Source organism: Epinephelus lanceolatus, chromosome 4 (genome assembly GCF_041903045.1).
Source record: "Epinephelus lanceolatus isolate andai-2023 chromosome 4, ASM4190304v1, whole genome shotgun sequence".
Lineage (NCBI taxonomy): Eukaryota > Metazoa > Chordata > Actinopteri > Perciformes > Serranidae > Epinephelus > Epinephelus lanceolatus.
In genome coordinates, this window is record NC_135737.1 from 23,606,665 (window position 1) to 23,750,843 (window position 144,179).

General features: G+C 41.9%; 3 protein-coding genes across 3 annotated transcripts; 2 read left to right on the forward strand and 1 right to left on the reverse strand.

Annotated features, from left to right (window-relative positions):
- The first annotated feature begins 8,978 nt into the window (after positions 1-8,978).
- On the forward strand, positions 8,979-22,650 carry LOC117259487 (putative G-protein coupled receptor 149). The gene is made up of 5 exons (XM_033630844.2): positions 8,979-10,247; positions 11,794-11,974; positions 12,109-12,611; positions 18,478-18,621; positions 20,698-22,650. The coding sequence occupies exons 1-5, from the start codon at positions 9,279-9,281 to the stop codon at positions 21,208-21,210; spliced, it is 2,310 nt and encodes a 769-aa protein (XP_033486735.2). The 5' UTR covers positions 8,979-9,278; the 3' UTR covers positions 21,211-22,650.
- A 6,010-nt stretch (positions 22,651-28,660) lies between these two features.
- dhx36 (DEAH (Asp-Glu-Ala-His) box polypeptide 36) lies at positions 28,661-64,311 on the forward strand. Its single transcript, XM_033630713.2, has 26 exons — positions 28,661-29,144; positions 33,446-33,600; positions 33,766-33,879; positions 34,024-34,234; positions 34,878-34,916; positions 35,105-35,275; positions 35,489-35,568; positions 42,254-42,328; positions 44,355-44,521; positions 44,631-44,712; positions 44,830-44,970; positions 45,918-46,023; positions 51,297-51,384; positions 53,393-53,448; positions 53,583-53,647; positions 54,231-54,374; positions 54,822-54,939; positions 55,972-56,070; positions 57,925-58,098; positions 58,247-58,333; positions 58,419-58,502; positions 58,641-58,740; positions 58,866-58,956; positions 60,624-60,744; positions 62,130-62,282; positions 63,746-64,311. Exons 1-26 carry the CDS (start codon positions 28,896-28,898, stop codon positions 63,977-63,979), a joined length of 3,204 nt encoding a protein of 1,067 aa, XP_033486604.1. The 5' UTR covers positions 28,661-28,895; the 3' UTR covers positions 63,980-64,311.
- Positions 64,312-66,004: 1,693 nt separating this feature from the next.
- LOC117259399 (rho guanine nucleotide exchange factor 26-like) lies at positions 66,005-102,208 on the reverse strand. Its single transcript, XM_033630715.2, has 15 exons — positions 101,952-102,208; positions 99,816-101,442; positions 98,963-99,014; positions 98,662-98,804; positions 95,938-95,994; positions 95,263-95,423; positions 91,588-91,740; positions 91,265-91,394; positions 90,653-90,727; positions 88,461-88,550; positions 87,916-88,070; positions 79,231-79,440; positions 67,262-67,332; positions 66,966-67,070; positions 66,005-66,585 (listed from the first exon to the last, which is right to left on the reverse strand). The coding sequence occupies exons 2-15, from the start codon at positions 101,367-101,369 to the stop codon at positions 66,443-66,445; spliced, it is 3,099 nt and encodes a 1,032-aa protein (XP_033486606.2). The 5' UTR covers positions 101,370-101,442; positions 101,952-102,208; the 3' UTR covers positions 66,005-66,442.
- Positions 102,209-144,179: the final 41,971 nt, after the last annotated feature.

The following is a 144,179-nucleotide window of genomic DNA, read 5'->3' on the forward strand; positions in this document are numbered from 1 at the left end:
GGAGGGAAAACCAGACTCAACGCTTGCACACACACACACAGCGAAAAACAGATGGGTTTGTCACAGCACCTTCTTGTTATGCTCTCCTTTCATCTCCCCTTCTCCCTTTCACTTAATGCCGCCTTTCACTCTAATAACAGCGAAAACAAATGATAGTTTATCATCATCAGTTTCTCTGCAAAATACTGACAAGCTACGTAGCTTTGCCTCAATGTTCTCTCTGTACCCACCCAGGTGAATTACTCTGGGATGGTTGTTTTCTTGCCAGATCTTTTCTTCTTCTCCAAGTAATTGATTCCATTAAGCCAGGCATGCTGGAGGAATTCATTATGGTGATTAGTGTGGCGCAGGTTGATGGGATGGAGGTTTCATTGAGAGAGATGGTCAAAAAAAAGGGGAGAGCTAATTTGTCACATTTCTTCACAGTCAGATGCCTTGATAATTTCTGGTCCTGTAGGAGTGTAGCAGTGACCCACCTTAAGCTTGCACCGGTTCCTGTGCAGTCAGGACTTGCAGAGTGACAGTGGCGTCCTCCTCACATAACACTAGCAAGGGTACAGTCCTGCAGGAAAGCAGATATGAGCTTAGAGGACAAATATGTTGTTGTCTGACTCTGGTTTTGTTGAGTTTATACTGACTGTAGGAAACAGTTTGGATTACCTGCTTCCTCCTGAATGACCTGTTATCCTGGACTATGTTCGACTCCGGCCCATCACACAGGCCAGCTGTTCCACAGTGCAATAGGTCCATCTGGTGGACAAATATGAAACATTTTCTGACCAAGTAATACTTAAAGGATAGTTTCACCATTTTTCAAGTCTGTGTTGGAAAAATAGTCTAGAACATCCTGCACACATAGAACTGGTTTTGTTTGCTGTAATCTTTTATTGTGTTCATACAGACCCCGAAGTGTTAAGTTAATTAGAAGCTAACATGGGGGCTTCGGCAGTCTCACAAATCAACTTGCAAATGTAGCAAATGTATTTTTTGTGTGTCCGTCCCTCTACTGTGGCTCACGCTACCTGTGTGTTGTAATCCGAGTTTTTCCGTGAGTAGCTGTGGTAGCCATGCCCACTAATCATGCATTTTAGGGCATGTGAGTCCCTGTGAGTGTATCCCACTGGCTAGCTAATCGCCACCACTCTGCACTGCACTCATACAACACTTGCTGCTGATATTGGGATGGCGTTATCACAGAATCCTGTGGTTCCCCTCAGTTAACAATCTTATCTCTGTCAGCACTGTTGCCACTGTTAGTGATGTTTATTGAGTTAGCATCATTAGCTGCATCAGCCACCTCCAGTCTCGTCCCAGACTTTAATCAAAGATATTATCTGAAGACAAACTTGAGTCTTTTCTGTTGCTGTTGTTGTTGTTGTTTCTCAGCAGACAGCTGTTTATATCTTTGGGACATATTACAGTATTGGTTTCTGTAAAGACTAATTAAGGTCCCCATGTGACAATGAGCCTTGTGCTTTCACTGATTATCCTTGCCCATTTTAATGTGGACTCCCAATAAACAAGCTTGCACTCCCCTCCCTAGATAGGCTTCTATACAAACAGCACCAGATCATTAATGACTACATGACTGATCTCTTTCAAAACTGTCTCAATGTTAGTTTAAAAAGATCCCATTCATGATTCATTTTAAGTTATGTGGGTACAAAGTGTCACATACTGAACAGAAAAAGATGTTTGTCCAAAGGAGAATTTGCAGTGGGTGACAAGTTAAAGGCAAAGCCATCCCAAGGTGATGTGCTACCACAAGATGAAACCACTTCTGCTCTGACGTCTCTTAAACTCTACTGTACACCATTCTTTCAGAACTTATCCCTGCATTAGCTGGTGTGCCCTGTCCTTGTGTATCTGCCTTTGTTATGTTCCTCCTCTTATTTAGTCACTTTTCTTTGTCAAAAAGTGATGTGCGTAACCAGGGGTCCACAGTTCACCAATGACATGTTGACACCTTCTTTGTTTTCACCAGCTTCCCGTTTTAACAGCTCCATGACAGCGCACAAAACTAAATCTCTTTGAAAAACTTTGAAAATCTTGAAGCGCTGTTGTTCACCTTGGTTAAATTTGAATAAATTTGTGGTAGGTAGGCAGCGAATGTTCGTTTCCATGGGTACTGCAACTATTTCCCCACTCATTTCACCTAAAAATCAATGTTACCAAGAGAGATGTGTGGATGCAGCTTGGTTCACTGATGAGGATGTCACCTTCCTCTCATAGCACACCATTAGTCACTTCTGTTAACTCTTTTGGGAAAGGTAGAGAATGAATATTCAAATCGAGTCAGTTCATTGTGATGCAAACTGATCTTTGTGTGTGAGTGTGGGTGTGTGTGCATGTGTGTGTGAGAGAAAAAGTGTGTGTGAGAGAGAGAGAGAGAGACTAAAGGGCAAAAGGTGTCTGTGTATGACCATAAACTCTGGTCAGTGTTTCCGTGGAAACAGGTGCTGTGTATTATTTGTGGTCTAAAACTATTTTCGAGCAGTGGCTTGGCTTGGAATGGCAAACACACACACATACACACAAACACACACACACACACACACAAAGACACATTTTTACACTCAAAATGACTTGGTTAACCTTTTCTGCTCCTGCTGTTCTTTATCTTTGTGTAATAAATACATCAGCACATAATGGAAATATGCTCAAAGGCATGGCCTTCAAACACACTGCCTCATGTATTATAGATGACAGCTGTTAATGTGCACACTGTGCTTACTCTCACACAGTCAGTCACTCACACACACACACACACACACACACACACACACACACACACACACACACTTTCAAAGTCATCATCAGTTACTAAGCATACAGGTCAAAATTCCTTGTAGATCTGTGAAATTAAATGTTTGAATTCATGTCAGAATTTTAACAAAATTATAATTTCATATGTTACATTCTCTGCTGTAGTCCATCTATGTCTTGTTCCAGTAGCCTATTTCTCATCAGGTTGCCCTGGTTTCCCAAAACCTGACGTGGACTTTGTTGACCAGGGCAACGTCCGAGCCGGTAGGACTCTTGTGTTTGTGATTTCACTGATCCTGAGATAAGCTAGCAGCACTAAGGACCTTGCCTACGGGTCCAGACTGGATGTGTATTATACCACCCTGACTGGGAATCAAAACCTGATCTTCCATGCCAAAGTCAGTAGCATTAACCACTGAGATATCCACCTGCTATTATTCGTGTTTGAGATGCTGATGCTGTAGCATGAGGGTGTCCTGGAGGCTCTGTTAGTTAAGATACATACTCAAATGCAGAGCCCTCAGGGTAATCTCTGGGCAGGGGTCTTTGTTGCAGGTCAGCCTCCTCTCTCTTATCTTGCATTTCCTGCCTTTATCTCTATTGGCTATATCAGAGGTCAATTTCATACAACTTTTAAAAGATGTTTCAAAATCAGCTTTATGGGCCAAGTACGTGTACACATGATCAAGGTCAAAATCAAATGCAGAATTTATTTAGTTGGGCATTTTCACTCCCAGCTCAGTTTCATTTATATTTCATCTTCACTTCTACTCTAAGTCGAACTCTTTTTCCCATAATATTTGAAAGTGTTCTGCAGGAGTCTTTAAGAAATACCTTTGACCATGAATAATTTAAGTCTCCTGCTCTGTTTCCAACACAATATGCTGCATGTAGTCTAACATATTCTCCACAGATCAAATATACAATACCATATGCAGTCCCTCCATGTCCCTGTGGAACAACACAGCAACCTGAAGCTGCATAAATCAACCTTTGGCCACTAGGGGGCAGAAAACATCTAAACAAACTGGGACATACAGTACACAGCCTCCATATGACTTACAGACTGAAGTTGATATGGCTGGTGAATTGAAAACAGGTGCTTGCTTTCACACTCAGTGGAACCAGAGGCACATTAGCATTCACCTAGTAAATTTAGGTCCAATATTTCCTCTGTTATTAGCTCTGTTTTGGTCTCCACCAACTCATAGAAAATGTGTCCTTATTTAGTTAGGTTCTATTAGATTCTCCACCATTATTTAGCAACATTAAGTCCTGGGTGGATGAAGAGTTAAGTGATGATTTTCTGGTGTTTGAGCACAACAAAGGATCCACAGCACAGCACCATGCTCTTTATTTCCCCATCACATCAAGTATATTTTGGCTCTGGAAGTCAATCTAATTCTAAAAACAGTGCTTAAATAACCCTAACATGCACTAACGTGCTGCGCCCCAAAGAGCACCTCAGCAGAGAGGGGTTGAGTCATTATAAATTCATGGCACCAACTATTCAGTCTCCTGTCCTCATTCAGTTTTACTTCTCTCTTTTATGCAAATATAATCTTCCATTCTGTTTCTGTCTCTGTATCTCTGTGTCAAGTGCTGCTTCATTAATATTTGATGTGACTTAGGATAATGATGCACTTAGACTCTGTGTGTGCATACTGAGTGTGTGTGTGTGTGTGTGAGTGCGTGCAGGTGTGGGTGGATTCGTGTTTGTGGGCAGAGGGAGGGAGGGGGGCCACACTCCAGCAGTTCTACAATTTGAAGTTATAAACTGTGCTGCTGTGCTGAATTTAGGATGCACCACCAGAGGCCAGTAAGCAACAGAGTAATGGCGGTGTGATTTGTGCACACATGTATGCAGATATGTGAGCACATGTTCAACGCTGTATATTATTAATGAATTTGAAGGGTATTTATGCAACATATCGCAGTCATCCATCATTGATTAGCTGCTTCCATTTCATGGTCCAGATGAATTGAGGCAGAGACACAATGAGGTTTTACGTCATAATAGTCCTGTGGTTTCATTTTCATTTCTAAGCCAATATTACGGAAGAATGATTTATTAGATGTTGTAAGATGACTGTTATTCTCAAATCAAACCCTTGCTTCATTAATTTTAATGTAATTTCATTTGACTCCATGAGACTCCATTAAATGTTTATTGAAGTAGACATGGCAATGAGAGTCGACGCTATAATGAAAATGTCAGGTTTTAGCAAACACCTTTTTCTGTGTTAACACGAGAACAATATCGGTCATAACAGGCCTCATTTGACACATTTAATTTAACATAACTCTCTACAAAGGGCTGCACAATTTGAAAGCAATGGAAAATTCTGTTAGTGTTTGCTAAACAGGTTTGCACCGGAGCGACTCTGTTTATCGTTAGAGCATCCTGTATCAGGAGGCAGGAACATCTGGATGTGTGTCAGTCTGCAGATGGAGAATTTTTTTTCTTTGATCTAATTTTATTCAGTAGAAAGTGGATGTTAAAGGTAGAAAACAACATGCTGTATGTTTCTGTTTGTGTTTCTGCTGCTGACAGGTGAGCAATGTCTGGAATATTACCATTTAAGCCGGACTCGGATTGTCATGTTTGCAAGAGGCATACAGCTGTGGCTAACCATGGCAGCTGTGGCAAATTTACCGTTACTGTAACAAAATGAAGTCCACATTTTGTGTTATAATTTTACTGCACATTTTGTAAAAGCAAATGATAATAATATATAAAATTTAAAAGTTAAAATACAGGGTAATAAACATGCTATGGAGTATAGTAAATGTTTTTAACCCTGCATCCATTCCATAACATGTCTGTTATGTCATGTGAATTGTTATAACTGGCTTTTATATTGATTATCTGTTTATTTTAACTTGTTTCAGGCTTGTTCTTTGTCTTTGTTCATGCTCAGCATCATTGGAAATCAGTATCTCCCTAATCTCTCAAAACAGATTCTGCAATCTACATTGTAGAAAAGGAAGAAAAATTTTTTATTTTATTTTTTTACCAATGGATTTCCAGATTGGTATCTCCCTGAACTGATTTCCCGAGTCTTAAACAAAGGTTTGAATGAATAAAAGCTATCGTCAAATCTGCTTCATTATTTATACTATGAATGAGAAATACACATCAGGACACATGCTTGCATCTTATCCAGAGTGAAGTGAGCTCATTATGCATTCATAATGCATGTAAGATGTGTTGTTTTGTTTTGACAGTGCACATCTAAACTAAACCTTTATTCACAAATCAGGATTTTAGTTAAAACGGCACGTACCTCATTTTTTATTCTTACATGGTAAATGTTCTTCAGTGATGTTGTGTCTCTTCCCTTCCATCTCGTCATCTAACTACCTTGATATAAAATTTATTGTCAGTCTTTCCTCCATGAATAGGTGATGGAATGTGTTTTGACAGAACCTTGGCTTATCATATTTCCCAACAGATTCTGTTTCAATACATTTTCTCTATTCCTCACAGATGCTTTTGTCTATGCAAGCCTTTACGGTGTTGCACTCTCACCTTGTGCCTTTCCATGCACACATTGCATGCAATATACACAGACACACACACACACAAAGTAGGTCACCTTGATGTGTGACGCTGAGCTCAGCTGTGTGTGTGTCTGTGTATGTGTGTGCGCTTGTGTTTATGCACCCTTGTGGATTGTGTTTTGTCCTCTTATGTTCCTCTCTGTGTCCTCATGGCCCCAGAGAGAGTCTAGTCATTAGATTGGTTGTAAGTCACTTAGCTCCAGCTCTAATTGAATCACAAGATCTGAAGTCAGATGCATTTACGGTCATGTTTGTATGTTGCACAAAGCTAAAAGAGCTGAGCATCCGCAGATGCCGTGTAGTGGTATAATACGGTCAGTGTGAACATGAAAGAGGGGTGTAAATAAATAAATAAGCATGTGCTGTCATCATGCAGAGCCATGTTTGCATTTACATAAAGGGCACAAGTCCAAAAATAAAGGGCATGCGTCCAAAAATCTATCACCAGTGACAAACACACCACTACCCATGGAGTATTATCTCTATCCAGACTGCTGTGAGGGTAAACGAACACCCATGAACCATCTAAACAAACGGCAGAGTCCTTCAGCCTGAAAATCCTTGAACACTACAGGGAAGGATGGCACAAGGCCACCTCCGCATTGGAGTATAGGACTCACACACACACACACACACACACACAGAAAGACATGGACACACACAGGGTACACTTATCTGCCTCTGTCCAGCCACAGGGTCACTTACTGTTTAAGTTTTTTCTTTACTCATTTGCATCTACCAATGTTGCCCCATTAACCAGCTTTAATGCTGTATCTGATACAACTATCAAACTGTTTTCATTAACTGTATCATTCAAAGGTCCAGTAAGATAAAAGGGTGATTTAGTGACATCTAGTGGTGAGGATTGCAAATTGCAACCAGCTGAAACTTCCCCTGGTTAGAATTCCTTCAGTGTTTATTGTTCAGGAGGTTTTTATTCATTTTCTGTAACCGCTTATCATGTTAGGGGTCACGGGGGCGGCTGGAGCCTATTCCAGCTGACACTGAGCGAGAGGCAGGGTACACCATGGACAGGTCGCCAGACTATCGCAGGCCTGACACATAGAGACAGACAACCATTCACGTTCACATTCACACCTATACAGCCAAGTTAGAGTCACCAGTTAACCTAACTGCATGTCTGTGGACTGTGGGAGGAAGCCGGAGTACCCAGAGGAAACCCACACATGGGGAGAATATGCAATCTCCGCACAAACGGGCTCCCCCACCCCAGGGTTCGAACCAGAAATCCTGTGAGGCGACAATGCTAACCGCTGCACCACCATGCTGTCGAATTATCCACAGAGGTGTCTTCCTCTCCCACATAAACAGACCAGGTGAGCACTGAATAAGACTGAATAAAGCCGTTTCATGTTACAAATTAGTGTTTCTCCAATGCTGTTTGGCTCATCACATATGAGATATAGCCGAGCACCTGCTAATGTGTGCTCACCTTTTTTCTCTGATAACTTAAGACTCAGTGGCTCAGGAGGTTTTTACCGGGAGGTGGATTATCCGCAGAGGTCTCCTCCTCTCTAAAACAAATGGACCCATTTAAACTGGTAAAAGCACTGAATAAATGAGTTTCACATCAAAACACTGGTGTTTTTTTCAACCCTGCTTGTCGCAGAGGGGATTCTTACTACGGCAGCCAACATGAAAATGTGAAAAGCACTTTCTGGAGCCAGTGTTTGGTTTGGTGGACTCTGTGGGTGAGGACCCACTCTCTATGTAGATATACAAACAGCTCTTTCTACAGTAACAAAAACATGCCACTTCTTTTTTTTCAGATGATGAAACACTAAAGAAAACATGCTTATTATATGATACTCAGTTTCTGCCAATATATCCTCCTAAATCCTACACGCTGGACCTTTTAAACACATGTCTCTGGTGGCAAGCAAGGTGAATATGTTTTCCTTCACCACAGTGTCCATTTGGATGAGTCAAGCAAGGATAGCAAGCTTTTAAAGTTCTTTGTTGCCTTGAATGTGTCCTTTGCCCTCCTTCCTCATCAGGGCTGCTCCACTCTACACACAGGATTAAATACAAACAGACACGCATGCACTTAAAGTAAACTGGCCTTACACTGTTCTCAGTCTGGCACAGAGCATCCAGCCTACACGGTTATCTCAACTCAGACTCAAGTCTTATTTAATTTGTGTTTCACTTTTTTTTTAATCCCTGGCATTTAGTTCTCTGACTCCATTAGGCCGAAAAGGTTTTGAAAATGGAACAATGAAAGCCAATCTGATGAAGCTGGCTCGCCTGTCTGAGTAGATGGTGAGTGTGTGGTCTCCAAATGGAATTAACCACAAAGTGATGGGCCCCTTACACGCACGCACAAATCTGCATTGGCAGGATAGAGTCGTTTAAAGGTTCTTTTTTGCTCATTTTGTATTCAGTAGTGATTAAATGTCCCTCACTCAGAGGAAGAGAAGCGGGGGAAGACACTGGGGAATGGAGGGGAGGGGTGTTAGTATTTGGCATGACCTGAAGAGAGGGTCGAGCCAAGCCACAAATGAAAACGCAGCCTGATGCATCGGACCAGTGCTACACAGACAAAGTAGTATAGGCAGCGTTTGGCCCAACCCCACATGCCTATCGTGAGAGGAAACGATGATGACGACAGCGCGTAAATCGGCAGCTGGAAACGAGAGGTTCCCTGGTTGCGCGGTTTGAACGGTGAACACAAGTGCCTGCCAGCAAAGAGCCCAGAGGCTCCACATCCAAGGCACCGGAAAGCTTTGATTACGCGTGCGTTCCCATTTGGATAGGAGAGGGATGTTGCCCAGTGTCCCTCTCATCATCTCCACTGTGTCATTTGGTTTTTAGAGATGCGGCGCAGGTTGTGCCAACCTCACATCTTTGCAACGCGGTAAACTTCACGGGATAAGGAGAGCAATTTAAAGTGCCAAAAGAGACAGAGAAGTTTATTCACTGAAAAAATGTCTACGACGCACCTTAGCCCCTCGGCGCCCAACCAGAGCTACCTTTCCACGGCCACCTACGAGAAGACAGACCCGTCGGAGGTTGAGAGGCAAATCCATCGGCTGCTTTTCGGGTTGTGCGTAATAATCGCCGCTGCTACCTTTATCGGAGGTGTGTATTCGCTGCTCTCCCTCCTCCGGATGAGGAGAAAAACCTCCCTGTGTCTCATCGTGGCTTCCATGTCGGTGGACGACCTGCTCAGTGTGGTCCCTCTCTCCTTGTTCATGCTCATACAGTGGGAGACAGATGGAGGTGGAGGGTCGGGCAGCCTGTGCACTTTATCTGGACTTCTGTACGTGTTCCAGGGTGTTTCTAGCAATATGAAGGCTTGCCTCATAGCAGCCTACACTTTTTATGTCACCAAGAGATTTGGAGTGCTTCAGTCTGTCCGCCGGCCCCTGAGAGTGATGTGGGCCATCGCCGGTGTGTGGGCGGTCAGCCTCGCCGTGAGCGTGTTGCCTCTGTGCGGATGGGGCAGCTTTACGCCGGCCTCTCTCGGGTGTTTCCCAGAGAGCGACAGTTTTTACATCGTGCTGCTTTTCACTTTATACTCCATGTGTTTCTGCGGCTTGCTGTTTTTCTTTATCCCTCTCACTTACCAGCTGCTGTGCTCCAGAGAGCCCCAGAGGACTTTACTGTACCCCAGCTATTTGGAGATGGCGAGGGGACTGAGCGGCTCCGCGCCCCTCTGTGATCTTCCCTCCTTTTCCCGGGACATTCTCAACAAAAGTTTCGGGGTCTACAACGAGCTGAGCCCAAGTTCATGCGGGACGGAGCTCAGGGAGAAAGAGGACAGCGGGCTGTCCCCAGTGTCTGTCAGCGGGCAGAGGACAGCTGCTGTCGGGGACACACCAGTTGTGTTTGCGCAGAAGCGCTTCTCCATGATCCTGGCGGTTGTCCGAGTGATTTTATGGATGCCAATGATGGTAAGCAGCGTGATTAAAGCAAATGATACAGCAGTTGAAGCCAAAAAAGGAAAAGAATTTTAACTTTTTCCAACTTGTTTACAGATTTTTAAGCATTATTTAGTTGGAATGGTTCATCCAATTTGGCACAAGCTCATAAAATTAATTAAACTACAATCCAAACAAGTGGATCTGTCTCATTATGTTGGAATAATATCTTACCTGTTGCAACACTGAATCTTAAAATAACATTATTTTAACTTAATCCTGGCTCCAGTTAAACCTACCCAACTTTTTCTATTACTTTGGTAACTTAAGAAAAGTTATAAATGTGGAAGCTGAGCAGGACTGGGATTTTTGGGGGGTCAGCCAATTATGTACTTTCTACCGAAACTACTAATGAAGTTGTTTAAGAGTAAGATGTCAAACAAGCACCAGACAAGTGCTTGACTGCCAAAAATTTTAATGCCTCACATCCACATCAAACAATTTTCTGTGGTAGTTTGTGCACAGGAATGAGCTGTACACGTTTCTCAAGTGACACAAGTAAGAAAATGTGGGCTTTTATGTTGGAGCAGAATTGTATGATTATCTTAAAATCCTTTTCTGTGGTGAAAAAATGATGAAGCTATTCTTCCATTTTTGTTGGAGCCCCATTAAGCAGCCTTGAATGTCTCTTGAGGCAACTAAACACTACAATATTTTATTCAGTTCTTTAATAGTCTCTTATCTTTAAAGTTTTAAAAGCATTGAGACATCTCACCATGGTTTGTGGTTTCATGAAACTTCTTAAGCACTGACATTTAAAATAACAAGCAATTATTTAGTTACAGCCAATGTCCCACTAAATTAGCATTCCCCAAAGGCCTTGAGAACAGTATTTGGCAGGTTTTAGTCAACACCTAAAGGGCAGCATTCACTGGGTTGCATTGTGAAATGCCCCTACATAATTGCCACACAGCGAGCGCCGTTGTTCCAACATTTGTTCGTGCTCAAACAGGAAGAGAAAAAAAAAAGAATTTTAGGTGATAAATGCTGTGCGGCCAGCAGACAATGATGGGCAAACAGAATTGGCATACCAAAGCTGCAATACTGAAAATGAGCTGAAGCAGTGGATATGATTAATACAGAAAATGTCAAAAAATCACAGAACACAACTTGACAATACCAAATGTTCTTTCTGTGGAGACAAATAAGTCCAAAATAAACATCTCTTGTGTAAGATGATCTGTTATTTATTTTATATCATTTTCCATAGAGCTGGAGAAGTCAATATCAGCATATCTGCACAATGCTGAACCTGTTGCAGGGCCACAATAGAGTCATATAAACACTATTCATACTTTACACATTTATTTCAGTCTAGTGCACCCACACACAGCGCACCTCTCTTATGTTGCTCTTACGTATTTGAATATAAACAAAATAAACTGAAAATGCAAACAAACCAAGCCCAGTTTGGGTGAAGGAGCTGTATAATTCATTTCCATTCACGTGTCGCCCTCCCCTCACTCATGCATATTGAATCACTGACTCCTCAGTGAATTAATTTCCCCTTCATTCACAGACTTTGGTGCTGGTGCGCCATGTAGTGAATGCACGCAGCTCGTCCCTGGAGACCCTGAGCTTCTTTCTCACTCTGCTTGCCCCCGCGGTCACTCCATTATTCGTGCTGTCTGAGCGCTGGATCCACATGCCGTGCGGCTGCTTCATTAACTGCAAGCGGGACCCAGCGCAGGAACCCTCAGGTAAACAATTAGGTTACAGAAATGTATCAACAATGCACCATCATGTCTTTGTACATAATGAACCCCTAATCAAGTTTGTGATATAGATGAGAGGGCACGAGAGGTATAATTATTCCCAATCACTTTCTTCACAGTGATGAAAAGACGATTTGAGTTCAACCTTTCCTTCCAACAAGGCTATGGAGTCTACAAATTGTCACATGCCACCATGTCTCAGAACAGTCCACCCCTTGAGAAGCCGGCCTACCACTGCCTCTTTAACTGTGACTTCCCAAACGCTCGTCTTGATGCACTAGAAAGTGGTGGGCTCCCCAGACTGGGGCCCGATTTTGATTTCAGCACCACCTGCCCTGTGGACAGCTCCTCTCATGCAGACCTTCTGTTGGAGGCGGTGGCCGGTGGAGGAGAGGCTCTGGCCGACTGTCCTTCACTCCCTCACGAGAACCATGGAGATGACGATGACTTCCGTTGCGTCCCCTCCCTGCCTTCTCATCACCGGGAGCAGGATCACAATCTCACTGACACGTCATCTGTGTTCGAGGGCCCTGAGAGGAGGCTGTCGCACGAGGAGTGTCGGAAAATCGAGCTGACGGACTGGGAGTGGTGCAGGAGTAAATCAGAGAGAACACCCAGACAGGTACACCGCTCGCCAGAGTCGTCAGATTATTAGTCTGATGTTGAACCATTAAATTAACTCATTTGTATCTGCCAGTCTCTGGTTTATGGCTGGCATTAATGGATTTTCCACACTCATACTCTATTGCTTTCCTAAACTAGTCAAACAACTGCTGCCTTAGTATGCAGCATATGGCGATGCACTCAAGAGATGATCATTTAGGACTGATTAGTGTCTGAGGACCATAATTCATGGATTTTCAATCTCCCTATCTCTGTTTACATTTTGTTCAAAGGGAAATTAAATGCTGTCTTATTGCAGTGCACCTGTACAGAGATACAGAGACACACAGCAGTTGGACGAGGATGCAGTCTTTACATAAGCAGGCTTTGGAGGAGTGTATTTGTCTGTGTGAATGCCTGTCTGACTTTCTGTTTGTTGCTCTGTATCTCTGGCTTTTTTTTTCTTTCCGCATCTGTGAATATGCCTCTTTATAATCAAGCTGACAGAGTGGAGGCTGCGCATGTGATTTGGATAAAATGGTTAAAATCCCCCTCTCCCTTAGCCTCTCTGCTCTCCTCTGCTCTCTCTGCATATCTTTGTTTGTGCTAAGCATCAATGGATTCTGACTAATAGAGCAATTGATCAAGATACTATCAGCGACGCACCATTTTAGTAACAAATGTCAGCCTGTCTTTCAAAACCAAATGTTCATTCAGCGCTGCTCCGCTCCAAAATCAGAGCAGCTCTTAAGGCTCAGCTCAACTCATTGATTTAGCCTTGCAGTTTTGTGGGATTTTAAATGCAGTATTTACTGTTTCAAGATCATTATTAATGAGTTTTATCCACTGAAGGTTAGTGCATGTCTTTCTGCACGGCTGTGATTCGGTATGAATTTGGAATGAAACTTTCAAACATTCCATTTCTGATTCATCTTTTAGGTCAAGTTCAATCAAACACAGACTTTATACCAATCCAGCGTAGCGTTGTCTGTCAGCCAAGACTCAAAGTTAGGCTCATAAATGTATTATTTGCTCAGTCTCTCAATAGTTGCTCTATGCAGCAGATGCAAAGTGAAACAGCACTAATTGTAAACAATGTGGCTCAAGACAGTTTGCTGCAACCACATGAATCACTGCCCACTAATCCATTTTTAATCCATTTCTTTCTTTCTTGTTGACATCTTGTGCTCTTGTAATACCAGAAGCTTAATTCTCTCCGTGCTTTGTTGGACCCAATTGAATTGTTAAACAAGGACAAAATGCTAAAGCCTTAATGATTAATGCATCCTGGCATTGTAGATACCAGACACAGATGAGAGAACAGCCTCACTCTGTTTCAGCGAAACAGCTGAGCAGCCACAGGCACTACCTCTGAAACTGACAGCATAGTAATTGTGACTTTTAGAGCAATGACACCATGAGCTCGCTTTTAAACTAACTGGGACATGAGCAGATGGGGGAAACATGCATTGCATATATGTGCACAGGAACACATGCACAGACTTTATGTCTGTCTCTCCTCCTCTCTGTCTCTGCTCTACTTATAAATCTGAAATGTTTTGGTTTGAAAATCACCAGAGGGTGGAAAATCCATGGAGCATGCATCTAGAGTTTGGCTTTGGCACTCACTTTGCATCAGGTATAAGTCTGAGATGCTCGCTGCCGACTTGTGTGTGTGCGTGTGTGTCCTACTTCTCAGTTACTTAGTGACAAACTCTGGATATTAAACTCCCTTAGGCTTTCTTTATTGATTGGGGTCAGTACAGTGTACAGTATGTATGCGCAGTCTTACACTGCATATATAAACAGCAAAGACAAAGAATAACTTAGCCACACTAATTCAGTCTCCCCCTTTTGTAATGACATGAAATTAGCACACACACACACACACACACACACTGTATATAGCCAACACACAGAGACAAGCGGCAGCAAAAAGCCAAAACTAAATGGTTTAGGATTTATAGCGCTCCCTGGCTGTGTTTTGTTCCTCGTTAGCAGGGTGTAGATGTCATTACCCAGCATCTGTCCTCCTTCCTGTCAGTCCTTCTGGCCTTCAGCATCCACAGCGAGAGGTGGAATTAGAGCTTAAAGACATCTTTACCCTCTCCGTGACTTTATGCTCTCTGCTAGCGAGCAAAGAGCTGGGGGCACATTCACAAGTTCGCTCCCAGAGGCGACACACAGATCTAATGTGCATTCAGATGCAGGGAGCTGTAACCCGTTTACCCTTCTGAGAACACATCCAAAACTGTAAATAAATGTTGTTCTTGCCAATAGGCTACACGAGGGAGAGTGGGGAAAGATGACTGATTTGGGATGGACAGGAAAATGGGAAGAAAACAAAATGAGAATCAGTAACATGCCAGGATTTGTAGACATCAACAGATAGCTGACGGTGTTGCTTGTATAAAATAGGTTGTATATTCTCATACTTAATTCATATGTTAAATATAGGTACAATAAAGAGCCAGCAGCTCTGTGAGAATGCCCTTAGGCACAGGGGTGCTTTGAACAAAATGCTACATTTAGCATGCTAACATTCTCACAGTGATGATGCTAACATGCTGCAGTTATAATGTTCATCATCTTTCCTCAGTGTGTTAGCATGTTAACATTTTTGTAATTAGCAGAGGTGTGGACTTGATTCACATGACTTGGACTTGAGTCTGACTTGAGTCACAAATTTGTTGACTTCAGACTCAACCACTTGACAAAATCAAAAAAGACTTGCAACTCAACTTGGACTTCAACACCAAAAGATTACGTCTTTACCTGGATTTAAGCACTTTTGACTTGAAATAACTCGATACCTTCCCTACGTCCAAAGATTTCAATGTACGTTATTTAAAAACTGTGCCACAAATCAATTAATTTTCCTTAAAGCCGCTACAAGGAACTTTTAACTGGATATGCAAAAGTCTCTCGTTTCTGCTGATGTCTGTGCGTGACCTACAACAGCAAATGAGACCATCGGTGTGAAGATAAGCTATTTCTATATAGTCTACATCCATACCTTTAGGAAACTGTGTCCGGGTCCGCCCCAGGTCGCTTCCAGGACGAAACGATTTACGGCACTCAGACGGCACATGTCATCTTACCTAGCTGCTTACATTTATAAATAGTCGCTATTCCTCCTCCTCGACCCGACGTCCGCGGGGAGTTAAAATAGCAGCAATCATCGGGTAAAAGTTCTGTGAAAGCACTGGACTCACCAACAGTCAGCCACGTCTCAGTCACACAGAGAAAATCCAATCCTCGGGAAGTCAGGAAATCCTTTAGGATAAACGTTTTGTTCGCTAGCGATCTAGCATTTACCAGCCCAATCCTGGCAGGAGCCGGTCCACAGCGTTAGCTGTCCCGGGAGCCACACACAGAGGCCGCGGGGCTGGAACACCTCATCCGGGCCGACGACAGGTACCAGCCAGGCGTCGACAGGGTCCAGCGAGTGCCGAGAAATAAAGAGGTGAGGCACCGCTCCATACTCAGTCCAAGAAGCCGTGGAAGTGCTCGCCAAACAGGCCTTCAGCCTTACCAGCCGACCGCTGCATTTACCCCGGCGGCGGTGGCGCTTACGCCGGAGAGGTGGAGCTGGGGCACGGCAGAGGTGAGCTGGGATCCCCGACAGGAGCGGGGACAAAGTTTTCCCGTCTTGTTGTTTCATTCATGCCCAAAACAAACACATGCACGAGCCAGGTAAGCGTCTTTACGACAATACGCGCTAGAGCTCATGGGAAATGTAGGCTTCATTCTGGCAAAACACTACCGCTTTAGTCCAGAGGGTCGCCAAAATCAACTCAAAATGAAAGTTCCTTGTAAGGGCTTTAATCTCCTGAATCTACTAATATTAACGCTATTCATTCTCAGCAAGTCAACACTTCTTCTAATTCTCTGCATCCACTTTGTTTGAACCAATCCGACAGCATTCAGTCAAGCTGCAGGAGAGAATCATTAAGAACAACAGTTCAGTCAGGAACACTCTCATCACAGATTTAACCATTTATTGCAACAAATGGAAATACAGTTATACTTGGCGCTGATGGCTCCACTCTTAACATGCTCTCTGGATCAGACAAGCAGCATGCTAAATCAATACAGGAAGCGTAATGTAGAAAACCCCCCAGGGTGTGCAAGAGTGGGCCCAAAGCAAGACATAAAATACTCCTTTAACCTTTAAGCCATGTTAGGACTCTGAATTAGAAAAGTGAAGGATGGGGTGGAGAAGCTTTGCCAGCAGCAGCAGCAGCAGCTGTAGTGTGTGGTATCAGTGAGCCAGTGAGTAGGAGGCCATATTTAATTGGACCACCTTGTAAGAATGGGTTGTGATTGGTGTTTGCCTGATTAGAAGCGATGATCCAATCAGCTGGCTGTCAGATGGTTACAGCTGCGGTGTATGACTTAAATGTCCTACATGAACCAACGCAAAGCTTCATCTATGTTACTCAGTGCCAGTTGGAAAAAATTATACGAAAGACGGTTTAATTTGCAACTTCAGACAAACTTGTCTTAACAAATAATATTAATTTTAAAAAGCATTACATTTGGTAAAGAGTGCTTTAGTTGAGCTGAGGCTGGTGGGAATGCCATTGGTTTTGCAGGTGTTTGGTAACAAATTTAAATTTTGATTGGATGATGGTCCGTGTTTTTCCGCTATCAAAAGACCACCCAAGAAAACTAAATGTCAACATCATAATGGTTCATCCTCTGGGGAATAAGACGCAAATTTCATAGCAATCAATTAAAATATTATTGAGGTATTCCTGTCTATCATGCACAGTGAAGTGTTTGCATTAATGTCAGGCAGGATTATATACTGTATATATTGAAATGATTAAGAGAACAGCACCATTACATGTAATAAAAACAAGTCACGTGAACATGCCCAGAACACACACACACACACACACACACACACACACACATCCATCAATGCTCTTCCCACACTGATGGCTTCTGAGCTTTATTTGATTTACTTGACAATGTGTTTCAGCTCAACATGGCCGTCTCTCTGTCACTCTCCCCCTCTGTGTCTCTCTTCATTTACAGTGATGCAAAGACAATGACAGGAAAACAGACAGAGTCAGGGAGGACAAGAGATTGACATCCTCTTTGTTTCTATTGTGCGTCATAGTCACAATCAGATCATTACATTGAACTCATCTAAATAATTTAGAGGGCTTAATGAGACCTGCCACAGCTGAACCTCACCATGCTTTTCCTCCCCCCCTCCCAGCAATATGCGTTTTCTCAAACACGTCATGTCGACAGAGGCTCACTTTGATGTTCTGTGTGGTGAATTAATCTCTCTCAAAACAACATGAAAATATGATTGGAAAATATGAAATATGATTATAATACGAGTGATATAAATGAGCCTTGTAATTGAAAAATGATGGCACAGTGATAAGAAACCTAGAAAAAAAAAGATTAATGCTTTACACACTAAAATTGTATTATCCAGATTAAATTAGTTCATAAAAAATTCTGATAGCGGCTAAACAGCTCATAGATCTTTTTGCTATGAGCCTAAAAGTTCTCTGGTAGCTTATTTGTACTCTGAACCTTAATTGTCATTTTACCAGCTGAGTGCTGTTGACAGGGCTCTTACATGTAAGCCTCATTAACTTTCGGGATAGAAATGGTCGTTCAACACGTTCATCTCCCCGCGCTTAAAATCATGGGCACAATCTGAGCTCAATTAGGCCGAGTTGAACAAAGGGAACAAGATGCAAAAGGACCTTGCACACTTTTTACTTCTTGCCAATAAGCAGCCAAGTTGGAATGTAGCAATATGAATGATATTACTCTCAAGTCAGACCAAGTTAATGCCAAGTTAATACATAGATAAAAATGTGCTGAACCTTATTTTGCTCTTTGCTTTGCAGAGGTCGTCAGGTGGTCTGTCAGTCCCGCTGTGTGCCTTTCAGGGCACTGTATCTCTGCAAGCGCCCACAGGCAAGACGCTCTCTCTTTCCACCTATGAGGTCAGCAGTGATGGACTCAAGATCTCCCCCAACAACGCCAAGAAGGTAAAAGCCGTTAGTGCAGTCTCTTCTAAAATTTTGAGGCTTTATTTCTCAACAATTTTAAGCAATTTTATCAAAGGAATTGTTTGACATTTTAGGAAACATGCTTATGGCTTTCTTGCTGAGAGACATATGAAAAGGTTGATATCATTCTCATGTCTGTGCATTAAGTATGTGTGACTCTAGAGCCAGGACACAGCTTGACTTAAAGATGAACTTTGATATTTTCCAACCTGGAACCTTTTCTTCGATGTTTTTCTGCCTAAATGACTAATGGAGACAATTGTTGGTCCAGTATTGAGAAAGCGGCAGCGGTGGCTGTAATGTAATCTCTACGGTCAGTTGTGCACCATCAATTAAAAGTGCTCGTCTTTGCCCCTAACATGCTCAGATTGTTGTTATTAGGTGCCTAACAACATTACGGAAAAGACCAAATAAGACATTTTTCTTCACCTTTCGCTGATGAGGTCTTTTTCTGAGTGTGTAACTGAGTCTCGCTCAAGGAGAAGTCTCAGTTAAAGACTCATGACAACACATTCTCACTCTGACCTATACATACTATATGATGCTTGGTCATGGACTTTCGACGTCCAGATATGACGTGAAAGGTACCCTGGGTGTGTTGGATGTTGATGTTCTGGGACGCCGTGTCAAGTTCTGCCGTTACATGTATTGCCTTCTTTAAAAAATACACTTCCGTTTTCACAGGAAATTTAACGTTTACTGAGTTGGTAAAACACCACAACCGCACATGGTAGGGTTTAGGCAACAAAAACCTGTGGTTAGGTTTAGGAAAAAAGAACAGGGTTTGGCTTAATAGTCTTACATGATGTGAACACCACTCTCCCAGATAAAAGTCTGTGTTTGTTGGATCCATCCACCACCCCTCCCATCCGCCTCACTGACTTTCATCACCTTAGCTATTGTTCGTGTGATGCCGCATTTCCCACTGACACTGCCGAGCGCTATTGACCTATAACGGCGACCAGCGTATCATTTCTATCATTCCAACATTTTTGTTGTGCAGTGTCTGACGCAGAAAGTCATTGCCCAAGCACCACATTTCGACAGCCTCAGAGTTAGCCCGGGTTGCCCATGACACTGAAAACCTTTTAGATAGCACTAAGCTACGCCGACACTCCTCTCTCCAGCTCTCACTGATCTTTCCACTATTGTTTTGCCTGCAACATGTCACCTCTCATGAGATCTCAGAACGAGACATCCCTTTGAGCAAGACTTGATCACGTAACAAACAGACCAGTGAAAGGTAAGGAAAAATGTTTTGTTTCTCTGTAGGGTCCCTTTCATGATGTTGTCATACACTTCTAATAATAATCAGAGCTTGTCAGTGGCAAAATTGAGCACTTTTAATGGATATAAATTAAATGCCTGCCCTGTAGGGATTACATTACATAACAATTTCAAAAATCGCTGTCTCCATTAGTCACTTTGACACGAAAACATGGGACAATAAGGTCCAGGTTGAAGAATACCGAAGTTTCTCTTTAAAAAGACTGGAAACAGGAGGAAACAGCAAACAACCAAAAACTACAAGTTTGTGATTTGACGGGGAGTTGCGTGCTGAAGAGGTTCTGGCTGGTGGATTTTTGAGCTTTGGATAGTCAGACCAGCTGTTTATGCTAAGCTAGGCTAATCTCCTCTTGGCTCTAGCTTCATACTCAGCAGATATGTAAATCATCTAACTCTGAGGGGAAAAAGCAAATAAGTGTATTCCCCAATTGTCAAACTAATCCTTGAACAGCTGTCTTCAGTTTCAGCGCTGCCAAAAACAATGGGTTTACATAGGTTTTGTAAATGTCCCACTGGCATCTGGGGCAAAGATTAATGGAAGATATGTAGTTGGAATGATTTTGGAGAAAGCAAATAGCTCTATATCAAATCTGTGGGATTTTATATAGGACATAACATGGAATAAGTCACACTTTGTATTAGTCCAATATCAAATATGAGAAGACGTGAATTCAGTTTACTGAACAAAGCAAATATTTCCATCTCAGAAAAAATGTAACTGATGTGCTCATGACAGACTTGAGTTATAAGTCTCCCTCTGCTTCAAAGGTGGAAGTGTATCGCTCCAAATCAGTTGGCCACGAGCCCAGTGCAGATGACGCCGCGTCTGGAGGCCAGGCTGGAGACGTGAACGTCAGCAGCATAGGGATGGGCATGGAGATTGGTATGGGGATGGGCATAGGAGCAGGTGTGGGTGACACCAACGTCAAGATCCACCTCGAGGTTCTGGAGATCTGTGACAACGAGGAGGCCATGGACAGCGTCTCCATCATCTCCAACATCAGCCAGTCCTCCACGCACGCCCGCTCGCCGTCGCTGCGCTACTCACGAAGGGAGAACCGCTTTGTCTCCTGCGACCTGGGCGAGACGGCCTCCTACTCCCTGCTCATCCCCAGCAGTGGCAACCAGGAGGCGGAGACCATCAATATCACTATACCTGACACTGTGGAGGCTCACCGGCAGAACAGCCGACGGCAGACGCAGGAGAGCTCAGGGTATCAGGAGGAGATACAGCTGCTCAATGAGGCCTACAGAAAGCAAGCAGGGGAGAGGGAGGAGTGACATACATACAGGATAACAAGAAGGTGTCTCTCAGGAGGAAAGCTACTCTGACAGCAAAGGATGAAAGACAAATTTCCTAATCTTTCCACATTTACTTCTTTCTGATCACCGCCCGAACAGAACTGACAGGTGACCCAAATAGAGACTTAGCTTAAGACTGCCATAATAGTGTTTGCCTACTCTTGTACTTCCTCATAAGATAGCATCATGAGAGCACATGCATCACCTGTCTGTAGAGTACATAGAGACAGATTAACCTCTAAAAGAAGAGAGATGGCAGTGAGCTGGGGTAAATAAAAGACAGAGGGGGGGAGACAAAGGAAAGGAAAGGTAGGAGAGAGCACACAGCATCTGTATTTCTTCAAGACCTTCACCACATGGCAATCTGTCACATATTTAAAATAGATACAGCAGGCGAGAAATTCACTTAGATGTGGAAAAGGAGGAGTCTGATATGAAGCTGCTCCTGTAGACTACGTCACTGGTGACTCAGCCGTGAGGGGAGGGGTCACCTGACCCATGTGTCTGACTCATCGCAGTGTGTGTTGTGCTTTTTTGTGTGTGTGTGTGAGAAGTGGCCTTGTCCGTAAGGATGAGGGTATGAGAGTAATGGTTTGTGATGTCAGCCACCGAAAGTATTCACATGTTTCCTATATCCAAATGTATTTATATCTGCATTTATTTCTTTTAAATGTGTTTTTTTTCCTTTGCATCCAGGTGCTCTGTCCGTTATGTATTTACACAGTTAATGTCAAGTCAAATCATGGTGAAAATCTAAAGCAGGAGAAGAGAAAGGGAAGGAGAGACCAAGCTTTTGATTGAAGAAGAGGGCGAGGGGATAGTTATGCAGAACTGTTTCCTGCCTCATGCACATTTAGTGCAATTTAAATGAGTGACAGTGTGCATATTTTACTACAGTAGGCAGCATATGAATGTACATTTCAGAGCCACTTTAGAGGATCATTTCTCTGCCTGCTCAGTTCACTGCCCATCCAATCAGTGAGCCATCAGGGCCTCTCACTTTCTATTAGAAACATGCATAAATTCAGGACTGGGATCCAATTTTCAAAGATAGTATTTTAGTTTTTGAATGGCTACATCGACTGTGAACATCTGTCAGAGCATATAGATCTTTATTCTCTTTCACAGTATGTCCATGACTGATATGCACATTTACATGTACATGTGTGTATACAAATGCAGTAACGTGTAAAAAATAAGTATTTCCGATTATCTTTAGAATATATATTTATTTAAGTTTGTTTTATGATGGTTTCCCTTGCTGTCAGCCATTTGGTTGTTTGATCTTCAACGCAACATCGGCACTTTGCAGACTTCATTTGCCGGCTTTCGAATTGTCCTTTAGCGAGTCCACCTCATCAGTTGCGGCATGTTCCATCCTCCTGAAGAACGCTGTCATTAAAGATTCATACCAGAAAATTGCCTCCAACCGGATTGCAATGCATTTCTATTTCGAAAGCTCCCAGGCAAAATGTAAAAGAAAATAATGTACAGGCGTATGAATCATAATGAATGTAAAGTTGTATTCATTGTCAACCATTTCAGCTGTTAATGGTGCCAAAGGTTTCCAGCTGAGCACAGCTCGAGCTCTGCGGCAGCAGAGTGGAAGTAATTCGATCATCTGCTTATTCTCAGTTTTAAACAGGAGCACAGTTCAGCCTCTGGTCAAGCGTTCTCATAAACCATTGTGATCAATAAACTGGTTTTTGCCATGTTTGTGAACGACTAGGAATTACATAAGCTGTAAGTGTTTGCATGTCATGTTACCGATCTGGACTGATTCAGTGACACACAAACTACTCAAATGGGATTCTTTATTACATAATAAAAGCAAATAAAGTGCAGTAATTAACTATAGAGACTGACCCAGATAGTCAGCTACCGCTGTTGGCTGTTGTGCCCCTAGGATGACAGTAAAGTGACTAATCCACAGCAGCTGTGTAATATTTTTTATAATGCTCATATCTGTGTTAGAGTCGACATAAAATCGGCAGCAAAGACATATTTTCTTGTGTTTTAGGACGTTTTTTTCTCATTTTATCTGTGTGTTTGTGCAGACATTCAGAGTCTGTTTGGAAGGAGAATAAAGGGAGAGAGACAGGAAAGTAAATGAAAGCAGGACAGAATTCGAGGAAAAGCCATTGGCAGCAAAAAGAAAAAGCAAAATAATGTTTTAAAAATGTAGTTATCAAAGGCCTGGGCCGGCAGCTATTCCTAATGTTTTTATCATTTCTCTCTGATCCAAGGTCTTTCACCTCCCACTCACAACCTCTGATTATGCTGAAGCAATAAGGTGGAGGTAAGCCTGCATGAAAATGTAGCATCAGTGGCACTGCTTGAGACCTCTGGTTCAACACATTCATCATCAATGAATAGCATATATTATTTAGAATGTAAGCCAAAGCCAGAAGAGGAGGGAAAACAGCCAATGTTAAAACATGGTGCTTTTCATCTGAGGTTTTCATCTTGGTTAAATGATTCATTAGGGTCAGAGATCATTTGTATGCATCACAGGTAGCCCTGAGGGTATGAAGACAAGGTGTGCGAAAGAATCGCACATCCGCAACAGCGCTGAGAGGAGTAGGGGGGAGGGGGACCAGCGCATACGAAGTAGTCCTTTCTTTTCTTGTATGCTTTTGCTTTCACAACCCCTGTCACTACTCACAAGGCTTTCCCTCACGCTGTTTTCTTACACTTTCCTCGCCTAGTTTCTTGCTGTTTTTCTGCATTGCTTACTTTCTGACTCCAGCTCATTTTCAGTCCAACACCTGTTCCCTTCAGAGCCGCCACCTGAGATATTGATTGTTCTCACAAATTTCAAAAATAATGACGCAGATGAAAGCATTGGCAGCTGAGGCGAAATCCTGTGAGTCACTCCTAATTCAAACAAAGTTTAGCTGATCACAGTTGATTTGTTTTTGTGTTTCATGCTGAGCCCTGCTCAAAGACAAGACTTTTTATTTCTGTCAAAGCTGAAAATTGAGCTTAAAAAAAAAAAAAAAAAACAGAGCCAGATATGGAAGTAAAAGGCAAGGCAGCTAATGAAAACAGTCTCTTAAAACAGAAATTTCACTTGGTTTATCTTTCACACAAAGTGACAATAATTCATTTCATCCGGAAATTATCGTTTTCCATTGTGGCTGTCAGTGTGGGCAGCTGGATTTCCTTAATTAAAAAATGGGTGATGACACCATGAATGTGGAAACGCTGCACACATTTTTATTTCACAGTTTATAAAAAATGTAATATTTCACATCTTGGAATGTATCATTGCTACGATGGTGACAGAACAGGAGAGCGTGTGAAGACAAGTTGATTTAAAAGTGGTGATGCATGATATTTTTATGACAGCGACACAGAGCTGGAGTCTCCAACCTCTCATGGGCGTCATGCACAAACCTCTTTGAATGACACTCACACCTTTCATTCCTCTATCTGTTCTCTTGTCTCTGCCATGTGCATCACACGGCACTAACTGGGTGTATAATGCTGTGTATTTTATACGACAGAAGTAGGGAGGGAACAAACACATCTTGCATTCATTCAGTAAACCAGCTCATTTAAAACAAGAGAGTATTGAGTACAGTCCAATTAGAGTTAATTGTAAGTGTGAACATCAGAAAAAAACAGAGTCAATGAAGGACGAAGAACAGAAATGAGAAAACTGTAATTTCTAACAACCCAAAAATTCACAAATAAGAAGATCTAGAGACAGTATTATGATGGGATACCTCCAGCTGCAATTCAGCAATCTGTAACTTAAAGTTAATGTTGCCAGGGCTGTAAAGTGGAGGGCCAGTGACCTCTTCTATGCCTCCTGTCCCCCCTTTTTTGGTGCCCTTGCTCAGACCATACCCACCTTGGTAACTGGCCTTCATTTTAGCCCTGTTTCCTCATAGCAGTACAGTACAGTTCTGTTCATTTCGCTTGTTTTCTGTTTCCACTGTGAAAAGTTGTGGATGGTACCAGTGGAACCATTCCGTACCATCCCCATGTTTGGTCCCCCCTCTGTTGGGGTACCTAGCACACAGATCTGGTACTAAAAGGTGGAGCTGTGAACACTGCTGTCTGTTGATTGGTCAATAGCGGACGGTCACTCTGCTCAGGGCTGAGTTGTGGCTGGTTTTGAAGCTCATATAATCACTGTTCATACCGTAGAGAGATTAACTAATAAACTGTAACTATAAAATGAAAAGATGTTTTGCTGCCTCTTGCAGCAGCTGGAGTCTGAGCAAAAAATAACTTCATTCACTGGGCTGACTGCCAGCACCTTTTAAGATGGAACGTTAACTTGTAATGTTACTCAATTCATGAGGTGAAGTCGTTCTGTGGACGATAAACGAGGTGCAGACTTCCATGTGTCTCACTGCTAATAAGGAAATACAGTGAGATCTGGACGGAGCAGTGAGTGACAACAGCCCCGTCTGCAGTGAAAAGGCTAGGGTCTAGGTACCATGTCTGAAGGGTTACTTTTGGTTCCAAAAAGCGTTTGGTGGAAACAGGGCTTTCGATCTCAACTACACATCCGTAAAGTTCTGTGACTCATACTCAGGCCGCTGTCTGTGCTCTTAAACCTGGAGTGGCAGGTTGACCAGTGGTGTAGTGGAGGGTATACTCAGGTATACAGGGTATACCCGCTTCTTTTTCTATCCAGTTACAGTATACCCACCTATCAGCTAAAAAGCCATTGTAATACATAGTTGCCCAGTATGCCCACTTCCTCATTGGTAACCTACCTATCTACCTAGTAGTACACCCACCTCATCAATTACCACTATACCACTGAGGTTGACGTATCAAAAACTAAAGAGATCTAAGTTATAAACTCTGCACAGTCAACAATAAACATCGCGATTTCCATCCAACTGAAGGAAATAAAAAGCTTTCTTGTCTCTGCAGAGTTTGTGGAAGACCTGAATAACCTTCACTTAACTACCTTGAAACTGAACTATGTGAATCTATTAAACTGATCCAACAAAGCAAACACACTCAGGTATTAAAAGCACACAGGCTGAAGTAACTTGGATCTTGCTGAAAAATATTTTCAACAGTTGCAACTCTATTGCGATAACAAATTCTGTCCACAGACAGAAAGACAGATTTACAGACACCTGGCAAAATACTCAAAACGGCATCTGTTGTAGTTGTTCCTATGCAATAGGTGTCTCCAGGAGCACATTTTGCTATGATCACACACACAAAAACACACACACACAGACTCTGAAAGTGAAAATAATACCAGCTGTAGTTGCAATTATTGATTGAATAGAATCTTACTTGCTAATTGTGCCTCACTATCATGAGTATTGTCATGTTGTCTTCACTAAGTCATGATTTATTAAAGATTCAGCTTTATATGGAGAAGGTCAAGTAGTGTTAAGGTCCTGATATCATGCAAGACAGAGGCAGTTTTCTTATTTGCAGTGGAAACCTGCATACTTTTTTTTTATAAATGTGAAGTAAATGCTTTGCCTCTGCTGATAGATGATACCCAACACAATGCCCACAATACAGCAAAACCAGAACCCCTTAGGTGATACAGTCCATAGCAGTCATGGTGGATCTTTTTCATTTGGCTGTAACCTTTAAGGCCCAGACAACAGGTCAGCAGGATGAGCCGGGCACAGCAGATACACGGACAGCACAGACTGTCTCTGTCTGTGCATGTATATTTCCCTGTGTGGATTTTTAGCATTTGAGGATGTGTTTTAACAAGTCATGTATTTTTTTGTCTCACAAACTTTGCTTCTTTAGTGACTCAGAATGGAGTTACACCGTTGACTATTGACGTAAGCAGAATTAGGTTCCAAGGGCAAACAGAGGGAGCCAGAGGTTTCTTTTTGTTTAATGATCTATGTATAGAAACCAAACACAGGCAATACAGTGCGTCATAATAAAACACCAGAGAGAAACATGCCTGATAGAAAATCCATGTAAAAAGTAACATAGGGTGATAAACTGGGTATACTGGGAACTAATCTAAATACAGTGTCAGTAACACTATTCAGGTGCAGTGTTAACTGTTCTGAAATGGAGATCCTTTCCTTTAGATGGAAAAGGAATTATACATTTGACTCTAGGCTTTTTTTTTTGTTAGAGCCATTCCACAATTGCAGAAACTCTAATGATCTTGTTATTAAGACACAGGTAAGGTAAATTTTAATGTCCCAGAGGGGCAATTTCAGATACAGACAGTAGTCATGAGTACAGTTTAACAGACAATACAGTACAAACACACAGAATCCTGTATCACACACTGTCAGGGGTAAGTCATGGACAATTAGAGGTCACTGCTGGTAAAGATAAGCGATAGCGAATGGGACATAGGACAATCTGCAACGCTTAGTGCTGCATGTAGGGTGGCAAAACCTCCGCCCTGATGGAAGCATCTGAAACTCATCATGGAGGGGATGTTGAGAGTCTGAGACAACAGACTGAGCTATTAGAGGTGACCCTCTCTTCATATAGATGCTGTAGATTTTATAAAGTAAAACCAGTGATCTTACAGCACATCTAGAACAATATCATAATTGTCCTACCTACATCAAAACTCGTCAGCGTCCTTAAAAAGAGCAGGTGTTGGTTTGCCTTCTTACAGATGTCGTCAGTGTTCACACTAAAATGCTACTTCTCATCTACAGTGCCCAAATACTTGTACTGCTGCAAGGCTGCCACGGGCTCCCCCTTGATCAAACAAGGAGCAGCAAGGCAGGGCTTCCTCTGAAAATCATATCAATAAACATCTCATCGGTCTTAGACACATTAATGTGGAGGACAGACTGGTCACACCAGTTAACAAATTCATCCAGTACTGGGCCATTATCATATTCTGATCCATGAAGAAAGCTTACAATAGCAGAGTCATCAGCATACTTATGGATAAATCTTGATGTGTTATTACCCTGACATTTGTTTATATATATTGTATAAATATAATAAAAGAGAAGAAAGAACACATCACTGAGGGGACCCAGTAGAGGAAAAATGGGTCCTGGACACTGTCCTGTCAACGCAGACCCTCTGAGACCTGTTCAATAAGAAGTTAATGAGCAAACACAACACTAAAGTGTGTAAATTGAAATTAATTAAATTAACAAAACATTTGAAGCGAGGAGTTGGGACTGTCCTAGTGAAGACTATAAGAGGATTACTCACTTTTTCAGCAGTGTATGCCTATCTGTTATTCCAAATAGACATTTAATGATGACTAATGTTATGCTTTTAAGTAAGGTTTCAAAATATTAATATTTACTTGTGGACTGAGAATAATTAAATATCAAAATTACGAGTACTAGCACGTCTCCTGATGTTTGTAGTAAGGATTCCGAACTACATGAATGAGGAGAAGTGGGGGCGGGGACAGGAAGAGCGAACAACCAATCACAGAGCGCTACGGGATTTTCAAGCTGCTGAAAGTTGTGACGTCGATTCTGTGCGACCTGCCGGAGAGACGACAGCATCCTCTGAATGTAGCTGCTGTATGAGTTAAATAGTGAGACAACATTTGAATTGTATGTGTTCATCAATAAATGGACTGCCAGTAGCTACGTAGGTGTAGCCTCGTTTATTTAACTTCACTTCCTGGTCCATAAAGTCGCCCAAACATTAGTGAGAAGCTAGAACGTTAGCATCCGGTGCTACCACCACTTGTTTCTGACTGCGGTATGAGTTATGGATATGGCGGTGGAGGTGGGAGAAGAGGCAGGAGAGGAGGTCGGGGGCACAGGGATGGGAGCAGGGAGAGATGGGACAGAGGAGGAGGGTCGAGAGGACACAGCTCCGACTTCGACCAGGACCGAGGAGGAGGAGGTGGACAACGGGACCGTCCTCCTCCTCACCTGAAGGGACGTGAGATTGGTCTGTGGTACGCGAGATATGGAGCCGTGAGGAAGAAGCAGGCTGACCGGAGATCGGTAAGGATTGTGTTTGGTTGTATGCTGTTGCACCATGTGTTGAGCTGGGCAGGGTGTCAGACTATTAGAAACAGAGATGAGGACCTTCAGCACAGATATGAGACAGTAAAGTTAGGCTACATAGAAGGTGACAGATCCTTCATCACTGAGGTATTAACCTCTGCTAAAAGTATGTCTGACCTCTGAACTCAGCTGTAACCTGCAAACTGTGGGGCATATGCCAATACAAAGTGTATTGCATGTGCAGGATTGGCTCTGTTTCATCTAACTGTTTTGTTGTTATGATGTCATCAGAGCTTAAGTGGTCCATCCCAACAATAACACACCGTGGGAAAACTGGGAAAGTGTATTACATTTAGTGGGTTTTGAATGACCATCGAAAGCAGGGGTGTCAAACATACAGCCCGGGGCCAGAACCAGCCCGCCAAAGGGTCCAATCTGGCCCTCTAGATGACTTTGCACACCTACTGTTGATGCACATATGAAGGCTAAGAGGTTTCAGGATCAAGTTAAACAGTGAGCAGATACTTCATGTAGAATACACCCTCAGAGGCTTTTCCACTCTGACCTGAATACAGTTCTCTGAAATAACAATAAATACCCTGCTGATATGGCACTGACAACACTTCAGATTGTAAGGCAGGGGATGACTTAACATGCTTCTTCAATAGCACCCTCTTTAGTTGGAAATAATGAAAAAAAATCACATTATGAAAATGAGTAGCAGACTGACTGAGTGTGGAAAAACTAAGACATACTGTTGAATTTGCACATAGTTTTTCTGTCCTCTTTGTTTGGTAAATGGATGAACGTTTTTGAGAATGAAAGAAAAATTTGAAGAGGTTGATATTTATAGGTTATAATGCAGTGGTTTTACTGGTCCGACCCACTTGAGATCAAATAGGGCTGGGTCAGTGACAAATAAGGGTTGGCAAGATGAGCAATTCAGAAATATCTTCAAAAATAGTTTTCAAAGCATGCCTCAGATTTGTTAAAATGTACATTCTGTATTTTTGTTGGTTTTATGTCATTTGAAATGACATTTGCACCATTTTTTATGAAAAGTAACGCTGAATGCTCCTGAAAATGTCAAATGATGTAACCACGAAATATTTTATCCAGCTACAGTAGATTTAAGTGACTTATAAAAAAAAACTTTATTTCAAAAGCATTAAATTGAAATGAGATATTTTTGGAGTATTTCTATATTTAAATTTTAATGCATTTTGGCAATACTGAGCAGGGCATTTCCTAAAAACACCCCTTTTTTTCTAAATAACGCGTGACAAATTATGTAAAATTTGTTAAAAAAACACAGGGCTGAATTCACAAAAGGATTGCGTGGCTTTTGTGGCCGCTAAACTGGTAAAAATGGAGCAAACAGATACCGTCTAATTCACAAAGCATGTGCAGAGGCTGAAATGCTCCACTAACTGCGCTGCCAAGCAGATTGCGTCTCGGTGCTCCGGTGTTATTTGCACGTATTTAAATGACGTAATATTGATATATTTGGCGCAAAAATGGCCCCTTTCTATGCAAATGAGCCTCAGCGTGTTTGCGCTGGTATATCATTAGCGCAATATCCTTTGTGAATAGGACGTTAAGACGGAGCAAACTGCGGGTGCAAGTGAAGTGCAATTCAAGGTGCTATCAGCAGCCGCAGTTCATTCTTTGTGAATTCGGCCCACAGTGTTGCACTGCAAAAGTGGATTACATTTATTCCACATTTTACTCCACATTTATTTTCCTGTATATAATCATATTTTTATGAAAAGTACCAGTTACACCAAATGACACTGGGTTGTGTCAATTGGTGTAACTGGTGTTTTTCATAAAAATATGATACACTGCCTGACCATGTTCCTTCTACAGTCAAACACCACTGCTTGGTGAAGGAATTGACACTGAAAATCAAATATGACAGTCAACAAGGTTGAGTGAACTTGTTTTTCTCATGTTATTTCAGTTCAGAAAAAAGAACATCTGACAACAGTGAGCTAATTTCTTCTACTGTAAATTCTTTGCTGAAAAAAAAAACATTTTACAATCATGTTTCATTTTAAAATTTAACTCATGTTTTGTATCTTAAGTTCTGATAAGAAAAAAGTCACCTGACAACAACTCATAAGGGTGAACTGGTCTACTATTGTGAATACGGTTGATAAAAATTTAATGAGAGAGGAAGTTCAGAAAAAGGAACAGCTGACAACAATTAACTAATTTCTTTTACTGTAAATTCTTTGCTAACAACAATCATTTAATTTTAAAATCTAATTCATGTTTCATGTTTTGTGTTTTAAATTCTGATAAGGGAAAAAGTCACCTGACAACAACAACTTGTAAGGACGTAATTGGCCCTTGCTGTAGCATTAGCATTCATTAGCATTAGCACTCTATGACAAGCCACTTTTTCCTCGTTTTTTTTTTGTTGTTTTTTTTTATTTGCACACAAGAAAAAGAGTATAGGATGTCAATAAGAAGAAACAGAATACATACAGTATTGACACATATAAAAAACGATGACTTAAAAGAGAAAAAAAAGTGCGCGGGAGGAGCCAAAAGAAAACCTTTAGGGCTTGGCCCTCCTAGAAACTGGCATCTAATGGGGAAAATTGATTTTATTTATTTAGTTTGATTAATTTAGTTTTCTATAAATGTATCATACATTAGTAATGAAATAGCAGAAATGTAAATAATTGTATTTTACAGACAGAAATTTTAATGTTTGAGTAACATTTCTACTTTAAATGAATTATTGGATTTTTAGGTATTTTAAAGCTACTGTACAAGTTCAAAAGTTTTTTTTATAATACATCTTTAATTAGCATTATAAACTACTGATATCTAACAAATTACTATCATAAACTGTTGATATTTGACATAATTGCCTATAACAGAAAGGCTCTTAATAGGAGTCAAATTGGCTTAACCGGTTACACCATTTGACATTTCATTTTAAAATCAAATTTGACAGGCATTGCCATGGACACCTGTGTAAGCACATGGCCTTGGTCTCAAGATTTCAAACATAATTTTTAAAGTAAATATTCATTTTAATGATTTTTATGAATTATTAATGTTTTTCTAGGGTCATACCATTTGACATGTAAACTTACCAAACCTGACCAGAGTCTAAAAAAATCAATTTAATAGTAATTTTAAGAGATTCTAACCTTGTCATGCAGCAGTTGTGATCATCAGAGGTCCTTCTCTGTAATACCATTTCCTGTCACATGGCCTTCTTTACAATATTACAATATAGCCTCTTAAATGGTGGTCACACCACTTGACACTTCATGTAGTTTACTTGACTTTCATGATTCCCCAAATTAAATTTCATATTTAGAACAATTGCATTCCATTACCTTTACTGAATATAAAAAAAGTAATAATTTAAAGATCATGCCTAACTAGTTGATATGGTGTTTTATTGAGAATTTTTATTGTGTGTTTTTAAGCAAGTTTAATTATTTGGTGCAAGTTTTTATGGTTACACCGCTTAGACTTTTTTGCCATTGTCCTCTAATATATTCTCTCAAAATGTATTAAAAGCAGAAATTTTATACTGGATCCACACAAAATTAAAGTTTGTAAGTTAATCCTACATTTGTTTTCAAATTTTAATCCTTTTAAATTTGACTAAACCATATGAACACAAAAAAAAGTAGCATCACGTCACTGACCCGGCTATATGTGGTCCATGAACTAAAATGAGTTTGACACCCCTGATCTTAAGTCTGAGGTGAGAATTATTTTCAACCCTTAAAGCAAATAAAGTTAAAATATATAGCACTGAAGTTAAAATAGACATTATATGGAGCTAAAGGAGCAAGCAATCCTTCAGCTGACACTAAAATTAATATGTAATAATGCTTGTCACAGTTACATAGATGTCACAGTTTCAGAGGGATTCAGTGGGATTTTTCATTGTGATAAAATGAAATTTGCTGGTAGTGGTGCAGTGCTTATCATTGTCACCTCACAGCAAAAGGGTTTCAGGGTTCAAACTAGCCCTTCTAACTGAAGCCCATAGCTGTGAATGTGAGTGTGAATGGTCGTCTGTCTCTATGTGTCAGCCCTGTGATAGTCTGGCAACCTGTCCAGGGTGTACCCTGCCTCTCGCCCAATGTCAGCTGGGATAGGCTCCAGCCCCCCTGCCTGGTGATCCTTAACAGGATAAGCGGTTACGGATAATGAATGAATGAATAGAACACTAATAACATCTCTTTAAGCCCCGGTGTCACCTTTGGTTTGGCTAACTAAGGTTAGGGCTGAACTTTTCTCTCTCCATGTTTGTGCAGCGGGCAGTGGTCCAGATGGATGAGGCCAGGGAGCAGCACATTACCAAGCTGCTTAACTCTGTCCAAAATGAGCCTGGTCCAAGGAGGGACAGCAGGGATGCGAGACCCTCCACGTCTGACAGCTGGCGGGCGGCTGCCAATAGCAGTGGTCATTGGTAAGAACAGCCTGCATAGCTTTTCTGCTTTCGACTTGCACTGCGTAATTTTGAGCTTACAGTAAAGAAAATGGGCAACCTAGATAGGATCAATGTGCCTGGAGTGTCAATTATTCTTTCAGCTGCGGCTGCTGACACAAGTTCGACTCTAATTTGTGCATACAGTTACTTTGATGGGGATTTGCCTGAAGAGGAAAAGCTGAAGGTTGAGCTCAAATCTGAGGAAGAGGAGGAAGAAGTCACTCCAGGCCAGAAGAAAGCAACTCACAAATCACAACGGTAACTTTGAAAGCAAATCTGATGCTCCAAAAATATAGTTTAATATTTGATTGTGCTCCATTGCCACAATAACAGAACAACCAGTATTGTCTGGTGATTCACGATATTGATAATATTAACACACTTTTTTGTGTTTTTGTTTAGTTACTTCTCTCAGGCAGCTGTTAAGGATGAGCCTCCAGACACGTGGGATGAAGAAGAAGAGCAGGAAAAGGAAGAGAAAGAGAAACTGAGAAGGAAGGACAAGGACGTGGAGTTCTTATTTCAGGAAGTAGTCAGAGACAGTTCACTGGATGAGCGTTTAAAGAGAGATTTGGAGAGCAAGAAATCAGATCCAAAGTACAGAGAAATGCTGGTGAGTACAATGATCAGTATCAAGTTTTCTATATACAGCAGAAATCTTCTAACATACCTTTTATTGTTTAAGGCTTTGTAGGGCATTTCTCTGATCATTCACACCAGAGAATTTTGTTGGTTTGATGTACAACCTAACTTATATTTTTTCTTTAGATAAGACCCATGTCATCCTATTCAAAAAGTCGCAGGGTGATCTCTTTAAGGGAGACTGGGTTCATAAAGCAATGAAGTATAGAGTATAGATAACAGTACAACAAAATGATATCTGGAGATGTTGCAGGGCAGAGAATATGTGTCTTAATAATTAATAACACATGGCAGTTGGTTTGCAAATATTTGTTGCTGTGCAGGCTGCTCTGAGATTTACAGGTGAACAGGTGTTTATGTTTATAGACCTAAATAGTTTAATACATGAGCCTAATACAGAGTAAGGCTGGACAATATGGTGAATTAATATCTAGCAAATACAAAAATATCTTCATAATATTCCCTGTAAATGCAAAATAATGTGAAATGTTTCATCATATTCCACAGAGTGAGTGTTGACACTTTATAACATGTTGTAAAGATGGAACGTCTGCTCTTCACTTCATTGATTTATTCAGTGTTTACAAATAATTTTTTTTTTTTTTTGTCTTCAGAAATTCAGGGAAAAGCTACCGTCTTATGGGAAAAAAGAGGTGGGTTTTTGATTTGACTGAAATTCATAAGCACATACTCTCCTCCTCATCATTAATCAAACCATTTCTGCTGAAGTTGAATTGCTGATTTTTGAATTTGCAGTCTTGTTAGCGGTATCCTCTATTATCACTCTGTTTGTACTCCTCGTCTCATAATCCTTCCTCTCACCTGCTCCCATCTTTCTCAGGAGCTGGTGGAGCTGATCAACTCGAACCGTGTCCTGGTGGTGAGTGGGGAAACAGGGTGTGGAAAGACCACTCAGGTCACCCAGTTCATCCTAGATGACTACATCAATAGAGGCATGGGCTCCATGTGTCGTGTGGTGTGCACGCAGCCTCGTCGCATCAGTGCCATCTCGGTATGTACTCTCCTGGTTTTTAGAGTGCAATTGTGTTGGAAAATATGTGACAGTGTGCCAACTGATGATAGATGTGGTTGCTTATGTGTGTGTTGTGATGTTTATGATGTGTATATGTGATTTTCTGCATCTGTCTTGTAAGTTACATAGCTGTTTTTTTCACAGCGCTGATTGTGTTCTGAGGTGTTTTTGTGTGTGTGTACTTCTTTTCAGGTAGCGGAGCGTGTAGCAGCAGAGAGGGCAGAAAGTGTTGGGAATGGAAATTCTTGTGGTTACCAAATCCGCCTGCAGAGGTAAGGAAGTCTCTTCACACATATGTTGCATAAAATGAAGTACTCTGATAGTGAAAAGTCACTGTTGTTTGGGTTGCTGAGTCTCAGGCACTGCTCATGATACAATGGCTAATCAGCATGTGATCACAGATGATAGAGATGTGAGAATATATCTTTACACTTGAGTATCGCGATTTTATGGTTTGTAATACTGCATCAGAAACACTGCACTGACTTTTAATTAATAATTTACATGCAAAAATTGGTGGCAGTGGTTTATTTTGTGTTCTGTTTGAACCCTGACTGCTAGATCCTTAAGTGTTGTAATCTATCTTCAGGCATTTGACTCTTACACTCCAGTGTGATACCCTTTTTTTCCGTTTCCACTGCAAAAAGTTGTGGATGGTACCAATGGAAACATTCGTTCCCATGTTTGGTCCCCCCTCTGTTGGGGTACCTAGCACACAGATCTGGTACTAAAAGGTGGAGCTGTGAACATTGCAGTCTGTTGATTGGTCAATAGCAGACGGTCACTCTGCTCAGGGCTGAGTTGTGGCTGGTTTTGAGGCTCATGTAACCACTGTTCATACTGTGGAGAGTTTTATTAGTAAACTGTAACTATAAAATGGAAGCAGCTGTGGTCTGGAAAAAAACAAAAAAACTTCACTGGGCCGACTGCCAGCGACTTTTAAGGTGGAACGTTTGGCACCATAAATTTAACTTTAACAACTCTGACCGTTTTATATGACATGCACTTTCAGTAATGAGTGGATTTTCAAGTGTTTATATATATATATTAATTTCGACCTGGTTATGTGAACAGCATATATCCTTATCCTCAAAAAAAAAAAAGCGTGTCCGAGTGTCGTTCCTGTGGGCTATGGCAACACTAAACCCTCGAGCTTCAGAAGGACTGAATGTACAAACCCACTAATTTTAAATATCCCATGGAGAGAGACTCTCACTGCAGCCTGTTTTATTTTGTTCTGAAAATGTCAGCGTGCAGCCTCATTCTGTGGACAAGACGCAGACTGTGTCAATCTGTGTCACTTGTAATTAGGTAATACAGTGAGAGCTGGACGGAGCAGTGAGTGACAACAACCCTGTCCACATTTACTGTAAGAGTACTGTTTGCGGTGGAAATGATAGGATCTAGGTACCATGTCTGAAGGATTACTTTTGGTTCCAAAGGTACCGCAAGTGTTTGGTAGAATACGAGGCTCTAGAAATAGAGGCCTATTTAACAGGCAGAATCATAGAGCTCCTCAAATAAGATTTTAAAAAATCTCAATATATTGGAATGTATTGAATTGTAACCCCTATATAGACCAAATCACCTTGATGTCATGCTAACAACTATCACTTCTCGGTCAGCAACTGGCGATTGTAAAATTGGTTGTTAATTTCTGTTGTCATATTTAACTGTGACTGTAACATTTAAAGATGTATAGTTAAACACTGTGGTCTGATCCCTCTGACATTTCTGCTGTGTTTTTTTATGCTTATTTTCTGTACTTTGATGCTTTGCTATCATCTTTGATAAATCAAATCTACCGGCATGGAAGCTAAACAACATACTGCTATGGAGGGGGGCTGCGGCAAAATGTATTTGGCAACTTAAAAAAAAAAAATCAATATCAGTGTAAGCGCACGCTATAATTGAATGTTTGCTCCACTTTACCTTACATGGTAACAATTAGAGGCCATGGTAGACCAGTAACTCCAGTGTTTTTTTTTTTTCCGTTTTTTTTTCTACTAAGCAAAATGGCTGTATTTTACCTTTTGAAAAGGCTGTTTGATGGCCAGATAAAGTGGCAAAAATGTTCTAATAGTTTCATTTCTCGGATATTGATTTCTTTTTGTGGGCCTTTTTCTAGGTGGCTAAAAACTAACCAGTTAAGGTTAGCAATGTTTTATTTTATGTACGTGACATGAGGGTTTTCTACCCAGTAGTTATTGTGAATAAAAATTGTGATTTGGTCTTTTGTGATACATAATACACAGCCCCCAACAGATGAATACAAACGCTAAAGGGACCTCATATTCCATTGAAACTATGAATTCTCATTGAGGATTCACTGATGATTGATCCATCCCTGTACTGAAACTGTGCAAGACTTTTCAAAGGAAGGTTTTGGTGGATGTAATAAAATTAAGATGGAGAAGTTAACTAGGTGGGATAAATTAATTCCACAGGGAACTAGTTTTTTTGTAGGATAGGAGATGTAGTAGATGGGAACGTTCATCTGAGACCATGCACATTGAAAGAAGTGGACGAATCTGGGGAGAGATGCACTTGAGCGGTGTGCAGACCGAGGGAGCAGACAGTTACAGGAGATAAGAGAGTGCAGCAATCTAAAGTGAACTATATGCAATAGAGTATGGAGTATGAGAGAGGATGAAATGGATGCAGTAAGAGGAGAGGAAAAGAGGCAACTCAGGGAGACTGAGACAGGGGATGAAAAGTTAAAAAAAATGCACACATTTTTTCTATGTCGTGCTGTATTTTTTCTTTAATGGTATCAAGTTACTGTGATTTGTAGCTCTCCTGAAGGGAGAAAGCAGTTACTAAAGCATGGTTTTCTATCAAAGAACTTTAATAAAGTATAGACAGTTTAGGAAGGCATCTCTGTAAGCTCGTTGCTTTGCTGTCACTGCTTAGTGTCACTGTCACTGATGGAGACCATGGGTGTCTCAGTGGGTTTATGCAAAAGCTGGTAATTTGTGTCTCAAGCTTTGTTAAACTTTTATTGATGTGCCAGCTCCCCCACATAACAGCTAATTTAAAAAAAGTAAACACTTCGTATGTTGGTCTCTCGGTGGGTAATCAGCTTCTTTAAAAGCTGAATACAAATTCGCCAGCAGACATTGAACCTAGACTTTGGCAACTGCAGTTACATTTGCAGGGAGCCAGTCAGAACTGCACAACTCAGTCAGTGCAGGCAGTTACTGAATTAAATGTGCTCTGACTGGTGCTGGTGAAGTGCAACAAAGAATGGGCAGTTATAATAAACACAAAGCAACTGTGTTTAGAGTGATTAACATTGATTCGATTCATAATAATTAAAAAATAAATTTAAAAAATGAGACAAACTTTAAAACTTCTTTGGTTGAATTTCACAATGTATCTAGTTGTACTGATCACTGAAGTACTGTGCTGAATTAACACCTACCTAGATGTCTTTATTTCTTATGAGCTGCACAGGCCAAGATTTTCAGCCACTATCCATACATTGCTCAAAAGAAATTAAAGGGACACTTAAATCACACATCAGATCTTGATGAACAAATTATTTAAGTTGAAAATCTTTACTGATGTACATTGTGTAATTTATTGAGAACTAATTGACATTACAACAGTTAGTGGAAACCAAATTCCAAATCAATGGCGGATGGTGTCATGGAGGATCTCCTCCTGGACAGTCGGTGGTGGTACTTAGCGGCATTGGCTGCACCGATACATAACGTCCCATAGGTGCTCAGTTGGATGCAGGTCAGGGGAAACAGAGAGCCAGTTAATGGTATCAATGCCTGCATCATCCAGGAACTTCCTACACACTCAGGCCACAAGGCCGACCATTGTCCTGCACCAGGAGGAATTAGGGCCCACAACGCCTCTATTGACGTATAACAGCACAAATTCAGACAGAGCAACTCTGTTCACCAAAATAATCCGGGATACATGCCTGTGGTCCTACGGAGGAGAGCAGCAGACCAGCTCGGCTCTGGGTTTTAAAGCCGTCCAAGCTGAACGCCTCTGGCTCTGCTGAGGACAGCAGCCGACCAGCTCAGCTCCGGGCCTCAGAGCCGTCCAAGGTGGAAGCCTCTGGTGTCACGGAGATGAGTGGCTGTATGGTGTAACTCTGTGCACCAAAACAATCTGGGACAAATGCCTCTGGTCCTGTGGAGGAGAGGGGCAGACTAGATCAGTTCTGGGTTTTTAAGCCGTCCAAGCTGGACGCCCTTTTGCCCGACTGAGGATAGCGACCGACTAGCTCAGCTCCGGGCTTCAGAGCCGTCCAAGCTGGACGCCTCTGGTGTCACGGAGAAGAGTGGCCGTATGGTGCAACTCTGTGCACCATAATCATACAGGATAGATGCCTCTGGTCCTGTGGAAGAGAGCGGCAGACCAGCTTGGCTCCGGGTTTTTAAGCCGTCCAAGCTGCATGCCTCTGACCCCACTGAAGACAGTGGCCGACCGGCTCAGCTCTGGGCTGCAGAGCCGTCCAAAATGGACTCCTCTGGTGTCACAGAGATGAGTGGCCATATAGTGTAACTCTGTGCACCAAAACAATCTGGGACAAATGCCTCTGGTCCTGTGGAGGAGAGGGGCCGACCAGCTCAGTTCTGGGTTTTTAAGCCGTCCAAGCTGGACGCCTCTTGCCCGACTGAGGATAGTGACTGACTGGCTCAGCTCCGGGCTTCAGAGCCGTCCAAGCTGGACGTATGGTGCAACTCTGTGCACCATAATCATACAAGATAGATGGCTCTGGTCCTGTGGAGGAGAGCGGCAGACCAGCTTGGCTCCGGGTTTTTAAGCCGTCCAAGCTGCACGCCTCTGACCCCACTGAAGACAGCGGCCGACCTCAGCTGCGCGTCGGGGTTCTATTCCCCTGTCGGAAGTTATTTTCCCAGTATTCACTGGCTCATTATACATTATCCCTTACTTATTACACGGCTCTATTAAATGCTGTATTCTGATTGGTCAGTCGCGGCATTCAGCGGTCTGATATTACTGTGTAATGACCGTTGCTAGTAGCAACGGTCATTACACAGTTGCTATGTAGCCCAGCGTTGCTAGGGACGCTGTCCTACAACAATGCAGCTGTCAAACAACTTCAAAGGGAAAAAACAAACAGAAGTGGCTGATTTTAACATTTCTTTTAACTTATTTGGAGAGTAGCTACAAGGATTTTGAGGAATGGGATGCCGCTGAAGAATAAGAATACGGACTTTCTCTGCCAAACACAAAAGAGCACGGATTTGAATACACACTCGCAGTCATGCTTAATGACATTTTACGCGAGTTTTATGCCTCCGTTCAGTCCACTAAGCCTGGGTGAGTACAAAACTTTCACCAAAAGTTGTCGAGTCCGGTCGGTTTTAATGCACTTTGCGGAGGCAGACAACATTATTTATTTAACTGATAATTAGCCGTGTAATAAGCGGGATAATGTATAATGAGCCGGTGAATACTGGGAAAACAACTCCCTTCAGGGGAATAAAACCTCTATTCCCCTTACATAATTGACCCTGTTACATTAACACGCTGCTGAAAAAAATGAAGGGAATACTTAAATCACACATCAGATTTTGATTTTTCAAGTTGAAAGTCTGTACTGATGTACACTGTGTACTTTGTTGAGAAGAAAATGACATAACAGTCAATGGAAACCAAAGTTATCAACCCAGTGAGGGCTGGATTCAAAATCACACCGAAAGTCAAGGTGAAAAATTGAAGTCACAGGCTGATATAACTTGCTTTAATTTTGTCATGGCACCTTCTGATGTTACCCAGTAGTGTTTATTTCCATCACCAGAACAAGACTTCTCCTTGAGCAAGGCTTTATCACAATAACAAACAGACCAATGAAAGATAACGATACACATTTCATTTCTCTGTAGGGTCCTTTCCGAAACTTCAGACAACAAACAGAGCCTGTCAGTGGCAAAAATAAGCTCTTTAATGGACGTTAATTGACAGTGCACAATTGCCAGTAGGGATTACATTGCAGCCTGTTTTGCCGCTGCAGTGTCTCTCAGTACTAGAAATATTTCAAAACTTGTTGTCTCCATCACTTACTTAACATGGGAAAATTGGGTCCAGGTTGCAAAATCCCAAAGCTTCCTGACCTGAAGCCTGTGTCTGAAAAAAGGGTCCCTGTGATAAAACATAGTTGCAAGTTTGTGCTTACATGCGGCATATTACTAAATTAACTTGTGATTAATAGAATAACCACACAGCAAACCTGCCACCAGGTAGTATTGCAGTGTTGAAAAACTGTATAAACTCCACAGAGCGTGTGAGGAATGAGCGTTTAATGGAGGCCCAGCAGCTCCTATTCACCCTGAGGCCCCTCAGCAGTTTTAACCCTGCCATCGCACCTGGCCCATGGCAAACTTCTCCTCAGCTGTTATATATTCTCTATATGCTGTTCTGTTATTGCTATTGCCAGCGAGGTTTAATTAGGCCGACTGTTTATTTTCTATGGTTTAAATTGTGTGTCGATGTTGTGAAATATTTTGCAACCCTCTTTCAAAAAGTGCTTCAAATGATTTTAATTTTTATTTTATTAGTGTTGTGTATCTTGAAATGAGGCCAAGTTCTTTTGGAAATCTGAAACTTGCATCAGCCTCTAATGTGGTTCAGTTGTCAGTGAAATGTGTTTTTCAGATGTGTCAGATGAGAGGCAGTTTCTGCTTGGTTTTGGATTAAAATAAATGAGACGCTGTTTCATGATTTCTGTTTAACGGAGAAAGTTTTCTTCACTAATGCTTGTGCAAAGTGCAGTGTGTCTGGAAACCTAAAATGGAAAAGGAGGCAGGAATGACAATAGGGTCTTTTACAGTCTCATATGGAAATGTATGAACATTAACACAGAGACCTGAGACTCACTCATATAACCTTTGTCTGCACTTGATACTCGTCTTAATTTGTGTCATTTGGGAAATGTAAAGTCTTTTTTTTTCTCCTCTTAATTCTCAGCCGGTTACCACGGAGACAAGGTTCGGTCCTGTACTGTACAACAGGCATTATTCTTCAGTGGCTTCGCTCAGACCCGTAAGTCCTCTCCCACCCCCACCACCCACACCCCCTGCCCTGTTTCTTCATCCTCATCGCATCCTCCCTTAGCATTTTTCTTCTTCTCTGTTTTTTCACTTTGTCTCTGTTCCAGCTGTTCTTCCTCTACTTTCTTATTCCATCTGTGTCACTCTCTTTCATCCCCACTGATTTGTGGTTAACTCTACTGTCTGTGGAAGGAGCATTAGTATGGGTCCCCATTCTCATAGGCCGAGAAATGAAGACACACACACACACACACACACACACACACACACACACACACACACAGCTTCTGTTGACTCATCCCTGCATCTTGCATTCTGAGAGTCTTCAGAAAAAAAAAACACAGGGACTAAGTGAGGGTGCCAGCATTTCTTGTTGTCTTGCTTCATGGTGTCTCAGATTTGGCACGACTCAAGTGAGTCATTTTAAGACTACAGTCGTCTGACAAAATGCTGCAACTTTTTGGCATTATGTATATTTATGCAGCAGCTGGTTTACAAGCTGACGGTGTGTATGGACTGCAGCTATGTTTACACTTATCAGTTTTGGTGTGACTGTTTGTCTCCAGACATCACATTAATGATGCATTAACATTTCCAGTCCCACAGACTCCTTTGACTCATCGTTACAGACTGGTGCTGTACAGATGAGCACAGAGCTCAGTTATCCAATATGCCAGACTGGTGCTACAGACAAATGTGTATATTAAATGTATAATTTGTAAACAAAGTTGTGTGAACATTTCTTTTTATTGGACCTTTCTGAATATCTAATATACCAAGATTTAGATAGGGAAGATTAGATGAGGTCTGGAAAAAATGCCTTGAACCAGAGAATGTAAAAATGAAAGAAATATGCATCTACAGGCCATGCTTCGAAAATGTGAAACAGAAACTTGAAAAGTGCACTCAGTAGTCGACTGAGCAGCCACTCCAGACATTTTTTGTAATTCCAGTTGATGCATTTCAGAAGCTCCCAGAAGCTAAGAAAAATATGCCCCTTGATTATTTTTGAGGGAGCTCTGGCTTAACTGCACTTTGAACAGTATTCACTTTATCTGCAGGCTACTGCACAACAAGGTAAGAAATAACAACAATAAACACAAATAAATTAGAGCAAAAGAAAAACTATTTAACTACATAACTGTCTTACTAACGTATGGTAGAAGCACAGATATCAAGGAGAAATGTCCAAATCAACAAAATCTGCAAGTCTACAAAATTAGGTAGGCAAACACGTCCACTTCTGAAACGCTCCTGGTGTGATATGACACCATGCAGAGGAGCCAACAAAAGCGGGTCACAGGCAGACTGTGAAGAGCTGCGGCTGGTGGACACGTCCCTTCCAGTTTCCTTACAGTCAGGATGGTGGTGAAGATAACAACAAAACTGGTACTAATTGAACTCGTATCTCATATCAATGATTCATAACATATTGGGTACTGAATTAATCTTCAGACGCTCCTTGCCAAAACAAGACCAAACTTTTCTATGGTTGTCAGTTTTTGAGCTACGATGAACGCCGAAATGTGACCTGCAATGAACTAAGTAGGCCCAAGGCTTGTTTTTAGCCGAGCTGATTTTGGCTAAAAACAGTAGCTGATTTCAGTAAACTTGTTGCCCCTACTGGCTGGCTAAGAGGAGTGCGGAGTCAGCAGTCAATTAAGGTACAGAACAGTCAATAAAACAGTTTTGTTTTTTGTTTTTTTAACAATTATGACTTACCGCAACCATGAGAGGTCCTTGAGCATAGTCATAAACGTGCACACAAAATATCTGGCAAATTGGTTTAGTAATATCTTAGATAAGCTGCAGACACACACAACCAAATGCATAATCCCCATCAGGCTTACGGCTCAATAAACAGAGCTAAAAACATGTTCTTCTTGGCAAAGGTATCAAATACATAATTGACACAGAATTTCTCTCTCTTTTTTTAGTTTTAATGAGGATTTACAGACACTTGACCTAAAATCAACCACAGACCATATCTCCTGTTTTTTTGTTTTTGTGTGTATCAGATTGTTGTCTAGTATCAGCCACCTGGTGCTGGACGAGATCCATGAGAGGAACCTGCAGTCTGACGTCTTGCTCGTCATAGTGAAGGACCTACTCAACCTCCGAGATGATCTCAAGGTCATCCTCATGAGTGCCACCCTCAATGCAGAAAAGTTTTCTAAATATTTTGGTATGCAGCCCTCCACATGACAAAGTTTGTTCAAAATTAATAATGCAGGTTAATTGTTTTGTATTGTTCCTCCTTCTTCTCTAACCATTTCTCTGTGTCAAACCTTCAGACAACTGTCCAATGATCCACATCCCTGGTTTGACCTTCCCAGTAGAAGAGTTCCTACTTGAGGACATTGTGGAAATAACCAGGTATAAGACCAACACGGCTCCCAAACACAAAGACTGTCACAGCCTAACATGACCAGAACTGCTACATCCCTTTCATTTTAATTGGGTCTTATATAAACTGGTTGGTGTGTCTGCCAGGTACCGTTCTCAGAATCAGGACCGTCGCCCCGCATGGAAGAGAGGTTTTTGGCAAGGGCGCCACTCCAGACCTGAGAAGGAGGAGAAGGAGGCTGAGTACAAGGAAAGCTGGCCTTGTTACGCACGCACACTGCAGGGCAGGTGGGTTGCTGAGAACAGCAGGGTAGTTAGATTGGTGGAGCAGCTGCCAGGTTGATAGATGTGTTATTTAGGTGGGGAATAGGAAGGTTTGGCTTTGTAACATTTTGATTGTTAAAATGAATAACTCCTTGTGTTTGTGAATTTGAACTTCAAGTTAATCGACGTGTATAAAAGCTGAATACAGAGCAGAGTGCTCTGGAACACTTGACCCTTTGATAGATTTGTTACATAAACATTAAAGTGTTGTACCTGTGCCTTTAGGTTACTGTAGTGTCTCTTGATGTTGTAGCTTATCTGCGCCTCTTCAACATCATAACTGCAGATTTTGAGAGGTAACATGAGATACACAAACACTGCAACTAATGTCATTTACTTGCTTTTTACTTCCTGCAACTACCTCAACATTTTTTAGGGGACCAGCTCCACTGTAGATGTCATCCTCTTTCCTCTAACACCTAACTAACCTTATTCAGTTAGTGCAGCAGCTATTTGTGGCGCAGTCCCTTTTCTATGCAACCATTATTATTGCTCTGTGTCACAATGTGAAAGCGAGAGAATGTAAACATGATTACTGCCAGTGTACTGTCTTTGTAGAAGGTGTATTTAACATTGTCTGAATGCATGGCGCAACAATCTTATTATGATAATCAATAGGCAGAACTCTGGGCAGAGCTATATCACTTCTCATATGAACACTGAAACTGTGTTATTTCTGTGATCATTAGACCTGTTCACACTGAGGTTCCAGCAGTTTCAGTGAGACAAATCAAGTGTGTATTTCCAGAAGTTACAGTGCTGTGGTACATAATCCCCTCTTTGCACTGCCTCGCTGAGCTGCAGTGGAGGGATTGTAGCAATCACATTGAAGTTTGTGTCCATGTTAAATCACGGATAATGATGGATTATTTATTTAGTAATGTGTTGTCTATGTGCAATATTTTGTACAGATACTCCGACAACACGATTGAGACTCTGGAGCTGTTGGACAATGATGACAAGATTGACCTGGAGCTGATTCTGGCACTGATCCGCCATATTGTTCTCAATGAGGAGGTGAGTTTAACTCTGCGTGGGTTTCAGGTCAGCTGTCTGTGGCTTAATTCTGGTGTCTTAAATTTGATTTTTAATCAAGTAGGGGCAACTGGGGTTGGCTGGCACACTTTTCACTCTCAGCTGTACTTCTCTGGCATAATTTATGTTGGAATATTCTAACTGCAAAGTTTTAGGGCTGCTGTGAAACTATGCCTACTCAGGGCAACAGAAAAGTTTATCTTGGGTGCATCGGTACAATGGGCAACCAAGAAAGGACGACAAAGGAGATACCTGCGCACCAGTGCAACTGGGCTGGACAGCCACAAAAAAGGTCAACAGGCTGAGATCAATGCAAAAAAATGTCAGTTTATTTGGGACATCTGTGCTCAAAAAGAAGGGTGCTCAGTTCTTCACTTTCATCATTAGAATATTCTAACAGCAAATTAAAGATTGAGGTCTCAACTAAAAATAAATATGTTTTTATGTACACAAAAATTTCTAAAATTACATGGCTTGTGATTTAAGGTATGCTGTGCATTTGTGCCAAACCAGCACCATCACAGGGTTGGTTGGCACTTGTTACCGGGCACAATGATAAAATGCTGTAGTTACAAAATATAAGGCTACCAATAGAAACATTTAAACAAGAACCACAAAACATTTTTAATAGAATATCTTTCCATTTTTAAAAAACAAACAACACTTTTTAGCAGTTATTCAGTAGGATTGTCTAATTACTTTGTATAGAAATTTTGCTACTGAACTTTCAAAATAATAATAATTAGCTGACAATATAAATGTTGTTTTTAAACTTCCAAAAATAGTTTTAATCTCTTAAAATACAGTTACAATTCTTGATTTTTATTCCCCAGATTAGCGTGCCAAACATCCTTTGACCCAACTTTGTGATGAAATTTTGTAAGTCGGCTACAATCACTAATCACAGACATTCAAATCTCCTATCATAATGTAGCCGAATCCTTTGTCTATAAACCAGAAGTAACACATTCCTAATATTTCTATCTAACACAGTTTTCATAATGCTTCAGTCTATAGACCACATTTTTCTTCGATACTATAAAAATTAAATGTTACGCTCACCAAAAAAGTGACTTTGTAATGTTTTAACCTAGTAGACAGTGACATTTTCTTTATTTCTGTGTCCTAAAAAGGGCCACAGAATAGCTATATGCCAACCAATCCGAGTCTCCCCTACATTTGTAGCATGCCAAATAAAAAGGGATTCCAGGGAGCCTGTTATATTCTCATGAGCAGTCTAAAAAGCCCTGAGTGTGCTTGTATCTTGGAAAATTGTCTCGTAGATTTTAAGATTTGTGTTCTTGGACTTGGAAATCTCCCAAAATTTTGATTGCCTACATGCCGACAGAGCAGCGGTCCATTAGGGAGATGGTTTCAGGTCAAATAAAAGTGAATAGTTGACACAGATGCAGAGACTCACAAAAGGAGTGAAGTACAGTACAGTCCTCGGTGGAGCAGATGGAAGGAACAGTAGGGCTAGCTTCCAAACACTGAGCGATATTAGATCAGAGGAGATAACACAGATCCTGGCAGCTGATCTGTGCTAATGAGTGATCCAACAGATGCTCTTCCAGCGCACGTCCATTCCCCTTTTTTCCCTTTCTAGTTCTTGTTAAATTTCCTCGCCTCTATGCAATTTCAGTGTTGAATTCAGAGGCTGGTAATGTGGAGTATGTCAGCTAAGTCAGATAAAACATTTCTCTTTTTAATGTGAATGTTTTAGTCTTTCAATAGACCCAGTAGTCTAACTATGCCGATATCAGGAGCTGCTGCTGTTCATGTAATGAAAGCAGAGCAGAAAGTTTTGAAAAATGGTTGCTATTTCAGTAAATTCAATAAAATTTGTATTAGCAGCATGTTTCTTGTATTTTCCAACTGTTTTCTTGTCAGTCACGTAGGCTTGTGCCAACATGTTAGAAAACAGACGGCACAATGGAATAAATTCTTGCAATCGATACTGTTCAGTGTAGCCTGTTAAAAGCAGAATAACGAGAGTGAGGACAACTAAGAAAAATGGAGGAAGGAGAGGAAGGAAAAAAAAGACACAGTCTACTCTCACTTTTAAAATATTTTTCCAAATGAAGTGGAACTAGTTGAACTTATTTGTTAGTTTGTGACTGTGTTTGTGATAAACGTTTGTGATATGAGAGGGGAGCAGAAAAAAAAGGGACAGGCCCCGATTGAGGAGTGACTAACGCAGACAGACAGAATAATTATCCCTTCCCATATGAAGCCGTATCTCTATCAGTCACGGCCACCCTGAGCCAGTCGACCAGCTGATTCGCCGTGGCATTGTCAAACGGCCAAGAGGGAACTGGCTGATTCTCCGTGACGGCGTTCTGAACCGAGGATGCGGGCCGTCTGCCAGGCTTTCGACTGTGATGATTGGTTAATTATGTTGCAGGAGTCTGTGATTAGACACCTAGGGGGTTGACATACAGGCATTAATGAATGCCTGCTGGGTGCAACTATGTGTGTGTGGGTGGTGCAGCTAGTGTGCGTGCTAAGTAGTAGGCCAACACCACTGCGCTCTTACTTGATTTTTTGTTGGAATTAATCAGAGCCTCTTTTTCTGCTGCATGTGTGTGGACATGTGCTTTTGTCAGGTTGTAACTAGGCACACTGTCTGCATCTCTCTCCTCCTCCTCCTCTCTCGTTCACACACACATGCACAGGCATTAATACACACATATACAGTCCCATGTGGGTGTCGGTGGTTGAGCACTGGTAATAATGATTTGCTTTAATTAAAAGGCAGAGGTGCTCAGGGCTTGTTCATCTCCCCTTCTTTCCTCTCAGGAAATGAATAGTCATTTTTAAAGAGTGGGTTATTTTGTACCAGCTTAATATTATCCTGAGAATAATTTTTGTTTAAATTTAGGTCTTTGATGCGGCCAGAAAGCTTTTCCAGAAACTTTACTTTTTACCTTAAATTACTGTCATCAGTACGTATGTGTGGGTAAAAACATTATTTATCTCTGATCTTTTCAGCATGGTGCATACAGCATTGTCTTTAGAAGCTGCTTCAGGTTGCTTTGTACAGTCTGATCTGCACGTGAGTGTCATAAATTGCAGCCTTCACATTTGTGTCCAAGATTTACGGCCCTATCTTACACCAGGCACAAAGTGGTGCCAGTGCAGTACAGCTGTCATTGCCGGGTTCACCCTGACGCGCTTTTTATTTTCACGGTCAGTGCCCACGTTTTGAAATACCAGATGTACTTGTGCTCATCAGTGCACCCATGGGCGTGGAGGTGTTAAATTGTGGTGTGGTCAGGTGCGTTGCTATTTTGAGGCAGTAGAAAGTGATTGTGCCCTTGACCAACAAAAAGCTGGTCTGAAAGTCAGAATGGTGGAGTGTTTTTACTGCTATTTAAGGGCACATTACTCAGATAGTAATATGTGCTTACGTAGGCAGGTTCACAACATGCGTACACTCTGCTTGCTACACACACGGGGACTCATGGATTAGTTGTGGGTGGGTGAATTAAGACATCATCAATGAGGAAAACATCAATTACATTCTGTAAAATGTGAACGGAGCAGCTGCTGTCCAACTCCCCATTAAGCCTCTGAAACCAAGCAAAGCAAATCAGCTTGGTTTCTTGTAAACATTGGAAGAAGGGAATGAGCAAGGAAAAAGGAAATGACCCAAAAAAATTAGCAAGAAATTAGTAAAAAGAGAAAATTAATAACAAGAAAATTATAAAAACAAACAAGGAAATGACCTGGAAGAATGCTTAGAAATTATAATAATCCTGTAACATAATTTAAATCCTCCTTTTTTAAAACGTGATAATAATACTGTTATTATTATTATTATTATTATTATTATTATTATTATTATTTAAAATATAGTTTTTCCCTTGCTTTTTTTTTTATATTTTTGTGGGGGGGTTTTCTTCGCAATTTTTGGGACATTTCTTACCAAGTAGCTCAGTGCCTTTTCCCCATATTTTTTGAAAGAAATCACACCAATTTGCTCAGCGTTCAAAGGTTTAAATATTTGTGAAAGCCACCTGAAAGCAGCGCAAGAAAAGTGATGTCGCTCCCGGTTTCAAGGGGTTAAGAAAGATGCTCTGTGCATTTACACACTAGGAGCAGCGTGACTTCACTGATTATTTCAGACGCTAAAAGCTTGGTTCCGCTCTCACTGCATGACTCTCAATGTAATGCAGGCTATATCACTTACACACCCTATGTTACATTGACTTTGTGAAGAATTGAAATGCCTCCATTGAGCCAAGAATCCAAAATGGAGAAATTTCTTGATGAGTTTAAGTCACAGAGCTCCGTGTTGAGCTGAACTGACATTGACACTTATCTATGCTCTCTTCAAAGCCAGGCTCCATTGACAACAATAATTGTACCTGACTGAACACACAAGCTGCTGGTCTACCACTTCCTTGACTGGTAGCTTGTTTGTGTTATTGTGCGACTTTGCTGAATCTGAACTGTCCAGCTACATGATTTACATTCCTACATCTGTTCTGTTTATTTGATGTATGTAGATGTCTGCTCTGTTAGTTCAATATGATTAAAAAATAACACAAAGTATCTGTTAGTAAATATCTCTTAGATATTCCATCTTGCAAGTTTTCATTGTTTTATTATGTCTTTGCTGCTGCAGTAACAGTATTGCTCATCATCAATCATTTAAGGTATCTTCATCCAATGCAGCATTATGCGATGTTGTTTTAATGTTCGGGGGCTGACACCTACTCTGTGTAAAGTGGTCATCCATTCCATTGTCAGACAACTGAATGTGCAAAGATTTGCTCGCACTGGAACACCTCCAACTCTGTTAGCCCAAATCATCTGTTATCCTGCTGATGTTTTCTCAGCTTGTATTTGTGTGCCTACATTTTCCAGGTGACTAATTGTTTTTCTCTTTTTTTTTGCTGCGTTGAGAGAGTCTATCCTTGTGGTAATGTGGAACAGAGGCTGTACTGCAGTGGGAAGATGTTGTTGTCATAATGATGTTGGCAGGCAGTGTCAGCGCCTATTGTGTGACTGAATGTGGAGGTTTTGAGCTCAGAGCAAGTCATCTCCATCTGCCTCGGCTCAGCTCCTCCGAGGAAACGGGCACCTTGTTCACTTGGCTCGGTTGTTTAGGAGGCTCCTTGGGCTAATGGCTGTTTGTTTCTGTTGGCAGTTAGGATGTTCCTTGTTTGTTTTTTTAACTCTTCCAAAGCCCTGCTGGTTTTTGTATGTCTTTCAGCTGCTAAGCGTTGTGTCATGTCTTTGTCTGACAGGAAGGAGCAATCTTGGTCTTCCTGCCTGGTTGGGACAACATCAGCAGTCTCAATGACCTGCTCACGGCTCAGCAGATGTTCCGATCAGGTACACGCACACATGTGACATGGAAATGCATACCAGTGACTTGCAGGTTGATAAACAGTAGAGGAGATTATTATTGACTTATGGATGTGCTGTTTTGTGCTTTTCAAAACCTCCTCCACTCAAAATGTGCTTTGCTTATTTTTACTTGGATGTTTGACCTTCAGTGTGCAAACTGATGTTTGTGCAGAGTTTGGCACTAGAATGCTGTTTCACATTCAGGTGCTGAAGGGAGAAAGTTTCTGTGTGCTCAAATCTCAGTTTAACACATGTATGTAAGCATGATTTGTGACATCGCAACCAATTTGGAAGCCAATTACAGGCCAGTTTCTTACACTTTATAGACGTATCAAGGAAATATTCTGCAGATTCTTTTTTTTTTGGTTAAAAAAAAATAATGAAATCAAATAAAGATAATTATTAAAAAAGATGGAATAAATCATTGATAATGAGAAAAAAAATACGTTATTTCAGCCCCTGATGTGTGATGGGAATACTTATGAAACCTCCAGAGCACATATGCTGAGAAAAGACGCGACGGACATCTTGCGCTATGTAGCTAAACATGTGTAATGAACAATGTTTGCACATTCACACATTCTGGCTTCTTTTTTTTTAAAGAAGCAGATGGAATTTTAAGAAATTTTTGTGGAGAAAACATATTAAAGATCCAGTGTGTAGGATTTAGGGGGATATATAAGCAGAAATCGATAATATTAATCACTTAAGAATGGGAATCGTCGTGTTTTTGTTGCCTTAAGCCCCATTCCCACTGCACAATAAACCCCACTAACACCTGCTAACATCTGGCTTTTCCATTTATTGGAAAAGGTTACAATCGGCATTCACTCACAGGTCAAATGACTGATCTGCACCAGCTCCAATCAGCAGTGATTGAAATATGACACCAGGTAGACGCACTAATTTTAGCCCTTTGCCAATGCAATGCAATGAGCTGTAACAGAACACTGTCTTGTTTCCATCCAACACTGCTTGGAAGTTTGAAAGAGAGACTGAATAAGTAAGACATATTAAGAAAGTAACCACTGTTACATTTTTCACTGGCCTCCGTGCTGCTTTCTACTGTTAACTAACCTGTTTTATGGCCTGTCCGTGGCGTGGAACAGGACACACCAGAAAAAAATGCACACATACAGAAAGGCATACACATGCACTGCAGAGCTTTGCACACAGCTGTGGTCCACCGTAAATGGGAAAGGAGTCAGTCGCCTTTTTTATCAGGTTTTCCAGCGTTAAAAAAAAAAAAAAACTGCATCCACATGCTAATTTTAATGGAAAGAGTGTATTAGAATGAGCTTTTCATATCTACATAGGGAGCTGGTCCTCATCAACGGAGTCCGCCATGTTGCACCTCAATCTTTCTACAGTAGCCCAAAACAGACAAACCAAACACTGACTCTAGATAAGGCCATAGGTGTTACTGAACTGAAGCAGCTGAACAGCTTCAGAAAAATAGATTTCTAACGTGAAACTACTTTGTCCAGTATTTTTACCGGTTTTAATCACCTGGTCCTTTTGTTTTGAAGAGGAAAAGACCTCCGCTGATTAATTTGGCTCCTAGTAAAAACCTCCCGAACAATGAACACTGAAGGACTTCTAAGTGGGAGTTTGTGCTTGACACATGAGAGAAATTTCAGCTGCTTGCAGTCTTCAGTCCACCACATCCCACACACTGCTCCTTTACACACAAATGATCATTATCTAAGCAGAGTATTGTCATGTCACAAAACATGACTGGAGGTTTTTTTTAATGAATTGCTTTTGTGGTTTTTTCTCTGTCTATATTAGATAATAATAATATACTAGAGATATGTCGCCAAAGATGAGTAAATAATGGTGATAAAGAATTACTGCATTCTTGATATTTACCAGGAAATTCAAGGTTGTATTTTTAGACGTGATCATTCAGCCTTGCGCACCAGCAGTATTATCTTGTGTTGGCAAATGGTGTTTTGTTTGAGTTTCTCTTTTGTGTCCTGTTGTGTTTCAGACCGGTTCGTTATCATCCCGTTGCACTCCCTCATGCCGACCGTTAATCAGACGCAGGTCAGCATTCCTCTGTTTGTCGCCGTGCCCGTCTCTCTGACTGTCTCTGTGTCTGTCTCTGTGTCTGCTGATGCTTTACTCCCTCCTCAATATCAGAAGAGACCAGTCTCATCTCTCTCCCTCACTCTTCTCAGGTGTTCAAAAGGCCTCCTCCTGGAGTTAGAAAGATTGTGATTGCTACCAATATAGCTGAGACCAGGTATGTGTGGATCTGTGTGTGTTTGTGTGTGTTTGGTATGCCCAGCCTTTGTACTCACTCCCTTTTGAAAATGTATTTTTGGTTGTTGCTTTCTGATGAGTTTGGTGGGGGGGGGGGGAGTGATGACTGTCTCAGGCAGTTTTGTGTGTGTGTATGTGTGTAGAAGTGTAATGTAATAGGTTCCAGTCATTAATGCAAACAGTGTATTTGGGGCTAATTAGCACACATTTCTTGGATTGATTATGAGCACTGTCATATTGGCTCGGATGGAGCACACTAAGTCTCTGTCAGGCAATTTGTTAATGCATTCACACACAGCCTCACGCACACACAAACCGAGCAAATTAAGAAGCTGCCTGCACTCCCAGCACATCACGCCACTAAATATAGACTCTAAACCTACCAAAGGGCTAAATTTTATTTTTACTTCTGAACGATTGTGTGTGTGTGTGTGTGAGAGTTTTAGCTAAGCATCCTTGACAGACTCCTTTGAAGTGGTTTTTTTCTTCTGTCTGATTTGGTTTTTACTCCAGCCTCTTTTTTCTTTCTCCCCCTCTTCTTCTCTCTCCACTCTTCCTTGCAGCATCACCATAGATGACGTTGTTTATGTGATAGATGGAGGGAAGATTAAGGAGACCAACTTTGACACCAACAACAACATCAGCACGATGACAGCAGAGTGGGTTAGCCTGGCCAATGCCAAACAGAGGAAAGGACGTGCCGGCAGGTGTGTGTGCGTGTGTGTGTGTGTGTACTTGTCTGTGCTCCGGGGTATTTTTATATTTTGCATTTTTATAATGAGGGCATGCTTTTTATTAGCACCTCAGGGTATGCAGCGCTAATCAGGGAGGATTATTTTTGGGTGTGTTTGTCATCTCAGCTCTCTGTCAGTCTTCTCCATCAGCCCCCTCCTTCCTGCCTTCCCATCTGTAAACACTGAGAAAGGCAAAGCGTAGTCACTCCCAGGTTGTTTCCAGTCTGTGACTTGAGACGTCTGTTCTGTTAGCTAGCTCTGACATCAAAGTGGAGCAAGGCCCAATTAGCAGGGAGCTGCTTACTGTGTGAAGTTTCATCCCATTGATTTTAAATTAAGCCCTTGTCACAGGACTGATGTAACAAGTAACCTTTTTTTCCCCTCTCTGCTCCGCTCTTCTTCTTCTGTGCCTATACCCAGAGTGTGTCCAGGGAAGTGCTATCATCTGTACAATGGTCTCAGGGCCAGCCTGCTGGATGCCTATCAATTACCTGAAATCATGAGGACACCACTGGAGGAGCTCTGCTTGCAAATCAAGGTTGTGTGTGTGGCAAGAAACGGGGAGACAAACTGATGGAGGACGACAAATAGGTGTTGCCTGGGGAGTTGAGATGAGGACAAGATTGCTGTGAATGAGTTGTTTGAGTGCAGGGAGGGGGGTGTGAGGACAGCGCTGCCGCTTTTGGTCTTACGTTGAATTACAGCCTCTCCTGCCTAATGAGAACTAGAAATGGACATTCTGGGCTGACTCATGCCCCTTGCTCTGCAGCTATTTCTCCCTCTTTGTGCCGACAACATAATCATTTCTCTTCTGGGCCTCGTTCTCTTAAATTAACAGTTGCGCTCTTCTTTGGTTGCTTACTTTTTTCCTCCCCTCCTCTTTTTGCTTTTTCTTTTTAAACCCTCACACTCCACTCAGACATATTTCAGCCCTGCTAATGGAACATTATGCCAAAGTTCACTCAGATCTAGTGTTTGCTATGATTGTCCTCAGCAGTGGCTTTATTGGATATGTGTTTGAGTGTGTGTCTTTCACTACTTGAGTTGGCTGTATTGGATAGTGTGTGCGTGTGTGTGTGTGTAATGTGGGTTTTGAAGCTAGTGGGTGAGAGGTGGACTAATGCATCAGTCTGTCCTTAAAGTGAGAGAAACACTGACAACATGCTAACCCTTCGCAGACTCTATAATCCACAAGCACTCCAACACTACTGTATTAGACACAGAAATGTAGTCGCATCCTGACTCCTCAGTTTATCACGTGTGGATGTTTGGTGTATTTAAAATCTCTCTTTGATGCTGAAGTGACTGAGCATTGAAGCATATAAATGTGATTTACTCTACAGTGTTGGTTGTTTTGTCAGATGTATCTTGTAAACAGCGATATAAGCAAACCATGAGAAGATGCGCATGAAGCTTATTACAGCAGACCTTAGTCTGCCTGGATATTGCCCACAATTCAGTGTTTGCCACAAGTGCTGAGCACTTAGACGAAGAGAGGGGGGTTTAATGTAAAAATAATTGCATGCTTTTGCTGAGGAGTGTGTAATGTGGTGTGATGTCTGCTGCCTAGATACTGAAGCTCGGGTTTATCGCTGGGTTCCTGGAGAAAGCTCTTGACCCTCCCACTGAAAAGGCCGTCAACCTAGCTATCAAGAACCTCGTAGACCTGGTAAGAAAGCATAAAGACATTCAAAACATTTTATTGAGTGGTTAAGAACAAACCAGGAACAACATTTAACCTTAAGAATGTGACTGTGATTGGTTTCAGTATTGATTAATCTGGAAATTTTCTTGATTTTTCTCTTTTGTTTTGTGTCTTGAAATCGATGTTAATGTCTTTAAATAGCTTGCCTTGTCTTATGTGAAAGTAAACTGATCATTTTTATGTTTTAGACCAACAAAAACAGCAAAATGTAACAACTAAGCAGCTGAAATTTGGGAATGTGTGGACCTTTTGTTTGAGGAGTTGAGAAATACTTGAGTATTTTCTACCGATCACCTAATTAATTAATTAATTAACTTATTGTGTTAGCTTTAATTAACACTATTTACCAAACCACAGATCCTTAAAAAGTCTTAAAAGGCATTGAATCCCGTAATGTAAACATAAGGCCTTAACTGGAATTTAAATGTCTTAAAGCAATCTGTCAAGAGTCTTAATATGCAAGGACATTTGTTAGATTTTATGAATAGCTTTTTCTGACGTAACATTGCTTTTTAAAAATACAGAAGCAAATGCCTCTCTCATCAACGTCACGCAGATTGGGGTAGCTGAACCATCAACACTCATATTTTGTTTTTGGCCAAGATTCTCAGAGCAGAGTGTCGACTTTCTGCTCGCTGGCTTTCACTGTAACGTTGCTTTTGTTCAGCTTGACAATGTATTAGTAACATTAACGTTTTGGTCCTTCTGGACCTTCGTCGCGAGTGTTCAACACCATTATTTCTAACATTGAGCTTAAATAGAAACTTCTCCAACCATCACAGGAGTGCACAGGTGTAAGTTCAGCTGTGGGTGTGTTTCAACAGCTTGTGCACCATTTCTGTTCAAAGATACTTTTCCAACGCACTTGCATCTGAGACAGTTGGATGTGCAAATGCCTTTCTTCAAACTGTAGCATGGCCGGCATAGGGAAGTGCGAATTCAATGAAAACTGGCTGTTTAACTAAGATTTTGCACCATGGCTAAAACTGGTGTAAGGCAATACACAAGGTTTGGTGTATTTTATGCAAAATAAAAATTAAAAAAAAGTCAACAAGATGTGAATGAAGGTAGTGGAATCCAACAAGCAGAGTGAGAAACACAAAATCACAAAAAAAAAAAAAAAAGACCTTGGCATCAAACACCAAGTATTCCCCTAAAAACTCCTGTGTTATATTGGAATAAATGTGGCCAAACCCCATGTCATTCATGTTGGGTTTTTGTGATTTTTCTTTTTGATTTTGGTTATTGTAAAATTGGTCTTAAATTTCATTCAGAGTGGCATCAAAAAAGTATTAAAAAGTTGTAATTCTAACTTGCCCCAAGCTGCAGGAACTACAAGCAACAAAAGAATAATCGTCCTTTTGGGAAACAGTAGCATTTCAAAAAGAGAGACTGTCTCTTAACCTGAGCGTGTGGTTTCAAGGTCTGCTGTCTAAAATCATTATCTGCCAGTTCCAAAGATGCTTATCCTCTAGTGGAGGGAGCAAGAAGGGAAAAAAACTGAGGACTAAATGAGAAATAAGTGTTCATTAAAAGGGTTAAGAAGGTTAAACGAGAGAATGATGTCATGTTAACAAGGTTTAAACACAATGAAAATCAATGTAGAGGTTGGACAAAATTCAAATCAGTTGCTCCAGAGAGCCTTAAAAAGCTTTAATTAATTGATATGCTGTGTTTACAAAGGCTTTCTCCCACTTTATATTTTGGGATATTTATTCTGTCTCTTGCGGAAATGTTTAAAACACCTTATGTTGAGCTGTAGCTGACTAAAGATGTGTGATTTTCTTTTCTGGGTGTTGTGTCGATGTTGTGTGTCAGAACGCCCTGGACCGTTCAGAGAATCTGACAGCGCTGGGTTTCCACCTGGCTCGCCTGCCTGTGGAGCCTCACATTGGCAAACTCATCCTGTTTGGAGCTCTGCTGGGCTGCCTCGACCCCATACTCACCATTGCTGCTTCGCTCAGCTTCAAAGACCCTTTCTTCATACCCCTGGTAGGGCACCAGAGTTCACAGACATGAAAGCTCATGTCGACAGCGACACACAGACACACTTGAACACATTGCTGCGCTGTATCTGCTGACTTCTCTCTCTGCAAAGTAGGTCTTCAAGGGATATTATTAATGCATGTGTCTCTCTCAGGGCAAAGAGAAGATGGCAGACATGAGGAGAAGGACCCTCTCCAGAAACTCCAAGAGTGACCACCTCACTATTGTCAATGCCTTCCAGGTCAGACAGCCCACGTCCATCAGTTTTCTTTCATCTCCGTCTGCTGCATGAATTGGTTGTCTTAATTTATACATTGATTGTCCAGGGCTGGGAGGAAGCGAAACAGCGTGGTGCCAGGTATGAGAGGGAGTACTGCTGGGACAACTTCCTGTCTGCCAATACACTCCAGGTGAGCCAGGCTGATTGAGAGTGCTGTGCTGAAGTGCTTTGAAAAAAAAAAAAACACATTACATTTTTAAATTGACTTCTGCCTGGGCAGATAAGGACGTGCAGCATTTTAGAACTGATTTGTCCTTTTATTATTCAGATGCTGCACAATATGAAGGGCCAGTTTGCTGAGCATCTAATGCATGCAGGCTTTGTCAGCAGCAAGGACCCCAAAGACCCCAAATCTAACGTCAACTCAGGTAACTTAGGGGAGTTTTTTGGTTGCCATTCAGCTGTCAAAAAAGCTGGCTGTGGAGCAGAAATAAAATATCATATGGGACGTGTGCTCATTTGTTCTTTCTCTAACTCTCACTTCCTTCCCCAGACAATGAAAAGTTGATCAAGGCGGTGATTGTTGCCGGTCTTTACCCGAAGGTGGCCATGATCAGACCGTCCCACAGCAAAAAGAGGCCGGGGTGAGTCTGCCAATTCAAAGAGGGAGATAAACAAAGACAGACAGGAAGAGGGCTGCACGGCACAAGATAGAGAAGTGCACAATCATTCCTATTGATCTTTAGACAGAAAAATGGCCTTCACACTGCGATAACTCATCAGACCTCTCAGGTAAGAGTTCTTTAAGAGTCCTGTGACAATTACCTGAGGCAGTGCAGAGACCGTGTTAGGAAAATTGTCAAAAACAGAGGCGCTTTTGTAGCTGAAGATCAATGCAGTCATCATAAAACTGCCCTCAGTCAGCTGTCACGGGCGACCTGAGCTGTGACCTGCGTGCAAAAGACAGATGCACGCAACAGGGAGACAGACACACACTCTCACAGTGGGGCTGTCACTTTTGTTTGTCGGCCTCAGTGACAGCTTCAGACCCAGTTGCACAGTGAAATTGCCAGGGTCATTTCCTCTGCATAAGTAATTGTCCACACTTGTGATGCTAAGACAGTTGAAAGTTTTCACATGTCCGCGCAACATCTCAGTGTTTAATGGATTCATTGCTCGATGAAGCACTTCTTGTTTGTTTTGCTGCTAAATCAGAAACGCTGTCTGGTACAAGCAGCTTTGTTCCCCGCAGTCAAGCAGTCAGTTATGTCTGGCTGATACTCAGGAGTTTGAAACATGATGTTACTTTCATGTTAGATGATTCGCAGACTGCATCGCAACTTCTCTTTGGTACCATCCGTGCCAAAATGGCAGGAGGCAGTCGAATTAACAAGCCAGGCAGATCTTATGGGTTGTTCCTGGAACTACCTTCTGAGTCACTTCAACACAATGTGTTAAGGAGTTTTAACAATGTCTGCGACAACATATGCCTACAAATACACACTTTGTAGGCATGTGTGGATACATTTCTTCAATTATTTTGGCCAAAATTGTACAAAAATACATCTGTTATCACTGAAATAAGATGGAAATCTCACTGAAACGTGCTAAAAAAATACTCTACAGATTTAGCAGTGCACTCCTATTATATTGTTACACCCACGATGGAGAGTGAAAGAGATTAGAAATAGAAACAGAGTTATTGTCTTTTATTTACCACACATTTCTTCTTCCTTGTCATAAATCTGGTGCCCATGTCACCTAAGGTATGCACTGATATGGATTTTTTCAACAGATACAGATACCTGATAATTACCTGCTTCTCATGGCTGATATCCGATACGATAACCAATAGTTTAATGTTTTTGTAGAACAGTTCAATGAAAAGATCATATTTACACCTGTGAAATATTTATTAAAGTTAATGAAATGTCAGAAATTTGGGAAAATACTCACAAGTTTCTTAGAGTTGTAGTCGTAGGTGGCCAACAGATGAAAGTTGATGGTTGGAATTAAATAACTCATCGGTTAACAGAACTGTTGCTTAATTTTCTGTCGACCAAGTAATCACCATATTTTTTCAGCTTAATTCTCAACACATTATAATTCATCTTTTTATAAAACTGTCATGCTTCAGGTCTTCCTCTTGATTGCGGAAAAGTTCAGTCGTCTTTTTTCTTTTTGTCTCCTCTGACAAAAAACATTTAGCTATGAAAAATGTTTCCTCTTCTGTTAATAAAAACTATTATGCTTTTGTTTATCAAGTGTCAGCCAGTCAAATTTACACACTTAAATATGTTTTCCTTCTCAGGGTTAAGGTATACACCCAGGCTGATGGAAAGGTGTGTATCCACCCGAAATCAGTCAACGCCGAAGAGACTGAGTTCAACTACAAGTGGCTCATCTACCACCTTAAGATGAGGACGAGCAGTGTGAGTATGCTGTGTTTTATTGCCGCTGTATGAATGTTTTTACATTTGAGTGTGTGTTTTTCTGTCTGTTTGATTTTGTATGTTTCCGTGCGGAGGGTGCGAGCGAGTGGAGAGAAGGACCGGTGGTTAAAGGTTGGCAGTGGTGCCGCGTCAGCTTCACACTGAATGAATATTTGATTAAAACGCTGCCTTTCAACTCTCTCTCTCAAAGGCTCTTGTGCTTCAAAGCCTCCAGACACAATGTAAGAGATGGTGTAGGGGAGGGGGCAAAACGGTCAATGCGGCTCCCTGACTGCTGCCCTCTCTCTTTCTTTTTCTCTTCTGTCCTTTTTTTTTTGCCCCTCCTCACACTCTCATATCCCCCTCCCTTCCATCAGTCTTTGTTCTTCTGTGCAGTGAATGTTACCATTCGACAGAAAAACACCTTTCATGTTTTCTCTGATTGCTGCCTGTGTCTTTGTCTCTCACTTTACCGCCGTGGTTATTATGAAGAAAAGTGTCGTGCTGGATTTCACCATTATTATCACCACCATTAAATGTTTTTTTTTTTCTTGTTTTGTGCACAGTCTGTGTCTATTCTAACGGTAAGGTGTTCTGAGAGTGCGAAATTGTCAAGGTCATTTGTTTACTGAGAGAGAAGAGAGCGGAAGAGCAAGGCTATAGAAAGGGAAAAAAAAGGAAGGAAAGTGAGGGATGACGTTAAAGTTTATCTCCTGACGCACTTGCCCCTGGTGGTCTATTACATTACACATTGATGGGGCAAATGCAGTTGTCCCTGCTCTCTCGTCACTTCTTTTTCTCTCCTTGTCTCCCACCCACTCCCTCCACCTCTCCCTTCCTCTCTCTGATGCTAATTTCCGACACTTCTGTCTGTTACTTTCAAATCTGAAATGGGTTTTGTTTGACCTCGGTCTGCTGCTCATGTAGTCTGTGTGGCTTTTGACCTGAGAGCTGAGCAGTTCTGTGAGTGTATCACTTCTGTTTTCTGTCTGAAGTTGCAATAATTTGTGACACATATTGACTCACTTTGACATTTCTGTAAGAAAACAGGATTTTTACATTTTGTGTATCAATAGTCGAGCTCCTCTACATAAGCATCTGTCAGTTCAACACAGCGAGGAGAATGGATGGAGAAGAGTGTAACACATTTTCAAGATTCACAGACAGGGCAAGATGACATTTCTCCTAACACTGGAGGCAGCGAAACACATTTCAAACTTGCACAGCCTCTCTTCACTAATGGGACACTTTCAGCCCACACCACAGAATAGCTGTCGGGCACGGTGTGTCATAATGATCCCGCTCCCTGTCACCGAGTGGGTAAGCGTGTTTGTTGTAAAGCTGCTGTCGTTGTGCGTTAGCGACACCTCTCTGCGTGTCCTCAGATCTTCCTGTACGATTGCACCGAGGTGTCCCCGTTCTCGCTGCTGTTCTTCGGAGGAGATATCACGATCCAGAAAGACGAGGACCAGGAAACCATCGCTGTGGACCAGTGGATCGTCTTCAGATCCCCAGCACGCATTGCTCACCTTGTCAAGGTAGTATGACAGAGTGTCTGCAGGTCTTAAAAGACGTAATGTCTTAAATCCAGTGTTACAAATATGATTATATTTTTATTATATTGTTATATTATAACATTGCCACAAACATTTTATCTCTCATTTATCCATCTCTTAATTTCTTTTTGTCAAAACGAGTCAAGCCCTTCTGTGTGAAAGTCCACTTTTCTGATAATAATACTCATAATAACTCATTCATTTATTTACTCATTTTCTGTAACCACTTATCCTGTTAGGGGTCGCGGGGGGCTGGAGCCTATCACAGGTCACAGGGCTGACACATAGAGACAGACAACATTCACACTCACATTCACACCTGCATGTCTTTGGACTGTGGGAGGAAAGGGGGGGTACATGGAGAAAACCCACGTCGAAACGGGGAGAACATGCAAACTTTGCACAGAAGGGCTCTCCCACCCTGGGGTTCCAGCCAGGAACCCTCTTGCTGTGAGGCAACAATGCTAACCACAGTACCACCATGCTGCCTAATAATAATGCTAATGCTAATAATAATAATAATTCACTTTATTTATATAGCACCTTTCATACAGGAAATGCAGCACCAAGTGCTTTTCAATAAGGGCACAGAGTGTTTCACATGAAAATAGAGTGAACATAAAACAGAACTTGTTCAGAAAATCATAGAATTATAAAACTTTAAATCATAAGATAAAGTAAAATTTAAGAGTTGCAGCAGTGTGAAGCATAGGTAGAAAGTAAAAGCATAAAAAGAAAGAGTTTCAGACCTGTATCAAGAAGTCAGAGCTAGTTAAAGGCTAAAGGGAACAGTCACGTTTTAGCTCTTTTTAAAATATTTATTGATCTAGCTTCCCTGATATTAATGGGTAGTGTGTTCCATAGCTTTGGGGCGTAATTGACAAAGGCTGCATCCCTGATCTTCTTCCGGCTGTTGCTGGGAACCTCCAATAAACCAGCAGCAGGTGATCGCAGTGTTCTTGGAGGCAAATGGTTAACAAGGGAGTTAGTAATGTAGCTCAGTCCCAGCCCATGTAGTGCTTTGTATACAAGGAGCTTTAAAATCAATTCTAAATGTAACAGGAAGCCAGTGCCAGTCTGATGTTACAAACCTTTGAAACTACCACTGAACCTAATGCTGTCATTTAATGTTATATTTACAGTTAGCTGTTGGCAAAATGTCGATTAACCTAATTCACTCTAATAACCGTACTCCTACATAAAACCTTCCACTGCACAGGACTATATATATATGCATTACTTACGTTTATACTTACCTGCAATTCTTGAATAAGAAACAGATGATTGTTGAGAAATCAGTCTTAAATTTGTTTAAAATGATCTTAAACCGGTCTAAATTCAGGAGTCTGATACCTGTAAACACCCTGTACAAGCTGGAGGACACACACAGCGAAGCTCATGATGAGACTGCTTTCACTGACCTCTCATTCCTGTCTTTTCTGCAGAGTTTAAAGAAAGAGCTGGATTCTCTGCTGGAGGAGAAAATCTGTAACCCTGCTCCTGTGGACTGGCAAAACCGCCAGTCCAAAGACTGTGCTGTCATAACAGCCATCATTGACCTCATCACCACCCAGGAGAAGCCTACAGGCAACACTCGGGGCTGCGGCAGGACGTGGGCGTCTGCCCCGAGAGGACAACACATTCACTTCAACGACGATGACGACGACGACGATGATTAGAAGTGGCCAGGTTTTTCAGAAAGGAGCCGCGGGAATAACATACTGCATTCTGGGATACAGAGGTCAGTTGGTATATTTATGATAACCAGCTGGTTGGTGCTCCTAAAGGCCAAACCCAGGACACAAGTACTGGAACATGTTATGCACTAGACTCCCATTATTCATCTTTTTGCCTGCTCTGTCATTATTTTGCAAGGACCAATCCATGTTCAAACACACCTAGTAGCTGTTGTGTTTTTTTCAGTGTTCAGTTTGTACGTTCTTGCTCTTGTTCTTAAGCAATGTCACTAAATGGACTGCACAATAAAGAAAGTATGCTGAAAACAAAAACACACCTGGCTTATCTTAATCTGCTTTACCCTGCTGAAATTTAAGGAAAAACAAAGTGAAAACCATTACTCCCAAATATTGCTGGCTTCGTGATGGAGAGCCATAATCTGCTCTATGATTGGAGAGCACCATTTGTTCGGAGCTTTAAGGGAGCAATCTCTAAAATCACCTGGGTGATATTTGGTTGCAATGAACACCTGCATAGCTGTTAACCTTCAGCGGCACACAGTTGCAAACCCCTGATTTAGCAGCCGGTATCTCATAAATATCTGAAAAAGTGCTGCTGAACGAAGGATTTACGCACATTTCTGATTAATCTGCACTGAACGTCCACAGAGCACACAGCTAATTTATTGTTCCAAGTGCTACCGGAGGAATAAAAGTGGAGTAATTTTCTTGGGTCTATCTAGCGGTGGTCCTCGGGGGAAAAGAGGTGTCATATTGATCATTGAGAGTAGATGACAAGCCCCTGCAATTGAGCTTTTATTTATGGTGGAGTGAAATACATAAAGGTCGACTAAACAAGTTTCGGCAATATAAATCTGTATTTTGGAAAAACATACAAGTTATAATTCAGGCTGTTTTACATATTTACATGTACACAGATGATTTACAATAGTTACAAGTACAGGAAGTGATTGAAATAAAGATCAATTCATGCTTAGATGTGTGACATCACATAGCTAATTTTTTCCCTGAGTGCAAAGCTTTGTCTGGATACGTTGTCGCGTCCTTTCCGCCCGCTGCCGTCATACCTCGCTTCATGTAGCTCAACAGTTGTGGTTGTCATTTGGGCTGGAGCCAGAGCAGTGGGCTTGACAGATGGTGTTATCACCACACTCTGACCAAGCCATTCATTTCCTTTAGCTGGGCATGGCAACACTAAAAAGATGACTCACACTGGACAATCACATTAAAAGCAGGGCCGGCTCTTCTCTCCCCCCCCCGTCCTACCATCAGCACACACAAATTAATTTCTGCTTGCCTCTGTAACATCACAGATATAAATCCTATGGGGGATATTTTATATATACATATATATATATATATATATATATATATATATATACACACACACCCCTGTGATATTTCAGGCTGTCCAAATCATTGAGTGGATGGAGAGAAAAATGGCATGTGTGACACAAATGTAGAGTCTGATTCATGGTGGTGATATTAACAGGTGACAAACAGCCAGGTGGAGAACAGACTGTTGGCCCTGCTGCTTAACCCGTGGATGACACGAGATTACACCTCCCAGAGTAGTGTAATCCTCATCATCCAAATAATTATGACTATGAACACGTGTGCCGTGTTTCAGACACGTAGCATTCATGTTTGTCCTCTGCAGCTTAACGCACACTCCGTTTTGTTTTCTTCTAAGTGTCATTGTAATGGTTTCACTTGCCTTCAGATGCTACTGAAACACTCAGAAGAGTTTCTGCACTAACCCACACGCTGTAAAGAAGCTGCCAATCCCACCGTCTTGCCTTATTATCAACATCTTCATAGTTACATTGTTACTGGCACAGCTCCTCATCATCACACGGCCTGATCTGTGTTAACAGAGCACGAATCAGGCTGCTGTCATTTTCACACTATTTGGTCTATTTTACCTCCTATAGCGATACCGTAGTGTCAATTATTCCATTGCACATCACTTGCACTCAAAAAATATGCTTGAAAAAAAAAAAAAAATTTTACAAATTTCACACCATCAGTCGCTCTGCAGAGCGGGGTGTTGAAAGCAGTGACTCCGGCAGTGGGTGTGAAGTTTTCTAACCGACCGGGGAATTAATGAATGTGACAGATCCCACTGTCAAGCCATCCCACCCACACAGGGAGCGATTAGTAATTAAGGGATAAAAAAAAAACAGTTCTGCCGTGTTTGTCCTGAAAAGTCTTTGCTTTGAATCTCACAGTGCCTGATATTTAGTGGACTTTGAGCAAGGATTATGGCTTCATCTTTAACCCACTGTCAGGAGTCAGGCAGCCTGGTCCACGGAGTCCCTGAAGGCAGCTCACTGATGCTGTTACTGAACCCATTTGTTTGGGTTCACTTCTTAAATGGCAGGTCACTCGTGAGTCAAAGGGTGAGAAAAGCCCTCTGTGGTTTAAGCACTTGGCTCATCCTGCTCACACATTAGTCTCCAACCCCTGCAGGCGGTCCATCCTCTGCATGTTGCGCTCGATGGTGGCCTGGCATGTGATTGGTTCGGCGCACTCGGCGAGGAACCAGCCCCTTTCTCCGTCGCGCAGTCGCTCGCCTTCATACCAGCCTGAAAAGGAGAAATTGAAGGATGCATGAAAACTGAAGCAGGTGTTTTGTTACCTTGTGCCATTACTGTCTCTCTCCTTTTGATGCTCAATGCTGTCTGTTCTTTAACATGAAAGTCTGTTGCCATGGTTCCCGGAAGGGAAGTGACCTTTGGCCTCTGTGTGTTTGTGTGGTTTTAAAACCACATCTTCAAACAGGTGTAAGGTCCATTATGTGAGACAGATAGGTGTTGTGGAGAGGGTAGAAAAGTGCATGATGAAAGGACGGCGCTGAAACAGGAAGGTGGAGAAATGAGAGGAATACTAAAGAGGGTGAGAGAAGCTACAGTAAAGGCTACAGAACAAGACCGAGCGGTAAACGTGAGAGATAAAGCCAACCTACCATCCTCTACAGTCTGTGAGACCAACACAACATCAGCCACCTGCAGGGACAACTCATCTGGCTGCTTGGCTGTGTAAGTTCTGATCACCTCCACCTGCATCACATCTGAAACAACACAAACACACATCCATAAATCACTTCAGATAATTAACACCGGCCTTATCTGAATATATCTGAATTTACAAAGTGTTTTTGAAATGAGACTGAGAAAATCTGTTCATCAAATGGCCACAAGGTGGTGCTACAGGCTCAAAGGAGCACACACGGAGCCTTTTAGGTGTAGGCAGCAAACTTACTGGTTCTGTCCTGATTCTTGTTGTTGCTGACATTCTGGCCCAGAGCGCTGATCCATCTGGCACGCTCATTCCTGAAAGCACACATAATAGAACATTATTAAACTGTTCTGGCACTAGATGGAGACTTTTATTGACTTAACAACTCCTTAAGCTTGACAGCCTTATGAGAATTGTTCACGTCCTAAATTGCGGTTGATGGAGTTTATTTTTTTGATTGTGTAATACAGATGTGGCACATGCTATGGTCCAGCTGTTTTTGAGAAATACACAGTCATTAGACATAAGCAGGATGATATCATGCAGATGGGTGTGGTTTTGCAGGATGTAGCAGTGCACTCTTTGCTCTGAGTGCAAGTTCATACTTTATATGATAACCTGCGTACACTTTTGTACGAATGCCAAGCAAAAATGCTGAATTATTTTGGTTTGATGAAAATGTGAAGTTGGACTGCAGGGAAGTCTAGTTGCAGCCAGCAGTGCAATCTCAAGAGTATATTAGTAAATTCACAATCACAAAAAACAAAAATGAATCTCTGTGTGAAGTTACAGTTAGGCGTGAGGTCTTCTGTAGGGTTAATCTCGGGTTTAAAGGAACATTCTACTAGGGATGCGTGCGATTAGTCGTCTTAACACAGAGGCACATCAATTTGACATTGTTCACCCGGAGATACTGTGATCCCGCCCGGTCTACAAGGATAACGCAGCTCATCACGACAATGACCTCACAAGATATGCTTCCACTTGACTTTGTTGAAGGTAAAGGCTTCAGAAGTTAATGGAATATGTTGTATGCTAGATTTTGACTGAGTGTTTTCCCTTTTTTTATACTAGTCGACGATTAAAATTTTCACTTAGTCGACAGAGGAATTAGTCGCCAGGAACATCCCTACACTCTACCCACAAAGCAACCATTTGTGTGTCAGTTAGTCATGCTGTGTTACCTTTAATCCATTAAGAAAACTTCCTTTCTCTCGCATGTCTTTACAGGAAATGGAAACATATGGATTTGTTGATTGATTGGGGACCACGTATAACAGCAGGTCTATATCAAAACACTCTCACACAACTCGTGCAGTATAATCCAAGTCTCACTTATGCTCAGAACTTCCCAAAAACTTTCATTTTTGCTAAAACTTTACAATTAAAAACTGAGTGAAAGTGAAACTTATCAGTGCTCCAATACTGATGTTTTTAGTGAAAATGCATGTTTGGGAAGTGCTTATCATACGACTGGATAAATGAGACTTACTGCAGAAGGTTCAATGAAAGCATACAAGACAAGGTTCTTCACGAATTCAAGGTAGCACAGCATAACTAACTGATTTACAATTAGTGGGTGAAGTGTTCCTTTAAGGAAAACATTAGATTGATGCACAAGTTTTTTGGTTACAGTTTGGCCAGCTTATCCAAAAAGTGTCAAGCCGACCCAACGCAAGCCGACAAGAACGCACATCAGGCACACAACACTGTGTGACACAGGTATATCACCCAGTCGGCGCCTCCCCCGGTGTTTAGGGAGTCCCATAGTCGCCCAGCAAGTTCTACCTTCCCTCCCTCCTCACCGTCTCTTATCAATGAGAGAACAGCAGTGTGTTTTCAGTCACAGAGAACTGAGCAGAAGCACAAGGCTGATTCCCAGGAGGGAACAGGCTTGCTTTTGCTTTCCCTCTCTCCTGTGTGTTTAATGGGAAAAAAAACAGTAGGTGGAGTTGCACAGGTCAGATTCCATGAAACTCTATCTCTCATCTTACCTGTTCTCATCTACTGCTGAGGGAGGGCGAGGATTTAGAAAGACAGAGAGAGGGAGAGATAAAGGGGGGTTCAGGAAATGAACCAGAGGGGGTTTCTGAGGCCCCCCTGTGACTCAGCTCTGTTGCCCTGAATCATGCAGATGGGTACAACATGCACAGACAGTCAGACTGAGAAGAGTATTTGTGTGTGAATGCTCTTCACAAGGGCCTCAAACAAACCTCGAACAGGCAAGTCCCATGAGTCAGACCTCATTATAGTGTTCCCATTGTACACAGGCTGTTTTGATCCCTTTCAGGACGCATAAGCTGTAAAACACGGGGTCACGTCATCCTTCCATAAGTAACTGGAGTGTGTGGAATCACCATAAAACTTTATAATCATTACTCTGATAAAATCATTAATGTAGAGGCCATCACATTGCACCCACAATGCAATATTACGACTAACAAGGTGTGGCCTTTGGAGTCAACAATACAGTCACTCTTTGGTACCTTTTAATATGTTCAATAATTAACTGCAGTTTTTAATAATTCCTAATTTCCTCGTGTCTTCCAAAGTGGGAAATAATCACTCGCTAGTAAAGTGATGTCATTCAGTTTGTGTGTTTAGTATTTCATAATCATATTTGGTGTTCATTGCTATCTGTCCCGCTCTAACACTGACTTTGGAGGTTAACTCAACTCATGTTTTGGCAGGAAATATTCCTTTGACATTTTAACTTATTCGATATTTGTCAGTCAGACAATCGCTGGTGTCACTTCCATAATGCCCAAAGTGTTTTCGTTTTTCGAAAACGCCAGGTGGTCTTCCAAAAACAGCCAGCTAGGGGCGCTAAAGTGCTTCGAGGGCGCAGCATTTTTTCAGCTGAGACGTTTTGGTTGCATCTCACTGATACGATGCGGAATTTCTGCAGAAGTAAAAAAAATATCGGTCAAGGCAGAACACTTCCTCTGGCCGTTGTTCTGGATTAAAGACAGACTGAAATATGCAGAGAGAGAGGACAGACCCGCTAGTGTATGTGGCGACAGTATTAACTTTTTTATTAATCCTCTCCTCCGTTGTTGTTGTTCAGCACTTGAACATTTAAGATGTGACAGCTGGTCTTTGTGTTTTTTGTCAGTAGTCAACCAGAAGTGTCAGACAGACACAGGAAGTGGCCACGCTCAGCAGTCAGACAGGAGTCAGGTTAATTTCCAGGGCTGGTACCTGCGGTTATTCCACAGGCTGGTTAATAACATGTCGGGCAGGAAATCCAAAGTGTGGGATCATTTTGAGAAGGTGAAGGACGAACCCAAGGTGATATGTAAACTCATCTTCATTGGTCGACTACAAACATGATGTATCATCTGAAACATGTTAGTAGCTACATGCCCATTAGCCACTTAGCACAATCATTACTGCTTTGCTGACAGCGTCATTAACAGGCGGCTCGCTCAGTGTGTGACGTGCACTTGTAGATAAAATATAGGCCTATATTAATGAAGGGTCATTAGTACGGTTTTGTATTTCTCTGTAATGTAGCACAGTGTTAACAACGTTACTGATACTATTCTTTCTCACACCTTCAACTCAAATCATTGTGTTTCCCCGCCCAAAATACATTTACTTAATAATTAAATTAACATCGTAAACATGCAGGCAACTAGTCGACTAATGGCCCTAAATGATGACTATTGGTGGATTAGGAAAATTCTTAGTCTGGGCAGCCATTGGGTTAATGTAGAGATAACGTGCAGATTTATTTTTGCCCTGTTGATCAATCATTTTTTTGAAGAGTACGTAGAATTTCAGTCAAAAAAGATTTTCTTTGGCTGACAACAGCCCTAATGATTCTAGGCTTAGTTTAGCATTTTAGTATCATATGTACAGTAGTAATGCTTAAGTAGAGCTGAGGCTGATGGGAAAGTCCACCAAAGTGCTGGAATTTTTTTTTATCAGATGATGCTAAAGTGATCACTAAAGTTATTGCAGTTCACCCTGAGGGTGACATGAATGCATGAACCAGATTTCATAGCAATCCATCCAGTAGTTGTTGAGACATTTTACTCACGTTTCAACCATGAATGTGAGCCTGCTGGTGGCACTAGAGGAGAAGTGCTATGATCAAGGGCCCGGTTACTTATCTGTACTGAATGTGAAAGTTCTTCTAACATCCGAGCTGCTCTGTGGGAACGGCATCTGTTCATCGTTGATTTTGACAGCTGGACGCACATGCTGACCGATTCATGCGCACATGCAAAACACACACAGGTCGCCTTCTCGTGCAAACAGCTGAAATACTTTATCCAAGCTATGAGTGTGCAAATATTCCATATATCGAGCACAGGCGCAAACGGGCAACCACATGTGTTTAAGAGGCACTTAATGGTTATCTGTGGAATGTGAGGCACATACCAAAAGAGGTTCAGGTAAAAAAGAAAAGGCCTTGGAACTGTGAGTGTGTGTTTACATGCAGGCATGTGAATACTGCATATGCACAAACAGCAGGTGCTTGCCCTCTTCCCCTTTAGATAACTACAAGTCTGTGCAGGATCAGGCTTTTCATGGCAGTAATGCTCCTTCTGCCTTTACCATTCAACCCGACGTGCAAGAGAATGCAAGAATCATAAATCTATTGTCAGAGGCTCTAGTTTCACCTCTGCAGAGAAGAGAGGCCTCACTGCTGCGCTGTAAAACCTCTTTCTCACAAGCAGATAAAGAGCGATGACAGACTCTATCTAACCTTCCTTCCTCTGCCAACTTAAAATCACCACCAGACCACTGTTTTTCATCTCTGACTCTCCCCCTAACCCTCTCTGCACACTCCTATCACTCTGTTTACTCTCCACCAAGTCCCTCCCTTGTTTCCACTTAACCACAGGTCAGAACGGTATTCGGGTACAATTCCTGCTCCTCCGACAAAAACATGAAATCTCCATGGCCGGAGCTGACCAGCCAGGGAAACTCCCAGGCAGAGGGAATGATTCCCATCAGCACGCTCCTCGTTATCACATAAATGATAGCAGACGTAGTACGATAATAGAAAACAATAACATGATGAACAAAAGCAGACCGAGTAGAAAGAAAATCAGAAATGATGCCAGAGTGTGCAACAGAAGTAGAGACTCCCTCCTCCGGTCGGGGCTGTTACGTAACCGGTGCTGCTTTGTGTTATAGCTGCATATCTGACAAACAGAAATGTTTTGCTGCAGACTTCTGTAGCTGCTCTGTTCCACTAATAGAGACACACTATTCACTGACTGTGGACAGGACACAACATCAGGGTCATGGGGAAGACGAGCTGACATGAGCACACCAAACAAAAAGGATACAGACAGAAAAGAGAATCACAAGCACACAGACGTCCTTGTGCCATCTCCGATCCAGCTGTCTTGTCTGAATTCCACATGTATTATGTCACTGCTGTGGTCAAAGATCAGTCTACTATATGTGCTGCTTGGACCTCACACAGTGATGCACAGATAGAGGTAAGCCATTGGCTTAGAGGGGCAGGTGGTGGAGAAGGAAGGGAAAGCAAAGACGCCCACACTGACCAACAGAAGAAACCATTTCTATGGTTTTAGCACCACAAAAAAAAACACAGGCCCGCCTTTGGTTAGAATGTGTGGAATTTCACATCGTAACCCAACTTTGGCTTCTCTTAAATTCAGTGGTTAAGTAAACAATATAGGGACGTGTATGCAATACAACCACTTGTTTTGCATTAAAGTGGTTTTATTTTTTGTGCAAACTCATTAGCAGAGACATTTTGCACAAAGTAGACCTGCATTTGTGTGGTCTTGTGACAAGAACAAAACAGCTGGCTGTCCTGCCCTGTCCTTTTTATCTTATGACTTTTCATCGAACAACATAATATAAATTTTAAACCAACAGCTCAGATAAAGTGGACATTTTCATAATTTTTTGTCTTTTTTTTTTAAATTAAAAAATCGAAATTTCAGTAAAATAATCCACAGATTGTGTTTAAATGACTCATAAACAAAGGGCTGTAATCTCTTTTGCTTCGTTCATAGCACCCTCTCGAATCCTCGTCTTTGGGAAAAATTGTCGCCCCCCCCCCTCAAATATGTCCTGGCTGCATTTCTGAAACTGAAAAAGATCAAATTTTCTACAAACACTGGCAGCCTCTTATCTCCCACTATGAAACAATGCAATCTATTTCATTAGACTAGAGCATGGGAAGTATGACCGCAGAAAGATTAATGTTGGTCGTTTGGGGTACGTTGTAAGTGCACACAGTGACATGCATATTGGTGCATTTATTGTATAGATACAACTATGTGTGGAGATGTAACAGTGTTGGTACATACATGTTGCATTGTGATCTTGTTGGATGCAGACAAGGTTAGGGTGGCATGTTGATCTTGAACATTACCTGCTGACTTTTAATCATTATTATCATTATTATTTTCTTATTTACTTATTCATATTTTATCTGCTTCTTTGTTTATTTTAATTAGTTGTAAACCTACTTTGTGTCCATGTTTGTTTGTTTTTTGTTTTTTTTTGCTGATTTATTAATTTAGCATTATTTTGCTCTGATGAGCTGTGAGAGGATCATTGGGTTCTCATAAGAGCAAAGTAATGATATAATAAGAGCAATTCTATTGGAGTCAAATTCCTGGTATGTACACACGTAGTTGGCAAATAAAGCTGATTCTAATTCCGATTCTGATTTGGTGTTGGAAGGCAAAAGGATTAATATTTATGTTAAAAAAAAAAACATGACACTGTGCTATTGTGCCATTACATATGTCCAACTTTGCGACCATGTTTGGAGTCAGAGTATTTTTTACAACTACTCGCTTCTGTGCAAACTGCAGATTTGCAGGGGTTTTTTGTTCATGTTGAAAAACAAGGGAGCAAGTCTGCCAGTGTGGGCCAATGTATGTGTAAGAGGGAGAGGGTCCGGGAGTGAGTGATAAGTTAACTGTGAGTATCACGTTATCTTCGCTCATCAGTGTTTCTAGCTGTGCTCACGTCCAATGTCACAAGGACGGCGAAACTAACTATATACGCGTTCTTCAGCTGTGTGTCAGAGCCAGGCCCTGCACAGTGAAAAGTTGCCAAGGAAAACTCGGATATAGACTCAAAGAAACTATACAGAAAAAGCCCAATGTACACTTTAGACAGGAATAGCTTAATGGATTTACACGGCTCACATACAACCAGACAAATAATACAATAAACTGTGTGTTCTGCGCTTCATACAGCCCCAAATATACAGGGAAACGAAGTTCGCATAAGCAACAGGTACTGGTGATGCGCGGGCTGACCCGTAACCCACGGGTCTTCTGGGTTACCGGCGGGTCGGGTCAAGAAATGTTCACTTTATTGGCGGGGCGGGTGGGGCGGGTCATTAAAGATTAAATATGTCGGATATAGCCTACTTGTTAACAACACTGTTGTAGGTTAGGTAAATCCATGTTACGTAACGTAACCTGCGACCTGACGTCACAAAAGCGCCAAGCAGCGGCCACAACAAACCAGAATCAATGAAGCGGTGAGGATGGAAGAAGAAGTGAGGGAAAGATTACGGTCAGGAGAGTACAGAGTTAAAAGAAAAAAAGGCCAAGCTGCTAAACCTCATGTTTGGGACAATTTCTGTGAAGTAGTTAGTGCAGCAGACCACAGCAGCATTGGTTACGTGAAGTGCAATTCCTGTGATAAGCTATACAAGCATGAGAGCCACAAGACAGGTATGTGAATAGCGCCGGGGACGGGGTGGGTCGGGTTGTGAAAATAGATGCAGTAGCGCGGGCGGGATGGAGCGGGTCAAATTATTTCATAAATGCGGGACCCGCGGGTTGGAAAAAACCCCGACCTGCGCATCACTAACGGGTACTGCACAATTCAGACATGATACACTAATGAAACATAAAATCATAAAACATAAAATCTGACAAGACAGGTTTACAAATGAAACAGAATCCCCACTTTCAACATCCTTTCGCAGGCAGGAAGCTGCAATACAATCTGCAGAGGAGGCCGAAATGATGAGTTAAATTCAACGCTGCATATTTCATCACAAAGCAGGAGCTACTGTTTACTAAGTATAAGGGACAGATTGAACTTTCTAAAAAGAACGACGAAAAATGTTAGCCTCACATATAGCAACGACACTGCATGTGTGCAGTTCAGGAGCTGGGTGTGCGTTACACTTGATAAAATTTAATGCATTTGTTTTGTTTTGTCATAACAGGAGGTAGGTTACTGACCACATACTTTGTTTACATGCTTTGTATACAGTCGTAAAAGATTAATTTTGCTCAATTCATGACGATGTAAACTTGAAATAAAACATTACCAAAGCATTTATCAGTAATACATATATATACACATATATATATATATATTAATGGCCAAAAATGTGATTAACTGCATCACACGATTATTTAAAGTGTGTCCCTAAATTTTCTGCTTGTGCTCCTAAAATTTTCAGTCAGGGCTACAATGCTCCTATTGCAAAAAGGTAGTCTGGAGCCCTGTATAATAAAAGTAATGGTTAGTGGTAGCCCTGCCTGACTGTTACTCCATTAAAATAAGTAATTTAAAGGCATCACCCTGGGCCCTGGGAACTTGTGATAGGCAGTTTTTAAAATATTCTCTGACATTTTATTGACTTAACATGTAATCAAAATAATAAGCACTTTGATCGATAATGAAAATAATCATTAGCTGCACCCTACTCTCACTCTGAGAAAGCATCAATACTCCTTATTGTGCTCTCTCCTTCAGTTCACTTCACGCCCAAAATAGACTGGCTAATGTAACACCACTTCCATGTGTCATGTCGGGTTAGATCACTAAATTGGGATGAATGGCCGCAGGAAAAGGAAGTTATTCTCCGGTCATCAAAAACAAAGAGCAGACACTGGCTGCTGTCTCCAAGATGAGACACGGGACTGTGAAGAAGAGTCGCGGAGAGCGAGGAAACAGGCGGGGGGAGAGATAGTCGTGGGAAACAGCCCACTTAACAATGGGCCGCTGCTAGGCAACAGCTTAAACAATGCCTAGCAACCACTGTAACAAAGGATAGTTTCCAGGGTCTCCTCTGCTCAGCTCATTCAGTAACTACAGTGAGTGGAGCGCTGCACTCCTCACGCATACACATTATTAGATGTTAGCCGAGGGCCCCAAAACCCAAGCTATCAAAGGAGGGAGTCGAGGGGCTTTCCACAATGACACACACATCCAGACAGAGTGGGCAGTTACACAAGGAGACCCCCTCATGTATACATGGGCAGTATGTAAGGCTCAGCAGGCAGCACATTTAAGTCATGTCACAAAGATTCCCTCCCACGCAGGCCCACAGCAGTCACACTTAACACTATTACTGCAGCCGCTTTGTCAGGTTTCACTTAGTCGCAGCATGGGGACCAATATCCGACTGTCCACGCTGCTATTCAACACTGAAACAGGTTTTTACTTCCAACTGCAACAAGGAACAAACACAAAAAGGTGCTGTGGAGGTGTACAGTGGTTTAGTGGTTCCAAACCTGAGAGTGGCAGGATAACAACCAGGGTAGAAATTAAAAGTGCAACATAAAATTTGGCTTTCATTTTTGTTTGTTTTTTTTTCCCCTTTAAGGCCTCTAAATGAAATAACATTTTGTGAGGGGTCACAAGAAGACACAGGTTGGGAACCTAATGTTGAAGGTGCTACCAATAGGGGTGTGCCATATCGTGCCGTTCACAATAATACCAGTATGATTTCTAATATGAAAAATTCATATCCTGATACTCGCGATATTTTGACTTGTTAACACTGACATCACCCACGGCAACAACAAGCATGACAGTTGTTTTGTCGGTGAATGTTGTGAGTTGTAATGGAGCCAAATTATGTGCCGTTACCTTTGTTAAATGTTGCTGTTGCCCCTTGTTTTATATGAGAAGAGGGAAAAATCGCTAGTTGCTAGGCTAATTTATACAATGTAAAATGCCAAAGGCTGGTGCTAATAACGTTAGCATGTTATATTTGTTTGGAAAACGTGTTTAGTATAAGACAGTTGTTTTGTCGGTGAATGTTGTGAGTTGTAATGGAGCCAAATTGAGTGTTGTTACCTTTGTTAAATGTTGCTGTTGTCCCTGGTTTTATATGAGAAGAGGGAAAAATCGCTAGTTGCTAGGCTAATTTATACAATGTAAAATGCCGTAGGCTTGTGCTAATGACGTTAGCATGTTGGATTTGTGGGGAAAATGTGTCCACTGCCGACTAGTGTTTTGGAGGTGTAACTGCAGAGTGACACAGGCACACCACCGCAGAAGTATAACTGCTTACAAGGGTGTAGGCTACATGCGTAGGGTCTGCACACAACTATAAATCCTGCATTACTGTTGTAATTAACAAACTTAAGAAATTAGAGATCATTTTTGTTTAGTTTTTACTGAATATTTGACGGCAAACTGTAAAACTACATCACTTACTTTGTTGCTATTCTATGTTCTTAAATTAATAATAAAATATTATTTTTACTAATTTGTCATTTCATCAGGAATATCGTTATCGCAAAAATACCCTCAAATATCACAATATTATTTAGGGTCATATCGCCCACCTAGAATTACCAAAATGCCGTTGCATCCTGATGTAAAGAAGTTTGAAAGCTGCATTGGTTTATAAAGATATCATGCTAAGGTGCTTTGTTTTCTTTAAAATGTTTTTGACTACTGTCATTTTCATGTTTCTAGCGGTTAGCCTCCATGCAACTGCACCATGTTCTGAGCAAAGAATAGGAGTCGAGAACCGTCAAGAATCTTATCCCTCCAAGCTTATCAGTTCCTTGTATACGTAGATTCCAGCATGTTTTTCTGACAGTTGTGCATTGCAAACAGTGACGTCAAACGCCTGAGGCTACGCTGCTGAAAACTTGCAACAAGGAAGAATCAAGTCTGAGAGGAAGAAACAGTCAAAAGCATGGCTCCATTTCATGAAGAAAAATGACATCAGTGCTGTTTGTAACGTCTGTAAAAGACAGACACAGAGACACTAAAACAGTTGTGTTGAAGCTGAAAACTGGTGCAGGACTACTTGTTTCCTCACACAGAAAACTAATCAGGAGACGATGAAGAATTGGACCGACAGGAGGAAGTGATAATGGCATTGGTATCAATAAAACCTTTACATCTCCATACCAAGCTGTTGTTAGCAGGCTAACTTTATGTCCTGCCTTGACTATTATATAATAACTATTATTCTTTGAACTACCTCAGCATGTTTAATTATCAGTGATTACCAACAACAAGTTGCATTTTACTGCTGTGGTAAAAATTAGAATTCAGGCTGTTCTAGATTTTAACTTTGAAGTCACAAAATAACAATATATAGGCTTTAAAAGAGCTGAGAGACATTTACAGACAGCTTTTTGTGCAGTGAAGTTGAAAACCACACCTGTGCTGAGAATACAGAGGGAGGTTCTGCGACTGTACAGGAATGAGGAGGAACAGGCCCCGTGCATATGAAAACACTCCTCAACAAAGCTGTGGACCACACAAAATAATTACAGTGAAAACCGAGCGTGTGTGTGTGCGTGCACACGGACTGCAACTCCTATCGCTAACTAGAACAAATAAACCCTGTATGGAGCCCAATATATGACAGATCCTCTTTGTTTGTGCGGGTTATATAATCTATTTAAACAACCTCGCTTTTCACTCTATTTGCTGTACAAAGAGAGACGAGAAGGAGGAGGAGAGGAGGTTGGGTTGGGTTGAACTATACCAACGCAGCCACAGGCAGAAATATCAAGGAAGCTCTACTGTACTGACGGTACTTCTAGGTCAGATGTGTGAGTAATCATTTACGCTGCACATGCAAAACATTTCAGCTACAACCAGCAGAGTTTAAACAAAGAGAGCTGCTTTGCCCAGAATAGACGCTCAGGTCAGAAGATGTTCAGTAAACAATACAATTGTCTGGTACAGTCAGTCTGTGTTACAGAACGACCAATAAACTTCCATTTCCTAGGTCACATAAACAATAAGCAGTGAGGCTCAGGCTGTGGCTTGAGAATAGATGTAACTAAATATCCCTGTGACCTGTAATTGTCCAGAAAGAGACTAGGAAACAAGAGCCAAGGAGAGAGGGGTACTGGGACTCTATTACTCCAAGTTAAAAAGCATATTAGAGCATGGAGGAAACCAAAATATCTGCAATGCAAGTGAAACAAACAGCACATTTCAGAGGGACAAAGGTGACAAAATAAAGCACTCACGGCAGCTCCGTCCCCAGGATCATGGGCACCTTTTCACCGGAGTGGTTGCTACGGAAGCGCAGGCGGAAAAGATGGTTGGCGCCAGCTTGCCGTGAGCTCAGCATGCTGGCGGTGCTTCTCACCGGTGACAGGTTGACATCCTCTGGCTGGCAGGGACCCACCCAGATCTGGTCTCTCAGAGCGTAGTCGATCACAGTGTAACTCTCCTCACTGGAAAAGAGACAGAAAGCTTTAATATCATTTCACTTACTGCACTTAATGCAGTGGCAGCCATCCAATTCAATCAAGTGCGGCGGAAGTTTTGTGGACGAAGGCCTCGATATATGAGACACCACCCATCATTAAAGTGCTCTTGCATGAGATAATTAACAAACTGCATGAGGACTCAGATACACAATCAATCATTTATTTGTCACATGGATTAATACAAGGTGCAGCTCAAGCAAAATGCAATCGTGTCATCTCCTTCAACTTGTGCACTGTAAGTTAGTCCTTTCTTACTTCTCCTTACATTGTAGGCTACTGCTTTATTCAACTATCTTATACTCAACACGTTTTCCATCAAATATAACATGCTAACGTTATTTGCACAAGCCTATGGCATTTTACATTGTATAAATTAGCCCAGCGACTAGCGGAGCCTTCCTCTCCTCTGTGAAATTAAAGTCAATAAAAGCTTTGTTTCCACTGAGGGAAATTGTTTCAGCTTCCAAAAATATACAGGAGGTCTGCGTCGACGTGACGTGTAGCTACATTGCTGGGGAGGTGCACGTCAGGCTACGTCGATTCAACTCACAAGTATAGATCCTGCTTTATTGTCCATGTTTATGACAGTATATTGAGATGAAACAACAGCTCTACCACATGGAAATCCAACACATACACCAACACTTAGAAACACAGCTGGACCCTTATGTCAATGTAGTAATAGTAGTAGTAGTATGTGAGAATCTTGGGTTATATTTGATCAGCATTGCCTAGTTTTACAGTTTAATCAGAGTTTAGTCTGCGTTTGATAGACGGAGACAGAGAGAGGAGGGTCTCTCTCTCTCAATATGCCTCTATACTCTTTCTGTCCGTGAAGTCAGGCATACAAAATTGCGCAAGTACAATCTGTAGTTCATGTGAAAAGCCAGTGAAAGTCAACTGGACAACGCAAAACCTTTCATCCAGCGGATCTGAGCTGAGAAATCTGAGCGCTGGTAAGATGGAGGGAAGATAACCACAGTTCAATTACACATTCTACCTACAATATTAAAACACAACATAGTCATTGTTAACTGTTTTTTGGCTCTGTTATTGCGGTCTTCTCTTTGACTTAGTCTTTGTCTGTATTTCACTGTGTATGTTGTGTTGTATTATTGTATGGAATCACTCCATGCTCAGTAATCTTACACTTGCTGATTTAAATCTAAAAGCCTAACCAGGGACAGGGGTTGCGAATTAGCCATGGCTAGAAACCTGTGTGCATTGCATCTACTTTGCATTTTACATATGAAGCAATGTCTTGTGCATGTGTCAATCTCAAATAAACTAGTAAATAAATCAAAGCTGGTTGAGAATCTGTTAAGTATCCCTTTAGCTACGTAATCATTGATAGTAGAATTTCCAGTGGTGCATTTTTTAATTTCCCCGAGCATTGTTACTGTTTGTCTTAAGAAGAAACAGCCAGTTATTTTACATAGACAAACACAAACACATGTTACCGAATTTGACAGTCAAATGAAGTCTCTCAAAACCCTTTTTCCTCTGTATCCAACCAGCCAGTGCAGTTAGATAGAAATGCAAAGAAACAAAAAAGCACGCAAATTAGACCACTGCATCTCCTGTGACTGGGTTTGCTTTGAGTTAAAGATCATGGAGGCCCAGTCTACTCAGATATCCAGACACTCTTTTGGCAGGTTGGTATTCAAATATAAAGGTGGATTCAGCTTTTCTAACCATGCAGACAAACATTAGTATCACTTCACAAACAGCTGTCCCTTATTTTGATTTTTTCAGATTACTTATTTGTGCTTTTCTGTCCCTGAATGGTTCCTGTAGCTAGTAGCCTGCTGAAAGCCCCACACCACGACTGCTGTAATGCATCAGCCCCAAATGCTGTCTGCATCCTGTTTCTGCTACAACATGGACATGATGTACCAGTCACCATGTATATGCTACTGTTACTTTGTTTTTGCAGTATCATATTAAATCATAAATTTATTTACACATTAAGGAGTGTAAATAATTAATGTCTGCCATGGCGACATTTTTTCTTGTTATCTAATTAATTTGGAGAAAATAAAATAATCACAATTTAAAATACTCAAAATATCCAAAGCCAATAATCGTGTTTCAATAATCAAAACCAAGTACGAATTTATATTTGAAATAACATTTGCTGATTAGTGTGTACAGTATACCATGCCTCCACTCCCTCTCACACATTAAAATTTAGCTCATTGTTTGCAGTAGAGATCTAGTTTCATGGTACCTCAGCTATTCAACCCCCTGAGAGGGTATAGACTGTAGTTAACCACATTCACCTGGGTGAATAAATCAGCCGTCGCTGTCTCAGATTCTGTGCCAGTCAAAAGTCCAAACATCAGGCTGTCTACATGATCCCTACACTAAATCAGCTGCCGCCCGGTCTCTTTTCTATATGCCTACATTTCCCATGAGTACCTTTAACTGAGCATGACCCCGTGTACGCAGAGTTAGTCAAACATCTGGTACTGATTGTGAAACACAGTACCTCTAATGCTGCTGCACTGAACCTGGAGAAAAACAGTGTGTGTGTTTACATGTTGAAGAACAGGAGCTCAGGTCCAGCCCACATGTGTTTCATCAACCTGAGACTGAAACAGCAACCGAGCTGAAAAGCTACCAGACAGGAAGTAGCTTCTCGTAAGCCAGCATATCCATTAGAGCACTGAACACACGAGCACAAGCAGGGACAGAGGTAGTCGTTAAACAAACAGTAGTGAACAGTGTATCTGTCCATGTCTCACTGTCTCGCTCTTTCACTTACACACACACACACACACACACACACACACACACTCTCTGGACTCTGGGGTCATGACTGGTCGGAGAATCCAGTCACACTCGGGAGGTTCTCAACAAGGTTCAACTGTTACCCATCAGCCCCTATTGTTCACCAATCAATCAAGTTAAAGCCTGGTGCCCACAACCAATTAGACTCCTTGGAAGAGGAGGAAGAGAGGAGAGGGAAAGACAGATCAGATAAAAGCAGAGGGAGAGGAAGAGAAGGGCAGCATGGAGTATCTGCGCTAAGGCTGCATCCAACTGTAACCACAAGCCGCTCTGTGCATCAGGCTAACCACACTGACCTGTGGCTCAAGGGAAGAGGGTGACATTTGGGAAAATACGCTTACTTGCTTCCTTGCTTCCTTGCCAACAGTTACATGAGAAGATTCTACAACTCTTATTTTGGTCGGGTTTGTTTTGTTTAGTTTTCTACCTTATACTTCTATTTTTAATCAGCTTTACTAATCTATAGCTTTATCACAGTATATTTCTTTCAAAACCTTATCTGGAGCATGTTACACTATGAAACAGACTCCCCTCTTTTTTAATCTTAAAAATTCAATAAATTCTGATTAATAATAAATGGGGTAATAAATGTATTTCAGTAGGATTTGAATGGGATAATATATCAAGTTTTTTTAATGGATTATACGCACAGTTTAAACCAAATCAAGTTTATCGATACAGCACATTTAAAAAACAACCACGGTTGACCAAAGTGCTGTACAAAATAAAACACACAAATATAAAGCAATATAACATATACAAAAATATAAAACAGAATTACACTGGTAAGAACAATTACACGTAGAAAGGATCCTAAAATACTAAAGTATTAAAACTACTACAAACAACCAAAATGTTTTAAGATTTGTCTTAAAAGTGTCAATGGAGGGGGAGGGAGTTTAACGGTTTTCTTAAGTGTAAAACCCCCTTAAATAGTGGCTATAAACATTGACCCAAACCGTGAAAACATCCCCTGAATTTTTTACTTTAAATGGGTCTTAATAGTTCAATTAAGGTGGAAATTCAAAATTGATTGGTAAGGGTTTTAAGTAAGTCTGTACAAGAACCGTGCATCTAATCCCTTATAAATTCCTTAAAGGAATATTTCTCCCCCCCAAAAAATGACCATTTGTGTACTATATATCACTTAGTCATGCCATGTTGTGTGAATTCATTAAGAAAACTTGTGCTCCTCACCCGCCTCCATGGAAGACGGCAAATATACTGATTTACTGATTGATTGGGGACCTGTTTGACAACAGCAAAACTTGTGCAGTGTAATCTAAGTGTCATTTCTCCAGTCGTATGCGCAGTGCTTCCCAAAAGCTGAACTGAACAAGTTGTGTGAGAGTTTGTAATCAGATGTTCTGATATAGTTTGCTGATGTTAGACATGGTGCCTAATTAATCATTACATCAATATGTTAGCTGTTTTCTGTGAAGGCGTGTGAGGCATGACTAACTGATATGCAGATGTTCATTCTGTGGGTGACGTATCCCTTTGTAATCATTCATTTTCACCTCTAAACAGTTCAGACCTTCATGTAAACCTAAAAAAATCCTAAAGGTTCCTAAGTAGAAACAGAATTATCCCAAATCTGTTCACAGGTAACATAAGAATCTCTTTGTTAGCAGGATTTTATGGTCGTCAGCATTTCAACTCCTGACAGCCCTACAGGTGAAATGCCTGGAATGCCATTAACATGATGTTGGGGAATGGGGTGGGTGGGGAATCTACGTGTTTTGTGGGATGAGTTCTCTCATGCGTGTGGTTGGGTGGGTATACAGTGTTGGAATATTGCTAAACAGAGGAATGAATTTGGGAAATAGTTTAAATATCCTATGTCAGAATGTGGGAGAGAGGCATTAAAACGTTAAATAGTAAGAGCAAGAAACCATCTACTGTGTGGCTACTTCCACAGAAACAAACACACACTCTTACTGGAATGAAATTCAGTCTGCTGCTAGAGATAACGCAGGCATCTACCACACGTCAACACAGCTGTGCCAGCTACCACGTTACCAGTGTACAACCAGTTCTTCAACACTCAAGCAGATTTAACGCAGATCCTCCAAGAGATGTTGAGATAGGACTTGAAGTCAAGCATGAAGGCAGACACACACACACACACACACACACACACACACACACACACACGGTAAGAGCATAATGTTCTGGTGCAAAGTACAGTAGGAGTGTTGAGACTATGGCACAGTCAAACAAACAGAGGGAGGGGAAAAAAACTAGAACAGAAAGTGTTGGGATTATAGGCTTGCACGCACTCTCACACACACAAAAAAAACCACAAGGTCATGACTACCAAAAAACGGAAAGGACAGAGAGAGAAAGAGAGGAGGGAGAGATGAAAACCTCAACAATACTGAATGTTTAGATGATGCCCAGTATCACACAGGAAAAAGGGGGGAAGTGAAGATGAGAGAGGAGCCAGCTGGTGTGGACTCAGTGTTATGTAAGTGTTCTGTGAGCCAGAGAGCAGCAGATCAAAACTTTCCCCGCTGTGTGACAATAGGCCAGTCTGACAAGGGCTTGGTTTCGTAGCCAGCTGTATTTTGGACACAGTTCAAAGTTGACAAAATAGGCTGAGAATCTAACGGATCTCGTATTTGATAAGATCGTTCATCTTCTCTCCCTTTATAATAGCAACTATCATGATAGCTTTCTCGAGTAATCAAGGTTTGTTTGGTCTATTAAAACTCAAAAAAAGTAAAAACATTCCCACAGTCCAAGTTGAAATCCTCAAATGTCCTGTTTTTATCTGATCAACGCTCCAGAACCCAAACACATCTGATTTACAGCTCTATAAAAACAGAGCAAATCCCCACATTAGAGACACTGGAACGAGAGAATATTTGGCATTTGTGCTTACAACCATTAATCCATTATAAAAATACTTTCCAATGAAAGGAGACTTAAAGGAGCAGTATATAGGATTTAGTGGCATCTAGCGGTGAGGACTGAAGACTGCAACCAGCTGAAACTTCTCCTGTGTGCCAAGCGTAAATTCCCAGTTAGGATTCCTTCAGTGGTCACTTTTATGGAGGTTCTTACCATGAGCCTAATTATAGGCTTAGCAATTATGGACCAGGGGATTAAAACTGTTAAAAACACTGAATAGAGCAGTGTTACCTTAAAAAAAAGTGTTTCGTTGATCCTGTTCAGCTTATTGCAGATGGGCCGTTATCCCAGCACCTGCTAATTTATGCTCATCTTTTATCTCCGCAAAGGTTTCCTCCTCGTCAAAACAAATGGACCAGGTGCTTTAAACCAGTAAAACCACCAAAGAAAGTAGTTACATGTGAAAAACCAGCACTTTTCCCACGCTGTTCAGCTCATCGCGGAGGAGCTGCTAACTACAGTGGCCGACGACAAAACGCAAATGGCTCTATTTTGAGCCAGTGTTTGGTTTATCTGTTCTGGGCTATTGCAGACACATGGCGGAGCAACATGGCGATCTCCACAGAGAAGGACCCGCTCCCTATGCAGATAAACGGCTCATTCTAAGGTGACAAACACACAACAATTCTTATTTTCAGGTGATTATATATACGCTAAAGAAAAAATACTTATTTTTATCATAGTCCAATTTCTACAGTTTCAAAACTGTTAAAAGCTGAGACAAAATAGATTTGATAACAGATTTGAAAGAATTTAGATTTGATAATCAGCCATGATACCACGAATGGGGGGAAAAAATCGATACGGCATAGTATCGCGATATTTTTTGTACAGCAATATCGTATCGTCACACAGTGCCAAGTATCGATTTTTATTAAGTAAATTATAAATATGACACATGTAAATCAAACTGTAGGTAGCCTACTAGAATACTTGAAGTAATTCCTTTTTCAGTCCACTAAGTTCATTTTGCTGCAAAAAAAATGGCTGAAGTGAGATGAACAGACTGAAAACTGTATCTTGTAAGATAAAACAGATGTTGACAAAGTTGAGAAAAGGTTTATATATTGCAATATATTGTATTGCAATACTCAGCATACATACTCGCAACATATTTAAAATCGTAGTATTATTGTATCGTGACATAAGTATCGTGATAATATCGTATCGTCAATCCTCTGGTTATTCTCATCCTTACAGGATACTAGATTCATTTTCAGCTATTGAACCCCATCTAAAGTCTAACTAACCTTCAGGATTCCAAATCAACTAATATATCTTTGTGCACTGCTCTCTTTCCTTTAAGTATTAAGTTATATAATCTTATAAAACTGTAAATGGCCTCAGGTCGTAGGAATGTTTTCTCTCTGCTGTGTAAGTGCTGTGGCTTTAACCTTTCCCCCTTCCTTCATGGTTTTCCTTAAAATGTAAGCTTATAAAAAGTGACACAAGAAGAAGCTGAGAGGAATCAAGTGCACTAAAGTACTGCATTTGGCAACAAAGGTGGGTTGGGAGCTTGTAAGCTACCCCCTGACACACACACAAACTCCAAGTTATAATGAAAAGCTATAATAAAAAGCTATTACACCATTATGTCTAGGAAGGTTTATGACCTGGCTGTGCCTGACTAGCCTCGTGTACCCCTGGTGTGTTTTTGTTTTGATTACTGCAGATGGAGTGCAGTAGAGTAGCGTGCCACAGCAGGGCTCCAACGCTCACCCGCAGCACAAACCAATATTATAACAGCGTCTCCCATTCAAACGCACACTCACGCACAAATACACACTGTGATTCCGGAGCACTCCCTTTCCCAAATCCCTCTTCCAAACACGGGCCTGACACCACACACTGCTGGAGTCTGCCGTCCTGGATCAGATTCCCAGAAAAATATCACATGGAATGTTTCTTTTCCTTTTTTTTTTTTTTGAACGATTCTTAGGAATTCGTAGTTTTTGCGAGTGGCGGGACAATCAGTTCCAGACTCGGAGGGAGATGGACGGGAAAGGACTTTTTTTTGGCAAAAATAGACGCACTTGTGCGCACACACCCACGCTGCACGCATTCAAATGAAAACCACATCATTTCAAGGAAGTCCTTTTTATGGCTTGCTTCATAGTGTTGTCGAAAACTAGAGAAAATAGAGGAGGGTAAAGCAGACTCATTGACAAGGCTGACATTAAGCAGGCCTACTCGCTCCAGATGATTCATAGCACCAGGACATGTTGAAACCTCCACAACAATCAGAAAACCATGCTCAGATTCACGATGCCAAGTCGCAGCAGGTTCAGGTAACTGCACCTGTTCATCCTAATAAACACACCCATAAAGCAGAGGAAGCGTGTGCAGTGCATCAACATGTGCCAATCCCTCTTAACTTTTTAAAAATCTTCCTTCGCCCTGCTGATAATGACATCATGTTATGACTGTGAAGCTGTTGTTTATATTTTCTTTCTTGTAATTCAATTGTTTTGCTTTCATTTCAGCTCATACCTCAATAACTGTTCTTCTTAACAGCCTCATTTCCCACAACAAGTTTAAACACGAGGATATAGAGACAATGTCACACACCCTGTGCTCAGGGTCTTGGCTATATGCGGTTCACACACTCACACAACGAAAAACGGCTTATGATTACACTTTCACCCTCGACATGTCAGAACAGGTGAGTTATGAATGAAACCTGCACACCGAGACCATGCTCACACCAGCCCAATGCAAAGCCACTCTCACCTCTTCTTCCTGGTGACAATGAAGACGTCATTGAAGAGGAAGAAGTAGACCTGTTGCCGCGACATCCGCTTAAGGAAGATGCCGTTGTCCTCTACGAACGCTGTCAGCTCTCCTCTCTTCACCATCCACCTGGAGGATGAGACGAGCGGGAACGGCTGCAGGAAAAGGAGAAAGAGAATGTGATGAACAGGAAGTGGCGATAAATCTAACCAAACGATATTTTGATGTTGGTGCCGTCAGGAATTCCTTAATCGCAATTTGTGTGTGCATGTGTGAACAGCTGGCTATGCAGACTGAGAATATGTTCGCGAGACATCTGTGAATACCAAATGTGCCAACAGCTATTTCCCACACTACTTAGACACACTGGCGTCTGCCAAGCCGTGTGTGCATTATGTGTGTAGATCTCACCAAGTGAGTGACGGTGGTGTGTCTCCATATGTGTGAGGTCTGTATATGACTGCATGAGCACATGTTTTATTACTTAATAAATACACATCTACCCAAGATGCAACTGTTTGGTGTATTACATAACATGTTCATACCTTGATCTTGAACTCCAGCTGAGAGTTGATGGTATACATCATCTCCGTTCTCTCCATTGTGCGAGCTCCTTCATTACACTTCCTCACCACCTGCTCACACACACACACACAGTGTCTATTAGTCACAATGTATTCCTTCTGCTTTTCACTTTATATCCATTAATCATCATAAAATACCTGCTCATATTTATCAAGTACAACAACTACTGGAAATTAACTATTTTTCTTGCATTTTTAGGGGAAAATTTTTCACCAAAATACAGCATTAAATAGGAAGTGATTGCATCCCTGCCTAATCTTAGGCTGCGAATAAACAGTAAAAAAAAATATGCAAGTGCTGTCATTATCTGGAGCCCTTTCCTAAATCATTTCCCATCTACACTTAAACAAACTTTGTTAAAAGGTCGTAGCCCTTCTGAGGGGAAGCAAACTTTGCCTAGTGCCAAGGGAGATTTCCTAGATGTTTATTTTGTAATACTTCATCGTTTGTCAAATGCTGTTGCTGAGTCACAGAACAATGTTCTTCACTTTCTGGGGTACTGTCACTGTCAATACTCTTGTTATCTTTTTTATTTATCTATTTTTTCTAAATTATGATTACTTTAACCATGCTTTCACAGCCATATTCTTTATCTGTATGTCCCATATCCTCTCCTAAACACTCTTCCTTGACCTCGATGGAAAACAGCATGAGATCAAGGAAAGATGTGAAGGAGAATTCATAGGGACTTAGGAAAATACAACGGAGTGCTAAGAGAATCTGACTGCAGTTACACTAGGTTACATAATTAGGCAGCGGTAACTGTCATTGATGTGGGTCACTTTAAATGTTGCTGCAGCAAGAAATTGTGGGACAGCATTATCTCCTTTCCTTTCATAAAGGATGGTCCAGTGTACCGTTTGCTAATAGACTAAAAGGAAGCACTGAAACACCTATCATGACTGCTACGTAAATACTTCTCATTTCACTCAGTTTGGAACCTTCCAAAGCAAAAAAACAAAAAAAGACTATTCCACCACAGTCCTAATCTCCGCGTTTTGTGCACCCTCAAATTAATTTTTTCAATGTAGATGCAAGGCAGGTGTGCTCAAATGCCAGAGCGTCACCACCGCGGCGTGCATGCCTTCCAAGCGTCTATTTTTCATGACACGAAGGCTGCGCCCTTTTGGAATGCAGCAGTGCACACTGCATGTCATGTGACGAGGAACAATACCTTTCCCCTCTTCCATAGATATCCATAAGTTGATCACTTTAGTGCACAGCTACCAGGAGCTTTACATTTGTCCCACGGACAATAGTTCTGGCCTAGTACACACTTACAAAACAACACCTGGAAGAAGATCAGCTCTGCACTCAGGATTTCTGGTAAGTAGGCTATGATAAGGTGCTGATTATGGTTGCAACCTCAGATTCAACCTGCCTCCACGCCCTTAAAAGTTGGCACAGAGTAGGTACAAGAGAAGTGCCTAGTGCCCAACCTGGCGTTTTTCAGGCGGTTAAAGATGCAGCATGTGTACAGCCCCCTAAGGCAAGACTCTTGAGCCATAGTTTCACAATAGCAACATATCCTCCTGAGACCTGAACTATTGTTGGTGCACATTTTTAAATTCTCTTAGATATGTGGGATTAGTTGGACCTGATAAGTATAAAAAAACAAACATTGTCAAAGATAATGAAGTCCCACTGTCTCTCAACAAGTTGATGATAAACTCCCAATGTCTTCAAACGAGTGCTTTCTAATTAAGAGTGTCTTAGATTGTTGCTGTTGCTAAAACTGATAAAATAAATTGTTGGCATTTCAAACTACAAATGTTATCAATCATAAATAAACAAATAAATGTATCAGGTTTTGGACCTTGTCCAGTTTTGTGTCGGGATCGGCTGCAGCCTGACTTTGCAGATATGGCTGCCATCTTGATTTTACATGGATTAGTGTATTGTGCTCCTGCTACCACTAAATGGCACAAAAAAGTGTCCACGAATGAGGACAACACGTCTGAGTTAAGTAGAACGAAGTATAAGGTCAAGAAAACCCAAAATGTGACGTCCTCATATGCGGACACAGAGTCTCAGGAGGATGTATCAAAATAATATGTTTAGATATGCAGGTCAAAATTCATGAAAATATAAAAACAGAAAATCCACAATGACTTGGTTTAATATTCGTGGTTGACTCCACAAACCCACGCACCTTGCTGACTGCTTGCAAAGCCTTCTTACACTCCTCATATTGTGCCGAGTCTTTAGGTGTCTTCTGACAAATTGTCTGCAACACAGATAGTCAGGGCTCAAACCAGTGATACTAATTCATAATGTAAAAAACATTCATGCACAAAAACACACAATAACGCACTGCAACCATGCACACCACACTCAACCAAAAGCCTGACAAAATATTCATGCATGAAGAAAGCTGTGGGAAGCAATGAATTAAAACCAAACTTTCTCAGGATCCAAAAGCCTCTGAGTGTACTAGCATAAACCCCAGAGTCCCGCGGGAAACAATGACAGAGAACGGGAGAGAGGGGGATGAAAGTAGGGCAAGGGGGAGGAAGAGAGGGAGGTACTGTAGGGACAGAATATCGTGCGCCAAAGGAAGCACAAAACTGAAGAAGGAAAAACATTAAAAGGAGAGGTTCATCAGTTAAGAGTTATCAGGGGATGATGTAAAGTCACACAAACATCTTCTGAGGGTTAGAACACATCCCATGTTGAATTAGCCCGGACAGTACGAGTAAACAAACTGTTGTGTAAGAGTCAAAGTCTTGTCATTCCAAAGCTCATACTTCATGCATGCACTCACATCCATGAGCAGGGGCAGGCGAGTGATCCTCTGCATGGGCAGGATGAGGAAGGAGATCATGGGGAGGTTCCTGCAGTCTGGGTGGCTCTCTATCCTGTTCAGCACCTCCTTAAAGACTGGATTCTTTGACCTGAAAGAGAGGACGAAGGGAGATTGGGTGTTCAGAAAGAGGAGTAAGTGATTATACATGGAGAGAAAGAGGAAAAGAATGAGCGGGAGGCCGAGCAAACTCTCTAGGTCAAAGTGTCAGAGCAGTTATGTTGGATATCATACAACAGAGATACGACATGAACATCTGTTTGTGTGTCTGCTCGGTCACTCACACCAGCCTCTGCAGGGTTCTCTGCTGATAGACCTCGTTGGAGCAGTACGTGATGTAAGGATCAAAGCTGGACTGTGCATGCTTGTTCATGATGTCGCTGATGTCACCGATTACGATGTTCTGTTGGTGTCTTTCCTCCAGTTCCTTAAAGAACCTAAGCACAGGATGAATCAGGGTTAGTATGTCAGGGCTTCATACCGTACATGGCAACAGCTTGAGTCAGACGCATCGAATCATGACTCATCCCACACTGGAAAAAAATATAGGATACAATGACAGATACAAAGTCAGGAAGGCAGGAAGCACTGCCAACACCTTTCTTCCAAACCCGCTGTAAGATCACAACAGAGGAACTCCCCGCCTCTTAAAATAGACATAGCCTACCATTAACCATAACACAGAGGCTTTTCCTCTTCCTGAGCTCCACCAGATGGCCGGTTTAACGGCACACCACATGGTCCACTTCAAGAGGATGAGTGTTTTTGGATGCACGATCCAAGGTGACAAACAGGAAGCTGTCACACAGACAGGATGCTGACCTTGACCAGTTGGACTGAGTCTGAGCTCATCTGCACTCATTGCTATCCCTACCTGCTCCACATACACACTGTGCTACGACTATCTGCAGGAAACAATGCTTCTTGTGACCATGTAACCTTGCATTCCTGTTGACCCTGCACTCTTTGAACTATAGCCTTTCTAATGAGGTCATGAGCAACAGAAAACACACACATGCTGCCCTGTTTGCTGGCCCATGTCCTCAAGGTGTATTCAGAGCTTTAACAGGTCAAGGCTGCTCAAGTTCAGGCCTCATGCCCTCCTGGGGCAAAACTCACTGACCCCAATAATAGCATGGTGTCATGAGGGAAGAGGTCAAGGGAAGAGAGTTGAGTCAGGGTGAGGAAAAAAATGAAATGCCCAAAATTAGGCTGTTCTACCAGTGCGTACTAAGGAATGAAAGTTTATCAGCTTCCGTGTCAGTTTGCCTTGGTTGTACAGTACGCTGTTCCAATTATAAAGTATGTTATGGTAATTAATGAGGTATGTCATATCCCAAGGCTGCAAGGGAAATACAATCAGTAACACATCTGCATTTAAAATACTCAACAGCCCTCCCACTCACTATCACATACACAGACACAGACACACACACACAAACACTACACTGGAGCCTGCAGGTGGATTTCTACTATTTTCTTAACTTAAAGCCTGACTATCTGTTCCAAGTAAAACATCTTGTTTAACCAGTGCTGCAGGCCAATTTATATCTTAAGAGCTGCTGTCTCACCATCTCCGTGCCCTCCACTCTCTTCCCTGGGGCTATGCAGGTCTAAGTAGGCAGGGAGGGTAAAGTATTGCATTACTGTGTGGGGTCTGTGTGCAGGAATGAGAGAGGGGAGTGAAATGGGCTGCAGCAGGTCTGAGCACAGGAAGGAATTGTTGAGGAATTTATAGATAGCACCGTTCATGCAGAGCAGGAATGAGGCGTAAATAAATGTACAAACAATGTCCATGTCAACCCACATGTGGACAACGAGGAGTATTATTTGTAAAAGTGTTTTTTTCCTTTATGATAATAAGGATAAGTCAAATGTACATGTTTGGTAGACTGTATGCAACGAAGAAATCTTTCTCCGAGGAGGGGGCTGCAATCCTGACATGGGATCCTTCAGCAAATGTCATGAACAGTTGCACACAGGAGGCAGTGAATGCTCTGGGTAAACTCACAACCTCAGCTTAACTTCAAGTCATGCTCAGATTTGTTGATTCGTATTATCAAGAATAACCCTGAAAACTTGGTAACAGCTTCTTGGCAGAGTGGGTTCAGTAAACATGTGGCTATGGGAGGGAGAGTGTAAAAAGACTTTAAACCTTGGACTAATTGTGGAGTCATAAGTCCCTATAGCAGGCTTGTAAACTGACATCACTGCACCAATAAACTGACTGCTGCCATGGTGAACATGACTTCATACCAGCACATAATGAATTAAGGATAGGGCTGGGCGATATGGCCTACAAAGGATAATGCAATATTTATAGACTATATTGTGATACATGATGTAGTATCTGTTGATATTTTAAAATCTCCACTAAACTACTGTAGACAACTAAAATACTAAACTACTAAATAAACTACTGTTACAGTAAAGTTGAATAAAGTGCTGTTATAATAAATTTAAATAAAGTATAGTTATAGTAAAGTTGAATTAAGTACTGTTATGGTAAAGTTAACTAAAAGTCTTACGATTAAATAAAATAAAGTATTATTATAATACAGTTAAATAAAGTAACATTACAATAAATTTGAGACAAAGTACTGTTATAATAAAGTTAAATAAAGTACTGTTACAATAAAGTTCAGGCTTTCGTCTCGAGCTGTAAGTGTTGATGTTTTTGCTGTAACGTGAAGCCTCCTGTCAGCGGTAAGATGGTAGCAGTTAGCAGAATGTTAAACTGTTAAAGCCACGCCGTCAAACTTTGGGATTCATTCACTTTGAGTGGTTGCACTGGTGCTCCATGGTTGCAAAATCCAACAAAAGGGTCGCAGTCTGGAGTCCTTAAGCTACAAAAGCACACACCTCTCCTGCTCACAGACTATCTACTAGTGAAGTGGATGGGTGGGGGAGTGTGTTTGACGTATCAAGATTGTGCGTCTTTTTTCTTTTCTTTTTGTGTCTGCGAGAGAACGAAAGAACCAAAGCATCAAAGCAAGTCTAAAAACAAAAAGACATGACAATTCATACTCAGTGTTTGCGATATAGTCATCTTATACATCCCATGAGGAACAAGCCACGATACATCGCTATATAGTCCACCTCTAATAGAGGCCATTATCATACTGAACTAATCTCATAAAGAACAACATGAGAAATGATACCACAGTTAAAATCACCAACACATACGAACCTAACAAAGAACACATGGGCTCAGAAATTCGTCTGTCAATCATTTGTAGAAATAATGGAGGCCTGTACAACCAGTAATTGCTGAGGCAGCACAGTCAGTCTAAACTTTCATGGCCTCTCATGCATGAGTGTTTCCATCAGTTTATGGGATCCTTGGAAGAAGTTCATGGTTACCTGGCCATGAATGTCATTAAACATTCCTCATGCATGCACTATAAATCATGATGGACAGGTAAACTCAGAGGGCTCATAGCAGCAAATTTTGGCTTATTGTATCCAGTCTGCTTTTCAGCTCTCTCAAACAGCAAGGAATGCTCATGTTGATAATGCCACTATAATTAAAGCTTAATTCTTCTTTTGTTCTGTCACTCAAATTGCCCCTCAGCATTTGACCACACATACATACAGAAAACAGCTCAGTGCCACCTACCCACAATCCCTTACACAATGAAAACAACTCTGAGGCTGGAGTGTCAGGCTGGGATAGTGTTTACAGACACGCCCTACATAGAATGAGTGCGGTCTACCAACTTTAAAGTGCTGTTAAATAAGAAAATTATCTAGCTCATTAGCCAAAGCCAGAATCCACAAATTCTGATTGACTTCTACGGAACACATAAGGGCAGCCTAAAAATACCAACCAATATGTCATTACCAGCACTTTTTGTAAGTCCTTGACACCGAGACAGTTCTATAAATATACACCAAACAAGAAAACACACAGCTATATACGTCTGATAATAACTCTTAAAACACAACTGCGCACTTACTTCTTGCTAGCCTCACAGACGTCGGTGATGTTGGAGAAGAGGTGGTGGTGTTCAGTCTTGGTCATGGCCTCGCTGAGCTCTGCAGAGTTCTTGAACATTCGGATAAGGATCTCTAGACTGTGGAGGTAAGAGTGCTCCGACGAGATCACCTCAAAAATGGCCTGTTGAGGGGCAGAAGAAGGAGGACAGACTGAGAGACTGAAAAGAGGGGGATTACTCATGTTTGTTTTGGGTTTTTTTGTTTCACAATATTCAGTTGATATATTTCCTGACTCACTCGCTTCTCTATGAGATGGGCTCTGTCATGAATGTGCTTGACATACCTGGGCTCTACAACGTTTGGAATGCTATTAAACAATACCACACACATCTAAGCACTTCTGTCAATTACTTTGGTGTTTCTGCTCATCAGGTTGTCTTAACTTAATATTTATTTTATTTATTGATGCTTTACAAAGCATCTACTTTAAAGATATAATAGTCCATGATCCATGCGTCCGGCTGTGCTCCTTTAATGGCTTTTTTATCGGTCTAGTAGAGTTTACAGAGACCAAATGGACAGCAATACTCCAGTCAGTGCTTGGAAACCCCTAGTAACTCTTGGGTTAGCGTGCCCGCAGCCTAAAATTGGATTATTTTCACTCTGAACCAAACAAACAAAAGTATGATTCCTACCTCTTGTCTTTTGCGATCTTCCTGACTCATCCTCTCAGACAGACCACTTTTCTTTACCTGAATAGAAAACAAAATCAGGTCAGGAGCCCTTTGAATTTGTAGCACGGGTGTGTGCTTACGTGCCACTGTTGTCCTCACACACAAAGAAAGGAGCACTTTGCATACCACACTGAATTGAGGGCCAATTAACTTACTGTAGGAAATGGGAAAGAAGAAAGATCTTCACTAAGTAAAGAGGTGCAGGGTGAGTGTAGAAAAAGGGAATTTGTTGTAACCAAAAATCTCTAAAGGTAAAATGTCATTTTTCAGGAAGCATAGGCCCTACATAAGCAAAAGCAAAGTATGTGCGTGTTGGTATGTGGCTGGCGAGATGTGGTCCAGAGATATTTGAATAAGATTGAAACAGCAAGCAGGCTTTTAGAATGAACTGGGTGTGGAGTGCAATTGAATTAATCAGCCTGTGGCTCTGACAAACTGAAGGTAAGGTTGAATAAAAGCATGCCTCCGTCTCCTGTTCCACCAAATATATCCAATATAACCTTGGGCACATTCACAGTATGTTTTACCAGATCACACATGCAGGCACAAATCCACAGAGACCGTCTTTCCTTACTTCCTCTAGCATCTCATCCTGTTTCAGTGTAAAGACACAAGGAAGTGATACTGCTCCTGGAGGAGCCTTCCTTCTCTCTAGTATCTGCCCTGCAGCCTTAAGCAAACACTGAGAACAAACAACCTGCAGCATACCAAACATTTCTTGTTGTTCTTTCTGTGTACTCCTTTCACACATACATCAGTTTTATTATTTCTCTTGCTCTTGTTTTCCCTTCTGCCAAACCCTCAACACCATATCAGTAAAACCAGCTATCATTTTAGAGTTGTAAGGGTTTGGTGCCTGTCATGATGCCAACTGAACTTTGTCCTGTTTCAATCTGGTATGAACACGCGTCCTAGGTGATAGGATCACAAGTGCACAGCTCTGGGTACAGATGTGAATGCACACAACACATCCTCAATGTGTCTTGAGATGTGATCGCTCAGATCAAATTCGGAGGTGGTCTGGGTCGCATTTGGCCACATTCTTTCAGCAATGTGTACACTAATGTGTCCTGGCCCACACTGAAAGACTGCCTACTGATGTAGCTGATGTCCTCAGGGTAGGTGGAAGTTCTTACTCACTCGCACACCAACAGCTTCGTTTTAAAGTGCAAAACAACAAGACCACAACAATCAAAAAAGCAAATGCCACAACATGCAAAATAGATTCTTGTGGATGGAGTACACACAAAACATGCTGTGTGATTTCTATTTTGGCCGAAGAGTAAGTGCAACAGACACTGGAAGATTCATGTTGCAACCAGGCAATTTATGAAGACATTTCAAAGAATCAACACTACACCTGCTGACACCCAGGCTGATAAAGGTGATAGTGAGAGTTATGTGCCTAGTTTGAGAGATGAACTTGACTTGTATTAAAAACAAATGGAAATGATGTATTTGTAACTGAAACACAACCAGGTAGGTCTCATTAACCGAAAGCTAATTACTCACAGCTTTTTTTTAAAGCTTGAATCAATATTTCCTTTTTTTGAAGCAGACAAAACAAACAAGTTTCAGGCAGCTTTAGTGCCAGAGACAACGTAGCTCTACGGAAGCTCCACCCTTCGAAACTACAGGTGGTTATTCCTGGAAATGAAAAAATTCTGGGAAGTGACATATTATCAAACCCTGAATGGCGAGAGATACCGGGGAGGACAGAGAGGAACTTTTTGGGAAGACAAGACTTAAACGATGACGACATTTTTATCTGTTTCTTGGCTTCAGGAAATAAACTTATTTCCTGACATACCAGGACAATGAAAGTGTCATGTATTTCCTACAAAATGCAAAGGTTGAGGAAGAATCCAGAAGCGTTACATGACACATCTGGCCAGACACATTCACAGACCTACAGCTGTAAAGCAGCTGTGATGGAAAAAGAAAGTCCTGGTCAGCACGGTAATGTCTGATTCAGTTCAATTCACCTCTGTGTCTTCCTGGCTAACACAAGAATAAAAAAGACCCAAGACACTTTTGCAATGTTCTCTACTTTGAATCCAATTTCCAATTTATTCAAGTCTGAGTGCATACCATTCTCAGCTCAGCAATTTCAGAACTAATCCTAATTGCCTCCATCTATGCCCTCGCCTGTTTTTGCTCCGGCACTTTCCCTCCTCAACAAGTAAACAAACAGATGGGAATGCCTAAGTAGAAAACTAAATTAGCCCATTCCCCTCCTCTCTATTCCTCTATCCATCCATTCCAATCCCTAACTATATTATGTAATGAAGAGCCACCGCACTTCTCTGTAGAGGCAACATTTTAAGCATATTTGCAGTCTGACGAGTATGTAGAGTTTGCCAACACACTGGCATTAGGCCCAGCAGTGCTTGCAAGACTTCCTGTGGGTCTGGCTGACTGTCTGCCTCCTGGCCCACCCGAGTCTTAGAAGAAATGCTCCTGCACTCCCTTATAAACAGAGTCAGGGGCAGAGGAAGGCAGAAACAGTGGGAGGATGGGTATGAACTGTGGCCAAACTGGATATGACAGCATTCTTCAGAGCACTAGAACTCCAAGACTGCACAGCCACGCCACTGTGTGCATACTGTATGTCTGTCTGTATACTGGATGTAGCTAGAGTTTGTGTGTGTGTGTGTGTGTGTGTGTGTGTGTGTTATGTCTAACCACACTGAGTTGGCTCCAGGAGGTACGTATAGGTCTGTACTGCACCACAATGCCGTTATCGGGTTTGGGTTCTCTGGAATCGGCATCCTCATCCGAATCATTATGTAAGGCCTTTTCCTGGTAGTTCTGGTACAGTTCTTCCTCTGAAATTCACAGAAAGATCCATCATGTTGAAGTTTTTAAAAAGGAAGATATTGTTTTCTTGAAAAAAAAAAAGACAGAAAGGCCAAAAGAAAAGACACTGAAGGATTACAATGAAGGAAAATGTGAGGTAGAAACAAAACAGATGGGAGTTTCTCACCCTCACTGTCAAATGTCCGCTGAGTGGTCAAAACTTTCTTCTTATCTGGACTCTGGGAAAAAAATGCATCACAACTGTAATGACCTGGACAAACAGGGACTGAGAAAGCGTGCACCGACAGACTTTAAATGGAATAGGCTTGTATACCTCAGTCACCTGTCCATGACCTGCCTGTGCCCTTTCTTGTGACCTCCTCATTGACCCCCGTCTAATTACAGAGCCATTGTGTATGTCAGTTTGTATGTGTGGGCATGGTGTCACATTACGTCATGTCTCCCAACAACCACATTAATTGTTTCCTTGTAAGGCCTTGTCTGCCCTGCTGCTGCTGCTGCTAAGTTTGTTCCACAATACTCAGTCTGTGTTGTCACTTTACAATTTGGACTTTGCCCTCCAAATACTGAATATTCCATATTGAAGCAATCTTTGTGCCCGATCAAAAATAAACCCATCATGTGAATTATGATTAACTAAGTGAAGAAATGTCAATCTGTTACAGCAAAAGGAAATATTAAATGGAAAAGTTCTCAGGGTATTTACAGGGCTGTACATCTGCAGTGATAGGTAGTGCAGGTGAATGCTCAAATTCTTTCTTTAAAACTGTATAGAGCCAGTTGGGTATGTTAGCAGCATATTCTGTATGAGGTACAGAAAGTCAACCCAAATATGGAAAAAATAGCAAACTTCAGACCTTGACACATTACAGTTAAAATTCTTGAAGTTCTTCATTTGAAGGTAACCTCCAAATTGCTCCTGCTCCTAAAAGTTTTATTTATGTATTATTGTACTTTGGTAGATTTCAACCCTTTTTTTTCTTCAAGAGCACCAGTGTTTGTTTCTCGAGTGCACCCACCTTGTTTTTTCCAATGCCAGTAGGATTTTCTGTCCCAGGGCTGGCAGGCTTTGAAATCTTTGGGCTGACAGGTTTGGGTGTCCCAGGACTAGAAAGTTTGGGTGTCCCAGGGCTTGTGAGTTTGGGTGTCCCAGGGCTTGTGAGTTTGGGGGTCCCAGGGCTTGTGAGTTTGGGTGTCCCAGGGTTTGTGAGTTTGGGTGTCCCAGGGCTCGCAGGCTTGGCTGTTCCGGGGCTAGTGAGGCTAACAGTGCCAGGACTTGCAGGGCTCACTGGTGAACCTGTATTATCCTCATTCAGCCATTTGATGACAGGCTGCGACAACCGATGGGCCTTAGGATCTACCGACGGGACCTCTAAGTCTACTCCACTCACAACAGCCCTCCTGTAGGATGTACTTCTCAGGCCCCTTCTTAGTGTCCCCGGGCTCTCACTTTCCCCGTCTGTCGCTTCGCTTTGGACCCCTCCTGTAGAAAAGTAGGTTCCCGTTTCTACCATGCTAAGGGCTTTCACCGCTCGCTTGGAATGATCCAACCCCAGCAGCCCTGCCAGACCATGGCCTTGTGGCTCAGAGGCGGGCGCCTTGATCTGCCGAGTATCCGATGCCAAACCCTTGGGAATGAGCTGCTGGGTGCCCATCTTCAGCGCAGCAGGGCTGTGAGTGCTGAGGACGATGGAAGGAGAGGGAGACATAGATGGGGAAAGGGAGGGAGAGGGTGAGGTGGAGGAGAGGGAAGAAGAGGAAGAAGCATGTCTGGTGTCCTGAGAGGAGGCAGGCGAGAATGAGGACGGTCTATGGAGCATTTGTCCTCTGTCTGCTGGCGATGGGGAGCGTGGGGTCGGGGGGTCTGAGGAGGTAAGGGATGAGAGGGAGGGGATGCTGGAGGTTGAGCTGTGGGAGGGGGTAGGGGTACGCCGGGCTGGAGGCGATGGACTGGATGCAGACGAAACGGAGGACAGTTCATGGTGGTTGTATTTGTGGTTGTTGTTGGGAGAGCGTGGACACATGACAGGAGAGGAATTAAGAAGAACACCGTCAGGTGAACTCTTCCCATACGCAATCTGGTCCTTCTGTGAGATCAAACTGGACGAGCTGGACGTGTGTTTCTGGGGGTCTTGGAGATGCTTTTCCTGCCACACTGTCACTCCATTGCTGGTTTTCCTGTCTCCATTACACACTCTATTGTCCAGTGAAGCGGATCTATCCTCAGACCTAAATTTGGACAGTGAGAAGAGTCCGTTGGAGAGGTGCCCAATGCTGATGCTTCGAACAACTCTGGTTTTCTTGGCAGGTTTGTGCAGAACGTGCTTCAACACCACAGTGCTCTTGCCCCAGCTGGGGGGTGCGACCACCAGCCTCTCGGCAGGTTGGCTCAAGGTGAAAGAACACTTGTCCTCCACAGGGAAGTCCGTCGTCATCACCCCATTTGAGTGGTAACTGAGGGGTCGCGGTTTGGATTTACTTGAGTCCTGGGTCTTTTTACAAGAGTCCGTGCGACGTTTCCACAATGGGGTGATGTTTTTATTGGACAGGTCCACATCGTTGCCGATATCCATGGTGCTAGATTGTCCGTGCCCTCTTCTCTATATGTCCAAACCAACAGGTCAAAGTGTAAACACTGACCTCTCCCTGAAGGGCAAACAAAAATAGGAGCTCAGTGCAGTGCCCAAATTCCCAAAGTTTACTCATTAACAAGGGTTCAGTGCAGACACTGGCAGCTAAACTTAAACACATGCGTAAAAAAGTTGAATTGCGCATAACAGAGGCCAAGCCAGTGAAGACAGCTGATAATCCTTTTGTGTATGTTCACTGTGGTGAAATGCCCCTAATACAAGCACAAAGCTGACAGGATATTGTTAGCTGTGAGCAATCACTGTAATATTCCAAAAGGGACACAACAGTCCTCGGTAACTGTGAGTTTACAGACCATATGTTGTTTATAATCCCCCGTTTCACTAAAGTCCAAACTTTTCTGCGCTTCTGTTTGTGTGTATGTCACCTACAAACATCACTAAATAAACAGGCATGCTCCAGTTATTTGCAGCACAACACAGATAAACAGAATCTCTCTAACCTGTCGAAGAAAATAGTTTTTCCAGTAGATCTAATGAGCTTTATAAATGTTGGGCTCGACTTACCTCTAATCAGTCGATCTGCTGCAGAATGCAGTCATTGTACCTGCGCTGTCGTAAAACAAACCTTCTCTGGTCGGAACACAAAGGTTAGTGGGTTTAATCCAACATTGTATCGAAACAGAAGCAAGTTTGTGAAACTAAAGTTGTGGCCGCAGAGTTACTGTGAAGCGTTTGATCAACCTGAAACTCGTGTGAGCGGCAGGGAGCGCGTCTGAAGCGCTGCTGACTGAGCTGCAGAGTTTCTATGGAGAGGAGGAGGAGGAGGAGGAGGAAGAGGGAGGTGAACAGAAGTGAGAGGGAAAGGGCAGGAACTCACCTCCAGTACTGGGCGACTGAAGGGCCGTGGTTATGGTTTCAGCTGATGTGACCCATTTTTATTCAACACATTTACTGAAAAATAAAATTGCGCAATGAGGAAAAGTATAATTGTGTTGGTGTCTCTTTAATATCAGCTATGATATTATGTTGTTACTCCCCCAGGAAGTGCGTACACCTGTCCAGGTAGGTTTAGAAAAGTCGGTTTCAAAACATTCTTACAAGTTTAGTGCACACCTGCTGAAATGAAGCCTTAATGTTGACTGATACTGAGTTGACCCGTTGCTGTTGTGCGCCACCGTGTGTTTTGTGAAGTAATTGCAACAGCCTCGCAGCAATAAATAGTGATTCAAGAATATATGAATAAATCATAGGCATTTAACTGATTTCACACACACATTTGCACACACAGACACACACACACACACACACAAATAAAATAAAATAAAATATAAATACAATAATCACTTAATATTCACAGTCACATAATAATATCAACTAAAATAACACCGTCACCCTGCCCGATAACTTAAGCTCCTCTAATCTTATTATAGTTAACTAAAACTAGACCGAAAATTAAAACAAGATGTGGGGGAAAATAAATAAATAAATTAGTTAACTGGAATAAAAATTAAAACTAGACATTAGAGAAAACAAAACTAACTGAAACAATATTGTGTATTTACTACAACAACTACTGCTACTACTACTACTAATGATAATAATAATAACAACAGTTATTATTATTATCATTAGTAGTAGTAGTAGTATTAAAACTAAAAACAGAAAAAAACTAGTTTACTGAAATAAAAATAAAAAACTAGACTTTAAACAAAACAAAACTAACAATATTGTGTACTTAATAATAATAAATATAATAATAATAAGAAGAAGAAGAAGAAGAATTATTATCATTATTATTAGTAGTAGTAGTAGTAATAGTATCATTAAAACTAAGAAAAAAAATAAACAAACGACTAAACCTACTCTGGAAGCTAACTGAAACTACATTGAATTGAAAACAAAAAAATAAAAATAAAAACTACTGGAAAAATACAAAACTATAACTCTTAGCTCTTGTCATAGTATTCAAACAGTATCCCTTTGTTTGTTTTGCAGTGACATTTGCAGATGCCTCGAAAAAGTCAACACATTAACTGAAAGGATTTATAGTTTTTCATTTTGGCTCCAATAAAAATCCCTGTTATGCAACTTGAAGCTGTGGTTACTTCGTGCATCACTAAAAAATAGAGATTGTGACAAAAGAATTTTCTCATTAAATCCGCGCATGCAATGACACTCTTTCGATTTCTTTAACAAAAGACACAGATGAAGTATTGACACGGAAACTCCAGAGTAGATACCAGCTTTTACAGTGTGATTAACTGGCAGGCTACTTACTGTAAATGACTGATCAGACTGACATGCTGTATGCTGAATGTATGGTGCCACCGCGTGGCTCTTGGGTGCCGGTACTTCACCTATTTGACCGCTAGGGGACGCAATTGCCATGTTTACTACTCATATGAAAGCACAGAGGAGACCAAAAGAAACCAAATTATTTATACAATGGTCATAACGATATGTGAATCATCCTTGATAGTCTATGACAATGTATTGAAGTGATAAAATGTATAGAGTATGTAAAGTACAGGATGAAACAAATGACACCTACAGTACAAAGTACGAAAGAGCAAACCTTTGCACAGCTTGTTCTTGTGGTCACTTGACAGCACTGTGGAATTCTGTTTCTATGATGTTGAGGGGAGGGAAGCCTGCAACAGATCATCTAACATGTGTCAGGATCTCAGCCCTGTTATTCAGTTGTGTGTCCCATTGGCACGAAGGGACTCCACCATTCTGATCACAGATGTTCCTGTACACTATCCCAGCCACTTGGTTGTGTCTCTCGGTGTATGCTGTCCCAGCTTTCATCTTACATCCTGCCATTATGTGCTGGACTGTCTCAGGGGCCTATGCACAGCCTGAACTGGGGTCTTGTCTGCTATGGTAGACCCCTGCTTCTATGGATTTGGTGCTCAGGGACTGTTCTTGTGCTGCCATGATCAAGGCATCTGTGTTGTCCTTCAGGCCGGCCTTTTCTAGCCACGGGTAGGATTTCTTGATGTCAGCCACTTCCTTTATCTGCCAATGGTACATCCCATGGAGGGGTTTGGTGTTCCATGATATTTCCTCTTCCTTCTCACCCCCCTCTGTTTTCTGCTGCCTGAGGCACTCTCAGAGAAGGTCATCCTGGGGGGTCATCTTCCCGCTGTATTCTTGGATGCTCCTTGTTTCATTCTGACTCGTGGTTCTGACACTCACAAATCCTCGCCCTCCCTTTTTTCGCTGTATGTAGAGTCTCAGGGTGCTGGACTTTGGGTGCAAATCCTCCAAGCGTTGTGAGGAGTTTTTATGTCTTGACATCAGCGGCATCCATCTCCTCCTGTGGCCAGCACACTATTCCAGCTGGGTATCTGATGACTGGCAATGTGTACATGTTCATGGCTTGGCTCTTATTCCTCCTGCTGAGCTGCCTTCTTAGCACCTGTTTTACCCTCTGAAGGTATTTGGCTGTGGCTGGCCTCCTTCTGTCCTCATCACGGCGCCTGGCTGGCCTGTGGGATACCCAGGTACTGTATGTCGGCTATCCTTCCGTCAAGTAGCTGCGCCCCTCAGTTCTGATCACCTTTCCTCTCTTCGCCACCATGCGGCCACACTTATCCAGTCCAAATTACATCCTGATGTCCTCGCTGTAGGACCTGGTGAGGTGGATCAGTGAGTCGATGTCTTGTTCACTCCTTGCATACAGCTAGATGTCATCCATGTACAGGAGATGGCTGATGGTCGCTCAATTTCTGAATCCGATCCATAGCCACTCTTGGAGACGATCTGATCGAGGCCAATGTGGGACAGCAGCAGGGACAGCACATCACCTTGGTATATTCTGCACTAACTTGTGCGATAGCCTTGGAGTTTGCTTCCAGTGTTGTTTTCCACAGCTGCATTGAGTTCTTGATGAATGTTATCAGTGTGCTGTTAGTCTTATATAGTGCCAGGCACTCCAGTATCCATGTGTGGGGCATTGAGTTGTAGGCTTTCTTGTAGTCAATAAAGGTGGTGCTCAGGTTGACCTGCTAAGCCATAGAGTCTTGGGTGACTGCTGTGTCGACCAGTAGCTGGTGTTTTGACCCTCTGGTGTTGTTTCCTATGCCCTTCTGAGCTTTGCTAATGTATCGACTCATGTGCCCCTTCAGCTTAGCTGCTATGATGCCTAAGAGAAGCTTCCATCTGGTGTAGAGGCAGGTTACCGGCCAGTAGTACCAAGGTGTTGCACCCTTGTGGTGAACTTTAATGATCAGCATTGTTCTGCCTTGTGTGAGCCAGTCTGGGTGAGTGCCAGCTGCTAGCATATCACTCATTTATGCTGCCAGACTGCTGAACAGCGAAGAGTAAAAGAGAATCATACACACCGACCTCAACAAATGCAAAAAAAAATCTTAATTAAGGTTGGCGTATTTCATATCAAGAAGTTCAAAAGATTGGCTTTTTAAGAATATTTCATTGCTTTTTTCTGTCTTTTTAACATTTACTAAAAAGAATGATTTGTTTCCTATGGTATCTGAGAGACATTTTGATAATTATTAGGATAATATTGTGAATTAAAATTATTTTGGCCAGGATAACTATGCCTTCAAATGTTCGTATCGTCCTCTACCTAGATGTTATAATGAGTAAGTGGATAAGGGCGAAGAATAATAGAAAAATCTCAGTCAACATCCAGCATCATATCACAATATCAATTTAATGTTCATATACTGTATTTCCCAGCCCTATACACTATATGACAATTAAAATCTTCTTGATGTTTATCACTTGTGTATGCAGCTGTGCCACATCATTCCCACATTAATCCATGGCAATTATAAACATCATCATCATAATTTTAATCATTAATTACCACAATGTTTTCATGTCAGCATCTGTCATACAGATCCCATGTGGTGAGACAATCCTTACTATACTCTATAGAGGAAATGCAGCAGCCTATCCTGTTGTATTGTTTAGAGGAGCTATAGCTATGTTTCCTCACTTTGTTTGGTTAAAAAAAAAATAGATGCTTCCTCTGCCACCAGACAAGACATTCACCTCTGACTGGAAGGCTCAAATACAACTCCCCTGAGCCAGCGAACATCCGCCCTGATGAAGAGTTTGAGCGAGACAGCGAATCTGCACCCTGTTCTGTAACTGACCCTGACTCTTTGTGAGAGAAAACAAACTTGCTCTTTGTGGATCAGTGGAGTAGAACAATCTAACAAAAAAAAAAGGAAGGAAGACGGCAGGGAAAATGGTAGAAAACCTACAGAGTAATCATTGAGCAGGTAGGCTAAGCTCCCACAGACTGATCTTACACCTCCAACTTCTCCAGATAGCCATCTTTATTCTTCCACACATCAAAGACTGATAAGGCAAGACCATTAGCTCTGCCTGTTTGTGTGGGCTTGTCTGTACAAAGTCTGCTACAAAAGAGTCTGAAGCAGCAAACTTGAGTTAAATAAAACTAAAGCGAAAGTAGTGAAAGTGACAGAACAACCTGACAGGAAAAACATTTAGATTCAATTTTTGGTCTTAGCAAACATTTGTTGGAGGTATGACCTGCTCTTACAGCGGAACTTAAACCTAAGCGGTCAGGGCAGACGAACCAGTTTTTCTGGTGGAGTTATGTTTCTGGGGAAAAAAGACAAAGGGTGGAGAGAGGAAAAAGCTATAGTGAACCCTTTCCATCCCTCCCACCCACTCAAGGTGCATTTTAGTCATACAATGGTATCTAGTCTACATATCTTACTGGTCTAGTTTATCTTCAAATGAGTCATCTAAGGTATTTACTGCAAGTATAAAGCGTCTCTGCTGCTGACCCTCTATGAATAGGTAAAAAATGCGGTCCAGCATAGCCTGAAGGTTGGTTTCCTCTCAGGCAGCTCTGCTCCACTGATTACACACACTCAGTTCATTAAGTTCATCCTGAAGAGGACACTAGGATAATATAAATATTGTTAATACATTTCTTAAAGACAAACATTCAAATCCAAAAACAGTCTGATCTAGATCCTCAAAAGAAAATAAAACTTTAATATAATCCTGTTTGTGATCTTCATGGACAGGATCTCAAGGCGCAGCTGGGGGGAGGAAGGGGTCCGGTTTGGGGACCTCAGAATTGCATCCCTGCTTTTCGCAGATGATGTGGTTCTGTTGGCTCCATCACACCGTGACCTCCAGCATGCACTGGAGCATTTTGCAGCCGAGTGTGAAGCAGTTGGGATGAGAGTCAGCACATCCAAGTCTGAGGCCATGGTCCTCTGTCAGAAACTGGTGGTTTGCCCCCTCCAGGTTGGGGGAGAGTTACTGCCTCAAGCAAGGGAGTTCAAGTATCTTGGGGTCTTGTTCACGAGTGAGGGTAGAATGGAGCTTGAGATGGATCGGCGGGTTGGTGCGGCTTCTGCAGTAATGTGGGCGCTGCACCGGTCTGTCATGGTGAAGAGGTAGTTGAGCCAGAAAGCAAAGCTTTCAATTTACTGGTCCATCTACGTCCCAACCCTCACCTATGGTGATGAAAAATGAGATCGCGTATACAAGTGGAAATGAGTTTCCTCCCTGGGGTGGCTGGGCTCAGCCTTAGAGATAGGGTAAGGAGCTCGGACATCCAGAGGGAGCTCGGAGAAGAGCTTCTGCTTCTTCGCGTCGAAAGTCGTCAGTTGTAGTGGCTCGAGCATCTGATCAGGATGCCTCCTGGGCGCCTTGCTGGAGGTGTTCCGGGCACGTCCCACTGGTAGGAGACCCTCGGGGCAGACCCAGAACATGCCGGAGGGATTACATATCTCGTCTTGCCTGGGAATGCCTTGGGGTCCCCCAGGAGGAGCTGGAAAGTGTTGCCGGGGATAGGGATGTCTGGGGTGCTTTGCTTGGCCTGCTGCCCCCATGACCCGGCCCCGGATAAGCGGATGAAAATGGATGGATGGATATATACTCCAAAAATAAAAAATGAATAAAAGAACAACTCAAACACAAACGTTTTAATGTGATTTAAAGCCTGAGTGTAGTGTATATTACAGGAAGAAAAGAATATCTTGTTATACCAAGTGCCAAGGATTACTGTCTTAGCCTCCATTCTTTTGTATTTAAGCTGCTTAACCTGCAGGGTTTAACCTTAAGTGTTCTCTGATGTTGTGCACATTAGCATTATATTGTGTCAGACCCCAGTGGAAAGACATCTCTGCAGTATTTTGTTGTGTTAAAGGTCTAGAGTTCTGAAAACTAAGGTCTGAAACTTCTCTCGTGTGCAAAGCATGCAGGAGAACTACGGTGGCCCATGCAAACACGTAAAAGGCCCTTTGGAGAGCCAGTGGATGATTAATCCATTCTGGGCTACTGTAGAAACACAAGAGGATCCGCTCTGCATCTAGATATAAACAACTCATTCTAAGGCGATGAAAACATGATTCTTATTTCCAGGTGATTATAAACTGAAGTCCATTTCAAACAAAAGCACATACAGCGAGCAGCAACAGCAACTCACCAATCTGACACCGGCTCACGCAAGGACGGAATCAGAGGGCTTGGCCCAGATGGAGCACCTGCCGCAGCAAGCGAATACGCCCTCTGCTGTCATTTTGTCTTGACCAGCAGACTTCACTACAAACCGAGTGGCTGTAAAACAGGTGATGTGCTTTACGTTCTACATTCAGCCGCCACTGATTTGACGAGCTGAGTTGCAGGTGACACCATCAGCCGGCTTGAATCAAGCTCTGATGGCCAGTTCACACTGCTGCAACTTTTCTCTGCAACGTTCTAAAACAGTTTCATCTCATCACGAATCAGTGGTCTGAACTGGGCTTAATAAAAACACACTTATAAATCATTTCTTCTAATAGATGCCCCTAAATCCTATGCACTGAACCTTTAAGTTGTATTTTTAGATAAATGATCTATTAAGGATACGATACCTGTTGTCAAGGAATCTGAGCTCACTTCAGGATTTTCGTTGTGCACAGTCATCTGATTTCATTCAGATATGTACTGTAATGTGAGCAGGTGTATTTGTGTCATTGCAAAAGGGAAGTTTTCACTTGTTTTAAGACTATTAAAGGGTCAATTAATTTTCAGGGAAGATTTCATGATTTTTGTTTCTGATAGTTCTGCTTCATCACAGTAATGTAACTTATTACATTTGATTACCTCTCTAACTTGTTTTAAACTCAGCAATAAAGCTGAAAAATAGTCAGAAATAGCCTATGCCAAAAGAAGGCGTTCACACATGCCAAAAAGATTAAAAGCAACAGAGGGAATGTTTTATTCTACATGTAAACTTAATATGCTACATGTAGAATACAAATCGTTCTACTTGTTAAGTTAAGCTAAAGCCAAACTATAGGCTACAGATCACAGTGTAAAAGTGAACCACCACATCACTGCTGATCGCCACAGAAGACAATGAATATAAAGGGAAACTTTGCAGATGAACCAGCTTTGTGTCATCACGGTGTGTGCAGATGAACGATGGCTTCGGCCCTACGCCGCTGCCAGCACCCGGACCTCCACCGCTGGATGGGAAGGGATCCCCGGGGGAAGTGACACACAGCAGCATGTGTATACATTCAGTAGGCTATATCTTCAGTAGCTAGCTAGCTAACCCTACACTTTTCAGGGTTTGATTTTGGTTTTGGAACAGGGAAGAAACGTGTATCTTTTTCCAACCTCTTCAGGTAACGAGTATCATTAATACACGACGTGCCCCAGGCACAACATTTAGCTCCAAATCCACAAAACCAGCTGGATGCTATGTTATGATTGGCCAGTCTGTGTCCGGGAACAGGACTTTGCAAAGGGTCAATTTAATGACACGACTGACTTTAATGACATGACTCCCATTCACTGGCCTTGAGCACCGCAAATAAAATTCCCTTAATTTCCATGGCATTGGTCTAGAGAAAGAAATCCTAGAGTATGACATTTCAGCGGCTATCTACAAGACATCCTTGTGTTGGTACCACACCGGTCCAAAAGTGCTCACCTGATCAACCACACTAAACTGTGTAGATAGATTCAAAATGTGACATTAGAACTGAGCATGCTAGCAGAAGATGGGAAATATGTTGAAGTCCGAGCTGTGTATATGAATAGCTAGGATGACTGTGGTGTGTGTTTTCCTGCTGGGTGTGCAAAGCAGTGTAGCATATAATTCAGATAATTCAGTCACAGACAATGGGGATAACAACAGTGTGTGTAGTCTTGGGAGTCAGGAATGCAGGGGTCAGATGATTCCTCATCCTGATGATGCTGTGTGGAAAAAAAATCAGTGAATGGATTAGCAGGAGAGACAAGAAGTCAAACTGTTTTGTTAGAGACACTTTGCATTAAAATCCCCATTTGCTGCCAAACACAATCCACATAAATGTATTCTAGGATATTTAATACATTTTCCTGTCGAGCCTCGGTTGAGTAGCGCCCCCACTCTCTCTGTTCTGTGCATCATGAGTCACCTGCTCGAGTCCTACCTCGCCAGATATTAACATAAAAGCCATAAAACAGAGAGATAGTATGAGCAAAACATTCCTGAGCCTTCTCAGTCTTCTGGCATTTTAAAAAAAGCCCTCCACACACTGACCTTTTCTCAGCATACCTATCTCTTTCTCTCGCTTCTCTCTCCTCGTTTTCCTCTGACTCACAGCCCATTGTACTTCTCCTACTCAGCAGTGCTGTTTGCTCGTTGTCCTTGCCTCCCCTCCCCTCACCCTTCACTGCCACCCACACGTCTCCTCATCCATCCTCTCGGAGAACAATACAGAGGAGAGCTAACGACTGTAATTACCATAGCAATAAGTTACGACGGCTGAGAAAAATAAGTGTGCAACCAACAGGAAGCTGGAGGAAAAGCATGCCTAAAACATGTATGGATCACATTATGCATGCATAAGCCATATGTTACAGAACTAGGACAACAGTTGTATGCGAGTTCAGCTCAATGTCCAGTGCTGACAGCCCTGTGCCCCCTCATGCATACCCTCCCACAGCACTGGATTAATGCAGCAGGCCCGTCTATGTGCACAAGTGCATATGGAACCAACACGGGGGGCATCTGCCACACATACTCGCATTTGAACCCAGGCTAATCACCATGGTTACGGGCCTTTTGGCTCATGCTGATTGGTCAGTGTTATTGCAGTGACCCCAGATTGACTTCCCCCCCTGTGGGTTCTCATTGGCTGTTTGCCCCGGGATGATGATGTCATTGTGTGTGGCATGTTGCCGTAGATGTGGCATTGAGACATGCCCCGCTGGGCAGATATGGAGAAAGCAGAATTAGATCAAAGCTGAAGGTGATGGCTGTGTTTGTATAATTCACAGGACTTCTAGTTACCTGACAGCAGAAGAAGACCCAGAGGTGCAGGGTTCTCACAGGTGACTTTTTGGTTGGATCAGATTACATGATACAACTGCAGATTAGCAGGAGGGTTTAGAAATACAGACTTACTCAACTGAAATAATGACAACTGTAACCAGTAGAGGGCATGTTTAGAGAGGGAGAGAGAAAGACTGAACGCAAGAGAGCAGTGACAGAAACACACGCAGATGCTTGAATTTACACTGTAGGTGTCATTTTTCCCTTTTGATTGGGCCTTTTCCCTGAAGCCAAAAACAATCCTGTCACAGGTTATTGTTGGATAAAATCAAAGGTGTATTATCACCAGTTATAGATACTTCCATTTTGGTCCTTAAAGCAGCTGTGCGGAACTTTTTACCATTAATAAAACTGCCCCTAGTTCGTATCACCCCCCCTTGAAGATCCGCATATTTTTTTGAACCCAACAGCGACAAAAAAAGCCTTTCTCTATATGGCTATTTAGCGTAGCCTCACTCGGGTCGGACACAGTGGAAGTCAGCAAACCAGAATACGGCACCCGGAGGCGGAAGTGATTCTGCTCGCCCGCAGCGGCCGCAGCGATTAAACCACAGAAGAAGGAGCCGTGTTTACAGTGTTCTTCGAGTAAGCAGTATGCAACGGGCATTGCTGAACACATAACACCTAACAGTTTTACCAGAGATGTATCTATGAGGACCTGGTTGTACTTTTGATGTCATGGCAGATAACGAAGGAGCATCATCTAAAATTATCTGTGACTGTGACCATGAACACGAATATACAGCAGGCAGTTGTCCTCAGTTTATAAGAAATTCAGAGCTACACCAGAACATTTATGAACAGGTCTTTACTACTAATTTGTGTGTAACGTTAGCATGTTAGCATGTTTCCACTAATTACTTGGACTGACCTAACGTTAGTAGCGTTAGCTTTGCAAGCGAAGGCTGCAGGTAACAGCTTTGCTGTGTTAGGATTATGTTAGGTCTTCACTGTGTATCTTCACATAAAAGAATACTCCGACCATTTGGGAGTTAAAGTTATGCCCTTTCTCTATCATTTTCATATTGAGACAACATGATCGATATCTTTTTTGTGTCTGTACGTCCAGTGGCTGGGTCTCAGCGTTTAGCATTGCGCTTATAGGGGGTCATTACATCCTGCACTGTGATCCGCAGAGGGATACACCGGTGAGCAGGCACAGACGTAGCTTGTAAACAAAACTCAGCTGTTTATTTAGCCTAGCAATATCTCCAGATTTTAGTAGCTGCAATGGACGACTTTGAACGCGATTTTGAAGAGTTTCTTGTAGCAGACACAGATCCAGAGCCATACCTGTTTGAGCCGGAGTACACAGATGAGGAACTCCATGTGTTGCATGCTGAGCAGGCGAGAAGAAAGGCTGAGTCCTCCGCTCCCTCAGTGCTACCATCGTTGGGGAGATATATCATCAGGAGGAAAACCGCTGCAGAGAGTGCATCACAAGGAATGAAAACTTTGCAGCAATCACTAATCCTGGCGTGATTGAAACTTTTTTTCATGTTCCTAAGATGAACTGGAAAAAACGCCCAGGCCTGCAGGAGCTGATGGACAGCTTTCAGTCGGGTGAGTAATATCGTCCGTGTCGTCTCTTTGTTTGCTTTTACCGAGTGACCTAGCGTACCTGTCCCAGAGCAGCTGTTGCTCACTGGTGTATCCCTCCGCGCAAGATGTACTGACCCCCTACAAGTGCCATGCTAACCGCTGTCTCAATATGAAAATGATAGAGAAAGGGCATAACTCCCAAATCGTCGGAGTATTCTTTTCACATAATAATGCGGACTCAGCACATGACTTGTTAACTGTTTATTCCTCCTTACACCGAATGTACACGGCTGCTTCTCATTGTTTCCAGTAGCACAACAACGGTTACTACATTACCCAGAATAACTTGAGGCTCACACTACTACGGTAGCTTTAGTAGCTCAAAATACACAATAGATTACATTAGATCAGAACAGAAACACGACAGGAGAATTTACTGAGTAATTTTGCTGTTTCCACTAATTACTTGGACTGACCTGACGTTAGTTAATCCTCTCGCTCTCCAAAACAAATGTATGCGGTAATTGCCGGCTGCAGTCGGAATTTTACGACACCAGGCTGTGGGTGTCATACCGCTCCAACCAAAGGGGCGCTATAATCAACGAAAACGAAAAGTTCCGCACAGCTGCTTTAAATAATGACTGTATTTGCACATAATTAAACAAGGTATCATGCATGTGGTACATACAATCATCTGCACTGCCACTCCACTGGTCTTTCGTGTATTAAACTGCTTCAGGAGTCTAAACTCAAATCATTGATCAGCTCTGATCCCCTGATCAACAAAAGACACAAAACCTTTTCTCTAAAGCTGTACAAGAAAAAAAAAAAACATTGACTACACATTGTCTTATGAATGACAGTCTGAAGGTGGAGTTGCTATAAGCCCCTGTGGAGCTTATTATGTTGCCGTGGATTTTGCAATTTGAAGTGTGATAATGGGACTCTCTCTGGTATCTGAAGTGAAATATTGAGATATTTCTATGGAAATACATCAAAAGCTCAAGAGGCATCCATTAAGATTAGTACACTGAATGGGCAGAAATGGCATAAAAGACATTTCTGAACTGGGGCTGGAGCCTATCCCAGCTGACACTGGGCGAGAGGCAGGGTACACCCTGGACAGGTCACCAGACTATCACAGGGCTGACACATAGAAAAAGACAACCATTCACACTCACACTCACACATACGCCCAGTTTAGAGTCACCAATTAACCTGCATGTCTTTGGACTGTGGGAGGAAGCTGGAGTACCCGGAGAAAACCCACGCTGACACAGGGAGAACATGCAAACTCCACACATAAGGGCTCCACCACCTCGGCAACAATGCTAAGCACTGCACCACTGTGCCCATATTTATTTGTTAATTTCATATTTACATAACTAGGAATTTGAGAATAAAAATAATGTAATATACATATGAGTGATAATTTGCATGGACGTAATAAAGATATTTAGAAAAGACTGAGAGTGTACACTTTTGCTAGCAGCTCATGCTGACACGCTCACAGTGAGAATGCTAACATGCTAATGCAAAGTAGTGGTACCTCCATGGCAATCTTATTGGTTTTGTGCTCCTCAATCATTCTTTTAATATTTTACCAAATTAATTTTCAGATTGGTCTGTGGTGCTGCTATTTTGTTCAGGACATCCCTGTGAAATGTTCAATCTCACATGAGGCTCTCACCTGGTTAATATACATGCTGAGTTTACACATTCATGCACTAGAGAAGAAATGAAAACAAATAAAGGAATAAAATGACCGCCCATCCGTCTGTCTTGCATCAATTCAAATGTATTCTCTGTTGATGGAAAGGCAGGGGTGTAAATATAGACAGCGCTGACAGCGCAGGTGCACTGGGGCCCGTGGGGTGGGGGTGGGGCCTTGTGAATGATTCAGGTTGTCACAGCAGAACTACACCTACACTACCATTTACTATGGGCTGTATTCCCTCAAAAATGCAAACCCATCCCCGTCATGATTTTCTTTTCTTTCTGTCTTTTTTTTTTAATTTGGTAAAATGGTCAGCAGCAATTTAAAAAAAAAAAGCTTATTCTACATAAATTATAAATACTATGAATAAACTATGTTAAAAATCTTCTTAATTAAATAAATAATTTATCAGTTTCTTCATTATTTTTGTCATACACAGTAATGTAATGATGATTGTTGGGTAACATGTATGTCAATGTTGTCTATTATCAAGTCTCTATTTGATCATGTGCCAAGACGATACAATCCGGTAGCTAGTTTAGGCACAAATCCTTCAAGACTGACAATCTGAGCACATCTGTAAGTCCAGCGAGCAGTCATGCCTTTTGAACATTAAAGCGGCAGTAAGGAAGGACACGAGAGAAACAAACAGGAGGAAAAAGTAGCAAAGCTCCCTGAATTAGATTCCTCTGACATTTTTATAAACAGTTGGCAGTGGTGTGTGTGTGTGTGTTTATATGTTTGTGTGTGTGCCTTATAACTAGTAACTAGCGTGGACTGGGGCCCATGGTAACTACATTACGCCACTGCGAAGAGGTCAATATTCAGTAAAGAGGATTTTATTCAAATGTCATGCTGAGCACATGTACGCTATATACACACACTGAAAGAACCAACAAATCCAGCTCCAACAGGAAAAGGTGATAGCATCACTTCCTCCCTGATAACTACTGAGTGAAGTCTGTAGTTGAGTGTGTGACGGTGGGAAAGAAGCTGTGAATGTGTTTGTGTGTGTGGGTGACAACCCCATTCACTTTCCACTGCAGTTTCCTCACACTGCTGGGACTGAGGGATTATATGAAGCTTCAACAAAACTGCAAAGTGAATATTCTTTTATTGATTCAGTGTGAAAACTGATGATCACTCATCTGTGCAATATTCCCCCAGTAGTTTTCCATGCAGCTAATAATTTATCATTGCATTTTCTAGTCAAGTCCAATTTTATTTATATAGCGCCAAATCATATCAAAAGTCATCTCATTTATTTCATATAGAGCTGGTCTAAACCGTACTCTTTTAATTTACACAGACCCAACAATTCAAACAAATTCCCACCAAGAGCAACCACACTGCAACAGTAACAAGGAAAAACTTGTAAATAACACAGTTAAACAGTTATATTAATTAAAAAAAAATACTAATGATAAAACAGTAGCAGTAGATATAATAGCATAACATTCATAGTAGCAATAATAGCAGTGATAATAGCAGGAATGATAATACAAGTATGACTAATAATGATAACAGTAGCAGTGGGCGTCAAGCAGGACCACGGCAGCAGGAGCAGCCACAGTCCAGGTGCTGCGAGGATCCGAGAAACCTGCGAGGCGGAAAAACACAAAGACTCCGGGGAGGAAGCCAAGTTAGTAACATGCATTAATTGGACATGAATGCATACAAATGGAGAGAGACAGGAGGAGGAGAGAGAAGATCAGTGTATCAGGGGAGTCTCCTGGCAGTCTAGGCCTCTGTAGCAGCCTAGCTAGGGACTGGTTCAAGGGAAGCCTGAGCCAGCCTATAAGATTTATCAATGAGGAATGTGTTAAGACTTAGACTGCAAGAGTTTTGGGCTGATTTGTCCCTGATTCACCTCTCCTGACTATTGCAGGAAAAATTCAAACTGGGACCATGAACTGATGTTCAGTTCAGATTATCTGGTAATATGAGGAGTTTACTAGGGCTGCCCCCTAATAGTCAGCCTAAAGTTAGTCGACCAGAAAGGTCATCAGTCAGCAAGATGTCATTGGTTGCTTAGTTGAAGGAAAAATAGATAAATACAAAAATAACACACATGAAACTGTTAGGAGCTGCACCTTGTCCAGGCAGTTAAAGACGCGGCACGTGTATGGCCTCTAATTTCCAGGGCTGGTACCTGCGGTTATTCCACAGGCTAGTTAATAACATGTCGGGCAGGAAATCCAAAGTGTGGGATCATTTTGAGAAGGTGAAGGACGAACCCAAGGTGATATGTAAACTCATCTTCATTGGTCGACTACAAACATGATGTATCATCTGAAACATGTCAGTAGCTACATGCTCATTAGCCACTTAGCACAATCATTACTGCTTTGCCGACAGCGTCATTAACAGGCGGCTCGCTCAGTGTGTGACGTGCACTTGTAGATAAGATATAGGCCTATATTAATGAAGGGTCATTAGTACGGTTTTGTATTTCTCTGTAATGTAGCACAGTGTTAACAATGTTACTGATACTATTCTTTCTCACACCTTCAACTCAAACCATTGTGTTGCCCCGCCCAAAATATATAATTTAATAATCAAATTAATATCCTATACATGCAGGTGACTAGTCCACTAATGGCCCTAAATGACAACTATTAGTAGACTAGGAAAATTCTTAGTCAGGGACTAGAGTTTACAGATCTAGTCTTACGCCTCCTGGACTGGGCTCATCGAAGACACCCCGATAATTTCAAACTGCTAATCAGCTGTACACATTGTAGCCCTTTAGGCTAACATTAGCATACTGATGTTGACAGATATTAAATGAAAGTTAAAGGGGAAATAATGTTTTTTTCAACCTGGGCACTATTTTCCGATCTACTTTTGTCTAAATGAGTGATAGGATGTTCAATATTTGACATTTCTCCAGTACGAAGCTAGGGCTGACCTGCCTGCAGCCCGTGAGCACGTGCTATATTAATAATAGGGCACTCAGACAGCGTCAAACAACGTCAAAATACGTCCACTAAAAGTGCATGTTTTCACACAGATAGGCTCGGATTGTTAGTATAATTATCCTACAACATAATGGAAAGGAGAAATGAACGTCTGTGTTTACCTTTGTTACAATTTTAGTATATGTGCTACCGAAGTAACACTGCTCCCTCTCTCTCCTCGTCCGCTCTTCAGTTTCAATGAGCTCTGCGTCCGTGTACGTCCGTGTACTGCGTGTTCAAATAAATACGAGCGGTCATCAAATTCAAATGGCTCATCCAGATCCAGTTGGTCAAAATCGGGTAAAAATTCAGCCATGACTACTCCAAACAGAGTAACTCCTTGCGTTTGTAAGGTCACTCCAGCGGTAACTTCCTGCAACAACTCAAATCTTGTGAGACGTGGGATTTCAGAGCCAGACTTTCACTGTCTGAGTAGGGGTGTAACGGTACACAAAAATCTCGGTTCGGAATGTACCTCGGTACACAAGTCACGGTTCGTTTTTTTTCGGTACAGTAATGAAAAAAATAGACAACTATTAAATATCTTTTACTTATTGGTAACCTTATTAAAACATACCACCACAGCAGTTAACTCTTTTTATGCAATTTTTGAATGAAACAAATATATAAAAAATCCTGCTTTTTCACATTGTTTGAATGAAAATAGAAATATAAAAGTGAAAAATAAAATCCTGCTGTTTTTTTAACACATTTTTTGAATGAAAAATATAAATATACATTTCTGCTTTAACAGTTTTACTCAATTAAAATAAAAAGTAGGCTATAGTGCAGCTGGTCAGCTTTAAATCCTGCTCAGATTCAGTTTTACTAGGAACTTACTTAGCTTTCCCACTTTCTTAAAGTGCAGTAAACAAAACATGCTTATATCTAAAGTGCAGCTTAAACAATTTTACTCAACTCCAATGGCGCTGATTATTTCTTTAGCGCGATGGTCAGGGAAACGTTCTTTCTTTTTAAATGACAACGATATCGTAGTTTGCACCAGATTGCTTTTTCTAGTTGTGCCGGTTAATGTTCAAACTCGGGTGGTGTCGCTTTAGATGCGTTAGCATGTTAGACGTGTTTCCAAGTACATACTCGACCGCTGTTCTGCAGTGTCGGCACACTGCTTTTGTCTTGTCCATTTGTTTATTTCCATCTTCGTATTTTACCCTGAAACCAAAGTGTTCCCAAATGGAGGACTTAAGGTTTGCGGGTGGGTCTTCAGGTTCGTCAGGCTCACTTGCCATGTTGTCAAAATGCGAGAATGCGCTGCACAAAGTGAAAGCGGAGATTTACGGGACTCAGTCCGTCACTCAATTATGTCCGTCGGGGAACTAGATATTTTAAATGGTTCGGCTCGCAAAAACGGAATTAAAATAAAACAAAATAAAATAAAATAATATCCTGCACCCAATAATTCGGTACAGGGTCGTGCCGAACCGAAAGTCGCGTACCGAACGGTTCGACACAAATACATGTACCGTTACGGCCCTATGTCTGAGTGAATGTTTTGACTTGCCACAACAAACATGTCCTAACTGGATCTGAATGGACCGTATTTATTTGAACATGGATGCAGAGCTCATTGAAACTGAAGAGCAGACGAGGAGAGAGAGGGAGCAGTGTTACTTCGGTAGCACATATACTAAAATTGCAACAAGCAGAGGAACACGTCTGAATCCAGCTAAAGGTAAACACAGACGTTCATTTCTCCTTTCTGTTATGCTGTCGGATAATTATACTAACAATCCGAGCCTATCTGTGTGAAAAAAATGCACTTTTAGTGGACGCATTTTGACGTTGTTTGACGCTGTCCCAGTGCCCTATTATTTCATATAGCGCGCGCTCACGGGCTGCAGGCAGGTCAGCTCTAGCTTCGTGCTGGAGAAATGTCAAATATTGAACATCCTATCACTCATTTAGACAAAAGTAGATTAGAAAATAGGGCCCAGGTTGAAAAAAACATTAGTTCCCCTTTAAGTCTAACCCAAGCTAATCGCGTCTCCCCAAACATTTTCTCATCCAGACCTATATAGCCTTCTGCTTTTGTTATTCTCACCACAAAGCACTGTTAGCATTACAGCAAGTTGTTGCACCATGTCAGTCTCCATATCGTTGAAAACTGCTTCCCTATGTGAACGCATGTGGTGCATTCATGCTCCCTCTGGCTTGATAATCTTATTAATATCCTGTTGTGTGTGATGCACCATTGCTTTGAAATCTTGTAGTGTGTGTATGTTTGAGATTAAAGAGAGGAACATCTGTGATGTTTTGTGTGTGATGAAACCCGATTTCAGAATCAGTTAGGGTTATAAAACTGAGCCTGAGCCTGGCTTCAGATGTAAAGTAAAGTCTGCCTCCCCCACCGAAACCGGAAGATGTTTCCACAGGAGAAGAGCTTGATAACTAAAACTGTCATTCTACTTTTGGAGACTCTAGGAATCACAAGTAACCCTGCATTCTCAGAGTGCAATGTTCTAGTGGGATAAATGGGTACTGTCTTATGAGCTATCTAAGATAAAATGGTACCTGACAATTAAGAGCTTTGTAGGTGAGGAGAAGGATCTTAAATTCAATTCTGTAGGGAGCCAGTGTAGACACTAACACGAGAGAAGCTGGATAAGTAGTCGTAACAACTGAGACCCATTAACAATATGTTGGCTGTAATTAAGGATAATTGCTTACCTTCGGGATTTCCTACAAGAGAGTCCCAAGGTTCACACCTCGCTGTCTTTCCACTCACACACACACACCATGCAACAACAGACTCATGCAGGAACAGAAGCAAAGCAAAAAGAACAGATGTTGAGAAGGAGGGAGAAGAAGAAGAGGCTCTTGTGGTGCCAAACACATCATAAACTTTTTATTTGCGGAGAAGAAGGTGTGAAAAGAGACAGCGGAATGGAATGTAGGTGTATTGTAAAGGGATTGTGTGTTTGGACACGAGGTCGACAAACAGCGACAGCAATTTACCCTCCGAGGATGCAAACAAAAAAAATCATTGTTTAGTTTTCTCACATAATGCAAACAAAAATAAATACTATCACAACACGCACACAAGCTTGAAATCATTTGACAGGTAAATCAGGGAAGACACAGTCATGAAACTAATTTTCTCCAAACTGCACGATAAGCGATATCTTTGTATTGAAGATAAACAAGGAAACGGCTACACACTGCACACAAGCAAACACACACACACACACACGCACAATAGAGGGCCACATCTCTGTCCCTCTGCAATTAAAGTCTTAGTCATACTGCACCAAAGGCTATTTCAGTCCTCTTCCAGCCCAGTTTCCTCAGCCATCCTCATAGCATGTTTTTTCCCTCTTCCATATTTTCTTTTCCCCCCTCTTTCTGTCCCTTTTGCTTGGTGACAAGGTTGTGAGTCAAAGTCTATTGATGCTGATCATTATTGACGCATGCTACAAGGCCAATCTGACATCACAGCACTGGCTGCAGAGAAGAAGCTGTAAATGCGTGAGTGTATTTTGAGGGACAGGCTAAATTGCTCTTTTCATTCCTACCACAGCACACACATAGAGAGGCAAAAAAAACAAAAAAACATCCCATTTGACAACTCTCATCTGCCTGACATGAGCACACAACACACTCAACACTACATGTCCTTCTAAATCACTTGAATACACAGCCATCTCACACACCTCACTGTCCTGTCACTCTCACACTCTCTGAATAGATCCCTCCGCTCCATCTCTTGTCAGTCTTCCCTCCCACACTTCTCAGCTTGCCGTGGATCCACTGTTCCTGAGCGGCCCAGAATACCGCTGAATGACAGTTCTGCCCAACATGCCACGTCTGCTGCCGCTGACAAATTTGGCAGCATCCCTTTCTCTCTCATCTGTTCACATCGTCTTCCTCTCAGGCTGCATTCTCGTCCCTGTGTTTTTCAGCTGTTTTCCATGCCTCAGATCTCCCTCTACACACTGACATTGTTGTCAATCTTTTTTTTTTTTTTTTTTTTGCGGCCATTTTCCTGCGAGGGTCTGTGTTGGAAATTGCAAAGTTGCAAAAGTGCAAATTTTTTTGTCACACAAATCTTTTGACAAAGAAACAAACAGCTGGAGGAGAGACATGACACTCACCACTGTGTCAATGCTTCCCAGCACTCGTGACACATCATGGAAACAGCGCTACGGAAATTTTTCTCTGTCCTTCTCCAAATGTGATGTTCTGGAAATACCCTGCGGGATGTATTGACACAGCGTACACTCTGAGACTGAGGCAGTGGTATGAAGTCACTGTCATATAATCAAAGTCTGCAGGGTGCTAAAGACATCTGCAATAAATGATTTAAGATGGCCTGCCTCCACAAAAACAATGATATCATCAGGGCATACAGGCTGACATCACTGACAAATTTTACGCCCTCCACTGCAGTGTGACTAAAACGATAAAGGCAAATCTCTGAGGGTGAATGGTTGAAAATTTAAGTCTCCATGGCGAGGAGCAGGTAGAGTTTTTTTTAATTTTTTTAATAAAGAAGCAATCTTGGCCATGAGTGAACCAGGACACTGCAGCATGAGCTCATCTGTAAAAGAAGTGAGCTCATATCTTAGCCGTTAAAGCGGTACGCCATCAGATTCTGATTTTGTTTCGACTTCTTGGTCAGATAGAACACTGTCCAAACTAACTCCCAGATTCATTATTTCCTACATAATGAGCAGTTTAAAGTTTAATAGTGAGCAGTAGGTCAGATGTTGTACTCTTGTGTAGTGTCACATGTCAGCATTTTGTGAGATGTTCATGCCTCCTAAGCGAGACTTGCACTTACTTACGGATCATTTCTTTGATTGCTTTTTGCCTTATAATGAGCAAGTGTTGTACTTTTCATAAAGTATACATTTTAAAGGGAGCTTTCAACAGTGTTGCATCCTTCAGAGGTAGAAATCCAAAGAAGTGCCCGAGGTCCCCTGTAGCTCTGGCAACCCTGTCCCACAGAAATTACATTGGTATGTTACTAAACCAGTGGTGTAAGGAAGTTACAACGGGCACGCTATTATGCATGTATTGTCTTGACATAAATAGAGACTTGACATTGCACAACATCAACACACATATTACCAAACAGTCATCATTGCAAGCCCAGTCTCACTCCAAAGTTGTCGAAATCCGGCGCTTGGGCAGTGACTTGCAGTGTCAGAAACCAACAAAAAAAGGCATCCTTTAATGTTGGTGTGATACACGGCCGGTTGCTGTTATAGTTTAACGACACCTGCCGGTGTCAGGAGGAAATGCGGCGGGACAAGGACAAAAGTTAAGGCGGCTAAAGTCCAACTGGGGTGGGCAGGACGGGTGCTAGATGGGTTCAACAAACACCAACTTTCACCCGAGAGAAGCAGCATCTGCATCCCATAAGCCAAACCCTGTTCTTTTTTTCTAAACCTAACCATGTGTGTTTGTTGTTGAAGGAAAACAAACGTCAATTTGTGGCGTTGTACCAATGTAATGCCTTTATTTTGAAAGAGATTGTATGCAAGTGCACTGCCTGCACTGTCTGTATTTACGCCCCTGTACTAAATGACTGTCTTGATTACGCTGTCGTGGTAACATCATCCCTGCCTGGATTATACTCAGAGACGTTTCTTTCAGGATAACAAAACACTACATTTGTGTACTGCATAGGATTTGGAGCACTGATAGCGGTTATACAAAGTGCAGGATGTTAACATCAGCTGGTTTCACATCCAGACTCCTGTCTTAGGTTTAGGCAATAAAAGCACTTAAGGAAGTTAAGGAAAAGGCATTTGCTGTTTCAAATTACTTGTAGCTAAACATAATATAGGAGACAGGGCTGCCTCTGGAAGAGTTTTGTCATGTTTAAGAAAAAAATTATAGGAATGTCATCAGGAATATCATGTATTGGGCTTGAGACTTTGACAGACAACCTGGGTCATTTGAAAGACAAAGGCTTTTAACTGGCAATAAGTTGAGTAGTATTTTGGAAAATTTGCTGCTGTGCACTGCCTGTAGACCAAAGCAAAGTGTGTTATGAGCCACACCTCCCTCTACCTCTGCTGTTCCGAAATCATCATGATGCCCTGTGGTTAAGGTCTGGTTAGGTTTAGGCACAAAAACCACTTGGTTAGGGTTAGGAAAAGATCATGGTGTGGATTAAAATGAAAAAGAAAGTGGCAAACACATAAGCTTCACCTCAAGCCTTTCCCAGCTGACCCAGAGCCGGTCGCGACGCACCATCAAGGCAGAAATATGCCCACCGGGAGCCGTTCAGCACCGTGGACCGTCGTACTAATGGGATGTCGGACTAATGACATGGACCCATAGCTGGTGGCAGCCGACTCAGCTCGAACCATCGCCGGATCCCGGCTAGTGCTAACATCGGGAGCTAACGCTAACGTTCCTACTCTTCTCCGTGAGTGAGAGTGATGTTTTAGCCTGGCTACATTTTACAATGCTAATTGCAAATGTTAGCTGAGCTACTCACCTAATACAACCGTAACGCCTGACCCATTGCTGGGACCGAGCCGCTAATAACTCAAGCTCTGGACATTAACCCATGCTACGATTGTAACATTAAATTTAATTGAATCAACATAGCGACATGTGCCTAACGTTACTGTAACACTAATTAAAACAGACATTTGACTTTATGTTGTACCTGTCCAGGAGAAGAAGAGCTAGCTCTGAGTCAGATTGTAGCCCCTTTAGCTCTTGCAGTGCTCTCCACCTTGGAAATGCAAGGCCAATGTTAATCCGAGTTCTGTCCCTTTCTTTATCCGACAACTTCTTTGCCAACGGCCGTTGTTTCTTTAGAGGTAATGTCAGATCCCGGTCTTCTTCAGGTGGACGTTTCATTCTGCTCTCCGCCATTTCACTTTGAAAATACTTGCTGCCATTGCTCACTGGCTGTAGCCTTTTATAGGGAAGGAGGGCCAAGGGCTCCGAGAGGAGGAGGAGGAGGAGGAGGCGGCGTTTCACATGAACGTCAACACAGAGAGAGAGGGTGTGTGAGGTCATCCTATACTCCAGATGAAATTACACCTCTAGTTCTTCACATAGCAATTTTTTAATTCCTTCAATCTAGAAATGATGAATTTCGCTTATTGCCCCTTTAAAGTGAGAACATCTGAGTCTCTTCTGCACAAATATGTCATCAACAAGTGCCCCAACTTTATGGAAGTGCAATACTAAATTGACAGAGTATCTTTGTTATCACTAGTAGCCTATGGGCTAAACTTTAAAAAAGCTGAACACTCCCATAATGCAACTCTATGGCGTCACTAACCACACCCACTCTGAATGGTTATTTGCGCACATCTTTCAAACTTTATATCTCCAGTTTGCAACACAAAATAATTCTTCTTAAAAATAAGAAAATCAATGCAGCAGAGGCCAAGATATCCAGACCCTCAGTCTCTAAAAATATAGTATAACATTTTCTCAGCCTCAACAAAGCTGGTTCAGAATCACAGAAGACATTATACAACTGTTTTTACAGTCTGTGCATTACTTACCAGCTGGTAAATTGACTTTGACATGTGAAATTAGTGGAGTGGCCCTTTGATAAAAACAATGTAATATATCTGTCAATATACGTATGTGAAGACATTGTTGATTATCACATGCATGTCAGTGTGTATGTCAGTCATGAAATGAATGTTCAGCTAGATAGATAGATAGATAGATAGATAGATGGACAGATAGATAGATAGATAGATAGATAGATAGATAGAGAGATGTAGCTGTCACGTTGCTCCGAGCAACAGTCTCTATTTTTGAACCTTTCTTTCACTCTTTTGCAATACAAGATAAAATAAAAAAGCCTGAGGGTCCACAGAACTCTAATCTATTTTTCCTGCACCTACACACTGTGAGTCATCTATCCACACTCAGCTAACCTCTCCTTTATCTCCCTCTCTCTGAGGATGGCACATCGGAGGAGAGGCTCCTCACCCAGACGAGCTGTTTGACTGTGACCCCCACAGAGTAATGGAATACTTCACCAAAACACCCTTTCACATCAACCTGAATTAGAAAACAGTATGTAAAACAGTTCACGCGGTTCATTTTGTTTCGCCCCTGGAATGCAAGCAGTGATGCATTCAAGACATTCAGTGTGCAGTGTTATTTCATTTTTCTTAGGTTTGCACATGTAGAGAAAGGAAGAAGGAACTGGAACAAACTTTGTTTACAGTCGTCCACACACGCACCATATATAATGTCCCCCACTTGGCTTGTCTGGATTTGCTTAGCGCGTCATAGGAGGGGCCTTTTTTTCTCTGTTTAAATGTGAGTCATAATACTTGTGGTCTGATGTTTTGCAACAAATTCATTGGATATTTGGAGCAGCACCTGACCTTGTATCCTCAGGATATTCCCGAAGCTTTCCCTCAGTCCTCCTAACACTCAAATGCTTCAAATATGAGTAAGTAGTTTCTGAAAAAAATGAGGATAATGGGTTTATTTTTATAGTCACAAGTGTGTGATTAAGTGTAAACTGGCAATTTCAATGCCTGAACATTGTTGTGCAAAAACAAAACAACAAACAGTGCTACGTTTGTTCAGTGTTTTTTTTTTTTAACTCTATGGGTTAGTGGCCAGTGTTCAAGTCTAAAACTGCTCAAAACTGTTAATTTTAATGCCCCAACATGGCTGAGCAAAAACAAAATTGCAAGTAATGCAACATGTCTAAAATCCCTGTTTCCCTTTTTTTCATTTTGTAACTTTGTGTGATTTTCCTTTGCTCCATACTCCATACTAGGAATGTATTTTTTTTGTCTGTAGGAATTAGCCTGTGTAAAATGCTGTGACAAGAAGATAATAAAGTCCCAAACAAATATTTCCTAATTAATAGCATCTTAGCTTGTTTATATTGCTAATATTTGTCAAATTTGTATGCCATATCAAACTAAAGACATTATTAAACATAAATAAACAAGTTTAAACCATTAAATCTGATCAGGCTTTGTACTTTTTTTATTTCTGTGTTGGGATCGGCTGAAGACTCACTTGGCAGACATGGCCGCCACCATATTACATAGATTAGAGTACTGTGCTTTTGCTACCTCTAGTAGGAGTAGCAGTAAGGTGGTGCAGTGGTTAGTATTGTTGCCTCACAGCAAGGGGGTTTCTCGTTCGAACTCCAGGGTGAGGGAGCCCTTCTGTGCGGAGTTTGCATGTTCTCCCCGTGTCAGCGTGGGTTCCCCAGGTACTCCAGCTTCCTCCCACATGTAGGTTAATTATTGACTCTAAATTGTCCGTAGGTGTGAATGTGAGGGTGAATGGTTGTATGTCTCTATGTGTCAGCCCTGTGATAGTCTGGTGACCTGTCCAGGGTGTACCCTGCCTCTTTCTCAGTGTCAGCTGGGATAGGCTCCAGCACCCCTGTGACCGAGTGGTAATGGAAAATGAATGAATGAATGAGTAATACCCTTTTCCATTGGCACTCTTGGCCACGCTGGGTAAAGTCATGCCATGCCGATTTCTGTTTCCATTGGCAGTTTAGACTCGCCATGCCACGCTAAACCATGTTGGAGATGGACCTGCTCAGCATCATTGCAACAGTAAACACAGTTGCAGAGGATGCTCCTTTTACATGTCACAAGACCCATGGCCAGTGCGTCACCAGAAAGGACACACCTTAAAGCAGGTAACCCAGTTTTCATGGAAACGCAGTCCTCAGCAGCACCGAACTGAGCGGCCCAGCCGGACCAAGTAAAACCAAACCAGGCCACTACCGTGGAAGAAGACCATAGATGACACAAAAAAGTGTCCACAAACACGGACAACATGTCTAAGTTAAACAAAATGAAGAATAACATGCAGTTATGTATGTAATGTCTTCATATGAGGCTCAGGATCACAGAAGGATACAAGTTGTCATCTGAGCTGAATGCAATATCAACAAGTTCTCCAAAATAAATGCCAAAATGCATAGTTTGTCTGTGCCCTCGTTGTTATGGTTACAGTTACAAACACATGGTGTGGACAAGCTTAAAAAGCCCATGTCGACTTTGTCATTCTATAATACTGTCTCCTTACTTCCTTGTTCACTCTCCTTACAAAAGACTCACAATGCGGCTGTGGCAATATCACATTTCGCATGTGTCTAAAAAGCACATGTGCCTATTCATAAATATATCAAATGTTATCACTTGCTACATTTCACACATGAAATATTCGAAAATCACTTGTGCCTATATCATTAATAATTCACGACGCAGCACTCGAGCCCAGTGAGTTGGATAGAAAACAGAGCTGGGTCAGTGTGTTTGTGGGTCTATGACAGGGCCCTCATTCAGCAGAATACAATAGTGCCAGCTAGTACAGTCGCCCCACTGTCCCGTCTGGTGGCCAAATGGCAGAATGCAGACTGACCTACAGTATGGCTCCTCTCTCTTTACTCTTATGTGGGGCAGACACACTCATTCACGCAGGGCACAAGAGCTCACTCAGTCCCCGGGTGAGAAGAGGCATTCATCGAGGGAAAACAGTGAATTTGGGGAAATCATTTGGGCAGGGTTGGACAAGAGGGGAGAGGGCCAATGTTCAAACCAACACCACACACACACACACACACACACACACACACAAACAGGCATGTAGATTTGGAGACGCACCATCCCACCCTGTTTCAGTTTCCTGTCAACGGCTACAATAGTATCTGCCTGCAAGCTGTGCAACCCAACCCTATCTTATCAACTGCAGGCTCAGACACAGCCACAATACTCTGCAGTGTGTGTGTGTGTGTGTGTGTGTGTGTGTGTGTGTGTGTGTGAGAGAGAGAGAGAATGTGTGTGTGAGTAAGTGTGTTGGTGTATGCCCCAGGAGGCATGGGGAATGAATTCACTTCACAGGAATGCACAGCTGAGTCTGGGTGTTTTTACATCAAAACACCTACTGTATGTTTTTGATAAACTGTTGCTACTTTCTCCTCATTTTTCTATTAACTCTGTGTTTTGTTGACTTTACCTCCTTGTAGTTTTTGAGGTCCCACAGACCCTGCAGGTGTATGTGCAAAATAATAATATGAACTGCCAAATCAACCCTTTCCTCCAGTTATATTCCTCCTATTCTTCAGATGTTATGTAGAAAAAAATTACAAACACTGTAAGGAAATATTTCACGTTTAATAACTTATTGTGGCCTTCCATGAACAAATATGCATGGCTGTTATTTGCTGTTTAGAGATAAAGAAGTGTGACGTTAATTCTGTTTGGGGTCAGTTAAAGCTCAGTGAGGCCTGACTGCCTGTTACTGTTGGAGATAAGACTTGTTTATACTGCCTTTACATATGAAAAAAGATATGTTTATTTCAAACGCTGTAAATGCCACTGCCCACTTATTTCCACACCCTGTTTATGTTGGCATAGATACATCCAATAGATGGCGCTAGATGGCAGAATCAAAAGTTTCGGACAACAACAAATGAGGCAATTGTGGAGGAGGTCATAATAATGTACCTTTTAAGAGAAGCATTGTAGATGGCAGTGACCACTGAATACGTCATGACACATGGACAGAGAATTCTTTTCATAATATTACCAATTTGTACTGTTGTGCCATTTTTAAAACACGTCGGACATTTCCTACGAGTATACGTCGCACGGACTCCAGGATCTCTGGTGGTACTGTTCTGTTTTGTCCATATCTGTAAACCTTTCAAAAAAACATACCCAACACGGACAAAATAAACGCAGAGTAAAGGCCTTTGCACACTGAGTCCATTTTTTTCAGATGCGTATTTTTAATCTGTCATCTGAAAAAAATCGTTATGCAGAGAAACCTTGCAGACTGATTCCGATGCGTTTTATTGTTATAGTCGTGGAAATTCGCAACACGTGACAAATGAAAAGACACATTTCCTCCTTTGAATCTCTCCACTGGAGTTACCTATCTGGCTGTCACCACTCCCTCCCTGTCTTTCATTTGGCACAGCAGCTTCGTGAAGTCCTCCACATTCTGTGTGTGGTCCACATCCTCCTGCTCTTCATCATCATCATCCACCTGAATATTACTATCTGACCTGTTGAAAGTAGCCGTCTTAGTCATGCAATGATTCTGTGTGCCCTGTTCCTCTATCTTGCCGTGGCTGTGTCCCGCTGCCACATTTTCTTCACTGATTCTTGGTCAAACATCTCTAAAGGCTTCGACGGACAGGAGGAATGCAGAAAATCAAACCTGTTCCGAAAATTTGAATGACGGATGAAAGTTTCGGACCCAGTGTGCAGACGTGATTGACACAACGTGAAGTCGTACTTATTTCTACACATGCAACAATTTTCGATGAAAAAAATGGACTGTGCAAAGGTCTTAAGAACAGAAAGCTCTGTTTGTATCCTTATACGTATCACATCGAGCATAACCTCATTTCCACATAGCTCCATGTGCGTATGTGAGTCAACCAGAAGTCCAGTTTTTCGGTCTTAAATTTGCCTCAAGTATGCTGACAAAAATTGAAAATTGATTTTTGGACAGACTGTATCCGGTGTGCCACAGGAAGTTAGAATAAAAATGAATTAGCTAGCTTACTAATGAATGTTATGCAGCTCCATTTGACGATGTTTAGCTTTCTAACATTGATAGCATGCTAGGTGTGTAACATAAAGAGGGCATGCATTGTGGATCATACTTCCTTTAATGAAATATTTCACAACACCGGCTACACACCGGACAGGCCAACCTGCTCACTTTTTACTGGTCCAGATTTTTATCTTTGTACTGTTCCATGCACATATTTCACAAGACTGGGTGGTGAAAACTCTTAAAATGAACTTTTCTGCCATTTCTGCAATTGTGGGGGTTTTTTTTAAATCAAATTTGTAAATACATGCACTTTGTTGTGTTGAACACTAGAGGCGCACTCTGTGCGCTCCAGGACACCACGGACACAAAAGTGGGAAAGAGGCCTAAATGAGCCATTAGTGTCGAATGTTTCATCTTTAAGGGGAAATTTATGTATCTGACTCACTCAAGGGAAAAATCTGTGTTCATAAGGAATTCTCATGAAATTAGGAAAAGTCATAAAAAATATCAAGGTGATAATTTTTTTTTGCAAATTTGTCTTTTATACAAAGAGCTATACAAGAACAGCCTGTAGCATTAGTTTGTTGTTTAGGTTTCCTTCATTCATAATCCATTTAAACTGCGACTCTTATCTGCTTGTTGTCCTCTCCCCATGCATGTACTTCTCTGTCACTGCAGCTGTTACATTCTTAAGAGAACATCTCCATCTTGTCCTGGCTTGAATACTTGCTCTTCACCGCCTACAGTTCTCTGAAAATAGACAAATAACCCGCAGGGAGCCCGAGAGACACATTCAGAGCTCTGCACCTTGAGAAACAATAAATTGCCATTTGCCAACCACAGTACCATCGCCTCATCGTCCTTCACACTTTTCCCAAATGTTTTGGAGTGAGCGCGCCTGTGAACAGTTATTATGCCAAATACTGAAACCTGAAGAGAGAATGATTAGACAGAGGCTGAAGACCAGACAAGCTCGAAGCAAAATGTCAAAATCAAAAACACTGTCTCCAGACTTGGATTTTGTGCACAAGCCTGGAGCATCACATCATTCTACAAGTAAGTCCCAGCCTGAAAAACTGCAGCAAAACTGTTTTGTATTGCTTGGATCTTAATTTGCTTGTTACACTAGAATATGCAACATTTATGTGTATGTCACAAAAGACGAGAAATTATGCGTAATGTTTCAGGCCAAACATTTAAACAAAGAATTTGCTGGAACATGAGCAGATAGCTAATCTCATGTCCAGTAACAGTGGTTTTTAGGAGTTAAATAGGATGTGAGGTAAACATGAGACACCCATTCTCTTACACATGCAAGTACAAGCCAGTGTAAACATACCCTCCCTATACTTACACAGAACCTGAGTATCTTTACTAACAATCTGCCTTGTCAGACTTTTCAGGAAGCCTAAGGCTAAATTATATCACCAATGACTCATCTACTGAGTCTAATTGCTCTCAAAAAATATCCCACACTGAACTCCTGAATCTTTAAACTCCACCATCCTCCTGACCTCTGCACTTATTGGTTGTCTATCAATTCAGTGATCCAAAGATTCAAGCATAATCCAAAGTGGCAGTCGCAGTAAGTTGAACTATATTACTTAACAAACCAAACACAATAATACATACCATATCGTCGGCAGGTCTATGCTGGAACATGATACCCACAAATCACAGTGTAATTATATACTGTACACAGAGGGAGCGGATGGAGATACAACAGACAAGTGCAGACAGCACCAATTAAATGCTGGTTTAAGTGTGTTGTTGTCATGGTGACTAAGCTACCAGGCTACCTCTGAAATTCTGTTTCATATTAAATGCCGTTGCTTTTGTTCCTGTGCCCGTCTCTTTATCCTTCACCTCCCTCCACGTGTGTCTGTCTCTCACTTCATTTCTGCCTGTATCTGTGCGACTGGCTGAAAAACATCAAAAACAGTCAAAACCAGTCCCGGTTAACCAGCTTCAAACCGCCTCGTCTCCTTCTCCACCCCTCTCTTTTGTACGTCTCTTTCCATTTCTCCTCTAGCTGTGCCCTCATCCATGTTACCTCATTCGACAGTTAGCAGACACTGTGGCAGAAGATGCAGTGGGGGTGGGAAGATTTGTGCCACGGGGGTTTATCTGTCTCCCCCCACATTTCTAAAGAAAACACCATGTTGTTCATTGTTTACCCCGGTGTTCTGAAACGCCGAGGTAAATGGTTTTGTTTGATCTGTCTAATCGGAGAGAGAGCGAGTCTGACTACAGGAGAAGCGTGGGAGCTTTGGAGTACTTTGATTTCAGTGACCTTCCCTTTTCATGCAGTCTGGCTCTGCTGCAAGTCTACGCAGGTATAAAACAGACAGACAGCTGCACAGATAGGAACACGCAAAAAGAACAGTTTAAAGGATTGTGGCAGTGGTTTTGCAAGTTTGAGCTCATTCACTACAAATCATATTTGCTTGCTATTTTCAAGCTCATGTATTTCAGATTTTTGGATTCAACCAATTACAAGCATCAGTTGTTTCCAATCATCTCCATATGATAATCTATTAGGAGACTAAAATCTGCTTCAGCTGTGTCGTCTACCACAGTAAACATTAGGGTCTACTTACTCAGGCTTTTAACTTGCACTTAAAAAGTATTCTTGGATTATTACTACTCAGGTGTTATTTTCATGGATTTGTCCATAATTTTTATCACTCATGATACCACCATTGTCTCCAAAGTAACTGCAGTACTACCAAGTAGGATTTGGGGTTACCAAGGTAACTTCAGGTTTAACCCTGAGTTTTCAGTACTTTGAAGCTGGTTCACTTTTTACCGGGATAAATCACCATGGTAACTTATGCTGTATGGCTAACCAGAGGACCAGATGACAACCTCGCAACACCTTGACCACTGACCGACAACATCACTTAAAAAACAACTGGTTCATTGGGCCCTACCCACTCCAGAGTCCTGTCGGGTCCATATATATTCAGGTAGGCACATTGGCCAGCTGCATGCATGCAAATTTCAGTGGACCAATACATGCTTGTGACTGGGGGAGAGTATTGTCCACAGAGTCCAGTAGAGCTCCACCCTTGTTAATAGCCTGGAAATCCAGACCCAAATCTAGAAAGATTTAGGGTCTGGCTATGAGTAATGAAAATGGCCCAACTCAAGGGGCGGCACCAAGCATGCATTTGAAAATATCACTGCACGCAATTGGATAACACTACGACCAATCAGAACAATACACGGGGTGACGTATCCAGAGCGCTACCAGCGGAGCTAACTGGTAGATTAGACTCTTGCCGTATCCGGTTGGCAAAACAGCAAAAACGTCCTTCTTGCAAAGGAAAGATTCGAGCGCCATCTTCTGTTCCTCTTTTAGAGAAAAAGCCAAGTCTAACTCGTTCATTGTAGCGGCCAAAGCCATTTCAAACAACTGGTGTTCATCCGTAGCCATTTTGCAATGTTTACTGACTGGTTTCGGACTTCGTTGTTGCAGCGCTGTCGTCATCTGTTTAGCTCGCCTCTGGCCCGCCTATATCAGATACACTGATGTGATTGGTGCAGCTCGGCTCCAACGGCATGGGTAATGAGCATCGTTACTGATTGCCAGAGTGACTCACTGAGCAAATTTAAATTGTACTCTCACACGAACTCTGGATTTCCAGGGTATCTTGTTAATAGAACTAGGGTTACAATACTGTAACCTTCAGTTTCTTCTTATCCATCTAAATAGCAAAAATGCTCACTCTATAGGCATGTAATAATTCCAACCTGTATTTCATGTCTTGGCCTGCTTTTAATATTTGGAAATTATTTCTAGTTTCTCTACAACTTTTTATTCCGTAGTAAGATTATCTCCACTCTGATGAACTCGACTTTTTGCTGTCCCCCCTGCAGGTAATTAGTATCACCTTTTCATCTCATATCACATGAAGTAAAATGGTAAATGGTAAATGAACTGCATTTGTATAGCGCCTTTCTAGTCTTCCGACCACTCAAAGTGCTTTAACACTGCATGTCACATTCACACATTAGCACACACATTCACACACTGGTGCCCGAGGCTACCAGACAAGGTGCCACCTGCTACTCAGTAACCATTCACTCTCTCACTCACACACCAATGGAACAGCCATAGGGCCATTGGGAGCAATTTGGGGCTCAGTACCTTGCCCAAGGATACTACAACATGTGGGCTGGAGGAGCTGAGGATCAGTGGACGACCTGCTAAACCTCTGAGCCGCAGCCGCCCCTTAAGTACCTCATCCATGGTTCTGATGTTGCTCATAAATAACAACCCCATCTTTTTCACATGAACGTTCTTGTGGCTGGACAGGAAACCCAGAGTTGACTGAACCACTTGATAACCAGTTTCTTGATACTGATTATCCAGACAACTAATGTTAGGGTTATGAAAGCCAGATAACAAAAGAAATATATACTGGGTATGCTGAACTTGCTTCGTAGTACAGGCCTCTGGCAACAGGAACACAAAGCGAAGTTCAACATGGAAAGAAACATGAGAGGTCGGACAATCAGGCAAGTTGTTTAAAAAACCAACATTAACTTATGTAGTAAACTATAATTAAGTAAACCTATTTAAGTAAACTGTAACTACAGTAGGTCAAAGTTGAACCAGGCAACTGGTCTGTAAATGGATGCTGGACGTTTGCACACTTCCCTTTCCGTTCCCTTTATCAAATAGGTGTGGCTAACTTGTTTTTTTTTTTCAACCTGTCTCTTAAGATGTGCTGAATCAGAGGCAGCTGGAAGCAGTTTCATTTCTTGTTCACACTTCCTTTTTAGCGATCAGATCAGATAGAAGTGATGCCCAAATCTTTAAACATAAGACCCCGGCTGTTAAAAGAGAGAGAGAGAGAGAGAGAGAGAGAGAGAGAGAGAGAGTACATCATCGCACAAGGACTTTGTCACCAGAGTGACAGAAATTAACGCAGCCTCGATTTTCATTCTGATGCGTGACACAACTAGAGCAAGTTCTTAGAGCCTGCTAATTGTTACCATGCAGGAATGAAGGAAAGCAATGATTTTCCAGGAACTGAAGGCAGAAACATAGTACATCCAAACAACAGTGTAGTTGTCAGAATGGTGCGCTGTAATCTGTAATCGTAAGTATACATGGTTTGCAGTTAATTCACTAAAACATGAAAACCCTTGGTGTGAACCTTCGAGATCGATGCAACAGTTAAAATCTTATAAACATATACAGTGAGGGAGAGGGAGGTAGAGGAACAGTCAGAATGTATACAGCTCTCTGAACCGACAAACTCGGCAGACAAACTTCCATATGGGTGGTTATGCGTGGGAAGAAGGTATGAGTCTGCGTTATGGCTCAGGAAAGGCCTGACGACTCAGGTAGGCTGGGGGGCAAGTTACTTCAGAGGAAAGATGGTATAGGCATGCAGTCAAGTATAGGCAGGCAGGTAGAAAGCAAATCAGCTGGAGAGGAGGAGGAGGAGGAGGAGGCGGAGGGACGGCAGCGAGGGGAGCAGAGGGACTGACAGATGAACACAAGACAGGCCTGTTGGGTATTGCTGTTATACAACAACAGACGTGAAGGTGCAGACTAATTACAATGCATAATACAAGTACATGATACCGAGGCTGGACTAATTGTGTGGCGCATGTGTGTGTGCGCACGGGTGTCTCTGCTGCCTTTGCATGCGGGAATTATCTTTGCCCAGCAGGCAGTGTTGTACCATATGGTCCGCAGAGTAGATACTCGTAAAACAACACACACACTCAGACACAAAGACACGTAGGCTCACACATGAACACAGACATGTGCGCATGAAAAAAAAAAAGAAGTGATGGAGAGAAGAAGAGGAAGAGAGAGACAGAGAGTCATTGGTGAGCAAGACAGAGCCATCTGCCCATCCTGGATTGCTGAGATCCACAGATCACAAAGCAAATAATAATTACACAACAAGCTAACACTGTGCTGGAGGAAGCAATGGATTATATTTGCTTACAAAGATGCAAAACGTTAGCTTAGAGAGGTGGGGCGACAGAGGAGGGGATGGGGAAAGTGAGACTGACTAAACGATAACAACCCCTCAGATTTTTTTTTCTCATTCTCCAGACAGGATGTTTGAAGCATCTGAAAAGATGACAAGATGCCCCTTCAATACCCCTCAAACAGCAGGCCCTCCGAGGGGGGCTGGCTGGAGGTCCACTAAGCCCCTCAGAGCCCATATGGTCGGAAGGCTTACGCACCCTGAGATGACATGAGAAGGCGAGCCCAGAGGCTGGCTCCACGGACAGGAAGATGAGACAGGAACAAGGAGGTGGAGAGGGGTAGTGACTGGTGACATGTTCTGAGCATTCAGAGATGTGCGCTCATGTGTGACACACTCTTGGAAAGGCGTCATTTGCTTGAGCCCATGTGTGTGTTTGGAAAGCCATTCATCTGGCTTCAAGGCTACAGAGGGGAACACTAACTCTACAGGATATGTGACATGCTGGAATTTATGTGTGTGTCTGTGTCTGTGTGTGTGTGTGTGTGAGGGTAAATAAATAAAGAGCAATAATGACTCTGTGTCATATGATCCGCCTGCACGGTGACACTAATGGCATTAGCCTGAATGAGAGACCTGCAGTGTGGCCCTCATATCCCCGTGTTTTCTCCCCTCCCTCTCTCCCTCCTCTCCGTTTCCTCTCATCTCCAGCACATCTCCAAGACTTTTCCTTCTCTTGCACTCATTTGTTCCATCTGGTTTATTGATTTGTTTTGGATTGTTTCAGACAGACTGTTACTGCGATGATTAGGCCTACCCACCATCTTAATTGGATGACATCTCATTACAGCTGACAATTCACACACTCAGTGATAAACATCCCAGATATCAATCAGTGTTATCATGATTTGAGTCAACTCGTGGTTGCAAATTGAAAGAGGATCAAGGGAAGCAATTAAGGTACTGAAGATGCGATGTGCCTGTTTGAGATATTATCCTGAGGATTCACAGGGCGTTGTTGTTTTTGATATGTCAGTCTCTTAGCACCACTGAAGTTCTTGCTCGTGTGCAGCTTTGAGGACACCCTGGGTTGTGCATTTGCTTGGTGTTTCATGGAGACCTGTTAAACTAATACAGAGCACAAATTAAATGAATAGTTTGATTTATTTGAGAGAAAGTTGATACCACTCTCAAGTGTGTATGATGAATACAGAGCTACTGCCATAATCTGGTTAGCTTAGCTTAGCATAAAGACTGGAGACAGAGGGAAACAGCCAGCCTGGCTCTGCCCAAAGGGAAAAAATATGTCTAGCAGTTTACCTACAGCTCACTAATTATCATGTTATATTTCATTTGTTTAAAATGTACTTAAAGAAAAGTGTAAAGATGATCATTAGTGGTTTTATGGGGGGAATGTGCTGGAGTACTTCTTGCGGTGCTATGTCATTGTTCTGATGGCCCATTGTTCCAAAATCCCACTGGTCCGAAAAACGTCCTATTGAAACAAAAGCCTAACTGTCCGTTTACGTGAACCCAAAAACAGCCGTTGCTTCAAATATACACACTCTCCCAGTAGAATGATTCATGGCCTGTGATCAGCCTTGTGACAATATTTCTTTGTCCTGTGATGGCTCGTCACATATCGCCATTTCATCGTGGGCTTTCCACATCTACATATAATGTGCAAGGTAGCCAGGGGGCATCTGTTGATGACATTCTGGGATGCCCTGTCAACTTCAGCCTGTTATAAGCATTGTGTCTTTTCAAACTACACTTCGGTTTTCACAGGAAATGTGCATTTTGCATGCAGTCTCGTTCAAAATAAACCTACTACACTGGTATGAAATGGTAAACTGATGTGTTTTCCGTCAGCTACAAAACGTACATGGTTGTGTTTAGGCAACAAAAGCATGTAGTTGGGTTTAGAAACATTTAACAGGGTTTGACTTTACTTTCATACAGGTTGGATTGTTGGACCCATCCACCACCTCCTCCCAGACTTTTCGCCCCCTTAACTTACATTGTTGTCCGATCACGTTTCCCCCTGACGCCATCAGGCGCTGTTACACACTGACGTCTGGCCACGTGTCAGTCCGACGTGAAAGGACAACTTTTGTGATTGGTGTCTGACGTGGAAGTCACAGCCCAAGCACCAGTATTCGTCAACTTCTGAAAGACACAGGGTTGCCAAAACTATCTCTACTAGCGAAGGCAATGAGTAGTAGCCAATCAGAGGATATGCAGAGGATACCCAGGAAGGTCCAACGATCTGTTTGGGAAAGTGTATTTACAGAGCAATGGCTGTTTGTTTTCAAGATAGCAGGCCACCGGGCAAATGGGCTGTAGATCCAACTGGACATTTTTCATTGGGGTTTCGGAATGATGAGCCATCAGAACAACAGCCAGCCCGCCTTCTGATGGAGTCTTGTCAATGTCCAATAGATTGATTTATACCTTTGGACAGAGCCAAGCTGTTTCCAGTCTTTGTGCTAAGTTAGGATGATCTGCTATCAGACATATTTACTGTGATGATATTGGAGTGATATCAATCTTATCATCAACATAGTGTTTCCCAAAATGTTGAATTATTCCTGTAAAAAACTGGAGGTGCAAGATATATATAAAGAAATGACTCTTGCTGCAAGCAGCTGGTCAATAACATGTTGACATGACTTTGTGAAACCTGGACAGATGGTCCAACCAAAGCTAATAAAGTAAATGAAGAAAAATGTGAGTCAGAAGTAAGTGGATAGACTTAGACATGCCCTGAGGGAGGGAGGAAGAGAAGAGTGAGGGGAAAAGGAAAAGAGCAGCACAAGGACCGACACTGAGTCACACAGCACGACAGGAAGTCTTAGATGGAGACACCCTTCCTTCCTGTCAGCACACTGATCACCAACACTGGACACCATTCAGTCTCACACCACATGACACATGTGATAATTATTACAGTGGACAGTATCATGTGTTGTACTTGTGCAGTTTATACGAAGCTGTACTCAAGGCTACGTGTTGCCCATAGTAACTTGGTTTAGTAAAACTGCTGCATCGAGTCCAAGATGAAGCCAGCCAGTGTGCAGTCTTCTCAGGGAACAGTGGGTTTTTCCCACCTTCTGCTTTTGATTTCAGTGCCTGTGATGATGAAAAATTGATCTCCGGGGGGGTATATATTTTATCTACCCTAGTGGAGTTTTCTTTTGGTAAAAGCCCACAGGCAGCAGGTTTAGGGCACACTGAAATCTCAGCAGCCAGACAGTGAATTTGAGCACACCCATTGATCAGCAAATTACTTTGTAACAAAGCACAGGGTGCCAAAGGCAGAAAGGAGCACTGAGCTCCAGATTTATGTGCAGCTCCCATCTGTTAACATGCTTTTCAGTTATCTTATTGTGCCTGTAGCCCAGCGAGATATTTGCATACCAGCGCAAACAGACTGCAAATATCATTTTGACACCTTTTAAAAAAAGTGAGGAGGACGGGATGTAATTTTCACAGGCAGACACTGGCTAAGTTAGATCACACCACCAACAGTGCGATCTGTGGTAATGAAGGAAAATGGCACATAGCGACAATAGTCTCCAATTGGATACTATACGCTCACACACACACTACTATTAGTCCACTATTGTACCCAATCTGGCCTGACATTCTGGCACTAAGGGACTTAAATTAACCTTGAGAGTTATACCACTCTCACACCATATCATTCAGACTGTTATTACATGCAGCCCAGTGGGAAAACCACATCACGTCAGCCTCCGACTTGTAATTCCGAGTCTGAGATATTGGGAATTGCTGACAGCTGCCCTATCTCTCACTTGCCACAAAGAACTACGAACAAACGTTTCAACAAACTGCTGGAAATAGGGCTGCCAAGCCATATTTTGCTGGTATTTAAATCTAAATAAAACCCAGTATTAACACTAATAGAATCTGTTCAGCTCATTTAAATTTTGATCATTTTGTTTCTGGTTTGAATTGCGTACAAAGTGATACAAATATGTAACACAGCAAAACAAGATAATCCAAGATTGCTATCTAGCGTGATTACAAATGTAGCAGTGGGGATAAACGTCTTGGAATATAGTGTGAATGCTCCCAAATCAGGGTAACAGGAAGTTTTACAGTGCTGCATAAATTCAGCTCTGAACACTTGTACCATTATGGAGCTTTGGTGAGTTTTGATTGTCTCTTGTGCTCTACGGTGCACACAAGGTCCCACGTTTTAAGTTTTATGCTATTCCATTGACCAAAAACTTGTCGCAATACACAAGCAAAAGGCAGGGAAGGAAAAGGGCTCCTAGCCTACAGGATGTAAACAATGCAACTGATCATTTTTCAGAAAAATCACCTTTGCAAATGTTTCATGAGTAGTAAACATTACCATGTTTGATAGGCCTCAAGTATCCAATTAATGTGATTAGTAGAAACACTGAATATAAACACAGCTGTTGCTGTTTACAAGAATATTCCACCAGGCATCTTTAAGCGTAATTGCACCAACATATAAATGTTCTTGAATTACTTGGAACACTTTAACACTGCAGAGCACTGGTGCTGGTAACCACAGTGCAGCAGGATCCAGATCCCAGTGATGTGGGTCAGTAGAGTGGAGATTCCCAGTGTCACAGGAGACTTCCTCTTCCACAGCTCCACACAGGATATGAGCAATTTCCTCAGAGCCTAGCCTCTCCAAAATTCCCAGAAATCAATTCAATGTAGAGGGTCATATCTGGGGCATCGGTACATCTTTACTACAAAACACGTACGATCATTATGCTCTTACTGTGTAGGAACAATGAGCAAGTGGCACACGCAGCCAGGTATAATCGCACATTGCCCAGCGCACACACTGCACCATGTCAGCACAAAAATATCACAGTAGTATCGGTGAAAACGAAAGAGACAAACGTGTGACTCATGTCCTAATAACCCAGTGTTATGTGTTAACAGTGATTTGGCTGCGGAGGCATGAATGTTTGGTCCTGAATGCTGCATCGCCACGCTCACTTCCTGCTGCAGTGTGTTGGCCTGTGAGACAGATACTCTGGCATTCTGGGTGGGGCTGCTGTGTAATTTTACAAGGCGCACTCAGTGAACCGTCAGCTGTGCCACACGCCAATCTGTCTGTGAGCACTTCCTTTAAGGACCATATTTGGAAAATGTTTCCGAAAGGTAAATAAACAAGCTCTGACACCTTGGCTACCAGCAGTATGATAATAATAAGCCATAAAAATGATATCAAAAAACAATCTAATTATCATATTTTTACTTTTTTTTTTTTTTTTTTTTAAATTGTGCAACTTTATGAACTTTCCCAGATGAACTGCCTGCCTGAAATGTGTTTGCAAGGATCCAAACAAGGAACCCTTGAGAATAAAAAAAAAAATAGGCCACAAATTCTGAAGAAATATTATGTTCTCCATTTCCATGGAATGTAAGGGTGTGTTTGCTGGTTGGTTAGCAGACAACATCTAGGTTTTTTTACTTGAATGTTATCTGAAAATCACAAAAATAAGAGCCTTTTTGGAGGCCAGTGGGTATTTTACTGTGTGAATGTGCTTATTTGTTGATTGTGATAATAGCATGGTTTTGAGAACATGACACTTTAGCACTGTCAAGGCCATTATCACCACAGGTTGAAAATGTGGGCAATATTCTTCCTATTGGTCTCTAGATAAGGACAAGATGACAAGCACATACAGCCTCAGAGCTCACATAAGTAAAGCAGTGAAGTGCTACACACATACTTCTCACTATATATGAAAACTCCAGCTCTTCTTTTTGTAGCTGCTCTCTCCCACAAGGTTCTTTTTCAGCCCCCTGGTTGCTCAGGTTATAAAAGAGATGTTGCATAACCCTGCCTCGGGAGAAAAGTTTGATGATGAATCTGGACTCATAACTGGGGGAAGGAAGGAGGCAGACGGATAGAGACAGAAGAGGAGTGAATAACTAAATAAACACACCTAAACATGGCATCTCTCTTCAAGCCTCGTCAGTTCTCACCCCACCGAGGGAAACACACACCCTCAACTGAGAAAGCACGGAGTGACAAATTCCTAGAGAGGCATAACAAACCAACTTGTTAGAGAGAAGTGACAGGAATGACTGAATAAATAGTAATGATGACAACAGTCAGCAACTCAGTACATAAGGAAAAATATGACGGAATGAGAAAAAGAAATGCGATTGCAAATGGGGGAGGAAGGTCACGGATGTCACAGCACGTTAGTCAGAATGCTGACGTTGCCGTGGTGACAGTGAGGCAATGCCACAGTGGTGGGAGGCAGTCACATGACCTGGGATCAGGCCCTGGAGGATGCCACAAACCTTCTTCTGACCACAGATCTACCAGATGGGGGGATGGAAAGGAAAGGAGGGCAGGAAGATGAAGCTGATTGCAAGTTACGTGTGGAAAAAGTTCAACTCTGAACGAAGCAGGAAGCAAAATAATAATGGAGTGAGTGAAGACAGATTTCTTACACCAGAAGGCCAAGGTTTCAAACCCCACTGACACCAGGCATCCTGTTCTACTGCAGTGTGTCCATAGAAAGACAGAAGCCAGTTGCACCAGTACTACCAGTTAGTTAAAACTGAGCCTATTGTTATTATAACTGTGTTTACTAGGAGATTTTCTTATCACAAAATTCAAACTGCTCGCAACACAGAAACTTGTTCTTACACGGAGATCAGCTGTAAGTATTTAACCCCAGTAGTTAGGGGAGCGTATCTATGTTTCCAGGGTTCTATGTTCCCCACTTAACCCTGCAAAAAAGGTTCTATGTTCCCCGCTTACACAAAAAAGGTTTTATGTTTCCCGGGTTCGATGTTTCCCGCTCAACCAAGCGGGAAACATCGAACCCTTTTTGTGTAAGCGGGGAACATAGAGGATTTTTTGCACGGTTAAGTGGGGAGCATAGAACCCGGGAAACATAGGGATGACCCTGTAGCTAACAGGTGTAGCCGACAATGCTAACATTAGCTTGCTTATATAGTCTATGACATACATAACACTAAACTACCTGATAATGTCAGGTAGGTTAGCATTATCATATATTTCCCACCTGTTTTAAACTGCTTAAATACAACTTCAGTGATACTTACATTTACAAAGAAGTGGCACTTAAGTTAACTTGTTTCCCACCTTAACTGCTTTAAGAAGAAATTAGCTATTTTACAACATGATCTCATCCCTACTTGTCATATTTTGCAGCTTGGGCAGAAGCCTTGGCATTGTGAAAAATGAGGCCAGGGGCAGGTTTTGCATTGTATCTTGATGCAGAAGGTTAGGTTTAGGCAAGAAACTACTAGTTATGGTTAGGAAAAAATGCAGATGTTGCTACAAAACACCTGCCATTGATGTCACTAACACAGCCAGAAAGGCAGCGGCATGTTGCTACAAAACACCTCGCTGTGAGTGGCGCAAATGCTGCAACCAACTTTGCTGTGTATTGGTCTGAAACACCTGTCTCCAGGGTCAAAGTCCTGTGTCTGTTAGACCAGTGGTTCCCAACTGGTCTAGCCCTGGGGTCCAGATTTCTCCTTAGTCATCAGTTCAAGGTCCACAGTTTAATATATTCAGTGTCAAACTTGTGTTTGGCCCTGTCCGTGAGCTAGTTAGCTGTCTCTGTCAAGTAGCTGTTCATTAATCACTCACTCTACAGCAGGAAAAAGCACTTCAAAATAAAAGCTTGACATCATGAGTCACTTGTGGTCCCCACTTTTGGATCAAGACCCACCAGTTGGGAACCACTGTGTCAGCCTTTC

Bases quoted from the DNA above. Each gene is read 5' to 3' on its own strand.
- LOC117259487 (XM_033630844.2), top strand. From the start codon at position 9,279: ATGTCTACGACGCACCTTAGCCCCTCGGCGCCCAACCAGAGCTACCTT. The intron at 10,248-11,793 runs GTAAGCAGCGTG...CTTCATTCACAG, and splicing joins TTTTATGGATGCCAATGATG to ACTTTGGTGCTGGTGCGCCA. The intron at 12,612-18,477 runs GTACACCGCTCG...TTTGCTTTGCAG, and splicing joins CAGAGAGAACACCCAGACAG to AGGTCGTCAGGTGGTCTGTC.
- dhx36 (XM_033630713.2), top strand. From the start codon at position 28,896: ATGAGTTATGGATATGGCGGTGGAGGTGGGAGAAGAGGCAGGAGAGGA. The intron at 33,601-33,765 runs GTAAGAACAGCC...TTGTGCATACAG, and splicing joins GCCAATAGCAGTGGTCATTG to TTACTTTGATGGGGATTTGC. The intron at 42,329-44,354 runs GTAAGTCCTCTC...TGTGTGTATCAG, and splicing joins CAGTGGCTTCGCTCAGACCC to ATTGTTGTCTAGTATCAGCC.
- LOC117259399 (XM_033630715.2), bottom strand. From the start codon at position 101,369: ATGGATATCGGCAACGATGTGGACCTGTCCAATAAAAACATCACCCCA. The intron at 88,551-90,652 runs GTGCGTGGGTTT...GTGTGTGAGCAG, and splicing joins CTTTGCAAGCAGTCAGCAAG to GTGGTGAGGAAGTGTAATGA. The intron at 79,441-87,915 runs GTGAGAGTGGCT...TCTCTTTTCCAG, and splicing joins ATTGTCACCAGGAAGAAGAG to TGAGGAGAGTTACACTGTGA.